General features: G+C 46.8%; 1 protein-coding gene across 3 annotated transcripts; it reads right to left on the reverse strand.

The window, feature by feature from the left end:
* Positions 1–25,136: 25,136 nt before the first annotated feature.
* MARVELD2 (MARVEL domain containing 2) lies at positions 25,137–84,856 on the reverse strand. 3 transcript variants are annotated; one of them, XM_063963898.1, is made up of 7 exons: positions 84,804–84,856; positions 80,071–81,262; positions 61,375–61,416; positions 48,677–48,828; positions 48,333–48,504; positions 27,382–27,432; positions 25,137–26,124 (listed from the first exon to the last, which is right to left on the reverse strand). In XM_063963898.1, exons 2-7 carry the CDS (start codon positions 81,247–81,249, stop codon positions 26,005–26,007), a joined length of 1,716 nt encoding a protein of 571 aa, XP_063819968.1. In that variant the 5' UTR covers positions 81,250–81,262; positions 84,804–84,856; the 3' UTR covers positions 25,137–26,004. The 3 variants fall into 3 exon arrangements, with proteins under 3 accessions (XP_063819968.1, XP_063819967.1, XP_063819969.1); XM_063963897.1 differs by lacking the exon at positions 84,804–84,856 and adding an exon at positions 84,433–84,754; XM_063963899.1 differs by lacking the exons at positions 61,375–61,416; positions 84,804–84,856 and adding an exon at positions 84,433–84,755.
* Positions 84,857–135,209: the final 50,353 nt, after the last annotated feature.

The following is a 135,209-nucleotide window of genomic DNA, read 5'->3' on the forward strand; positions in this document are numbered from 1 at the left end:
CAGGCGTATCAAAGGTTTGCACTGCAGGACTGTCACTTCCAGTTTCAGGCCCTGCCATTTGGCCTCTCCACGGCACCGAGAGTTTTTACCAAGGTGATGGCAGAGGTGATGTTTCTCCTCCGCAAACAGGGAGTGAACTTCATACCTGTCACGATCCGGGTATCTGGATGCCATTACCTGCCGTTTAGGTGTCTTCTGAGACTGGCCCAGCGTTCCAAATCCGGATCTCATCTGTGTCAACACTCTGCACATCCCTCCTGTCATTCTGAGACACTACCACAGCGGCGCCATGTTTGAATCCAACATGGCGTCTCCCGTCCTCCGCGGCCTCCGCCGCCGTTACTGTGTTATTGCTGCAGGTTCTCAGAATCATGTATCATGCCTGCCGCGGCCTCTGCTGCCCTCCAAGTGTCTCAGCATATAAATGTCATCTGGCGTCTCCTGTCCTCCGCGGCCGGCGCCGCCATTATCATTATGTTAGCACATTTCATTTCAAACCAGTTTTCCCTCCAGGATCCAGCATGGGCGCAGCCATGTTGGATTTGATCACATGCTCCAATTCCTCCAATCCACCGTTGCTGGAATCTGCATAATTGCCCAGCCAATGCCTGCATAGCAGCAGGTATAAGTATCCTGTGTCTGGGCCAGATAGATGTCAGTGCTTTGAATGTCATACCTTGTTCCAGTCTCTCTCTCCTGTGGCTTGTTTCTCCAGGTTCCAGCTCCTGTCTCCAGCATCCACAAAGAGACCCGCACCTGCTTTCCATCCTGCGGTGCAGCCTGACTTTGCAATCCTCTGTGACTGATCCAGCTTTCAGCTATTACTTCGTTTGCTTCCAGCTTCCAAGCTTTCAGCTATTAACCCATCTGTTTCCAGCAACCTGCTTCCAACAGAATTCAGCCTCCTTAAAGAGCCGGTGTTCTCCCAGCGGATTTCTACTTACCAGCAGTATCCACTACCACCGGTAACCACTCTTCATTTCATCTGTTTCCACGCACCCTAGCATCTTTCAGTTTTAACTCCGTGTCTCCACCATCTGGCTGGTTCCGTCCAGTGACTCCTACAGTGCATTCCAGTTACCAGCATCATCTCATACACCTACTGGTGTGTTCCTCGGTTGTCTCCACTACTACAGCCTGGCCTGGTAAGGTTATTCTACCCAAGGACTATAACATCCGTTCTGCAACCTACCAGTGCCCTGTTATACCTTTTATGGTTTAGTGATCCAGGAACTGTATTATCTGCCACTGCTAATTCTGACTGTGAACGCTGTTGTGATTATACGGAGTCTGTTTAATAAACTTTCATTTGACTTTTAACCTGCTTGTCTTGGTCACACCTTCGGGTTTCCTTCCACACTTACATGTCCAGGGGTCTGATTAAACCATCTAAGTTTGATTTCATTTCACCCCCTACAACTGAGGCTTCCTCCCGTCAGCCTAAACCCTCAGTTGTGACAGTAAGCACTGACCATATGAATCCAGCCGGAGACCAGGATCAAGCGGCTAGACCTATGCAAGAACTGGCAGCCAGACTCGAACATCAGGAGGCTGCACAAGGTCACATCATCCGCTGTCTCCAGGATCTCTCTACTCGGCTGGATGGGATTCAGACGACCCTCCGTGGACCTGGCACGTCTGGTGCGTCCACCACAGTGACTCCAGCTGTAACCCCACCCACCTTGCCCATTTCCATACCACGTCTTCATCTTCCAACGCCAGCAAAATTTGACGGATCTCCAAGGTTCTGCAGGGGATTTCTCAACCAATGCGAAATCCATTTTGAGCTCCAATCTGGCAACTTCCCCAGTGACCGTACCAAAGTTGCTTATATTATTTCTCTCCTCAGTGGCTCAGCCCTTGATTGGGCATTACCGTTATGGGAGAAGTCTGATCCCCTGCTGTCCTCCTATACTGACTTTGTAGCATCATTCAGGTGCATCTTCGACGAGCCGGGCCGGGTTTCCTCTGCTTCATCTGAGATTCTCCTTCTACGCCAGGGAACACGTACTGTGGGACAGTATCTTATACAGTTCAAAATCCTGGCATCTGAACTGGCCTGGAACGACGAGGCCCTGTATGCTGCATTCTGGCATGGCTTGTCAGAACGCATTAAAGATGAGTTAGCTACCAGAGACTTGCCTTCTAAGTTGGATGAGCTAATTTCACTATGCACGAAGGTTGATCTATGGTTCAGAGAGAGAGCAACCGAGCGAGGAAGATCATCCGTTCCTAAATCTTCTGCTCCTCCTCCTCGTCAACCATCTCCATCCAAGGATGAGCCTATGCAAATTGGTCGTTCCCGTCTATCCCCCGCTGAGCGCCGAAGACGCCTTTCCGAGTCTCTATGTCTCTACTGTGCAGCTCCGTCGCACACTATCAATGCCTGTCCCAAACATCCGGGAAACTCCAGATCCTAGCTCGCCAAGGAGAGGGCCGGCTAGGAGTAATGATCTCCTCTCCATCTCCTCATGATTGTAACCTCCCAGTGTCGCTCCAAATTGCTCAACGTTACAGGAACGTCATTGCCCTCCTTGATTCCGGAGCAGCTGGGAATTTCAGAACCGAAGCTTATGTTAAACGGTGGTCCCTACCCACCGAGAGACTATCCTCGTCCATCTCTTTGACTGCCGTGGATGGCAGCAAGATTTTTGACGCAGTCATTTCCTTAAGGACTCTTCCAGTTCGTCTGAGAGTGGGAGTTCTTCATTCTGAGTATATTTCTATTCTAGTGATTCCAAGAGCCACACATCCAGTGGTTTTAGGCCTTCCATGGCTCCGTCTCCACAACCCATCAATTGACTGGACGACTACGCAAATACTGGCATGGGGTCCCTCCTGTGCTGAGACTTGTTTAGCCAAAGTTCTTCCTGTTTGTTCTTCCTTCCCCAGGTCATCTGATGTTCCGCCTCCTCCATATCGAGACTTCACGGACGTGTTCAGTAAAGCCTCTGCTGATATCCTTCCTCCTCATAGAGAATGGGACTGCCCAATCGACCTCATTCCAGGGAAGGTTCCACCGCGAGGCCGAACTTATCCGTTGTCTCTGCCTGAGACACACTCCATGGAAGAGTACATCAAAGAGAACCTGGCGAAGGGTTTCATCCGACCATCTTCTTCTCCAGCCGGCGCAGGCTTCTTCTTCGTTAAGAAGAAAGACGGTGGTCTGCGTCCGTGCATCGACTACAGAGGTCTGAACGACATTACCGTCAAGAACCGATACCCTTTACCCCTGATTACCGAGCTCTTTGATAGAGTTAGTGGTGCAACCATTTTCACAAAGCTGGACTTGAGGGGTGCCTACAATCTCATCCGAATCCGTGAGGGTGACGAGTGGAAGACCGCCTTTAACACCCGTGACGGACATTATGAGTACCTCGTCATGCCCTTCGGATTGAGCAACGCTCCAGCAGTCTTCCAGCACTTCGTGAATGAGATCTTCAGGGACATCTTGTACCGCCATGTCGTGGTTTATCTAGATGACATCCTCATCTTTGCTAATAATCTCGAAGATCATCGTTTCTGGGTAAAAGAGGTTCTTTCCCGTCTCCGTGTCAATCACCTCTATTGTAAATTGGAGAAGTGTGTGTTTGAAGTTAAAACCATTCCATTTCTAGGTTACATTGTGTCCGGTTCCGGACTAGAGATGGATCCTGAGAAACTCCAAGCAATCCAGAATTGGCCTATACCCTTAACCCTCAAAGGGGTCCAGAGGTTCTTAGGGTTCGCCAATTATTATAGAAAATTTATACGAGACTTTTCCACCATTGTGGCGCCTATCACTGCATTAACCAAGAAAGGTGCTAATCCGTCCAAGTGGTCCGAGGAAGCTACGCAGGCCTTTCACCTTCTGAAGCAACGGTTCATCTCTGCACCAGTTCTGAAACAGCCCGACACCGACTCTCCTTTTATCTTAGAGGTAGATGCCTCCTCAGTTGGAGTAGGAGCAGTGTTATCCCAGAGGGCCAAAGATGGACATCTACATCCTTGCAGTTTCTTCTCCCGGAAGTTCTCCCCAGCTGAGCGCAACTATGCCATTGGCGATCAGGAGTTGCTGGCCATCAAGCTCGCTCTGGAGGAGTGGAGATACCTGTTGGAGGGAGCTTCCCACTCAATCACCATACTTACCGACCACAAAAATCTTTTATATCTCAAAGGCGCACAATGTCTGAATCCTCGTCAGGCCAGATGGGCACTTTTCTTCTCTAGGTTTGACTTTAAACTCCAGTTCTGTCTGGGTTCTCAGAATCGTAAGGCCGATGCCCTTTCCCGCTCATGGGAGCAAGAAAATGAGTCCGAGTCTGCAGACAAGCATCCTATTATTAATCCGTTGGCATTCTCCACGGTAGGAATGGACTCTACGCCTCCAACAGGGAAAAGTTTTGTTAAGCCAGTTCTAAGGAAGAAGCTCATGCATTGGGCCCATGCTTCCCGTTTTGCTGGACATACAGGCATTCAGAAAACCCTTGAATTTATTTCTAGGTCCTACTGGTGGCCAACTCTGAAGAAGGACGTTATGGAATTTATTGCCTCCTGCCCAAAGTGTGCCCAACACAAAGTCTCCCGCCAGTCGCCTGCGGGGCAACTGGTTCCATTATCTGTTCCCCGTCGACCATGGACCCATTTGTCGATGGACTTTGTTTCCGATCTACCTATCTGCAACAAGTTTAATACCATCTGGGTGGTAGTTGACCGGTTCACCAAGATGGCACATTTCATCCCTCTCACCGGTCTTCCGTCAGCTTCCAAGTTGGCTCAAGTATTTATACAAGAGATCTTCCGACTTCACGGTCTTCCTGAAGAGATCATCTCGGATCGTGGAGTACAATTTGTAGCCAAATTTTGGCGAAGTTTGTGTCAAGCCCTCCAAGTCAAGTTAAAGTTTTCCACGGCTTACCATCTTCAGACCAATGGTCAAACCGAGAGGGTGAATCAGGACTTGGAGGCCTTCCTCCGTATATATGTGTCTTCCTCTCAAGATGACTGGGTTCAACTCCTTCCTTGGGCCGAGTTCAGCCACAACAATCAATACCATTCCTCATCTTCTTCTACACCATTTTTCATTAATTATGGATTCCACCCTAAAGTCCCAGAATTCCAACCGCTTCCCGCAACTTCTGTTCCAGCAGTAGATGTCACCTTGCGTCAGTTTTCAAATAACTGGAGGAACGTCCGCGCAGCCCTGCTTAAAGCCTCATCCAGGTATAAGAAGTTTGCCGATAGGAAGCGTAGAGCGGTTCCTGCTCTCAAGGTGGGTGATCGTGTGTGGTTGTCCACGAAGAATTTGAGGTTGAGAGTTCCCAGCATGAAATTTGCACCTCGCTACATCGGTCCCTTCAAGATTGAACAAGTCATCAATCCTGTTGCCTACAGATTACAGTTACCACCCTTCTTGAAAATACCCAGGACATTTCATGTTTCCTTGTTGAAACCGCTGATCCTAAATCGGTTTCATTCCGCACTTCCTCCAGCTCCCAAAGTTCAGACTCAACGGGGAGTCGAGTACGAGGTGGCCAAGATTTTGGACTCACGTTTCCATTACGGTCAGCTACAGTATCTCATTGACTGGAAGGGCTATGGTCCTGAAGAACGCTCTTGGACCAATGCCTCAGACGTCCATGCTCCTGCCTTGGTCCGAAATTTCCACTCAAAGTTTCCTTTAAAGCCTAAGAAGTGTCCTGGGGCCACTCCTAAAGGGGGGGTGCTGTCACGATCCGGGTATCTGGACGCCATTACCTGCCGTTTAGGTGTCTTCTGAGACTGGCCCAGCGTTCCAAATCCGGATCTCATCTGTGTCAACACTCTGCACATCCCTCCTGTCATTCTGAGACACTACCACAGCGGCGCCATGTTTGAATCCAACATGGCGTCTCCCGTCCTCCGCGGCCTCCGCCGCCATTACTGTGTTATTGCTGCAGGTTCTCAGAATCATGTATCATGCCTGCCGCGGCCTCTGCTGCCCACCAAGTGTCTCAGCATATAATTGTCATCTGGCGTCTCCTGTCCTCCGCGGCCGGCGCCGCCATTATCATTATGTTAGCACATTTCATTTCAAACCAGTTTTCCCTCCAGGTTCCAGCATGGGCGCAGCCATGTTGGATTTGATCACATGCTCCAATTCCTCCAATCCACCGTTGCTGGAATCTGCATAATTGCCCAGCCAATGCCTGCATAGCAGCAGGTATAAGTATCCTGTGTCTGGGCCAGATAGATGTCAGTGCTTTGAATGTCATACCTTGTTCCAGTCTCTCTCTCCTGTGGCTTGTTTCTCCAGGTTCCAGCTCCTGTCTCCAGCATCCACAAAGAGACCCGCACCTGCTTTCCATCCTGCGGTGCAGCCTGACTTTGCAATCCTCTGTGACTGATCCAGCTTTCAGCTATTACTTCGTTTGCTTCCAGCTTCCAAGCTTTCAGCTATTAACCCATCTGTTTCCAGCAACCTGCTTCCAACAGAATTCAGCCTCCTTAAAGAGCCGGTGTTCTCCCAGCGGATTTCTACTTACCAGCAGTATCCACTACCACCGGTAACCACTCTTCATTTCATCTGTTTCCACGCACCCTAGCATCTTTCAGTTTTAACTCCGTGTCTCCACCATCTGGCTGGTTCCGTCCAGTGACTCCTACAGTGCATTCCAGTTACCAGCATCATCTCATACACCTACTGGCGTGTTCCTCGGTTGTCTCCACTACTACAGCCTGGCCTGGTAAGGTTATTCTACCCAAGGACTATAACATCCGTTCTGCAACCTACCAGTGCCCTGTTATACCTTTTATGGTTTAGTGATCCAGGAACTGTATTATCTGCCACTGCTAATTCTGACTGTGAACGCTGTTGTGATTATACGGAGTCTGTTTAATAAACTTTCATTTGACTTTTAACCTGCTTGTCATGGTCACACCTTCGGGTTTCCTTCCACACTTACATGTCCAGGGGTCTGATTAAACCATCTAAGTTTGATTTCATTTCACCCCCTACAACTGAGGTTTCCTCCCGTCAGCCTAAACCCTCAGTTGTGACAATACCATACCTGGACGACCTGCTGATAAAAGCGCCTTCCAGAGAGAGGTTGTTGGACAGCATTGCCCGCTCAACCAGACTTCTCCAGGATCACGGGTGGATTCTGAACCTGCCAAATCCCACCTAGAACCTACACGGAGGCTTCCATTCCTAGGAATGATCCTGGATACAGAGGAACAAAAGGTGTTACTTCCATTGGAAAAGGCATTGGTAATACAGTCAATGGTGCGGGGTGTCCTAAAACCAACCCGGATATTGGTGCATCTGTGCATTTGCCTTCTGGGGAATATGGTAGCCTCTTACGAGGCTCTGCAGTACGGAAGGTTTCATGCCAGGCCATTCCAGCTGGATCTGTTGGACAAATGGTTCGGATCACATCTTCACATGCACCAGAGGATACGTCTGTCGCCAAAATCCAGAATGTCTCTTCTATGGTGGCTCCAAACTTCTCACCTGACCGAGGGTCGATGGTTCGGGATTCAAAATTGGATTCTGCTAACCATGGACACAAGCCTCAGAGGTTGGGGAGCAGTCACTCAGGGGGAACAGTTCCAAGGAAAAATGGTCAAGTCAGAAAGCCATTCTCCCAATCAACATTCTGGAATTAAGGGCCATATACAACCCCCTTCTACAGGTATCGCATCTTCTTCAAGATCAAGCCATTCAGGTTCAGTCAGACAATGTGACGGCCGTAACGTACATAAACCGACAGGGCAGAACGAAGAGCAGAGCTGCAATGTCAGAGGTAACAAAAATTCTCCTCTGGGCAGAAAGACACGAGGTGGCACTGTCGGCAATCTTCATTCCGAGAGTAGACAACTGGGAAGCCGACTTCCTCAACAGACACGACCTCCATCCAGGAGAGTGGGGCATTCACCCGCAGGTGTTTGAGTCCTTAACAAGTCGGTGGGGAATTCCACAGATAGACATGATGGCCTCTCGTCTCAACAAGAAGCTAAAGTGCTATTGTTCCAGGTCGAGGGACCCACAAGCAGTGGCGGTGGATGCTCTGGTGACTCCATGGGTTTACCAGATGGTTTACGTGTTCCCACCTCTTCCACTAATCCCAAGAATTCTCAAGAGAATAAAAAGGGAAAAGGTTAAAGCACTTCTCATTGCTCTAGATTGTCCGAGAAGGGCCTGGTACTTGGAACTACTGGAGTTGCTCCTGGAGGACCCGTGGCCTCTACCTCTGTGAGAGGATCTTCTGCAACAGGGGCCATTCGTCTATCAAGACTTACCATGGCTACGTTTGACAGCATGAAAGTTGAACGTCAGATTTTAGCCAGGAAAGGCATTCCGAACAAGGTTATTCCAACCCTGATCCAAGCTAGGAAAGGGGTAACGTCTAAACATTACCACCATATTTGGAAAAAATATGTCTTGTGGTGTGAAAACAGGAAATTTCTTGCAGTGGAATTTCAACTGGACTTTTTCTCCTTTTTCTACAGTCAGACCTACGTTTGGGCTCCTTGAAAGTCCAGATTTCGGCCTTGTCCATTTTCTTCCAGAAACAATTGGCTTCCCTCCCTGAGGTTCAGACATTCTTGAAGGGTGTCCTGCACAGCCAACTGCCCTTCGTGCCTCCCATGGCACCTTGGGATCTTAACGTGGTGTTGCAGTTTCTGCAGTCGGACTGCTTTGAACCTTTACAAGAGATTGACATTTAGTTTCTTACGTGGAAGACTGTTACAATGTTGGTTCTTGGCTTCTGCAAGGCGTGTGTCCGAACTGGGGGCGTTGTCTCACAAAAGCCCCTGTTTGGTTTTTCATGAGGATAGAGATGAACTCATCCTAAGGTGGTGTCTGCGTTTCATATCAACCAACCTATTGTGGTTCCGGTGCTTACTGACACCTCTGCTACCTCAAAGTCCCTGGATGTTGTGAGGGCTTTGAGGATCTTAGTGAAGAGGACAGTTCATCACAGAAAATCTGACTCGCTGTTTGTTCTCTATGATTCCAAGAAAATTGGGTGTCCTGCTTCAAAGCAGTCTATTGCTCGCTGGATCAGACTTACTATTCATCGGCAGGATTGCCGGTTCCTAAAGTACAGGCCCACTCTACTAGGTCAGTGGGTTCTTCCTTGGCGGCTGCCCGGGGTGTCTCGGCTTTACAGCTCTGCCGAGCAGCTACTTGGTCAGGATCGAACACATTTGCTAAGTTCTACACGTTCGATACTTTGGCCTCTGAGGACCTTCAGTTTGGTCAATCAGTTCTGCAGGAACCTCAGCACTCTCCCACCCGGTTTGGGAGCTTTGGTACATCCCCATGGTACTAATGTGGACCTCAGTATCCTCTAGGACGTCAGAGAAAATAGGATTTTAATTACCTACCGGTAAATCCTTTTCTTGTAGTCTTTAGAGGATACTGGGCGCCCGCCTGATGCTTCGTTTTTCTGCACTGTTACTTGATTAAGTATTATTGCTGGTTGCTGTTCCTGTACAAGTTTGGTTAGCATGGCTTTCCTCGTTTGTGTGTGCTGGTTCGAATCTCACCACTGTTTAGTTAAATCCTTCTCTCGACGTATGTTCGTCTCCTCGGGCACAGTTTCTAGACTGAATCTGGTAGGAGGGGCATTGAGGGAGAAGCCAGCCCACAATATTGATTTCTTAAAGTGCCCATGGCTCCTAGTGGACCCATCTATACCCCATGGTACTGATGTGGACCCCAGTATCCTCTATGGACTACGAGAAAAGGATTTACCGGTAGGTAATTAAAATCCAATTTTATCTGATGTGCTAAATAGCAGTGGGAGGTAGGTTAACAGTGATTCTGCTATTCCCTAGTCATTTTGGGGGTTATTCAGAGTTGTTAGCAACCCAAAAAAGTTAGCAATTGGGCAAACCCATGTACACTGCAGGTGGGGCAGATGTAACATGTGCAGAGAGAGTTAGATTTGGGTGGAAGACTTCTATGTGATAAGACTTTGTGAATTAGCAGTGACAAGCATCCCACCAGAGACAAAGGGGCAGATGTATTAAGCCTGGAGAAGTGATAAAGCAGTGATAAGTGCAAGGTGATAACGCACCAGCCAATCAGCTCCGATATGTAAATTGACAGCAGCTGACTGGCTGGTGCATTATCACCTTGCACTTATCACTGCTTTATCATTTCTCCAGGCATAATACATCTGCCTCCATAGGACAACGGCCGGGTACCCTCAAAACTCACGCTGTCATTTCATGTAGCTTCTGTGTGCAAGTTAGTAGCTAATCTGGGTAGAAAGGCAAAAACAGAGATATGCATGACTAGCACAATGCCTCGCGCCACGCATAAGTAAGCTTAATCTGCAACTTTATACCAGAGAGAGAGAGAGAATTTTCTATGCAATAAAATATGGTGCCTTTCCTGTAATGTAAACAGCTTCCAAAGTGGCTGCACTCAGTCAAGGATTGCAATATATGGTACAGCGCTTCAGTAATTTAATGATTGTTATTTAATGAATAAATAAATTGCCTTTTTCTACTACTGATGAGTGCGCCTTACTTTATTGAAACATTTGGAATCTGATTTCATCAACAGTTAGGCAGCTACACAGACCAGGGCTCACATATGGGGCCAGATACTGTATAGTGAAGTCCAAGTTGGCTAGAGGTGCAGATTCCTGGCTGAACTCAGAGGGTTTTTTTTTAAACCGGCAATAATGTACAAGGCAAAAAGCCAGAGTTCGGCCAGAATCCCGCACCTCCGGTAAACTCGGACTTCAACACATCTGGCCCATAAAGTAAGTCATATGGTGAGGGGGGACGGCAGGAGGTTACAGTGCAGACAGAGCACAGAGAGTGTTCCCAAATCTCTGCTCACTAAGGCCCTCATTCCGAGTTGTTCGCTCGGTATTTTTCATCGCATCGCAGTGAAAATCCGCTTAGTACGCATGCGCAATGTTCGCACTGCGACTGCGCCAAGTAACTTTACTATGAAGAAAGTATTTTTACTCACGGCTTTTTCTTCGCTCCGGCGATCGTAATGTGATTGACAGGAAATGGGTGTTACTGGGCGGATACACGGCGTTTCAGGGGCGTGTGGCTGAAAACGCTACCGTTTCCGGAAAAAACGCAGGAGTGGCCGGGGAAACGGTGGGAGTGCCTGGGCGAACGCTGGGTGTGTTTGTGACGTCAACCAGGAACGACAAGCACTGAAATGATCGCACAGGCAGAGTAAGTCTGGAGCTACTCTGAAACTGCTAACTCGTTTGTAATCGCAATATTGCGCGTACGTCGGTCGCAATTTTAAGAAGCTAAGATTCACTCCCAGTAGGCGGCGGCTTAGCGTGTGTAACTCTGCTACATTCGCCTTGCGAGCGAACAACTCGGAATGAGGGCCTATGTCATGTTCCATACAACTGTGGTTGTCATGGTTATCCATGACACCGTGTAAAGTTATAAATCATTCTGCCTAAGAAAAAAGTGGATATACCTGTAGTAAATACCAACTTTCTTTTTAAAATCTGCCACAGTGATTCATTTTGCCTAGGATTGCTGCTTTAAGAAAAAAGCAAATTATACTTACCAATAATTTCATTTCTCCGAGATACTATGGCAGCCCTTACTCTTGGGAATTGTATCCTATTCCTAAACTTAGACAGGGAATCCTCTCAACACTTTAGGACCTTGGGTATATAGCCCTGCTCCTCCCCTTCCCCCATTAGTCTTTGAGTGTCTCCTATGACCAGGCTATATCCATACTCCACTAAGGGCGGGTATATTGTAGGCTGCCATGAAGTATCTCGGAGAAATGAAATTATCGGTAAGTATAATTTGCTTTTTTCTCCTACACTACTTCATGGCAGCCCTTACCCTTGGGATATACCAACACTCAATATAGGGAGGGCAATAAAAAATACCACAGACATCTTGTCAATGCTGAAAATTATAATTTGTTTAATTCAATGCTGCATCAAAGACACGTTTTCCAAAGTGTGCATCAATAACATCTACCGCATAATGACTGGAGAATGTATGAATAGAAGACCATGTGGCTGCTGCACATATATCCTTCGCCGAGAGCCTTGCCTTCTTAGCCCAGGAAGCTGCCATGGCCCTGGTAGAGTGTGCCTTTAGCTGCTCCGGAACCTCCTGACCATTCTGTTTGTAAATAAACGCCAGGAGTTCTGTGATCCATCTGGAGATGGTCTGTTTCGTAGGTTTCTCACCCTTCCTTGCCCCTGAATATAACACAAACAGGTGTTTCGTCTTACGGAACTCTTTCACTCTGTCCAGATACACTGAAATTGCTCTGATTAAATCCAAACTATGCACTCTCTTCTCCTCCTCATTCTGCGGATGTGGGTAGAATGATGGTAACACGATTCAAATGGAAATCTGACACTACCTTGGGCAGAAAATCTGGATTAGTCCTTAACACAAGTCTACCCGAGAGGAAATTAAGGTAGGGCTCCTCCGACCACAGGGCCTGTAGCTCTCCAACTCTTCTGGCTGATGTAATGGCTACCAGGAACACTACTTTCCAAGTTAGAAATTTAACCGAGACGTCCTGCAATGGCTCAAACGGAGACAACATTAATGAATTTAAAACCAAATTCAGATCCCACGGAGCGACAACCGACCTGAAGCGAGGTCTTATCCTTTTAATTGCCTGACAGAACTTCCTCACTAAGCTCTCATCAGATAATCTTCACTCCAATAGGACACTCAGTGCTGCTACCTGGACCTTGATAGTAGATACCGTCAGCCCCTTCTCAAACCCATCAAACAAGAATTGGAGGACCTGCGATGTCTCTGCTTTCTGTGGGTTAAATCTTGAGCCGGACCAGGAAATGAAAGTCTTCCAGACTCTATAGTAGACCTTAGAGGATACCTTCTTTCTCGACTGAATCAGCAAATTAACAACTTGCTCAGACAACCCCTAATCTCTCAATAATTGCCGTTCAATTTCCATGCCGTCAAATGAAGTTGTTGCAAATTCGGGTGCAGCAATGGACCCTGATGTAACAGGTCCGTTATCAGCGGCAACGTCCAAGGTTCCCCTGCTGCCATCCTCAGTACTGAAGGAAACCACGCTCTCTTCGGCCAATATGGAAGAACTATTATGACCTGCGCCCTCTCTTCTCTGATCTTCCTTAGAATACGTGCAATCATTGGAAACGGAGGAAAAACATATGCTAGTCTGAACCCCCATGGGAGAGAGAAGACATCCACCCCACTTGATCCTGGGAGATGATATCGGGAGAAGAACAGAGGAACCTGTGTCGTTCAATTCCCACTCTCCTGGTAGCACTTCTTGTCTGCTGAGGAAATCTGCCACAGAATTGTCTACTCCGGGAACATGTAGCGCTGATAGGGATTTGAGATGACCTTCCGCCCAATGCAGTATGTTTGATACCTCTTCCATTAATACATGACTTCTGGTGCCTCCTTGCCGATTGAGATAGGCTACCACCGCTACGTTGTCTGAAAATATCCTGAGATGTTTCCCCTGTAACTGCTTCTGGAAATATTTCATCGCCTTCCACACAGCTCTCATTTCCCTGTGGTTTGAGGATAATCTTCTCTCCTGGTGGTTCCACCTTCCTTGGCAGTTCTGTTGCAACAGGTGCGCCCCCCAACCAACTGCACTTGCATCTGTTGTTAAAATGAGGAAGTGACGATCCGACAAAGCTGTCTTCCTGTCGACCAGTTCTGTTTCCATCCACCAGTCTAGGGAACGTTTTGCCCCTTGGCCTAACTTTATGCGATGATTCAGGGAATAACGTCTCCGACAATAACCTAGGATCTCTAGCTGAAGGTCCCTCATCCGCCATCTCGCCCACGGGCCCACGTCTATGGAGGAGGCCATCATACCTAAAAGACTCATCCCCTGACGCAGAGTCACACTGTTGCATTCCCTTAGCAAAGAAGCCAGACTCCGAATCCTTGAGCATCTTTCTTCTGAAAGACCTATTGTATAATCGGCAGTATCCACCTGTACCCCGAGAAACTGAATTTCTTGCCTTGGTTCTAGTTGACTGTTCTCCCAATTTATTAACCAGCCATGTCCCTGTAGGATCTGCAGTGTCACTTCTAATGCAATCTTTACTTCCTGCTTTGACTCTCCGCACACCAGTAGATCGTCTAGATATGCCCAAATTGCTATTCTTTGACCTCTTATTACGGTCTCCAGTGCCGACAGCACCTTGGTAAATATCCTTGGAGACGACTTCAGACCGAAAGGGAGGCATGTAAATTGAAAATGCTTGCCCATGACAAAAAACCTCAGGTATTTTCTGTGCCGTGTGTGTACCGGCACATGAAAGTAAGCATCCTTTAGGTCTATGGACGCCACTAAATCCTCTTTCCTTACCCCTGACAGAATAGATTTCATCGTCTCCATACGAAACTTTATCGTCTTTACATAATTGTTGAGCTGTCTGAGATCTAGTATTGTTCTGAAATCTCCAGACGCCTTTCTTATCAGAGAAATTCTGGAATAAAATCCCCTCTTTCTTTCTGAAGGCGGGGACAGGCTCTACTGCATTCACCTGGATCAACTTTTCCAAACTGTCTTCCAGAGCCTTTAGTTCCAGACTCGCAGCTGGGCTTCTTGAACTTACAAATTTGTCCCTCCTTAGAACTTCGGAGAACTCTATCCGGTATCCTTGAGATATCACATCCAGTACCCAAGTGTCCTGAATTGAATACTGCCAGAGACTGGCAAACTTCTGGAGCCTGGCTCCCACCGGAAAGGATACCGGAACTCTGCGACAGTCATTGTCTTCGTCCACCTCTCCTATAAGCCTGGTGAAAGGACTGCCTATTCGTCCCCGAGGAATACCATCCCATATAAGCTCGCCCAGGCCTATAACTTCTTGCTTCTTTAAATTGTTGCTTAGAAGAAGGAAACAGAAATTTATTTCTCTTGTCCTGAGGCAACCTCGCTGACTTACCCCCTGACATCTTTTGTATAATAGCCTCAAGCTTATTTCCAAATAATAGGGAACCCTCATACGGCAATGACACCAACCGGTTCTTGGAATGCATATCCGCCGACCATGATCTAAGCCACAAAGCTCTTCTAGCCATAACGCCTGCCGCCATGGATTTTGCTGCGAAATCTAACACATCCAAAGAAGCTTCGCACAGATACTCTATGCCCTTGAACATGATACCCAGGCTTCTCTGCAAATATTGCCTTGAGATTTTCTCTTCAACATCTGTGGACAACACTGATCCCCAAACTCTCAATGCTCTGGAAACAGACGCCACAGCCACACCAGACCTTAAGGATACTGCCGAGGACATATGTAATTTCTACAGCGCACTCTCCATACGCTTATCCATGCCATCCTTAAGGACAGCTCCGTCCTCTAACAGAATCGTAGTTTTAGACACCATTTCTGCCACCGCCGCATCAATCTTAGGCACTGTGCACCAGCTCAGAAATTGTTCATCTTCTACCGGAAACATCCGATCCACTCGTTTAATACTTCCAAGTCTCTTATCGATGTTCTGCCACTCCTTAGACACTACATCCTTCAATGCTCTGTGAACCGGAAAACATCTGCACCTCTTGGATTTATCTCCAAACAAAACATCCTTATCTTCATCTCCTTTATCCTTTTGCCTATAGTTCATGGTCTTAAATATATTCTTTAAGAGACTGTCAACAAGATCCAAATTAAACTCTCTAACTTCCTCCTTCTCTTCTGACCCAGAACTAGAGGAAGCTTGATAATCAGCATACAAAGAAGCTGACTCGTCCTGAGAGTCAATACTAGCCAGGGATCTAGATCTCTTATTTCCCTGAAAATCAGCCAGCTGTTCTTTCGTAACAAAAGACCTCTTCATCCAGTCCTTCAATTCCTGAATCTGACTGGACTGACTGGCCTGCTGAATATCACTCTGTATACAGTCCTCACAGAACTTCACATTCTCAGTAGAAGAAAAGATCTTATCACATGCTGCACACTGTATATCCAATATGCCTCTTCTTGCATAGTCTCTTCTTAGGAGGAGACACACTAAAAAATGAACAGCAGTAGCACTACATTAAAATCCTAACTACGCAGGAAAATCAAAACCTGAGAAAAGAACATGTCCTCTATGAGGACTTACCTCTTCCGGGCACTCATCGACTTATGGGGAGAAGGCTCTCTATCCATCCTGCTGGTAAGCATACAACCTGCCCAGCTTATAGGAGTCTCTCACTCCTAGTGTGCAGCGCCATTATTTAAATCCCAAAAAACCATAGAGAGCGGCGCTGAGCAGACCGTCCCAGCCTACAGGACGGCCGCTCCAGCACTTCCGCCCGCCAACCGCCGCACGCTGTCTCTCTCAGCGCTTCCGCCCACCAGCCGCACTTCCCCTTCGCCCCGCTGCCCTTCCGGCCACCCGCACTTCCGGTCCCGCCGGAGATACAGGCGCTGCGGCTAGCGGAGCAAAGCTGCACCCGGGGAGACGGCTTCAGACAGCGGCGTGAGGGAGAGGGACCAGCAGCAAATACCAGCGGGCGGAGACCTTAAGCTGAACAGCTGGGACTTACAACCGCCCCAAGCACACTCTGCCTTCTCCAGGGAGCCACCCTCTTCCAGTACGGCTACACAGAGGCGTATTACTGGGAATAGAGGTAAATGTTCTAGTAACAAACACATCATCCCCTGTCAAGCTAGGAGACAGGAAAAAGACTAATGGGGGAAGGGGAGGAGCAGGGCTATATACCCAAGGTGGGTGGTCCTAAAGTGTTGAGAGGATTCCCTGTCTAAGTTTAGGAATAGGATACAATTCCCAAGAGTAAGGGCTGACATGAAGTAGTGTAGGAGAAATATAAATTTCAAAGGTCATGTAATGTCTGCCTTTACAATCGTAACAGTACAAAGGTATGTACATTACTTATCAAAAGTAAATTTAATTGAAAGTGGCGCTGTTGTCTGTCGTTCTGATAAAACATATTTGTACTTCTGATAAAGCAAAAAAAGAAAAAAGAAAAAAACGCCTTGAATAGCCAGGCTAATGTTAGTACTAGACTATGAAAATACTAGTGTTAAGACCTGGTAATTAAATGAGGTGATGTTTTCAGCAGTGCAAGAATAACAACATAGATAGAATACATATTTATCATGTACATAAGGTTATACATATTATTACACTAAATCAATAGGATTAGCCAGACAATTCTCATATCATGTTTTCAGTGAGTTATACTCAAACTGACTTGCAGCAGACACAAGTACTTTTGGAAAGGTTATGAAAGTGTAGTATAGATTAATTAAAGCATATACAGTATATACAAAGAGAGAAACAGGTTTCAAATAGAGAAGTACTTATCAATCTACAACCAAAATACTCCCCTTATTTTTCATTGCATGAATTAACAGTCCTCTACATGAAGATAACATATTGTGAAGAAATCCATCAAAGTGTTCCTATTGGGCTTTTATGTATATTGAATCTCAATCAGTGAGGCTTCATCATACAGGGGAAATATGCTGTGGGCAATGCAATAACTCATATCCTTTTTTCACTGCTGCTAAAATCCAGGTTATTGCCGTGATAACTCGGATCGCGGCTCAGTGCATAAGGGCCCCCCTTCCCACCCAAAAAAAATCCTGGGTCTAGGGGAGGTCCCAGGAAGGACCCGGATAAGGATCAGTGTAAACGGATAACCCGGATTCTGATTGCAGCACAGGGAGAGGCAGATTTCCCGGAAGTACCGGCAGAAAAGAGACTGTACCAGTGTGCAGTATGAATGGTGCCGACATCGGAATAACCCAGGTTGGAGAGGTTGTGGGAATGGGGTCTGACTCAGATTGGATCTGTGTTTCAAATCCCAGGTCAGACCAGGGATTTTGGTGGAAAAGGTGTATCAGATCTGCTATCCAACAGCTCAGATTTATGGAGTGGTGAGACTCAGCACCGGGTTGGGTATGGCTTACCAGCGGCCGGGATCCTGGCAGTCAGCATCCCGACGCTGGGATCCCGGCTGCAGAATGCCGGCAAGGTGGTGGTGGTGGTGGTGGTGTGGGGGGGGGGGGGGAGCAGCACAACAAAACCCCTTGTGGACTCGGTGGCAAGGTTCTATTCCCACTCTATGGGTTTCGTGGACACCCACGAGTGGGAATGGTCCCTACTAGTTGGCATGCCAACTGTCGGGATTCGGAGCGGGCGGGATATGGGGGTTGGTATTGTGACCGATAACTATATCCCTCAGGACCAGTTAGAAGTATAAGGGCCTATGTTGTTCAAAAACTGTGTGCACAGAAAATAGTGGTATATTTCTCTGTATTTAGACGTGTACGCATCTGCTCACTATGGGGGTGATTCCGAGTTGTTCGCTCGTTGCCGATTTTCGCTATACTGCGATTATCCGCTAACTGCGCATGCGCAATGTTCGCAGAGCGCATGCGCTTAGTTATTTTACACAAAAGTTAGGTATTTTACTCACGGCATTACGAAGCTTTTTCATCGCTGTGGTGATCGTAGTGTGATTGACACGAAGTGGGTGTTTCTGGGTGGAAACTGGACGTTTTATGGGAGTGTGCGGAAAAACGCAGGCGTTCGAGTTACAAAACGCGGGAGTGGCTGGATAAACGGGGGAGTGGCTGGGCGAACGCTGGGTGTGTTTGTGACGTCAAACCAGGAACGAAAAGGACTGAGCTGGTCGCAATGGCTGAGTAAGTCTGGAGCTACTCAGAAACTGCGGGGTAATCGTTACGAGAAAATTAGCAAAGCTTTCGTTCGCAATTCTGCTAAGCTAAGATACACTACCAGTAGGCGGCGACTTAGCGTGTGCAATGCTGCTAAAAGCAGCTAGCGAGCGAACAACTCGGAATCACCCCCTATGTGTACTCTTAGAGGACAATTCAGTTTGGAGCGAGTAGGGTAAACTCAAGTTTTCATGTTTTATTTTGTGTGCAGGGAAAAGGTAGGGAATCTTATTTAAAGGTTAAAAAAAATATCAGGATGCAGGGTCTGATTCAGAGATGGCCTCAATGTCGATGTGCGCAGTGAATCGATTATTTGCCGCTGCACGTGTTGCGATGGTCTTGCAATGCCGATTGCAGTGAGGATTTACTCGTAAAGTGAGTGACAGGCAGAGGGTGTTTGTGAGGGGCAACAGGGGAGTGGCAGCAAAACATACAGGCGTGTCATGAATGTTTCAAAGTTGTGTCTGAGCCATTGAATGCAATCCCGTATGCAGTTGCAATAGCTCTGGTGTCTTACTTCCTGCTGTCATGCTGTGCGATGGCATCTCGATGCAAATCCTGGCGGCTGCCACATTTGCATATTTTTGCACAGTTGCTTCGTAAAAAAATGTCACAGCTGTACAAGCCCACAGTGCAGAACCTCTGGTACATCCCTCGTAATAAATAATCATGCACTTGGAGGGGTTTAAATAGCATAACATGGCCAATAAAGACATGTCAGTTTTCAGGTGAATTTCTCTAAAAAGCTCAATAATGGGTTAAATGATGTGGGACACTTACATGGAGGGGTTTGTGAACTTGACAGATAGGAGCTGTACAACTTTTTACAAACTTGCATAAAAACTCTGGAAAATCACATAAAACTTTTTTTCTGTAACACAAATTACTAATAAGAATTTCATTTGATGAAAAACATTTGCTGGCTATCATTTTTCCACCATTAACCACTTGCCTGGTGTGGCTGCATCAGATGCACCATGCCAGGCTGGGCAAATGCGACTAGATAGAAACTCCCACTGAGCAGCTGCTGGAAGGTAATCCTCCAGCAGCCGCCAATCTCAGAAAGACGTCCTAGGCCCCTGTGCTGCTATACCCCCAATTTATGCTGAATATATTTGTCTGAACATGCACAGGTAAATATTTAATATAAAGATCCCCAGCTAAATGTAATAACCTCCGAGTTCCGGAGGTGCAGGACTTTTGTGCGAGTCTGCCCATTTTTTTAATGCATCAATCATTTACAAGGCAAAACCAACTTAGCTGTGCCTTGTAATTGATTGCAGCTTTAAAAAAAAAAAAAATGGTTGAAGGCGATTACATTTAGCCACACATTTCTTATAATAATATATTATCCAGGTTTTAGTATCAGATAAGGCAGAACACCTGTCAAAGTATAGGGAATTCAAAATAACCGAGAACTTACAGAGGTTTCAGGATGATATGACACCAGGATGTCCACAACAGGTTTCTATTTGAACGTGTGTCTCAGAACATAAATCGAATCCTATTTTACGAGGCAGAGCCAGTATGGAGTTCCCACAGGGAGAATAAGGCAACACTAGAAGCCTCCTGAATCAAATAAGTATTTCATTGTGGCAATGTTTTTATGTTTACAAGTGATGTAGGAGGCTATGCCAGCATGGGTCAGATTGCTTCAATGTATTTTAAAATAGCGGGGAAGGTGCAAAATGAGTCTGATATGTGTCCAAACAGTATGAACCAGTGTTCTAGGTGTGTAAAGGAGGACTGTGAGCATTGGCGTAATGGGTTCAGGGTGTGTATCATCAGTAGTGACCACCAATTGCTTGAAACCATTCACAGGGAAACAATGCTTTCACCCACCAATGGTCATCCCTGCTCTATGACATGCTGGACTGCTGGTCAATCAAGACGTTAGTTTTCAGATGATTTTCTCTAAAGAACACAATAATGGGCAAATTATGTGGGGCAGGTATGTGGAGGTGGTCTATTGATGGGAGAAGTGTTTTGAACTTGTAGATGGAAGCTGTTTTTACAAACTTGCATAGAAACACTGGAAAAATCACATGAAACATTTTTCTATTCCAAATACTTTAAAGCAGATGAAAACTGCTTGATATAATTTTTCCACCATTAACCACTTAACTCGCATGGTCACAGCAGATGCCACCATGCCAGGCTTGGCTTTCCCTGATATGTTTGCATCAGAGAAACACCCACTGGGCAGCTGCTGGAAGATAATCCTCCACCAGCCACAAATCTCAGACAGAACTCCCTGCTAGGGCGGCCAATCCCGGGTATCAGGTAATGCTGCCCTGCTTTAAAAACACAAAGGGCCACCTGATTCCGCTATCCCTGGGATTGGAACTTCCAATCTCATGATTGAATCCCGGATGATTTTTGGCCTAAATCCTGGGATGCCGCCGATCCCAAGATTGGTCACCCTACTCTCTGCCCTTCTGTGCCTACAGCTCCACCCCCAACTTAAAAATTAAAATTACTCGACAGATAGCCACTAAAAGTATGACAGGATGTACTGGAGACCTGGTGACAGACACTCACATGATCATGATGAGGGCGTCAGGAAAACAATCCTCTGATAAAAGTGCATGAAAATGGAGGGAACCTTAGCCCAGGGAAAGCAAAGGATCTGGGTGATTGAAGCAAGGTTCTGTTATTAGAGTAACATAGAAACATAGAATTTGACGGCAGATAAGAACCACTTGGCCCATCTAGTTTGCCCCTTTTTTTTATCCTTTAGGCAATCTCAACCCTTTTTGAACCTTAATTCTTTGTAAGGATATTCATATGCCTATCCCAAGCATGTTTAAATTGCTCTACAGTCTTAGCCTCTACCACCTCTGATGGGAGGCTATTCCACTTATCCACTACCCTTTCTGTGAAGTAATTTTTCCTTAAATTTCCCCTGAACCTCCCCGCCCCCCTCCAGTCTCAGTGTATGTCCTCGAGTTCTAATACTTCTCTTCCTTTGAAGAATGTTTCCCTCCTGAACTTTGTTAAGACCCTTGATATATTTGAAAGCTTCTATCATGTCCCCCCTTTCCCTTCTCTCCTCCAAACTATACATGTTAAGATCTTTCAGCCTTTCCGGGTAAGTTTTGTGATGTAGGCCATGCACCATTTTAGTTGCCCTTCTTTGTACACTCTCTAATGTATTTATATCTTTCTGGAGATATGGTCTCCAGAACTGGACACAGTATTCCAGATGGGGACGCACCAATGACCTATACAGTGGCATTATCACTTTTTTTTTCCCTGCTACTGATTCCTCTCCCTATGCAACCAAGCATCTGACTTGCCTTCCTCATTGCTTTGTTGCATTGATTTCCTGCCTTCAAGTCACTTGAAATACTGACTCCTAAATCCCTTTCCTCCTCAGTAGTTTCCATTATAGTACCCTTGATACTATATTTAGCCTTTGGGTTTTTGATACCCAAGTGCATGATTTTGCATTTTTTAGCATTAAACTGTAGTTGCCACGTTCTTGACCATTTTTCAAGCCTACCTAAGTCATCAATCATTTGTTTTACACCTCCCGGTGTGTCTACCCTGTCGCATATCTTTGTATCATCTGCAAAAAGGCACACCTTCCCTTCAATACCATCTGCAATGTCACCAACAAAGATATTAAAGAGAACTGGACCAAGTACAAATCCCTGGGGTACTCCACTGGTAACATTTCCCTCCATAGATTGAACTCCATTCACTACAACTGTCTGTTTCCTATCCTGCAACCAGGTTCTTATCCATTTAACCGTTTTATAATCCACCCCCACGCTTTCAAGTTTATTTAGCAGTCTGCGATGTGGGACAGTGTCAAATGCCTTACTAAAGTCTAGATATACTACATCTACAGCTCCCCCTTGATCTATTATTTTCGTCACAGAGACAAAAAAGTCAATAAGATTTGTTTGGCATGATCTCCCACCAGTAAATCCATGCTATTTTGGATCCTGTAAGTTGTTTGATTTAAGATATTCCAAAACTCTTTCTTTTAATAGTTTTTCCATTACTTTCCCTACTACTGATGTAAGGCTTACTGGTCTGTAATTACTTGCTTCCACTTTTGTGCAGTGGAACTACATTTGCTCTTTTCCAGCCCTCTGGAATAGCACCTGTATTTAGTGACTGGTTAAATAATTCTGTTAAAGGTGTAACCAGCACATCTATTAGCTCTTTGAGTATCCTTGGGTGTATCCCATCTGGTCCCATTGATTTATCCACTTTTAGTTTTGAAAGTTCTGTTAGGACCTTCTCCTCTGTAAATGTACTTTCATCTGCCTTATTTTTATGAATGTCCTTGCAACTTAACTGTGGCCCCATCCCTTCCTCTGTAGTAAATACTGAGCAAAAATAATTATGTAGGTGATCTGCTATTGCCTTGTCTCCCTCCACCAAATGCTCACTCTCTGTCTTAAGTCTTATGATTCCTCCATTTGATTTTCTCCTTTCGCTTATATACTTAAAAAAAAGTTTTGCCCCCTTTATCTACTGACTGGGCCATTTTCTCCTCAGAGTAGGTCTAAGATTGTGACTGGACAGAGGTAAAATGGCAGCTCCCCTTTACAAGATGTCATAATACCAGAGCCGAGATCCCGACCGGCAGTGTCGCCACAGCTATTCCCGCTCCTGGGTGTCCACGACACCCATGGAATTTGAATTGAGCGCCCCCCCCCCCCCCCGCAGGCATTCTGGCGGTACGGACCCTGGCATCAGTATTCCGACCACCGGGATCCCATACCCAAACGAACAAACAGTCGATTAGTGGCTATAGGGGAGATGGCATAGGAGCCGTACAGTTTTTTTTTGTCAGAGAATGCTAAAGTTGTGTCAGGGCATGCTGGGATGTGTAGTTTCTCAATAGCTGGAGGGCCACAGTTTGGATATGCCTGCCATAAGGTATTTGGCAGGTGCACATTAAATCAAGTAGGCATATTTGCAGTTATATTATGTGTGAAACAGTTGCCAGGTTTTAAGACTCTTGTGATAGTGTCCTACCTGCATGAAGGTGGGGTACCTTAGCGATCGGTTTGCAGGCTTATGTGCACTGGCCAATTCACTAACTAAACCCCCATCATTTATTTATTGATGTGGTGAGGATAAGTGAGCTTGGTATGGCGAGTGCTGAATTTTCTGTTTGTATTTTTTAAGTATGTGGCCATAGGCTACATGCACCCCACACTATGAGTGGTAAGTGCAGTCATGTACCCCACTTCTGGGGTGGCGAGTGCTGTGTGTGTATATATATATATATATATATATATATATATATACATATACACACACACACAAAATTCAGCACTCACCATAGCAAGCTCACTTATCCTCACCACATCAATAAATGATGGGGGTTTAGTTAGTAAATTGGCCAATGCACTGTAGCCTGCAAACCAATCGCCAAGGTACCCCACCTTCTTGCAGGTCCTATACTATCAGAGAGTCTTAAAACCTGGCAACTGTTTCACACATAATATAACTGCAAATATGCCTTCTTGGTTTAATGTGCACCTGCCAAATACCTTATGGCTTTCAAAAGGCAGACTAGTCACCTGACACTGGCTTTTTTTAATTAACTTTATGGGGTATATTCAATTGAAGTCGAAAACTGCGGTCTGTCGAAAAGACGGCAGTTTTCGACTTTTTAAGGTCTAATCGTGATTCGACCTATTCAATATTTTCGACAAGTCGATGAATTCGGCGCGTGGATAGGCGGAATAGCTGCTGATCCACGTGCTTGTGTCGAAAAAGGGGCCAAAACTGACAGGTTTTAGCCCCCTTTTCGACTGAGATGCGGACCCAGAGGAGGAGAGGGGGGAGAGCCGCAGGGAGACGGAGGACTGCCGCGGGCAGCCAGAGGAGATCAGCGCTATAGCACAGCGCTGCAGCAGGATGTCACACAGCCGCGCCGCTCACGGCAGCGTCCACCCGGCTCCACCAAGCTTGCTGGAGCCGGGTAGACACTGCCGTGAGGTCTGGCGGCTGTGTGACATCCTGCTGCAGCGTTACTGTAGCGCAGATCTCCTCTGGCTGCCGGCGGCTGTCCCCGACTGGTCTCCCTGCGGCTCCCCCACCTCTCCTCCTCTGGGTCACTCATCTCAATTTGACTTGAAAAAGTCGAATTGAGATGAGATTGAATAGCGGTTGTCGGATCCATTCCGACAAATGCATGTCGGAATGGATCCGACTTCAATTGAATATACCCCTATATATATTAGAGATGTGCGGGTTCGGTTTTACTCTGATTTACTCGGGTATTTCGGGTTTTGCTTATTGGCTATCCAAAACACGTGACATCCGTGATCCAATTAGATGCCATTTCGAGCCCAGAAAAATCTGAGTAAAACCTAACCCGCACATCATATATATTTATTTATTAATTATTTCTATTAGTATTTCTCATTTTCTTCAAAAGAGAGATGGGTGCCTGAATAACATATTACAAAACTGTGCTTGTGGTCATGATGGAATAAGCAACAGGTCTTTCATATCTTCCTGCATGTAGTTAATGTTTATTCAAATAACATTCATGCACTGTGTGCTTTAGTACATAATGGATGTTACTTTCTACACATTACAGTTTCGAGTGGAAGACAATATCAATATTAACCTTTATGTATAGGTAGAGTGAACGACCATGTCCTTGCTTGAACCTGCAGACACAGTATATCAATGTAAAGCTAACCAAGGCAATTACTCCCAACTGACTCCTTCTCGGAAATTAGGCTTTCTTTGGGTGATGTGAGATAAGGACAAACTAAATTCTTAGTTAATAAAAGCCTTAAAACAAAGTACAATCAAATTAAAAAAAACAAAAAAACAAACAAACACATACACAAACTGTAGGACAGTTTTGTAGGCAAATTGTTAAACCTTAAATATACTGTACAATATTACATTACTTTGGTAAAAGCAGCATGAATTGTTATACAAATTAAATTTGTAGGTAACAGTTAATATTTAAGATGTTATAGTCCTAAACTGTATTACCATTATAGTGTTGAGTCTTTTTAGTTGCTGGTTACAATATGTGAAATGTTAAGTTATAACTAGAGTTTCCCTTTTTATAAGAATAAAAAAACAGCCTTTTTTTTTGTTAATAAGAAAAAAAAACAACAACAACTGTTGTGATGCATCTACTCTCCTGTAAATATAATCACAGTCTCACTCATATGTATCTACAGTCTTCATTAAACTAATAGGCAATATTCATTATAGGACAGTCAAATATGTACACTGAAAAACAAACCGTATAAAAAAAAAGTGACAATATTTAAAAGACAAAAAGGACTGTTTAGGTCACATTATGCTAATTACAGACAATGCATACTAATGAAAGACTTCCAGAGATCTAATAAAATCCACTGTTCCAGTTCATGACTTTGTCATATTCCTGAATTCTTTGCTTGATGTGAGAGAGCTTGTTCTTCAGGTACTCGCACCGCTCCTTCTTCTCCAAAAATGTAGGATCCTTTTTAATAATGAAACAAAAAAAAAAAAAGGATTAAAAAAATTAAGTTTACATACATTTCAATTGCTTTGAAGTCATTTTATATTGCAAAGAAAAGAAAAGTGTGTTTACATTAAAGCAAATATTCAAATGGAGGTTTAACATAAGTAAATTCTATCTTTCTAACTTCTTCATGGCCAGGCCAATTCAGAACATTCCAAGGCAAGAAAAAGCATGTGAATCTTTAGGAATTACTGAGATTTCTGTAGACATTGGTTATAAATGTTATCTGATCTTAATTTTTTGTAACAAGAATAGACAATCTGCTTAATTTAACACACAAATTAGTTATTTTCTTGTCCACAGTGAATGCATCTTTTAACATTCAAAATATGGACTGGGAAAATTATGTGAACCCCTAGGCTACAAAAGCAAACTGACATCAGAAAGTCCGTTAATGAGGAGGAGGTGTTGACTAGGTGAGACCTGCCTTATAAAAACAATCACATTTTGAGTTTACTATTTACAGAAAGCATTGCCTGATGTGACTAGAGAAGCTGATCCCAGATGTTTTTGAGTGCCAAAAATACCTGGGATTATAATCCTTAAATCCCGGGTGTTACAGGAATCAAAACCCACTCGGCTGGGGGCAGTGGGACAATACCTTCTCAGTTCCGGTCCTCTCAAACTCTCCCAGCTGCCCATAGAATACATGGAGTCTCATGATGCAGTTAGCGCTCAGTCACTGATAGACTGGGAGCATACTGTGCAGTGGCATCATCAGTGAGCGGTGTTCTCCCAGCCAATCAGTGACTGGGAGGAGCCACAACATACTGTACATCACCCCTAATTGCTGGTGAACAAGGAGCTGAATACACTTATCCACTCGTTTCTCTCTGCTTTCCAAGGTGCCTGCTTCAATTAATCTCTATTCTAGTCCCAAGAGAATTTTACAAAATAACAGTGACAAATGTGTGGCAATCGATCACAGTAGAATCCAGATCAGCTGGTATCAGATTGATTATATAAAAAAATATATATATATTCCCTGGTATTACAGTATGTAGTGTACTAGTAACACGTACAGTCCAGCTCAGAATAATTTATGGTGTGTTGCCCTACACACAGTATTCGACTTTAAGTGCAATACAGTAGGTAATGTACAAGTATATTTGGATAAACTATGATTCCAATTATCTAGATAACCTGTCCTCCGATTATTTACCCTGGATAAACAAGGGTTCTACTGAAGGTTCTATATACACAGAATATACTCACATTCTTTTTCTTCTTATATTCCTGCAGAACCCTTGAAATCCGGTCATATTCCTAGAAAATGCAGAAAGAGCGGTAATTTAATAAATGTCACAAACAAAAAACAAAAATAACAAATACAATTCCATTAACTGCTGTTTGATAGCTCTGTGTACTGCAGCACCAGTAATCAGACAGAAAGGCTGTAAATCAGGGTAAGTTTCTTTTAAAGCCTATGATAAATAGACCAAAATATAGGATTTTTGGTCTCTTACAGATAGAAGCCACCATTGCTCCATCTGTGCCTGGGCACGCCCATCGCAGCTTCTGGGCCGCACGCGCGATTGTCTTTGTGCACTCCCATAGCGAGGCTAGGTGCCAGATCGCCTAATTCCGCCAAGAGTGCATATCTGCGATTGAGCTGCACTAGATGAGTGCAGCTCCATCTGTATCGCCAAATCCTTTTCTCCTAAGCAGGCTGGACAACACTGGACCATGGGATTGCAGGTTGAGCTGGGAGTTTGGCACTTAAACTACTGAAGCTTTAGATTGTGAGCTCTTCCCCCTGCAGCCCCAACATGCTCGTACTTCTTTAAAAGAATTCAGTAAGGAGTAGCAGTAACCCAGTGAAACTGGTAGATCAAACAAACCAGTGGGGGGGAGGCCAAAACCTCACACAACTGAGCGTGTGTAGGGAATGTGGGTGTGGATCACACGGTCAACCACACATAGGTCGACAGTGTCTAGGTCAACCACTATTGGTCGACAGTAACTAGGTCGACATGGTTTCTAGGTCAACATGTACAAGGTTGCCAGGACAAAAGGTCGACATGAGTTTAAAAAAAAAAAAAAATGGGTGTCATTTTCTCCGTAGAGTGACCGGGAACCCCAATTAGTGCACCGCGTCTGCTCGCCATGCTTCAGGCAATGTTACCGTTCCCAATTGTAGTTCACATGGATCGTAAAGCATGAAAAAGTAAAAAAAAATTTTTTAAACAAATAGTGAAAAACTCATGTCGATCTTCTGTGATGTCGATCTAGAAACAATGTCGACCTACTTACTGTCGACCTAGACATTGACGACCTAAGTGAGGTCGACCAAAAGAACGGATACCGGGAATGCAGTGTCCCACAGCCTGCTTAAGAGGAAAGGATTCAAACGGTAAGTGACCATAAAGCCTATTTTCTCTTGCAGCAAAGTTGGGTGACACTGGGCCATGGGACATTCAACAGCCGCCCCCAGGGGAGGGAATGCTCAGGCTGCCCGACCAGAGAACTGGACACCCAAAGTGGGTGTCGCCCTAGGCAAAAACATGAAATAAAATGACATAACCTACAATAAACTAACTATAAGAGAGGCTACATAGCAGCCTCCCAAAATGTCCCCCATCTCCTTGAGGCACCTAAAGAATAATAGTCTGATGGAGTTGCAGGGGGAAAAGCTCAGAATTTAAGCTACAGTAGTTGAAGTGCCAAACTCCAGCTCAACCTGAAATCCCGTAGTCCAGTGTCATGTAGCTTTGCTGCAAGAGAAAATAGTTATAATAAATGCTCTCCTTGTTGAGAAGTGCCGCAGTATAGATGGGTTATAATCACTCTGAAATGCCAGTATCCAAAAGTAATTTGTGTACACCAGACTCTTAAAGAAAAAACCCCTCACAACTTTTTTTTTGTTACAATAAATTCCTCTGACCACAGCTACAACCCCATGCAGTTTTGGGGCAACTCTGTCCTGCCTCAGTTCTTTGATGCTACAAATGTAGCCTGATGAAAATGCTGCAGCAGTTTTTATAAAAATTTGATGGCTAAGATTTAAGAAAAAAAAGAAAAAGAAGTTGTACATGCGCACGTTGCCTATATGTAGCAAAACAAAAACACAAACCAAAACGGTTACATGTTATATAGACATGATTCCCAGGATCACTTCACCTTATGAATGCAGGCCATAAATAAGGCAATACTGACGCCCCTTTCTGACCGAGTAAACAACCCGGTAATTTCCCGACAAGCTGGGTCAACGCAGGTTTTTTTTCTGTCTGAAAGTGCCATCCCAGGATTTTGACCCAGATTTTTACCTGGGTTTTTTGCGGATCGTACACAGGTTGCCGGCTGTGTGAAAGGGTCCGACACGGGTTTTTCAAAATGGGTCGTGGTAAGCAGCACTTATTGGATGAGCGGGCAGGGCACTGGCGTCTGATGTCACAACTGTGCTGCACAAATAATGAGAGAGTGTGGCACATTGGAAATTGCTCCCTTCTCCTCCTGGCATAAGACTGCGCCAGGTAGGACAGTGCAAGCAGCTGTATCAGACTCTTATTTGCTATGTAAAACAGCAAGAACTCAGGAACTCCGGGATACTCAGTAGAAACTTGTCGCCCATGGTTAATGCAATGCAGTGAGAAGTCACCACCCACTTTTCATGACCTCATCTCTGTGTGCCATAAAAACATTCCATTTCTTAGAACACACAGTATATTGCAGGGTGACCCGGGAATAATCCAGGTTAAATGTGCTGTGTGTAAGGGGGCTAAAAATGGAAAATTAAGTTGGATCTTGAAGTGATATTTAAACATTGTGCCCCTTCAGAGTTTCTCCACCTTCTCTGTACCTGCAATTCCAGTTTGTCAAGGAAAATCCAGAGAGCCAAGACTAGCATACCTTTCCACATTTCTGATCCATAAATCGGGATAGGGGCTGGGGCAATGTCAGAATGGGTGCATGACACCACCCCACACCACCACTAAAGCTGCCCCCAAGCCACTTCCCCTACCAACACTTTGCTTTGTTTATGTTAAATAGTATTATTCAAAGCACGTTTGGTAAAGTTTTAAATAGCCAACCATAACAATAAAACACAGTTATGGAGAAAAGTGCTGTGAAATCATATATTAAAAGTATGTTCACTGTAAATAAAAATATATATTTACAATCATACATATATAAAAAAGGAGCATTGACGAGCTGAACCCAACTATTACATAGTATTTTAGCATTACTTTGAAGTTAAGCATCACTTCCCTCCTAGCTGCTGTGCGGGTGAGTGAGGCTTCTGAGGGTGGGACAGCTTCCTGCATTGTGTGCTGAACAGCGTTTATAAGACTGTACCTGATTATCATTACACGTAATGTGCTCCAAGCTCTGTTCCAGGGATCACATTGCACCAGGAATATACAATCCCATTATAGGCTAGTGATTCATTCCCTGTGAATCACACCTAGGTGGCTCTGCTTACTATTTTGGAAGGAATAAATTACTCGACTATTAATTTGGGTTGTTTTTTTAATTGCAATTACAGTGTATGTTTACAGCAGGAGAATTAGTCAGAGATTCCCCTTTGCTAAGAACATGTGTAATGTACGGTGCAGTCGCCTCAATCACTATCTACTACCACAGCATCTAGAAGTACTGTATACACTTTCTGTAATTAGAATTACATTTTTATGAAGAAGTAAATCCATCACAAGTGTACATTTTACTATACAATCCCTTGTCCGTCCAGCTAGCAGAACTATGGCGGTTCCGTGGGCCTAATTCAGACCTGTACGCAGCAGCAAAATTGTTCTCGAATGGGCAAAACCATGTGCACTGCAGGGGGGGGGGGGGGGGGGGCAGATATAACATGTGCAGGGAAATTTAGATTTGGGTGTGTTATATTGTTTCTGTGCAGGGTAAATACTGGCTGCTTTATTTTTACACTGCAATTTAGATTTCAGTTTAAACACGCCCCACCCAAATCTAACTCTCTGCACGTTATATTTACCCCACCTGTAGTGCTCATGGTTTTGCCCATTAGAGAACAATTTTGCTGCTGCGATCAGGTCTGAATTAGGCCCCGTGTTAGGTACCAACACCACCTGGGCACACGCACTTCCACACTGATTCACTGCCTCTTATCCAGGATAATTAGGAACAATTCAAATCCACAAATTGCTGTGTCAGCTTCTGACAAGCACGGACAGGGCAGATCCACACTACAAACTGACATGGACACTGCACGGAGTGCTTGTTGAACAATAGGTTCTACCTCATATTCCGCATCGACAAGAAGCTTTGCATCACTTATATGGGCCGGCACTGAACTAGATGGGTAGGTGGTGTGTTGAATAAAAGTTACATTTTACATGGCATTATCCCTTTAAATATTTGGGTGCAGAGTTAACGACAAGTGATATTATTGTTGACACTCGTTAAACTGTGCTCCAGCCAATCAGCTCCTGTTACTTTAAAAACACAGGAGCTGATTGGCAAGACAACCATTTAACATTTTTAACGAATGATAACAAGAATAGCACTCATTAAATCTGCCCCCTTGGTATTGCATGCTCAACTTAACTGTATTAGATGTCTGTCACATGTTTTAACAAATATAGTCTGTTGTTTCATCGTAAAAATGAATGCATGACAAAGATAGTGTCACATTTTAGAATGTCATGTGCTTACAGCCAGAAAAGGGCAGTAACCTAAAACTCCCGTAGTGGCACCCAGTAGGGAAAAGCAAACAGAACTTCCTGGTAACACTGGGAGCACCTCAACTGTGACATCTGAAGCACTTCCTGTGACATAAAAAACAAAGGGGGATAAGCACGAAGGGCTGATAAGTGTGACATGCGCTATAACTAGCGCTACTTGATACTTTACCATTCACATACATCAGAGCAGATAAAGTAGAGAAGGTCACCCTTCTCTTCCATATCTGAAAATGTAACATTTTTTCATATATCATCTCGATTATCTGTCAGTAGGAGAATTTAATAGTTTATCGCTCATGATCTTCCATCTAAAGTGACGGGAGATTTTGGGGAGGGATATCCAATTGTTTGGGGTTTTTTTATGACGCTTATCGAACCCAAATTAATGGGCATGATGCGAAAAGTCCCCAGAGGGTGCAAGCTGAAATGCTGGCGCCAGCAGCTGATCACGCCCGAATGAAAAAAATAAATTGAATAGCTCTGTTGGGCGCCATCTACTGGCTGATGGTGGTGCTAACTATCGAATCTTGTTTCCACAGTCCACTTCAGGAATGCTGTTATAAACAAAAACAAAAAAAAAATAATAAGGGAAGATCACTCATACCCCTTTTCCACTGCAACCCGGGAAATTGGAAAACCGGGTTCCATCGGAAGCAGGGTCGGGAACCCAGGAGTTAGTCCCAGGTAGGCTGCGTTTACACTCACCAATATCCTGGTACTTTGAAGTCAGTTGTTTATTTCAGATGAGTGTTTCCCAAACTCAGCCCTCTGAATGTACTGGTTTTAAGGATATTCATGCTTGCGGTATACCCATCTGTGCTCAAACATAGATATCCTTAAAATCTGGACTATAAGGGAGCTTTAAGGACAGAGTTAGGGAAATGCTGTTTTAGAGTATAGCGGCCCTGCAGTTTTTTTGCTTAAGCAGTAGACTTCACAATTGGGCACCACTATCATCATCCAGTGCATATCGATATGTACAATAATGGTAGAGCTACAAGTCACATGTACTGTCCAGCTGTTGTATAACCACAACTCCCAGCACATGCAGAATCACAGACAATATAGTTCCACAATAACGGGAGAGTCACAGGTCACCTGTGTTCTAGAATATCCTGCTTGGTTGTATATTTGTTCTTTAGATTTTTTAGTAGTTGAAGGAAGAATTTTTCTTTTCTTTGGATTGGTGGGTTAAAAGCTCAGTTTATGTTGGACCAAGTTAAATAAAGGACCCGAAATTCATTCTGTATTATTATTTGATTCAACAATGGGCATGGGTGTGTGTGTTATGTTCAAATAAAGTTTATGTAAGAGGTGTGGGTGTATTTATTTTTCATATCATTATAAAAAAAAAGAATAAAAAAAAAAAAAAGATAAAAATAAGCCAATGTAATCTTTGTGCATTATGTAAGGACCACAATCTTGCAGGGTCAAGATTTTTGGCGAGAATGTCAAGAGGATTGGTGCAACCAATGAAGATGAAGCCTGAATAGAACAATGCTTTGGGCTGTAGAGACACCACGTGGTAGCTACAGCCGGTCTCCCATTTTCAATACATGGAGATAGGCAACAGTGCTGTTATTCCTAACAATACAGCATACATATACTGCTGTGCAGCTAGGTGTATAAGACACAGACATCGGGACAAAGTCAATATTAAGGAAACTGTCAAAAGCAATAAAGGATGATGATAATAATAAATAAGAATTTACTTACCGATAATTCTATTTCTCATAGTCCGTAGTGGATGCTGGGGACTCCGAAAGGACCATGGGGAATAGCGGCTCCGCAGGAGACTGGGCACAAAGTAAAAGCTTTAGGACTAGCTGGTGTGCACTGGCTCCTCCCCCTATGACCCTCCTCCAAGCCTCAGTTAGGATACTGTGCCCGGACGAGCGTACACAATAAGGAAGGATTTTGAATCCCGGGTAAGACTCATTACCAGCCACACCAATCACACCGTACAACTTGTGATCTGAACCCAGTTAACAGCATGATAACAGAAGGAGCCTCTGAAAAGATGGCTCACAACAACAATAACCCGATTTTTGTAACAATAACTATGTACAAGTAATGCAGACAATCCGCACTTGGGATGGGCGCCCAGCATCCACTACGGACTATGAGAAATAGAATTATCGGTAAGTAAATTCTTATTTTCTCTAACGTCCTAGTGGATGCTGGGGACTCCGAAAGGACCATGGGGATTATACCAAAGCTCCCAAACGGGCGGGAGAGTGCGGATGACTCTGCAGCACCGAATGAGAGAACTCCAGGTCCTCCTCAGCCAGGGTATCAAATTTGTAGAATTTAGCAAACGTGTTTGCCCCTGACCAAGTAGCTGCTCGGCAAAGTTGTAAAGCCGAGACCCCTCGGGCAGCCGCCCAAGATGAGCCCACTTTCCGTGTGGAATGGGCTTTTACAGATTTTGGCTGTGGCAGGCCTGCCACAGAATGTGCAAGCTGAATTGTACTGCAAATCCAACGAGCAATCGTCTGCTTAGAAGCAGGAGCACCCAGCTTGTTGGGTGCATACAGGATAAACAGCGAGTCAGATTTTCTGACTCCAGCCGTCCTGGAAACATATATTTTCAGGGCCCTGACAACGTCCAGCAACTTGGAATCCTCCAAGTCCCTAGTAGCCGCAGGCACCACAATAGGTTGGTTTAAGTGAAATGCTGAAAACACCTTAGGGAGAAATTGAGGACGAGTCCTCAATTCCGCCCTGTCCGAAAGGAAAATCAGATAAGGGCTTTTACAGGATAAAGCCGCCAATTCTGACACGCGCCTGGCCCAGGCCAGGGCCAACAGCATGACCACTTTCCATGTGAGATATTTTAACTCCACAGATTTAAGTGGTTCAAACCAATGTGACTTTTGGAATCCAAAAAAAAAACTACATTGAGATCCCAAGTGCCACTGGAGGCACAAAAGGAGGCTGTATATGCAGTACCCCTTTTACAAACGTCTGAACTTCAGGGACTGAAGCTAGTTCTTTTTGGAAGAAAATTGACAGGGCCGAAATTTGAACCTTAATGGACCCCAATTTCAGGCCCATAGACACTCCTGTTTGCAGGAAATGTAGGAATCGACCCAGTCGAATTTCCACCGTCGGGCCTTTCTGGCCTCGCACCACGCAACATATTTTCGCCAATTGCGGTGATAATGTTTTTGCGGTTACATCCTTCCTGGCTTTGATCAGGATAGGGATGACTTCATCCGGAATGCCCTTTTTCCTTCAGGATCCGGCGTTCAACCGCCATGCCGTCAAACGCAGCCGCGGTAAGTCTTGGAACAGACAGGGTCCTTGCTGGAGCAGGTCCCTTCTTAGAGGTAGAGGCCACGGATCCTCCGTGAGCATCTCTTGAAGTTCCGGTTACCAAGTCCTTCTTGGCCAATCCGGAGCCACGAATATAGTGCTTACTCCTCACCATCTTATCAATCTCAGTACCTTGGGTATGAGAGGCAGAGGAGGAAACACATACCCTGACTGGTACACCCACGGTGTTACCAGAGCATCTACAGCTATTGCCTGAGGGTCCCTGGACCTGGCGCAATACCTGTCGAGTTTTTCCCAACGGTTTATAATCCTGTGGAAGACTTCTGGGTGAAGTCCCCACTCTCCCCGGGTGGAGGTCGTGCTGAGGAAGTCTGCTTCCCAGTTGTCCACTCCCGGAATGAATACTGCCGACAGTGCTATCCCATGATTTTCCGCCCAGCGAAGAATCCTTGCAGCTTCTGTCATTGCCCTTCTGCTTCTTGTGCCACCCTGTCTGTTTACGTGGGTGACTGCCGTGATGTTGTCCGACTGGATCAACACCGGCTGTCCTTGAAGCAAAGGTCTTGCTAAGCTTAGAGCATTGTAAATGTCCCTTAGCTTCAGGATATTTATGTGAAGTGATGTCTCCAGGCTTGACCATAAGTCCTGGATATTCCTTCCCTGTGTGACTGCTCCCCAGCCTCGCAGGCTGGCATCCGTGGTTACCAGGACCCAGTCCTGAATGCCGAATCTGCGGCCCTCTAGAAGATGAGCACTCTGCAACCACCACAGGAGGGACACCCTTGTCCTTGGTGACAGGGTTATCCGCTGATGCATCTGAAGATGCGACCCGGACCATTTGTCCAGCAGGTCCCACTGGAAAGTTCTTGCGTGGAATCTGCCAAATGGGATTGCTTCGTAGGAAGCCCCCATTTTACCCAGAACCCCTTGTGCATTGATGCACTGAGACTTGGCTCGGTTTGAGGAGGTTCCTGACTAGCTCGGATAACTCCCTGGCTTTCTCCTCCGGGAGAAACACCTTTTTCTGGACTGTGTCCAGGATCATCCCTAGGAACAGAAGACACGTCGACGGAACCAGCTGCGATTTTGGAATATTGAGAATCCAATCGTGCTGCCGCAACACTATCTGAGATAGTGCTACACCGACCTCCAACTGTTCCCTGGATCTTACCCTTATCAGGGAATCGTCCAAGTAAGGGATAACTAAAATTCCCTTCCTTCGAAGGAACATCATCATTTCGGCCATTACCTTGGTAAAGACCCGGGGTGCCGTGGACCATCCCTACGGCAGCGTCTGAACTGATAGTGACAGTTCTGTACCATAAACCTGAGGTACCCTTGGTGAGAAGGGTAAATTTTGACATGAAGGTAAGCATCCTTGATGTCCCGAGACATCATGTAGTCCCCTTCTTCCAGGTTCGCAATCACTGCTCTGAGTGACTCAATCTTGAATTTGAACCTCTGTATGTAAGTGTTCAAAGATTTTAGATTTTAGAATCGGTCTCACCGAGCCGTCTGGCTTCGGTACCACAATAGTGTGGAATAATACCCCGTTCCCTGTTGCAGGAGGGGTACCTTGATTATCACCTGCTGGGAATACAGCTTGTGAATGGCTTCCAAAACTGCCTCCCTGTCAGAGGGAGACGTCGGTAAAGTCGACTTTTGGAAACGGCGAGGGGGAGACGTCTCGAATTCCAATATGTACCCCTGAGATATTACCTGAAGGATCCAGGGGTCTACTTGCGAGTGAGCCCACTGCGCACTGAAATTCATTGAGAACGGGCCCCCACCGTGCCTGAGCTTGTAAAGCCCTAGCGTCATACTGAGGGCTTGGCAGAGGCTGGAAAGGGTTTCTGTTCCTGGGAACTGGCTGATCTCTGCAGCCTTTTTCCTCTCCCTCTGTCACGAGCAGAAAAGAGGAACCTTTTGTCCGCTTGCCAACAAAGGACTGCGCCTGATAATACGGCGTCTTATTTTGAGAGGCGACCTGGGGTACAAACGTGGATTTCCCAGCTGTTGCCGTGGCCACCAGGTCTAAAAGACCGACCCCAAATGTCCCCTTTCAAAGGCAATACTTCCAAATGACGTTTGGAATCCGCATCACCTGACCATTTTACTGGTAGAATTGGACAACGCACTTATACTTGATGCCAGTCGGCAATTATTCCGCTGTGCATCATGCATATAAAGAAATGCATCTTTTAAATGCTCTATAGGCAATAATATACTATCCTTATCTAGGATATCAATATTTCCAGTCAGGGAATCCGACCATGCCAACCCAGCACTGCACCTCCAGGCTGAGGCGATAGCTGGTCGCAGTATAACACCAGTATGTGTGTAAATACCTTTTTTTGGATACCCTCCTGCTTTCTATCAGCAGGATCCTTAAGGGCGGCCATCTCATGAGAGGGTAGAGCCCTTGTTCTTACAAGCGTGTGAGCGCCTTATCCCCCCTAGGGGGTGTTTCCCAATGCATCCTAACCTCTGGCGGGAAAGGGTATGCAGCCAATACTTTTTAAGAAATTATTAATTGTTATCGGGGGGAAACCCACGCATCATCACACATTTTATTTCTCAGATTCAGGAAAACTACAGGTAGTTTTTCCCTCACCGAACATAATACCCCTTTTTTGGTGGTACTCGTATTATCAGAAATGTATAAAACATTTTCCATTGTCTCAATCATGTAACGTGTGGCCCTACTGGAAATCACGGTTGTCTCTTCACCGTCGACACAGGAGTCAGTATCCGTGTCGGCGTCTGTATCTGCCATCTGCCTGACGGCCTATGAGACGTCTGGACAGGCACAAGCTGAGTAGCCGGCTGTCTCATGTCAACCACTGTTTTTTTATATAGAGCTGACACTGTCACGTAATTTTCAACAGTACATCCACTCAGGTGTCGACCCCCTAGGGGGTGACATCACTGTTACAGACACTCTGCTCCGCCTCCACATCATTTTCCTCCTCATACATGTCGACACACACGTACCGACACCCAGCACACACACAGGGAATGCTCTGATAGAGGACAGGACCCACTTAGCCCTTTGGGGAGACAGAGGGAGAGTTTGCCAGCACACACCAGAGCGCTATATATGTATAGGGACAACCTTACAATAAGTGTCTATCCCTTATAGCTGCTTATATCTGTTATTTTGCCAAATAAGTGCCCCCCTCTCTTTTTTACCCTGTTTCTGTAGTTGCAGGATGCAGGGGAGATTCTGGGAGCCTTCCTACCAGCGGAGCTGTGTGGGAAAAATGGCGTTGTGTGCTGAGGAGATAGGCCCCGCCCCCTTCACGGCGGGCTCTTCTCCCGCTTTTTACTGGAAAACTGGCAGGGGTTAAATACATCCATATAGCCCAGGAGCTATATGTGATGTATTTTTCGCCAACTAAGGTAAATTCATTGCTTCCCAGGACGCCCCCCCCCAGCGTCCTGCACCCTCAGTGACCAGAGTGTGAAGTGTGCTGAGAGCAATGGCGCACAGCTGTAGTGCTGTGCGCTACCTTATGAAGACAGGAAAGTCTTCTGCCGCCGATTTATGGACCTCTTCTTGCTTCAGCATCTGGGGCCGGCGGCGCGGCTCCGGGACCCATCCATGGCTGGGCCTGTGATCGTCCCTCTGGAGCTAATGTCCAGTAGCCTAAGAAACCCAATCCACTCTGCACGCAGGTGAGTTCGTTTCTCTCCCCTAAGTCCCTCGATGCAGTGAGCCTGTTGCCAGCAGGTCTCACTGAAAATAAAAAACCTATTTAAACTTTTACTCTAAGCAGCTCAGGAGAGCCACCTAGATTGCACCCTTCTCGTTCGGGCGCAAAATCTAACTGAGGCTTGGAGGAGGGTCATAGGGGGAGGAGCCAGTGCACACCAGCTAGTCCTAAAGCTTTTACTTTGTGCCCAGTCTCCTGCGGAGCCGCTATTCCCCATGGTCCTTTCGGAGTCCCCAGCATCCACTAGGACGTTAGAGAAATAATAATAATGATAATAATAAAAAATTAATATTATTACTATTATTATTATTAGGGTGTGTGTCCCAGATTTCTGTCTTAAGTGTTTCAAAACCCACGTGGATTTTATGAAGTTATTGGAAAACTATCCTTAAAATGAGTTCTGCTCAAACAAGAGTTAGCACACATGGGGGTATATGCAATTGCGGTCGAATTCCCGAAATTGTCAAAAAACAGGACTTTTTCGCCAAAAAAAAAAAAAAAAAAAAATCGACAATGCAATTCAGTACTTTCCGTCCAAAAAACGGACTTTCAAAGTTCGACTTTTTGAAATTCGACATTTGTCAAATTCGACTTTTCTGCAATGGTACAAATGCGGCAATTCGACAAAAGTATATTCAATTGAAGTTTGGAAATTCGACAACAGTGCTTTTAGACAGTAAATTTGTCATTTTCAATCCGCCACACTTTGGTGGGTGAATCTAATAAAAAAAAAATTAAAACCTGTTTTTTTTGGTGTTTTTTTTTATTGGTAATAGCATATCTATTTATATTAGAAGGGATTAGGTACTTGGTTTGTCTTTTTGGGAGGCACAAGTATTATTTATATATTTTTAAAAATATATATTTTTTAAATGGAATGGTAAAATCCCGAAAAAAAATGGCGTGGGGTCCCCCTCCAAAGCATAACCAGCCTCGGGCTCTTCGAGCCGGTCCTGGTTCTAAAAATCCGGGGAAAAAATGGACAGGGGATCCCCCGTATTTTTAAAACCAGCACCAGGCTCTGCGCCTAGTGCTGGTGCAAAAAATACGGGGGACAAAAAGAGTAGGGGTCCCCCGTATTTTTTACACCAGCATCGAGCTCCACTAGCTGGACAGATAATGCCACAGCCGGGGGTCACTTTTATACAGCGCCCTGCGGCCGTGGCATTAAATCTCCAACTAGTCACCCCTGGCCGGGGTACCCTGGGGGAGTGGGGACCCCTTCAATCAAGGCCCCCCCCCCCCCCCCCCAAGCCACCCAAGGGCCAGGGTGAAGCCCGAGGCTGTCCCCCCCCATCCAAGGGCTGCGGATGGGAGGCTGATAGCCTTGAGAAAATGTAAAGAATATTGTTTTTTCCTGTAGTACTACAAGTCCCAGCAAGCCTCCCCCGCAAGCTGGTACTTGGAGAACCACAAGTACCAGCATGCGGGAGAAAAACGGGCCCACTGGTACCTGTAGTACTACTGGAAAAAAAAATAAGAATTTACTCACCGGTAATTCTATTTCTCGTAGTCCGTAGTGGATGCTGGGAACTCCGTAAGGACCATGGGGAATAGCGGGCTCCGAAGGAGGCTGGGCACTCTAGAAAGATCTTAGACTACCTGGTGTGCACTGGCTCCTCCCACTATGACCCTCCTCCAAGCCTCAGTTAGGTACTGTGCCCGGACGAGCGTACACAATAAGGAAGGATTTTGAATCCCGGGTAAGACTCATACCAGCCACACCAATCACACCGTACAACTCGTGATATGAAACACAGTTAACAGTATGAAACAATAGAGCCTCTCAACAGATGGCTCAACAATAACCCGATTTAGTTAACAATAACTATGTACAAGTATTGCAGATAAACCGCACTTGGGATGGGCGCCCAGCATCCACTACGGACTACGAGAAATAGAATTACCGGTGAGTAAATTCTTATTTTCTCTAACGTCCTAGTGGATGCTGGGAACTCCGTAAGGACCATGGGGATTATACCAAAGCTCCCAAACGGGCGGGAGAGTGCGGATGACTCTGCAGCACTGAATGAGAGAACTCCAGGTCCTCCTCAGCCAGGGTATCAAATTTGTAGAATTTTGCAAACGTGTTTGCCCCTGACCAAGTAGCTGCTCGGCAAAGTTGTAAAGCCGAGACCTCTCGGGCAGCCGCCCAAGATGAGCCCACCTTCCTTGTGGAATGGGCATTGACAGATTTTGGCTGTGGCAGGCCTGCCACAGTATGTGCAAGCTGAATTGTACTACAAATCCAACGAGCAATAGTCTGCTTAGAAGCAGGAGCACCCAGCTTGTGAGGTGCATATAGGATAAACAGCGAGTCAGATTTTCTGACTCAAGCCGTTCTGGAAACATATATGTTCAGTGCCCTGACAACGTCTAGCAACTTGGAGTCCTCCAAGTCCCTAGTAGCCTAGGCACCACAATAGGCTGGTTCAGGTGAAACGCTGACACCACCTTTGGGAGAAACTGGGGACGAGTCCTCAATTCTGCCCTATCCATATGGAAAATCAAATAAGGGCTTTTACAAGACAAAGCCGCCAACTTTGATACTCGCCTGGCAGAAGCCAAGGCCAATATCATAACCACCTTCCACGTGAGATATTTCAGATCCACGGTTTTTAGTGGTTCAAACCAATGTGATTTTAAGAAACTCAACACCACGTTGAGATCCCAAGGTGCCACAGGAGGCACAAACGGGGGCTGACTCTGCAGCACTCCTTTTATAAATGTCTGAACTTCAGGTACTGAAGTTAGTTCTTTTTGAAAGAAAATCGACAGAGCCGAGATCTGTACCTTAATGGAACCCAATTTAAGGCCCATAGTCACTCCTGCTTGCAGGAAATGCAGAAATCGACCTAGTTGAAATTCCTCTGTTGGGGCCCTTTCGGCCTCACACCATGCAACATATTTTCGCCATATGCGGTGATAATGAGTTGCTGTAACCTCTTTCCTGGCTTTAGTAAGCGTAGGAATGACTTCCTCCGGAATGCCCTTTTCCTTCAGGATCCGGCGTTCAACCGCCATGCCGACAAACGCAGCCGCGGTAAGTCTTGGAACAGACAGGGCCCCTGCTGCCGCAGGTCCTGTCTGAGTGGCAGAGGCCATGGGTCCTCTGATATAAATTCTTGAAGTTCTGGGTACCAAGCTCTTCTTGGCCATCCACGAGTATCGTTCTTACTCCTCGCCTTCTTATTATTCTCATTACCTTTGGTATGAGAGGCAGAGGGGAGAACACATAAACCGACTGGTACACCCACGGTGTTACCAGAGCGTCCATAGCTATCGCCTGAGGGTCCCTTGACCCGGTGCAATATCTTTTATAGCTTTTTGTTGAGGCGGGACGCCATCATGTCCACCTGTGGTCTTTCCCAATGGTGTACAATCCTATTGGAAGACTTCTGGAGGAAGTCCCCATTCTCCCGGGTGGAGGTCGTGTCTGTTGAGAAGATCTGCTTCCCAGTTGTCCACTCCGGGAATGAACACTGCTGACAGTGCTAACACATGATTTTCCGCCTATCGGAGAATCCTTGTGGCTTCTGCCATCGCCATCCTGCTTCTTGTGCCGCCCTGTTGGTTTACATGGGCGACTGCCGTGATGTTGTCTGATTGGATCAGTACCGGCTGGTTTTGAAGCAGAGGCCTTGCCGGCCTCAGGGCACTGTAAATGGCCCTCAGGTCCAGAATATTTATGTGTAGGGAAATAACCTGACTTGACCAAAGTCCCTGGAAATTTCTTCCCTGTGTGACTGCCTCCCAGCCTCAAAGGCTGGAATCCATGGTCACTAGGACCTAGTCCTGTATGCCGAACCTGCGGCCCTCTTGAAGATGGGCACTCTGCAGCCACCACAGTAGAGATACCCTGGTCCTTGGAGACTGGGTTATCAGCCTATGCATCGGAAGATGCGATCCGGACCACTTGTCCAACAGGTCCCTCTGAAAAGTTCTTGTATGGAACCTGCCTAATGGGATTGCTTCGTAGGAAGCTACCATTTTTCCCAGGACTCGCGTGCAATGATGCACCGCTACCTATTTTGGCTTCAGGAGGTCTCTGGCTAGAGATGACAACTCCTTGGCTTTCTCCTCCGGGAGAAACACTATTTCTGGTTTATGTCCAGAACCATCCCCAGGAACAGTAGACGTGTCATAGGAACCAGCTGTGACTTTGGACTGTTTAGAATCCAACCATGCTGTTGTAGCACTTTCCAAAATAGTGCTACCCCGACTACCAACTGCTCCTTGGACCTCGCCCTTATAACGAGATTGTCCAAGTACGGGATAATTACAACTCCCTTTTTTTGAAGGAGTATCAACATTTCGGCCATTACCTTGATAAAACACCCTCGGTGCCATGTACAGTCCAAACGGCAGTGTCTGGACTTGGTAATGGTAATCCTGTACCACAAATCTGAGGTACTCCTGGCGAGGATGGTAAATGGGGACATGCAGGTAAGCATCCTTGATGTCCCAGGATACCATGTAATCCCCCTCGTCCAGGCTTGGAATAACCGCCCTGAGCGATTCCATCTTGAACTTGAATTTTTGTGTTCAAGGATTTTAAATATAAAATGGGTCACACCGAACCATGCGGTTTCGGTACCCCAACCCGTGTGGAATAGTAACCCCGTCCTTGTTGAAGTAGGGGCACCTTGAGTATTACCTGCTGGGAATACCGCTTATTAATTGCCTCTAGCACAGCCTCCCTGCCTGAGGGAGTTGTCAGCAAGGCATATTTTAGGAAACGGCTGGGGGGAGACATCTCGAATTCCAGCTTGTACCCCTGAAATACTACTTGAAAGAAACAGGGATCCACCTGTGAGCGAGCCCACTAATTGCTGAAATTTTTGAGACGGCCCCCCACCGTACCTGGCTACACCTGTGGAGCACCCGCGTCATGGTGTGGCCTCACAGGAGGCGGGGGAAGAATCTTGATTCTGGGAACAGGCTGACTGGTGCAGCTTTTTTCCCTCTACCCTTGTCTCTGTACAGAAAGGAAGCGCCATTTGACCCGCTTGCTTTTCTGAAGCCGAAAGGACTGTACCTTTGTCTGTGAGGAAACCTGAGGTAAAATTATTTCTTCCCAGCAGTTGCTGTGGATACGAGGTCCCAGAGACCATCCCCAAATAATTCCTCACCCTTATAAGGCTCTCTATGCGCTTTTTAAGTCAACATCACCTGTCCAGTGACAGGTCTCTAATACCCTCCTGACAGAATGGACATTACATTTATTTTGGATGCCAGCCGGCAAAATATCCCTCTGTGCATCCCCCATATATAAGACGACGTCTTTAATATGTTTTTATGTTTGCCAACTAGTATCCCTGTTTGACAGGGTCACCGACCACGCTGCAGCAGCACTATCTGCAGGTCTCAGTCTAGTACCTGAGTGTGTAAATACAGACTTCAGGATAGCCTCCTGTTTTTTATCAACAGGTACCTATTAAAGTGGCCGTATCCTAAGACGGCAGTGCCACCTTTTTTGACAAACGTGTGAGCGCCTTATCCACCCTAGGGGATATCTCCCAGCGTAACTTATCCACCTGGCGGGAAAGGGTACGCCATCAGTAACTTTTTATAAATTACCAGTTTCTTAATGGGGGAACCCACGCTTTCACACACTTCATTTATTCATCTGATGGGGGAACAAAACACTGCCTGTTTTTTCTCCCCAAACCTAAAACCCATTTTTAGAGGTGCTTGGGTTAAAGTCAGAAATGTATAACACATTTTTTATTGCCGGGATCACGTCCCGGATGTTCCTAGTGGATTGTGTATATGTCTCCACCTTGTCGACACTGGAGTCAGACTCCGTGTCGACATCTGTGTCCGCCATCTGAGAGAGCGGGCGTTTTTGAGCCCCTGATGGCCTTTGAGACGCCTGGGCAGGCGCGGGCTGCGAAGCCGGCTGTCCCACAGCTGTTACGTCATCCACCCTTTTATGTAAGGAGTTGACACTGTCGGTTAATACCTTTCACCTATCCATCCACTCTGGTGTCGGCCCCACAGGGGGCGACATCACATATATCGGCCTCTGTTCTGTCACCATATAAGCCTCCTCATTCAACATGTCGACACAGCCGTACCGACACACCGCAGACACACAGGGAATGCTCTAAACGAGGACAGGACCCACAAAAGCCCTTTGGGGGGACAGAGTAAGAGTATGCCAGCACACACCAGAGCGCTATATATATACAGGGACTAACTGAGTTATGTCCCTAATAGCTTTTATATAATATACTGTATACAGTGCCAATTTTAATGCCCCCCCTCTCTTTTCCCTCTTATTGTACTGTAGAATTGCAGGGAAGAGCCAGGGAGCTTCCCTCCAGCCGAGCTGTGAGGGGAAAATGGCGCCAGTGTGCTGAGGAGATAGGCTCCGCCCCTTTTTCGGGGCCTATTCTCCCGTTTTTTATGGAATTCTGGCAGGGGTATTTACCTCATATATAGCCCCTGGGGCCATATATTGAGGTATTTTAGCCAGCCAAGGTGTTTTTATTGCTGCCTCAGGGCGCCCCCCCCAACGCCCTGCACCCTCAGTGACCGGAGTATGAAGTGTGTGAGAGGAGCAATGGCGCACAGCTGCAGTGCTGTGCGCTACCTTGGTGAAGACAGAGTCTTCATGCCGCCGATTTTCCGGACCATCTTCTTGCTTCTGGCTCTGTAAGGGGGACGGCGGCGCGGCTCCGGGACCGAACATCAAGGCTGGGCCTGCGGTCGATCCCTCTGGAGCTAATGGTGTCCAGTAGCCTAAGAAGCCCAATCCGGCTGCAAGCAGGCGAGTTCGCTTCTTCTCCCCTTAGTCCCTCGCTGCAGTGAGCCTGTTGCCAGCAGGTCTCACTGAAAATAACAAATTCTAAGACTATAACTTTCTAAGAGCTCAGGAGAGCCCCTAGTGTGCATCCAACCTCGGCCGGGCACGAAATCTAACTGAGGCTTGGAGGAGGGTCATAGTGGGAGGAGCCAGTGCACACCAGGTAGTCTAAGATCTTTCTAGAGTGCCCAGCCTCCTTCGGAGCCCGCTATTCCCCATGGTCCTTACGGAGTTCCCAGCATCCACTAGGACGTTAGAGAAATACCCAAATAAAAACAGGAGACACACACCTCGAGAGTAAAACTTTATTGTACACCTGCCGACACACACATACTTACCTATGTTGACCCGCCGACTGCCACGTCTCCTGATCCGACGATCCGGGGTACCTGTGAATCGAATTATACTCACCTCAATCCAGTGTCCAGATATAAATCCACGTACTTGGCAAAAAAACAAACCGCATTTACCCGGACCACGCACTGAAAGGGGTCCCATGTTTACACGAGACCCCTTTCCCCAAATGCCGGGACCCCACGTGACTGCTGTCACCGAGGTCCCTTCAGCCAATCAGCGAGCGCAACGTCCTGGCACTCTGCTGATTGGCTGCACGTCTGAGCTGTCAGACAGCGCCTCGCAAAGCCTCTCCATTATACTCAATGGTGGGAACTTTGCGTCAGCGGTGAGGTCACCCGCGGTCAGCGGCTGACCGCGGGTAACCCCACCGCTACCCGCAAAGTTCCCACCATTGAAAGTAATGGAGAGGCTTTGCGATGCGCTGTCTGAGGTCACACGCGCATACAGCCAATCAGGTGAGTGCAACGAAGTAGCGCTTCCCGATTGGCTGAAGGGACCTCGGTGACAGCAGTCACGTGGGGTCCCGGCATTCGGGGAAAGGGGTCTCATGTGTAAACATGGGACCCCATTCAGTCCGCTGGTTCGGCTGTTCGCTTTCTTTTTTTGCCAAGTACGAGGATTTATATCTGGACACTGGATTGAGGGGAGTATAATTTGATTCACAGGTACCCCGGATCGTCGGATCAGGAGACGGTGCAGTCGGCGGGTCAACATAGGTAAGTATGTGTGTGTCGGCAGGTGTGCAATAAAGTTTTACTCTCAAGGTGTGTGTCTCCTGTTTTTATTTGGGTATTTTTTTTCCAGTAGTACTACAGGTACCAGCGGGCCCGTTTTTCTCCCGCATGCTGGTACTTGTGGTTCTCCAAGTACCAGCTTGCGGGGGAGGCTTGCTGGGACTTGTAGTACTACAGGAAAAAACAATATTCTTTACATTTTCTCAAGGCTATCAGCCTCCCATCCGCAGCCCTTGGATGGGGTGGACAGCCTCGGGCTTCACCCCTGGCCCTTGGGTGGCTGGGGGGGGGGGACCCCTTGATTGAAGGGGTCCCCACTCCCCCAGGGTACCCCGGCCAGGGGTGACTAGTTGGATATTTAATGCCACGGCCGCAGGGCGCTGTATAAAAGTGCCCCCCGCCTGTGGCATTATCTGTCCAGCTAGTGGAGCCCGATGCTGGTGTAAAAAATACGGGGGACCCCTACTCTTCTTGTCCCCCGTATTTTTTGCACCAGCACCAGGCGCAGAGCCCGGTGCTGGTTTTAAAAATACGGGGGATCCCCTGTCCATTTTCCCCCCGGATTTTTAGAACCAGGACCGGCTCGAAGAGCCCGAGGCTGGTTATGCTTTGGAGGGGGGACCCCACGCCGTTTTTTCCCGTTTATAAAAAATCGGAACAAATCCGTCAAATCGCCCGTTCTTCGGCAGCGGGACTGTCTAATCCGTTTTTTATTGCATATGGTCAATTTCGGCACCCACTTGCCGAAATTAGACTGTCGAATTGGGTCGAATTGAAAAACGGCCGATAATTTGCCGCTAATTGCATATACCCCATGGTCTCTTGAGTACATTGGGAAAATGCATGGTTCACATTATTATGAATTCATAGCATATTTGTGAGTTTTTGAGTCTTCACACTATTTCAAGTATCATGAGCAGACGCAGGGCCATGACTAGGGCTATCCAGCAAGGAATCCGGTATTGTTCAAGATAGAGGAAAAATGACAAGAGAACAAATGTGTGGAGAAGAGCACAGAGGCAAACGCAGGATCTAGCTGGCTAGGTTTCTGTGTGTGTGTGTGTGTGTGTGTGTGTGTGTGTGTGTGTGTGTGTGTGTGTGTGTGTGTGTGTGTGTGTGTGTGTGTGTATATATTTTAGAGAGAGGGAGAGAGAGAGAGCACACACACATCCATTCATACGGACGCACATATATGCATGCAAACATACATACACAAGCGCACACACAGAAACACACATACATATATACATTAATTCACACAAACTTCACATGCTGTATACATTTTGATATACAGTACTGTACCGTCCATTAGGGGCTGGGAGGCGGAAGCAGACTGGTGGCACTGTGTGGAAGGAGGGAGCTGCTATGGCTGAGCATGCGCAGCCAGCAGCTCCCCTGATACACTCTCTATACAGAGAGCTACATAGCTCTCTGCTGCAGCAGCTCCGCTATCGTGGTCACGGCTTTTACCGAGACGGAGACACTGCTGTCTCAGTCTCAAAAATAAAAAGGTTGGCTCATCAGGACGGGGTTCCAGGTACTCGGAAACCCACCCTGCGTGCGCCACTGGAGCAGATGTTAATGTGCACGTAGTGAAACAGACACTCACTTGCTCGTTGTCTGGGTTTCTTGGTAATTTGCTCATCATTGTATCCAGCTCACTGAACTTTTTTAAGACTGCCTGCACCTCAGCCGACAGCTCTTTGTATTCAGAATACTGGTCATTAAACACCGCTTTATATCGATCTCGCTCATCATCCGATTTTATTGCCTGGTATTTCCTGCAAAGTAAAGTTCAACAAAACTTAACGATAGATAGATAGATAGATAGATAGATAGATAGATAGATAGATAGATAGATAGATAGATAGATAGATAGATAGAACAATTCATTCCACAGAGTAGCACTGTCAAGTGGTGGAAAAGATCTTTTAGTAGAAAGTAAATACTCACGCTACATAGTCTGGCATCACAATGGGTTTTGGTATATGTCCTGCTGGAATATAGCCACTAATCAGCTCAGGTCTCATCTCAACCACTTTGTTAACCCTTTGCTGGACTGGCGCATCATAAACTAAATGGTCATTACCAGCAGACACATCCCGCTGAAAGACAAAGTTCAACAAAGATACAAACGAAAGCATACATTGATGTTTACCATAATCTGACACAATGGCATGTAAATTACATAACAGTACTAAACCCGTAAGAAACTCTTGTAACAGTTCCCAGTGCATTTTAAAACGTCATCAGATTTGGGGGATCAATGATCCAGTGTGTCAAGTGTGACTGAACATAGGCCCAAATGCCAAAATAGGAAAACGTAACTACCTCTTTTTTCTTATTTTATTTAAGTGACCGTTTTCTTTTTTCTTTATTTTTTTTAGATATAAAAAAATACAGGTTGAGTATCCCTTATCCAAAATGCTTGGGACCAGAGGTATTTTGGATATCGGATTTTTCCGTATTTTGGAATAATTGCATACCATAATGAGATATCATGGTGATGGGACCTAAATCTAAGCACAGAATGCATTTATATTACATATATACCTTATACACACAGCCTGAAGGTCATTTTAGCCAATATTTTTTATAACTTTGTGCATTAAACAAAGTGTGTCTACATTCACACAATTCATTTATGTTTCATATACACCTTATACACACAGTCTGAAGGTCATTTAATACAATATTTTTAATACCTGTGTGTATTAAACAAAGTTTGTGTACATTGAGCCATCAAAAAAACAAAAGTTTCACTATCTCACTCTCGCTCAAAAAAGTCCGTATTTCGGAATATTCCGTATTTCGGATATTTGGATATGGGATACTCAACCTGTAGTATAAAAAGGGAAGAAAATATATATATGTATATATGCAGTGTTAGGCCAGGTACACACTCAAGTAACCAGCAGTCGTGCCGATGATTGGAACAAATTCCCTTTGTCCCGGACCATCGAGCACTGAGTATACACACTGGGGGTAATTCCAAATTGATCGCAGCAGGAAATTTTTTAGCAGTTGGGCAAAACCATGTGCACTGCAGGTGTGGCAGATATAACATTTGCAGAGAGAGTTAGATTTGGGTGGGTTATTTTATTTCTGTGCAGGTTAAATACTGGCTGCTTTATTTTTACACTGCAAATTAGATTGCAGATTGAACACACCACACCCAAATCTAACTCTCTCTGCACATGTTATATCTGCCTCCCCTGCAGTCCACATGGTTTTGCCCAATTGCTAACAGAATTCCTGCTGCGATCAACTTGGAATTACCCCCACTGTGCGATTTAATGAATGACAGAACAGAATCTTGTTCTCTCCTTTACTAAAGTGCACCACCGTTTTTAGTCATAAACCATGGCAACATTCCACAGAATTGAAGATAAATAGCTGTCCAGGTAAATGTTTATGTCAAGATGGAATTTTTATTCAGTAGCGTACCCAAAAAATATTGCGCTTGGGTGACTTTGCACTGACTGAGATATCGGAAAGGAAGACTAGAAGTTTAGTGGGATATGAGTATCACATACAGTAATTGCAACAACAATGTCTATGCCTCTATGCAACTCTGCTGGCTGCTGCTGCTTTCCATTTACAGACCATGGGATTTATGTAGCAAGCAGTGAAAACAGTGGAGAAGTGGGACATTGGATGCTTTGGGCAACGTCTCCAATCAGCTTGTAGATATAATTTATGGAATGTACTTCATAAATGCTACCTCAAAGATAATTGATATGAGCCACTGGTCCACCTCCCCACTGTTTGATACATCAACCCTGTTATAAAATATCTCCATAGAGGGCTATGGACAAATTACAAAAGGTGACCCCCTTGGCTGTTGGGCCAGTTGGCTGGAACCTTTAGAAGGAACAAAGACAGAAAATTAAAATGCGTCAAGCAGTAAGTCAGACCCCACAGATAACTAAGAGGATGCTTAAGGAGATTATTCCCATACTGCAAGGAACAATGGGGCAGATGTATTAAGCCTGGAGAAGTGATAAAGCGGTGATAAAATAAGATTTTACTAACCGGTAAATCTATTTCTCGTAGTCCGTAGTGGATGCTGGGGACTCCGTAAGGACCATGGGGAATAGACGGGCTCCGCAGGAGACATGGGCACTTTAAGAAAGAATTTGGATTCTGGTGTGCTATGGCTCCTCCCTCTATGTCCCTCCTCCAGACCTCAGTTAAAGAAACTGTGCCCGGAAGAGCTGACAGTACAAGGAAAGGATTTTGGGAATCCAGGGTAAGACTCATACCAGCCACACCAATCACACCGTATAACTTGTGATAACTTTACCCAGTTAACAGTATGAACAATAACAGAGCATCAGGGTTAAACCCTGATGCAACAATAACATAACCCTTATTTAAGCAATAACTATATACAAGCATTGCAGAAAAAGTCCGTACTTGGGACGGGCGCCCAGCATCCACTACGGACTACGAGAAATCGATTTACCGGTAAGTAAAATCTTATTTTCTCTAACATCCTAGTGGATGCTGGGGACTCCGTAAGGACCATGAGGATTATACCAAAGCTCCCAAACGGGCGGGAGAGTGCGGATGACTCTGCAGCACCGATTGAGCAAACGATAGGTCCTCCTCAGCCAGGGTATCAAACTTGTAGAACTTTGCAAAAGTATTTGCACCTGACCAAGTAGCAGCTCGGCATACCTGTAATGCCGAGACCCCTCGGGCAGCCGCCCAAGAAGAGCCCACCTTCCTAGTGAAATGGGCTTTCACTGATTTTGGCTGCGGCAATCCAGCCACAGAATGAGCCTGCTGAATCGTGTTACAGATCCAGCGAGCAATAGTCTGCTTTGAAGTAGGAGCACCAAGCTTGTTGGATGCATACAGGATAAACAGTGACTCCGTTTTCCTGACTCTAGCCGTTCTGGCTACATAAACTTTTAAAGCCCTGACCACACCAAGTAACTCGGAATCCTCCAAGTCACGAGTAGCCACAGGCACCACAATAGGTTGGTTCATATGAAAGGATGAGACCACTTTTGGCAGAAATTGTGGACGTGTCCTCAATTCCGCTCTATCCATATGGAAAATCAGATATGGGCTTTTATGAGACAAAGCCGCTAATTCTGACACGCGCTTAGCCGAAGCCAAGGCTAATAGCATGACCACCTTCCACGTGAGATATTTCAATTCCACTGTTTTAAGTGGTTCAAACCAGTTTGATTTCAGGAAACTCAACACCACGTTAAGATCCCAAGGTGCCAGTGGAGGCACAAAGGGAGGCTGAATATGCAGCACTCCTTTCACAAACGTCTGAACTTCTGGCCGAGAAGCCAACTCCTTTTGAAAGAAAATGGAAAGGACCGAAATCTGGACCTTAATTGAGCCTAACTTCAGGCCCAAATCCACTCCTGACTGAAGGAAGTGAAGGAAACGGTCCAGCTGAAACTCCTCTGTAGGAGCATTGCTGGCCTCACACCAAGAAACATATTTTCGCCATATCCGGTGATAATGTTTAGCTGTTACGTCCTTCCTAGCCTTTATCAGCGTAGGAATGACCTCCTCCGGAATACCCTTTTCTGCTAGGATCAGGCTTTCAACCGCCATGCCGTCAAACGCAGCCGCGGTAAGTCTTGGAAGAGACAGGGTCCCTGTTGCAACAGGTCTTGTCTTAGAGGAAGAAGCCACGGATCCTCTGTGAGCAATTCTTGCAGATCTGGATACCAAGTCCTTCGTGGCCAATCTGGAACAATGAGAATTGTTCTTACTCCTCTTTTTCTTATTATCCTCAGTACCCTGGGTATGAGAGGAAGTGGAGGAAATACATAGACCGACTGGAACACCCACGGTGTCACCAGGGCGTCTACAGCTACCGCCTGAGGGTCCCTTGACCTGGCGCATAAGCTCTGTAGCTTTTTGTTGAGGCGTGACGCCATCATGTCTATCTGTGGTAGTTCCCACCGACTTGTAATCTGTGTGAAGACTTCTTGATGACGTCCCCACTCTCCCGGGTGGAGGTCGTGTCTGCTGAGGAAGTCTGCTTCCCAGTTGTCCACTCCCGGGATGAACACTGCACATACGTGATTCTCCGCCCAGCGAAGAATCCTGGTGGCTTCCGCCATCGCCACTCTGCTCCTTGTGCCGCCTTGGCGGTTTACATGAGCCACTGCGGTTATGTTGTCTGACTGAATCAGAACCGGTTGGTCGCGTAGTAGGGACTCCGCTGGTTTTAATAGGTCTCTGACCAGCGTCATGAGTTCCTGAGCCTTCTCCATCGGGAGATAAACCCTCTTCTGGTCTGTGTCCAGAATCATGCCCAGGAAGGGCAGACGAGTCGTAGGAATCAACTGCGACTTTGGAATATTCAGAATCCAGCCGTGCCATCCTAACACTTCCAGAGAGCGTGCTACGCTGATCAGTAACTGCTCTCTTGACCTCGCTTTTATGAGGAGATCGTCCAAGTATGGGATAATTGTGACCCCTTGCTTCCGCAGGAGTACCATCATTTCTGCCATCACCTTGGTAAATATTCTCGGTGCCGTGGAGAGACCAAACGGCAACGTCTGAAATTGGTAATGACAATCCTGTACCACAAATCTGAGGTACGCCTGATGAGGTGGATAAATGGGGACATGAAGGTATGCATCCTTTATGTCCAGCGACACCATAAAATCCCCCTCTTCCAGGCTTGCAATGACCGCTCTGAGCGATTCCATCTTGAACTTGAAACTTTTCAGGTATATGTTCAGGGATTTTAAATTTAATATGGGTCTGACCGAACCGTCCGGTTTCGGTACCACAAACATGGTCGAATAATAACCCTTCCCTTGTTGAAGGAGGGGAACCTTGACCACCACCTGCTGAAGATACAATTTGTGAATTGCAGCTAACACTACTTTCCTCTCTAATGGGGAAGCTGGCAGGGCCGATTTTAAGTATCGGTGAGGGGGCATCTCTTCGAATTCCAGCTTGTATCCCTGAGACACAATCTCTATTGCCCAGGGATCCACCTGGGAGTGAACCCACTTGTGGCTGAAATTTCGGAGACGCGCCCCCACCGGGCCTAGCTCCGCCTGTGGAGCCCCAGCGTCATGCGGTGGATTTAGTGGAAGCCGGGGAGGACTTCTGTTCCTGGGAACTAACTGTGTTGTGCAGCTTCCTTCCTCTGCCCCTGCCTCTGGCAAGAAATGACGCACCTCGGACTTTCTTGCCTTTCTGTGATCGAAAGGACTGCATTTGGTAATACGGTGCTTTCTTAGGTTGTGAGGGAACATATGGCAAAAAATTTGACTTTTCAGCAGTAGCTGTGGAGACCAGGTCCGAGAGACCCTCCCCAAACAGTTCCTCACCCTTGTAAGGTAAAACCTCCATGTGCCTTTTTGAGTCGGCATCGCCTGTCCATTGCCGAGTCCACAGGACCCTTCTGGCAGAAATCGACATTGCATTTATTCTAGAGCCCAGTAGGCTAATGTCTCATTGAGCATCTCTCATATATAGGACAGCGTCTTTTATATGCCCCAGGGTCATTAATATAGTATCCTTGTCTAAGGTATCAAGTTCCTCAGACAAGGTATCCGTCCATGCTGCTACAGCACTACACACCCAGGTCGACGCAATTGCCGGCCTTAGTAAGGTACCTGAATGTGTATAAATGGACTTCAGGGTACCCTCTTGCTTTCTATCCGCAGCATCTTTTAGGGTGGCCGTATCCTGTGACGGCAGGGTTACCCTCTTGGATAAGCGTGTTGGAGCTTTGTCCACCTTAGGGGAGGATTCCCAGCGTAACCTGTCCGTTGGCGGGAAGGGATACGCCATAAACATCCTCTTGGAAATCTGCAGTTTTTTTATCTGGAGATTCCCAAGCCTTTTCACATAACTCATTTAGCTCATGTGAAGGGGGAAAGGTCACCTCCTGCCTTTTTCCCCCATACATATGAACCCTCTTGTCAGGGACTGGGGTTTCCTCTGTGATGTGCAACACATCCTTCATTGCTATAATCATATAACGGATGGCTTTAGCCAATTTAGGCTGTAACTTTGCATCATCGTAATCGACACTGGAGTCAGAATCCATGTCGGTATCTGTGTCAACAATTTGGGATAGTGGGCGCTTCTGAGACCCTGACGGCCTCTGCGACATCGGATCAGGCATGGGTTGAGACCCTGACTGACCTAAGGTTTCAGCTTTATCCAACCTTTTATGCAAGGAATTAACATTATCATTTAAAACCTTCCACATATCCATCCAATCAGGGGTTGGCGCCGTCGGCGGAGACCCCACATTCATTGTGCTCCCGCTCTGCTTCCACATAGCCTTCCTCGTCAAACATGTCGACACAAGCGTACCGACACACCACAAACACACAGGGGATGCTCTTTTTTGAAGACAGTTCCCCCACAAGGCCCTTTGGAGAGACAGAGAGAGAGTATGCCAGCACACACCCCAGCGCTATATGTCCCAGGAATCACACAGTAACTTAGTGTTAACCCAGTAGCTGCTGTATATTATGTTTTTGCTCCAAATTTATGTGCCCCCCCTCTCTTTTTACCCTCTTCTACCATGAATCTGCAGGGGAGAGCTTGGGGAGCTTCCTCTCAGCGGAGCTGCGGAGAGAAAATGGCACTGGTGAGTGCTGAGGAAGAAGCCCCGCCCCCTCAGCGGCGGGCTTCTGTCCAGCGTTTCTGTACACTATTTTGGCGGGGGCTCATACATACATACATACATACATACATACATACATACATACAGTGCCCAACTGTATATATGTGTAACTTTTGCCAAGAGGTCCTAATTGCTGCCCAGGGCGCCCCCCCCCCCCCCTGCGCCCTGCACCCTACAGTGACCGGAGTATGTGGGTGTAGTGTGGGAGCAATGGCGCACAGCTGCAGTGCTGTGCGCTACCTCAGTGAAGACTGGAGTCTTCTGCCGCCGATTTCGAAGTCTTCTTGCTTCTATCACCCGGCTTCTGTCTTCCGGCTCTGCGAGGGGGATGGAGGCGCGGCTCCGGGATCGGACAACAAAGGGTGAGATCATGTGTACGATCCCTCTGGAGCTAATGGTGTCCAGTAGCCTAAGAAGCAGGACCTATCTTCAGAGAGTAGGGCTGCTTCTCTCCCCTCAGTCCCACGACGCAGGGAGCCTGTTGCCAGCAGATCTCCCTGAAAATAAAAAACCTAACAAAATACTTTCTTATAGCAAGCTCAGGAGAGCTCACTAAATAGCACCCAGCTCATCCGGGCACAGATTCAAACTGAGGTCTGGAGGAGGGACATAGAGGGAGGAGCCAGAGCACACCAGAATCCAAATTCTTTCTTAAAGTGCCCATGTCTCCTGCGGAGCCCGTCTATTCCCCATGGTCCTTACGGAGTCCCCAGCATCCACTAGGACGTTAGAGAAAACAGTGATAAGTACAAGGTGATAACGCACCAGCCAATCAGCTCCTAACTGCCAATTTGCATATTGGAGCTCATTGGCTGTTGCATTATCACCTTGCACTTATCACTGCTTTATCACTTCTCCAGGTTTAATACATCTGCTCCAATATTTTCCAAAATGAAAGTGTTTGCATTAGAGATGTCGATTTCTTCATGCAATTGGTGGTTTTTGAATTTAGTAAAGTCATCCCTGAAATAGTACAAATTATGAATTAACATTGCTCAAAAAGGTTTGGAACGGCATCAAAACCACAGTGACCAATCAGCACTTAGCATGAATCTACTGAGTGCAGTTTATATAATGCCAACATTTTTATTGGTTGCTAAGATTTTGGTGCAGATTAGAACTTTTCTAGTGTGTAATGTGAGTAAATAACCGTTATTGTGTCTATTAGTATTACCTTACAACAGAAAAAGGGGTACCTGTGGATTCAGAATGATATGTCAGCTGTTGGGATGGTGGTGACCTTCAGTCGCCACAGGGTTTTAACCCCCGTCGGGTGGTGGCGTGGACACCACCCGAGTGGGGAGATCGAGAGGCAGCCGGAATTCTGCCGGGTGTCGGGATTCCGTCGTCAGTACCCTGACAGCCGGGATCCCAACAGCTGGCATACTGAATGCCTTCTGCACCTGTGGTCTTACTGAAAACATTTTTCAGTATTAGAAACTCCCTATCCTGATGGTGGTATGCATTGCTCACCGAAATGTTTATATCCTCAGATTAAGACCCAGGTTGCCTCATATTGTGTTGAACAGTACTGCAATTCTACGGTAATCACATCAGGCCAGCACCTGGCATTAACTCTGTAACGTTCCGCTACTGTGGAGTGTATATGCGGATTACATTACACAATTTAAACTGCAAGGTTTGTGGTACATTTATGGTAACTATATTCAAGCCTTTCAAATTAATTATTACAAGCTGCAGCACAAGGTCGATACAAGCCCTGCAGCATTTATGACTCAAGGTGCATTCTGCCAAATGTTTCTTCTGTAGCAAAAAAAAATATACAGAAAACACAACAGTGAAAGAGTTAAACAGAAGTGAGCAGCCATTAACTGATACAAAGAAAACTTGTTTTGAATCTTTATGTCATGAATACTGTATCTCCAGGATGGAGCAGCCAATCTGGACATATTCATGACATAAATGTTTCTTCTGTGTTAGATTTGGTACTAACACCATCTCCAGCCCTTAAAAGATATATTTACTAACATGTTGGGGTTTTTTTGTTTGTTTTTAGAAGTGGAGATGTTGCATATAGAATCCAATCAGATTCCACTTAACATTTATCTAGCGACTAGAAGATAATATCTAGAATCTGATTGGTTGCTATGGAAAACATCTCACATCTTAGTAAATATACCCCTCTGTGTCAGCAATCTGTGCGCTCAGCTAGACAGCAGGTGATTCAAGGAGGAGCAAGCGTGTGGTGAGCAAGAATAAGCACGTTTAGTACTGACTGTTACATTCCACGCTGATCCCACCTCCCCCCGCACAGCTGTGCTGTACATTCCTCAGTGTCATTCATTTTCTCATCTTCCCACTATACACAGTTTAAACTAACCTGGCCACACATGAGCAAAGCGTTTTAGGTGGCAGCAATTTGGTAGCACCGCTGAGCTGGCAGCAGGGGAATAAAACGGAGACCTAATTCATTCCATGCTGGCAATGGGTGTCAGGCTGAATTAAAGTAACTTCAAAAACCACTGCCCACCACACAGTTTGTTAATTACCTGGCTGCTCTGGGGCAAAAGTACTGTACTGCCAAATGGCATCGCCAATGTGACCATGGAACTTCCTGTCAAAATCTTTACCGTATGCACATGGTGCCATCTGGGCCGACTGGGGCGCAGTGTGCAATCATTATTAGTCTTCCTCGCATTCCCCATACAGCAAAGTCTCTTTCTACCCTCCGTAATCTAATCATCATAGGATGGACCGATAAAACCTGTCAGCAGAATAACCTTTATTACCTGTACATGTGCAAAAATCTAATTATATAAGCCCTATGTGGGTAAATCAGGCTTGGATTTATAATAGATATTAAAAAAGATTTTTATAAATACTTAAATAGTATAAAATGGAATGCACTATGATTTTAATGTATACTTAATAAACATGAAAACATTTTTTATTCTACCTACTGTGACCTTCTGTGCCACACAAACAAGTTGAAATTAAATCTTTATGGTCATTTCAGTAATAAACAAGAAAGGCATTGTTGTGCACCACATTATAAGAACTATTCTTTCTTTTTAGAAGTATATATGAAAAGGAGTTAAAGTGTTAACACCCCTAACACATCCTAATCAGTGACTGATATCCATGATAATTAGGGACCAAAGCCCATACATATTGTGAAAGGCTGGTGTGAGTTTTCTGGGTGTTTTGGCATCTCAAAGAAAACAGAAACCTTTTAATACCCCAAACCCTGACATCAAAATGATCTAATTTGTGTAAGGCATGAGAGAAGCTTCACCACGGACTATGCTAACACTATTGTCAAGAACTAGATATTCCAGCATTTCCAAGGATATTGGATCTAGACAGCAATTTGGAAGTGAAGACCCCCATAACCCCCGGTCCTTATTCATGGAAGAAGGATACAAAGAACCAAAGTGCGACACACTGTGGTGAAATAAAATAGTGTGTTGGGAAGGGGAGGGGGTGAGACTATGGGGGTAATTCAGAGTTGATCGCAGCAGCACATTTGTTAGCAGTTGGGCAAAACCATGTGCACTGCAGGTGTGGCAGATATAACATGTGCAGAGAGAGTTCAATTTAGGTGGGTTATTTTGCTTCTGTGCCGGGTAAATACTGGCTGCTTTATTCTTACACTGCAATTTAGATTTCAGTTAGAACACACCCCACCCAAATCTAATGGGTCCTACACACTTGGCGATAATACTGAAAGATATGAACGATCTTGTTCATTAATGAACGAGATACCGTTCATATCTTTCAGTGTGGAGGCACTAGCGATGAACGGTGCGCGGCCCTGTGCTCGTTTCCACGCTGGTGCCCCATCGCTTGTTCATGCAGGCCAAAATGGACGAGATCGTCCATATTTGCCTGCACTGCTATGGAGCCGGGTGGAGTGAAGAAACTTCACTCTCCCCCCTCCCGCCGCCGGGTAGCCCGTCGGCCGTATACGCCGTCGGGCAGCTCGGCGGAGGATCGCGCTGTGTGTAGGGCCCATAACTCTCTCTGCACATGTTATATCTGCCCTCCCTGTAGTGCACATGGTTTTGCCCAACTGTTAACAAATTTGCTGCTGGGATCAACTCTGAATTAGGCCCAATGGGTGTAATAGCCCAGGGCATCTGGAACCTGTTATTAGGCAATGCACAACGGTATAATCATTCTTCAATTCATATAGCTTTGACAGGTTAATTTGACTATAGCAGCATGTACTGTGCATACAGGGAAAATTCCATACATAAAGCAGACTGACTGTTTTGGATATCACAGCTGGACATGTGTGTACTAGAGTGCGATTCAGCAAGTGAGAATGTTACATAATCAGAAAACATGTTCAGGAATGTACAAATCAAAAGCAAACTGTATTAAAGAGGATTCGTGGTTAAATCCTCCAAAAACTACTTTCTGAAGTTTTCTGCATCCCTTTAGGAGCCTCCATGTGTAATTTCATGGTCTGTAGCAAATACCAGAGAGGTAGACCCTCAGAAGAGAAGTCCCCATAGGGTTCTATGGGGACTACAACCTTGCTAGATGTATCAAGCTGCTGAAAGCGTAGCTTTAGATGACATTATGTGGTCCATTGTGAAGTGGACCACAAAAGGGATCAGATGGTGACCACCAGCATATATGCAGCGGGATGGCTATGCGTGCGCAATATATCAGCCAGGTGAGAAATCTGAAAGTAAAGATTTCGTCAGAAAGCAAACACACTACAAACAAAACTACAGCAAAGGGGGGTACACACGTACAGAAAAGGGGGGTACACACGGAGAGATCTGACTAGATTGCTTAGAAATTAAGCACGGAACTCTCCGCGTGTAGGGTGCCGGCGATAGCGATGCGCGGTCCCACGCGTCGCTGATGCCGACTCTAGATTTGGCAGGCATGCCATATCTAGTGAGATCGCTCATTTCACCGCTGGGTGAAATAAGCAGCCCCCCTCCACACTCAGCACACATCATGCTGAGTGGGGGGAGAGATGTGTGCTGAGCGGTCTGTGCTAGAACGCACAGCACACATTTCCCCCATGTGCATGAGGCTTTACATACTTCACTTGTCTCATAGCCTCTACCAATACAACCCCTCTGTTCTGCCCAAGATCGGTCTCCCTTCCACACTTACTACCTACGTCCCTTCCCAGTATTTTCACATTCACTACTCTGTGGAGTTTCCTCAACAAGGATTTCCTCTAGTCTCCAAACCATTACATTTTCCCTGAAACCGCACCTCTTCAGGCAGCTGTGTAAATTCCTGAACCACCCACTTCACTAGGTTTTCTACCAAATTACCACCACCACAGTTCAAACTAAATTTACGTGTTCTCTTTATATACCCATGAAACCATCTCTGACTATATAGCCGACACTTCTGTGTTTCCCCAGTTATATATTTAGCTTTAATAAATACAGAATGAACAGTTAAAGAACTACCTGTTTTGTATACAAAAACAAATCAGGGGGAAAAAATATATATATATATATATATATATATATATATATATATATATACACACATATACACACACACATACATACATACATACATTATTATTATTATCCTTTATTTATATGGCGCCACAAGGGTTCCGCAGCGCCCAATTACAGAGTACATAAACAAATAATCAACTAGGAAAACAGCAACTTACAACACATACACATATATATACACATACATACACACACACACACACACACACACACACACACACACACTCTATGCGGAGGGTTTTCAAAGCCGTGCTTTTAAATTACAGGATTTAAAATGGTAATAATAATGAATGCAAAACTTTTGCACTTAATATTACAGCAGCTTTAAGTCGCACAGGTAAAACTGCCGGAAATAGTCAGCTTGGAAACCCTGTTGCTTAGTAAACTAGCCTTCGTAAAAGACCAAAAAGTCTTTTTGAGATTTTCAGATATGAATTTACTTTCTGAACAACCATTTTTTATAGACTAAGCACCTGGGTGTCAAGGATCAGACTAGAAACTCATCTGCCAATATACTGCAGCTGCTATAAACAATGATAACTCACCAACACTTTTGAGGGATAATCATGTGAATCATGGGATTTCATCTGAGGAAAAAAAAACAAACAAACTGTTAAAGCGACTTTGCGCAGATGTTTTTATTGACGTAACAGCAAAGGGATTGGTTTCATGCACTGGCTTGTCTTTCTGTACACAAGCTGATGCATCCACAATGCTACATAGTAAGAGAAGACTAGCATATTCAGAGCAGTTTATGTACTGTACAGCTGAATATGCCATGGATTGTAATAAGGCCAGATGAGTTATCTGGAAGTTGAAGTTTATTTTGGGGATACTATAGCGCACTGGGTTAAACCTGAAAGGTAAATAATGTAAACCAGTATATAGAAAAGGTTATAGATCAAAATTCAAATGCTTTCCTAAAGGTCCGTACACAGACGATGTCGCTCTATGAGCGACGTCGTCTGTTTCCCCTCCCGGGCCGGCCAACTGTACACACTGAGCGATATGGATAAAAAAAAAAAAAGGGGCAGACTAGATGGGCCAAGTGGTTCTTATCTGCCGTCAAATTCTATGTTTCTATATGACCGCTCATATTGCTCAGTGACGTCACGCCTCCGCCACAGTCCAGATCCTGCATGCATGCCCTACCGGCAGCGACGATCGTTGCAGACTCGCGGGGGCCGCGCATCGGTCATCGCTGGCGGCATACACATTTGCCGATAAAATGAGCGACGTCGCTCAGGGAGGGGGAAAAACGAGTTTTATGGTAAGAACTTACCTTTGTTAAAACTCTTTCTGCAAGGTACACTGGGCTCCACAAGGATAGACATAGGGGTGTAGAGTAGGATCTTGATCCGAGGCACCAACAGGCAGAAAAACTTTGACTATTCCCAGAATGCATAGAGCCACCTCCTCTATAACCCCGCCTCCCTGCACAGGAGCTCAGTTTTTAGTTAACCAGTCCAATGCAGTAGCAGTTAAAAGAGAAGACAATCATTAGTAGCCACATACACCACACTCTCACGACAGGAGAAGTGTCAGCGGCTAATGCCATACCAACCCAAAGAAGCCAAGTGCGTCAGGGTGGGCGCCTTGTGGAGCCCAGTGTACCTCGCAGAAAGAGTTTTAACAAAGGTAAGTTCTTACCATAAAACACGTTTTATGCTGCGGGGTACACTGGGCTCCACAAGGATAGACATAGGGGATGTCCTAAAGCAGTTCCTTATGGGAGGGGACGCACTGTAGCGGGCACAAGAACCCGGCGTCCAAAGGAAGCATCCTGGGAAGCGGTAGTATCGAAGGCATAGAACCTTAAGAACGTGTTCACGGAGGACCACTGGGCCGCCTTGCACAATTGTTCAAGGGTCGCACCACGGCAGGCCGCCCAAGAAGGTCCAACAGACCGAGTAGAATGGGCCGTAATGTGAGCAGGAGCTGAGAGACAAGCCCTCACATACGCATGTGCAATCACCATTCTAATCCATCTGGCCAAAGTTTGCTTGTGAGCAGGCCAGCCACGTTTGGGAAATCCAAACAGCACAAAGAGAGAATCAGATTTCCTAATAGAAGCAGTTCTCCTCACATAGATACGGAGAGCCCGTATCACATCCAAAGACCGCTCTTGGGGAGACAGATCAGGAGAAACAAGTGCCGGAACCACAATCTCCTGGTTAAGGTGGAACGAAGAAACCACCTTAGGTAAATATCCGGGACGAGTCCTAGAACCGCCCGGTCACGGTGAAATATCAGATATGAAGAACTACAGGACAAGGCACCCAAATCCGACACTCTTCTAGCTGAAGCAATAGCCAGCAGAAACACCACCTTAAGGGATAGCCACTTAAGATCATCTGAACCAAGAGGTTCAAACGGAGACTCTTGTAGCGCCTCCAAAACCACCGACAAGTCCAAAGGAGACACAGGCGGTACATAGGGAGGTTGGATACGCAACACACCCCGAGTAAAGGTATGCACATCAGGTAAGGTCGCAATTATTCTCTGAAACCACACAGACAAGGCAGATATTTGAACCTTGAGGGAGGCCAGACGCAGGCCTAAGTCCAGGCCCTGCTGAAGAAAGGCCAACAACTTGGCTATACTAAACTTGGAAGCGTCATAATCGTTAGATAGGACCAAACAAAGTAAGAATGCCAGACCCTATAGTAAATCCGAGCCGAAGCCGGTTTCCGGGCCACAACATAGTTTGAATGACTGCCTCAGAAAACCCTTTAGCCCTTAAGACGGAAGCTTCAAGAGCCACGCCGTCAAAGACAGCTGGGCTAGGTCCTGGTAGACACAAGGGCCCTGAACGAGGAGGTCTGGGCGTTGTGGAAGTAGAATTGGACGCTCTGACGATAGGCCTTGCAGGTCTGAGAACCAGTGCCGTCTGGGCCGCGCTAGCGCTATGAGAAGCAGATTTCCTTTTTCTTGCTTGAACTTCCGAATTACCCTGGGCAGGAGTGACACCGGAGGGAACACGTACGGCATCCGAAACCTCCACGGCACCGCCAGCGCATCCACGAATGCTGCTTGAGGATCCCTTGTCCTTGCTCCGAAGACCGGAACCTTGTGATTGTGTCGAGACGCCATAAGATCTACGTCTGGAAGGCCCCACTTTTCCACTAGGAATCGAAACACTTTCCGGATGGAGGCCCCACTCGCCGGCATGTACGTCCTGATGACTGAGAAGGTCCGCCTCCCAATTCAGGACTCCCGGAAAGAATATTGCTGATATGGCCGGTAGATGGCATTCCGCCCATTGAAGAATCCGTGAGACTTCCTTCATTGCCAAGCGGCTTCGAGTACCGCCTTGATGATTTATGTAAGCCACTGTGGTGGCGTTGTCCGACTGTACTTGAACAGGACGGTTCTGAATTAGATGCTGGGCCAGGTTCAATGCATTGAAGACCGCCCGCAATTCCAGAATGTTGATCAAGAGGAGAGATTCCTCCTTGGTCCACCGACCCTGAAGGGAGTGTTGCTCCACCACCGTGCCCCAACCTCTTAGACTGGCATCTGTCGTCAACAGGGCCCAGTTGGATATCCAGAATGGACTGCACAATTGTCGGTCCTGGAGCCACCAGAGCAGCGACAGACGGACCTCCGGAGTCAATGAGATCATGCGAGACCTGATCCGGTGAGGCAGGCCATCCCACTTGGCTAGAATCAGCCTCTGGAGGGGGCGAGAATGGAATTGAGCATACTCCACCATGTCGAATGCTGATACCATGAGGCCCAGCACCTGCATAGCCGAATGTATCGACACTTGCGGACGAGAAAGGAAGCAACGAATCCTGTCCTGAAGCTTCAGGACTTTCTCCTGAGACAAGAACAACCTCTGGTTGTGAGTGTCCAACAGCTCTCCCAGGTGCACCATGCTCCGAGCAGGGACCAGGGAGGATTTCTTCCAGTTGATGAGCAACCCATGGGATTGTAGAAACTGGACAGTCATATCCAGATGACGTAGGAGAAGTTCTGGTGAATTTGCCAGGATTAACAAGTCGTCCAGATATGGCAGTATCCTGACCCCTTGACGACGGAGTACCACCGTCATCACCGCCATAACTTTGGTGAAGACGCGCGGAGCCGTAGTTAAACCAAAAGGTAACGCCCGAAACTGGTAATGGAGGTTGCCAATCGCAAACCTCAGGTATTGCTAATGTAACGCTGCTATAGGAATATGCAGGTAAGCATCCTGTATGTCCAGGGAGACCATGTAGTCCCCAGGTTCCAAGGTAGAACTATAGAGCGAAGGGTTTCCATACGGAACTTGGAAACCTTCACAAACCTGTTCAATGCCTTGAGGTTGAGAATGGGCCGGGAGGACCCATTCGGTTTTGGGACTAGAAACAGCGGAGAATAGTACCCCCGGCCCCTCTGCGCAAGAGGCACCTGTACTACGACTCCTGTATCCAGGAGGGTCTGTACCACCGAATGTAGAGTGTTTGCCTTTGTCTGGTCCAACGTCTGCCCGACAAAATCGATGAGGGGGTCGGTATTTGAAGGCTATGGCGTAACCTCGAGTGACGACTTCCCGTACCCAGGCATCGGAAGTGGTCTTCAAACCATTCCCGAGTATACCCTAGAAGCCGGCCCCCCACCCTGGGATCCCCCAGGGGGAGGCCCGCCCCGTCATGCGGTAGGCTTATCAGTCTTGGAAGCTGGCCGCCCAGGCTCTTTTGGGTTTTGGCTTACCAGGTTTGGAAGTGCGGGCCTGCTTGTTATACGCCTGACCTTTTGCTTTACCTGAAGGGCGAAAGGAAGTACCTTTAGCCTTCGACACAGAAGGAGCGGTACTTGGCAGACAGGCAGTTTTGGCAGTAGCCAAGTCAGCCACTATCTTATTTAAGTCCTCCCCAAACAGAATATCTCCCTTGAAAGGGAGTACCTCCAGGGTTTTTCTAGAGTCCAGATCCACAGATCAGGATCTCAGCCACAAAATCCGGCGAGCCAGGACTGATGTAGTAGAGGCCTTGGCTGCTAGGATACAGGCATCAGAAGCCGCCTCTTTAATATAGCGAGAAGCTGTGACAATATATGACAAGCATTGTCTAGCATGGTCAGAAGAGATTTCAGCTTCTAATTCCAAGGCCCATGCTTCAATAGCCTCTGCAGCCCATGTTGCTGCAATAGTGGGCCTTTGTGCAGCACCCGTGAGGGTGTAAATCGCTTTCAGGCAACCCTCCACACGTTTATCCGTAGACTCTTTTAGAGACGTGATGGTAGTGACAGGTAGAGCTGAGGAGACCACCATCCTAGCCACATGCGAGTCTACTGGAGGAGGCGTTTCCCAATTTTTTGACAGCTCTGGCGCGAGGGGATAGTGAGCCAGCATCTTCTCTTGAGGCACAAACTTCTTACCCGGGTTTCCTCAGGGTTCCTGACGTATATCCGCTAGGTAGTCAGAGTGAGGTCAATCTTGTTTAACCACCTTCTGACGCTTGAACCTATCTGGTTTCTTAGGAGGGACGGATGGCTCGGGATCATCCGTAATCTGTCAAATTAATTTAATAGCCTCCAAAAGATCAGGAACATCTACATGTGAACTACCCTCCCCATCAGAAGTATCCGAGTCAGAATCTGTGGGGTCAGTGTAAGTGCCATCTTCATCAGACGAGGTGTAAGTGACAGCAGTGGATTGTGAGGAGATAAGAGCTCGCTTAGAGGACCCCTTGGACTTAGGCGAGCGAGGGTCAGACTTTTTAGTAGTCAGGGACTGGTTCAACTTCTTCAATTGAGCAGATAAATTGTCCGCCCACGGTGGATTAGCTGCAGGGACCACATACGGTTGCAACGGCATAGGTGGTCCCATAGGGGGTGTTAGTTTATTAACTAGCATATATAGAAGCGTGGAAAAAGTAGCCCACGGTGGGTCATTATGGACCTCCGTTGCCACAGTCCCACTGGCGGGCAAGGAGCCCCCAGAACCAGAGCCCACAGCTGCTATATTCTCCTCATATGGATCTGTGGCTTCAGCAACACCGGCAGGGTGTTCAGCCCCAGAACCGTTACCAACAGAAGCAGACACGATATAACTGGCAGTATCAGGTAACACAGTACAATTGGCAGCAGCACAATACCTCTTGCCCAAACCCATGCACAGTGTAGTCAGCACAAGCAGGGATACAGTAGAGATATGGTGACTAAAATCACAGAGAAAAAATAAGAATTTACTTACCGATAATTCTATTTCTCATAGTCCGTAGTGGATGCTGGGGACTCCGAAAGGACCATGGGGAATAGCGGCTCCGCAGGAGACATGGCACAAAAGTAAAAGCTTTAAGACTACCTGGTGTGCACTGGCTCCTCCCCCTATGACCCTCCTCCAAGCCTCAGTTAGGATACTGTGCCCGGACGAGCGTACACAATAAGGAAGGATTTTGAATCCGGGGTAAGACTCATACCAGCCACACCAATCACACCGTACAACTTGTGATCTGAACCCAGTTAACAGCATGATAACAGAGGAGCCTCTGAAAAGATGGCTCACAACAATAATAACCCGATTTTTTGTAACAATAACTATGTACAAGTATTGCAGACAATCCGCACTTGGGATGGGCGCCCAGCATCCACTACGGACTATGAGAAATAGAATTATCGGTAAGTAAATTCTTATTTTCTCTAACGTCCTAGTGGATGCTGGGGACTCCGAAAGGACCATGGGGATTATACCAAAGCTCCCAAACGGGCGGGAGAGTGCGGATGACTCTGCAGCACCGAATGAGAGAACTCCAGGTCCTCCTCAGCCAGGGTATCAAATTTGTAGAATTTAGCAAACGTGTTTGCCCCTGACCAAGTAGCTGCTCGGCAAAGTTGTAAAGCCGAGACCCCTCGGGCAGCCGCCCAAGATGAGCCCACTTTCCGTGTGGAATGGGCTTTTACAGATTTTGGCTGTGGCAGGCCTGCCACAGAATGTGCAAGCTGAATTGTACTACAAATCCAACGAGCAATAGTCTGCTTAGAAGCAGGAGCACCCAGCTTGTTGGGTGCATACAGGATAAACAGCGAGTCAGATTTTCTGACTCCAGCCGTCCTGGAAACATATATTTTCAGGGCCCTGACTACGTCCAGCAACTTGGAATCCTCCAAGTCCCTAGTAGCCGCAGGCACCACAATAGGCTGGTTTAAGTGAAATGCTGAAACCACCTTAGGGAGAAATTGAGGACGAGTCCTCAATTCTGCCCTGTCCGCATGAAAAATTAGGTAAGGGCTTTTATAGGATAAAGCCGCCAATTCTGAGACACGCCTGGCTGAGGCCAGGGCTAACAGCATTACCACTTTCCATGTGAGATATTTTAAGTCCACAGTGGTGAGTGGTTCAAACCAATGTGATTTTAGGAACCCCAAAACTATATTGAGATCCCAAGGTGCCACTGGAGGCACAAAAGGAGGCTGTATATGCAGTACCCCCTTGACAAACGTCTGAACTTCAGGAACTGAAGCTAGTTCTTTTTGGAAGAATATTGACAGGGCCGAAATTTGAACCTTAATGGACCCTAATTTTAGACAGTCCTGTTTGCAGGAAATGCAGGAAACGACCCAGTTGAAATTCCTCTGTAGGGGCCTTCCTGGCCTCACACCACGCAACATATTTACGCCAAATACGGTGATAATGTTGCACAGTTACATCCTTCCTGGCTTTGATCAGGGTAGGGATGACTTCATCCGGAATGCCTTTTTCCTTCAGGATCCGGCGTTCAACCGCCATGCCGTCAAACGCAGCCGCGGTAAGTCTTGGAACAGACATGGTCCCTGCTGGAGCAGGTCCTTTCTTAGAGGTAGAGGCCACGGGTCTTCCGTGAGCATCTCTTGAAGTTCCGGGTACCAAGTCCTTCTTGGCCAATCCGGAGCCACGAGTATAGTCCTTACTCCTCTCCTTCTTATGATTCTCAGTACCTTGGGTATGAGAGGCAGAGGAGGGAACACATACACTGACTGGTACACCCACGGTGTTACCAGAGCGTCCACAGCTATTGCCTGAGGGTCCCTTGACCTGGCGCAATATCTGTCCAGTTTTTTGTTGAGGCGGGACGCCATCATGTCCACCTTTGGTTTTTCCCAACGGTTCACAATCATGTGGAAGACTTCTGGGTGAAGTCCCCACTCCCCCGGGTGGAGATCGTGTCTGCTGAGGAAGTCTGCTTCCCAGTTGTCCACTCCCGGAATGAACACTGCTGACAGTGCTATCACATGATTTTCCGCCCAGCGAAGAATCCTTGCAACTTCCGTCATTGCCCTCCTGCTTCTTGTGCCGCCCTGTCTGTTTACGTGGGCGACTGCCGTGATGTTGTCCGACTGGATCAGCACCGGCTGACCCTGAAGCAGAGGCCTTGCCTGACTTAGGGCATTGTAAATGGCCCTTAGTTCCAGGATATTTATGTGAAGTGACGTTTCCATGCTTGACCACAAGCCCTGGAAATTTCTTCCCTGTGTGACTGCTCCCCAGCCTCTCAGGCTGGCATCCGTGGTCACCAGGACCCAGTCCTGAATGCCGAATCTGCGGCCCTCTAGAAGATGAGCACTCTGCAACCACCACAGGAGAGACACCCTTGTCCTTTGAGACAGGGTTATCCGCTGATGCATTTGAAGATGCGATCCGGACCATTTGTCCAGCAGATCCCACTGAAAAGAGAATCATCCCTAGGAACAGCAGACGTGTCGTCGGAATCAGCTGCGATTTTGGAATATTTAGAATCCATCCGTGCTGTCGTAGTACTACTTGAGATAGTGCTACTCCGACCTCTAACTGTTCTCTGGACCTTGCCCTTATCAGGAGATCGTCCAAGTAAGGGATAATTAAGACGCCTTTTCTTCGAAGAAGAATCATCATTTCGGCCATTACCTTGGTAAAGACCCGGGGTGCCGTGGACAATCCAAACGGCAGCGTCTGAAACGGATAGTGACAGTTCTGTACCACAAACCTGAGGTACCCTTGGTGAGAAGGGTAAATTGGGACATGGAGGTAAGCATCCTTGATGTCCAGAGACACCATATAGTCCCCTTCTTCCAGGTTCGCTATCACTGCTCTGAGTGATTCCATCTTGAATTTGAACCTTTGTATGTAAGTGTTCAAGGATTTCAGATTTAAAATAGGTCTCACCGAGCCGTCCGGCTTCGGTACCACAAACAGCGTGGAATAATACCCCTTTCCCTGTTGTAGGAGGGGTACCTTGATTATCACCTGCTGGGAATACAGCTTGTGAATGGCTTCCAATACCGCCTCCCTGTCGGGGGGAGACGTTGGTAAAGCAGACTTCAGGAACCGGCGAGGGGGAGACGTCTCGAATTCCAATTTGTACCCCTGAGATACTACCTGCAGGATCCAGGGGTCCACTTGCGAGTGAGCCCACTGCGCGCTGAAATTCTTGAGACGGGCCCCCACCGTGCCTGAGTCCGCTTGTAAGGCCCCAGCGTCATGCTGAGGACTTGGCAGAAGCGGGGGAGGGCTTCTGTTCCTGGGAAGAGGCTGCCTGCTGCAGTCTTTTTCCCCTTCCTCTGCCCCGGGGCAGATACGAGTGGCCTTTTGCCTGCTTGCCCTTATGGGGACGAAAGGACTGAGCCTGAAAAGACGGTGTCTTTTTCTGCTGAGAGGTGACCTGGGGTAAAAAGGTGGATTTCCCAGCCGTTGCCGTGGCCACCAGGTCCGATAGACCGACCCCAAATAACTCCTCCCCTTTATACGGCAATACTTCCATATGCCGTTTGGAATCCGCATCACCTGACCACTGTCGCGTCCATAACCCTCTTCTGGCAGAAATGGACAGCGCACTTACTCTTGATGCCAGAGTGCAAATATCCCTCTGTGCATCTCGCATATATAGAAATGCATCCTTTAAATGCTCTATAGTCAATAATATATTGTCCCTGTCCAGGGTATCAATATTTTCAGTCAGGGAATCCGACCAAGCCACCCCAGCACTGCACATCCAGGCTGAGGCGATTGCTGGTCGCAGTATAATACCAGTATGTGTGTATATACTTTTTAGGATATTTTCCAGCTTCCTATCAGCTGGTTCCTTGAGGGCGGCCGTATCAGGAGACGGTAACGCCACTTGTTTTGATAAGCGTGTGAGCGCCTTATCTACCCTAGGGGGTGTTTCCCAACGCGCCCTAACCTCTGGCGGGAAAGGGTATAATGCCAATAATTTTTTAGAAATTAGCAGTTTTTTATCGGGGGAAACCCACGCTTCATCACACACCTCATTTAATTCATCTGATTCAGGAAAAACTACGGGTAGTTTTTTCACACCCCACGTAATACCCTTTTTTGTGGTACTTGTAGTATCAGAAATGTTCAAAACCTCCTTCATTGCCGTGATCATGTAACATGTGGCCCTACTGGAAAATACGTTTGTTTCCTCACCGTCGACACTGGAGTCAGTGTCTGGGTCTGTGTCGACCACCTGAGGTAACGGGCGCTTTAGAGCCCCTGACGGTGTTTGAGACGCCTGTACAGGTATTAACTGATTTGCCGGCTGTCTCATGTCGTCAACAGTCTTTTGTAAAGTGCTGACACTATCACGTAATTCCTTCCATAAGACCATCCAGTCAGGTGTCGACTCCCTAGGGGGTGACATCACTAATACAGGCAATTGCTCCGCCTCCATACCATTTTCCTCCTCATACATGTCGACACAACGTACCGACACACAGCACACACACAGGGAATGCTCTGATAGAGGACAGGACCCCACTAGCCCTTTGGGGAGACAGAGGGAGAGTTTGCCAGCACACACCAGAGCGCTATATATATATATACAGGGATAACCTTATATAAGTGTTTTTCCCTTATATAGCTGCTGTATAGATTTATCTGCCAAATTAGTGCCCCCCTCTCTTTGTTTTACCCTGTTTCTGTAGTGCAGGACTGCAGGGGAGAGTCAGGGAGCTTCCCTCCAACGGAGCTGTGAGGAAAAATGGCGCCAGTGTGCTGAGGAGATAGGCTCCGCCCCCTTCTCGGCGGCCGTTCTCTCGCTTTTTTATGGAAAAACAGGCATGAGTTAAATGCATCCATATAGCCCAGGAGCTATATGTGATGCATTTTTTGCCCCCTAAGGTGTTTATATTGCGTCTCAGGGCGCCCCCACCCAGCGCCCTGCACCCTCAGTGACCGGAGTGTGAAGTGTGTTGAGAGCAATGGCGCACAGCTGCGGTGCTGTGCGCTACCTTATTGAAGACAGGACGTCTTCTGCCGCCGATTTTTCCGGACCTCTTCTGCTCTTCTGGCTCTGTAAGGGGGACGGCGGCGCGGCTCTGGGACCCATCCATGGCTGGGCCTGTGATCGTCCCTCTGGAGCTAATGTCCAGTAGCCTAAGAAGCCCAATCCACTCTGCACGCAGGTGAGTTCGCTTCTTCTCCCCTTAGTCCCTCGATGCAGTGAGCCTGTTGCCAGCAGGTCTCACAGAAAATAAAAAACCTAAAACTAAACTTTTTTCTAAGCAGCTCAGGAGAGCCACCTAGACTGCACCCTTCTCGTTCGGGCACAAAAATCTAACTGAGGCTTGGAGGAGGGTCATAGGGGGAGGAGCCAGTGCACACCAGGTAGTCTTAAAGCTTTTACTTTTGTGCCCAGTCTCCTGCGGAGCCGCTATTCCCCATGGTCCTTTCGGAGTCCCCAGCATCCACTAGGACGTCAGAGAAATACGTATCAGAGTATATCTTGTGAATATCCTATATTATTATAACACCTGACGCACCAAGCCCCCTCAGGTTATAGAATATAGGGATAGCAAGTTGAGTGAGAAACACGAATGGAAACTACTCAGCAAGCTAATGCACACACATATAGTCACAGTTGTACAATGCAGAGGTTATTACTAACAATAATACTGCACTGGACCAGCTTATATAGCTATGTGGTCAATAGATAGAACACTGCACAGTAAGAACTGGATGTATATCACAGGGTAATTGTACTAGAAAACCCTGACTAAATGCACTTTTTCTTAACTAACACTGTCTAATAGGCAGGTAGAATACTTAAGTGTCATGTAAAGTCACAGCGCTGTCAACCAGGCGGCTTTACACAGGAGGATTTGCCCAAGCAGTCCCAGGAACAGTGTAGCTGAGAGAAATGGCGCCCAGACACTGACAGGGAGTGAGGAAGAGACAGATATGCAGCTCCAGGGCAGGAACATTTGCTGGAAATGGCGCCCTGGGGCTGGGGCTCCAGGTCTAAGCCTTATCCCCCTGCTGGCAAAACCACCGGGTACTGTGGGCTACTATTAAAATGGTTTTAAGAGAAACCCTGACCTGCACCCATGCCCTGGTGATCTAGTGGGATCGCCTGTACTGCCACAGTGTCCACCGCCAGCGCGCGAGGCCCGCCTCCCACTGACCGCGATAAAGTACGGGTCGGGACCCACTCACCACCTCCCGAAGCGCGGCCACACGATCCCGGAGAGCCCCCATCGTGTGTGCCTGACCATGGAAGAAAACCGGAGCCTCCTGCTGTAGTTACCCGGCAACCAGGGCTCGGGAATGTACAGCGCCGCTGGGGAGAGATGGAGCTGCAGCAGTGAATGTCAAAAGACATATACACACTGCTGCTGCACTTGAAGTCTTCACTTTTCTTCTAAAAAGCTCTTCTCAGGGCTGCCCAGCGCAGCCCCTCTGTTATGTGCCTGCTATCTGTGGCACCAACTACAAAACTGAGCTCCTGTGCAGGGAGGTGGGGTTATAGAGGAGGTGGCGCTATGCATTCTGGGAACAGTCAAAGCTTTTCAGCCTGTTGGTGCCTCGGATCAAGATCCTACTCTACACCCCTATGTCTATCCTTGTGGAGCCCAGTGTACCCCGCAGCAGAAATGAGCAACGTTGCTCATTTTATCGGCAAGTGTGTATGGGCCTTAAGAGTGAGACAAAAATAGACATTTGGTAATATACAAAGCCGGCGGTGCTCCCTACAGTTGTAAGAATGAAAGTTACACATGATACAGAGAGGAAAGGCAACTCTTTTTTTATGGAGCACTCTTAACACAATTTTAAAACTTAACTATTAATAAGATGTCAAAGACTTACACTGACATCAAACATATAACATGTAAATCTAAAAAGCAATTTTTAGTGGCAGTCATTGGACCTCTGAATAAATTCCTGTATTGGAATTAAATAGCCTTATGACTTGGTTGAAATCAATGTATTAATTGGGTTGATACAATTATTCCTCTATATTAATTGCTTTTTATATATTGAAATCTTATTAAAAGTTTTAAAATTATGTTAAGAGTGCCCCATAAAAAATTGTTGCCTTTCCTCTCTGTATCTGATGAATTATTTCCCAGTGCCAGAGCCATCTATACTAAGTGGTACAACATTTACCCTTACAAGGGAAGGTGAATTTTGGGCATGGAAATCAGATCTAAAATGATGCACCTTATTTTAAGTATATAGACAAAGTGTATTATACAGAAACGAGGTCAAGCATTCTGGCGATGAAACCATTACACACATTCACATAAAATGCATATAAAAGTATAGGAGGGAACTCCGCCACAACTCCCGGAACCTTAGGGCTGATCCAGTCAGGTGATTTTTATTGTTGTGTTTTTCAATCTTACCAGCCCGGCTGTGTGAATCAATGAGAAGGGGTGTTGTGTGCTCAAGATCAGTGGACAAGCAAGAAAAGCACTATCTGACTGTTGCACAAAAGACTTCTAAATATACCTTTATTAACATTTCATTAAACATTCATTTATAAACATCAGCAAAATATCTATAATACATGATGCCTATTCTGTATGTGTGAACAGAGACATGTTTGGTCGTCACATTGTTATTAAAGAGCTTAGAAAAAAATATCTAAATATGCAATCAGTCATGTGACTGGATAATTTTAGATGACATCTTTAATAACAACGTGACACCCGTAAATGTCTAACTTCACGCACATGAAATAGGCATCACGTATTAGAAATGAAGGATACAGGCACACAGTTGATTCAAAAGAATGTTCATATTTTTATGATATTTTAATATTTTGTTGATATTTATAAATATTTTTTTTTTAAAATGCTAATAAGTTATACATTTAGAAGCCTTTTGTGCACGGCGCAGAAACAATGCATTCATGTCTTGTTTAGCTTGTCATTTGTGAACACTGTCCATAGTTGCACTGCACTGTCCCCCCACCCCACCCCACACACACTACAAATTATTATAATAACGATCATTAAGAGAGATCCCTTTTCTATACTTAGTCACAAATATGGATGGAAAATAGCACATGATGCACCAAAGGAAACATGGATATAGCATACTGCCCAAGACCTTCAACCACTGCACATCTCCAAGCAAGCCGCTCTAAATCAATCCGAATGATGGCCCTCATTCCGAGTTGATCGCTCGCAAGGCGAATTTAGCAGAGTTGCTCACGCTAAGCCTACGCCTACTGGGAGTGAATCTTAGCTTCTTAAAATTGCGACCGATGTATTCGCAATATTGCGATTACAAACTACTTAGCAGTTTCAGAGTAGCTTCAGACTTACTTGGCATCTGCGATCAGTTCAGTGCTTGTCGTTCCTGGTTTGACGTCACAAACACACCCAGCGTTCGCCCAGACACTCCCCCGTTTCTCCGGCCACTCCTGCGTTTTTTCCGGAAACGGTAGCGTTTTTATCCACACGCCCCTAAAACGCCGTGTTTCCGCCCAGTAACACCCATTTCCTGTCAATCACACTACGGTCGCCGGAGCGAAGAAAAAGCCGTGAGTAAAAATACTATCTTCATTGTAAAATTACTTGGCGCAGTCGCAGTGCGAATATTGCGCATGCGTACTAAGCGGAATTTCTCTGCGATGCGATGAAAATTACCGAGCGAACGACTCGGAATGAGGGCCGATGTGCGGTTACTAGAGAGATTCCCTGTAATTGGCTGTCACAGTGCCAGCAAGCTAACCCTACTGACGCCAACCGCAGTTAAGTAAAGTAAGTAATCACAAATATACCAATGCAGGTAGAATATTGTATTAAAAAGACCTGGGTGCATGCTGCAAGCTAAGTAAGATAATGGAGCATTTTATATTAACACTGCGATCTTCAATAACGCTGGTCTAAGGGAGTTATTCAGGTTTGTTAGCAAACCACAAAAAGTTAGCAATCAGGCAAAACCATGTTGCATTGCGGGGGGGGGGGGGGGGGGAGCAGATGTAAAGTGCAGAGAGATTTAGATTTTAGTGGGTTATATTGTTTCTGTGCAGGGTAAATACTAGCTGCTTTATTTTTACACTGCAATTTAGATTTCAGTTTGAGCACACCACACCCAAATATAACTCTCTATGCATAAGTTACATCCGCCCCACCTGCAGTGAAACATGGTTTTGCCCAATTGCTTAAGTTTTTTTGGTTTGCTAACAAACCTGGGGCCCAATTCAGACCTGATCACAGCAGCAAAGTCTTTCGCTAATGGGCAAAACCATGTGCACTGCAAGGGGCGGGCAGATATAACATGTGCAGAGTTAGATTTGGGTGGGTTATTTTGTGCAGGGTAAATACTGGCTGCTTTATTTTTACAATGCAATTTAGATTTCAGTTTGAACACACCCCGCCCAAATCTAACTCTCTCTGCACATGTTATATCTGCTCCACCTGCAGTGTACATAGTTTTGCCCATTAGAGAAAAAGTTTGCTGCTGCGATCAACTCTGAATTAGGCCCCTGATAAAGCCCTAAGTTACATTATGTCTGACAGGAGCATCTAGTGTTCACTCTAGCCTTCTTTCGCGGGGCGCTGCGCCCTGCCCCTTTTCCAAGTGTCAGAATGCGCCCTGCCCGTTTGTGCCCGCCCTGCTGCCCTGCTGATTACTAAAGGACTGCCGCGCCGGGCCGCACTGAAACTCCTCTCTCCGCACTGCCACTCCTCTCGCATCGCTGTCAGCGCCGTCACTCCTCCCGCTACGCTGCCACTGCTCCCGCCATGCTGCCACGCCTCCCTGCCGCTGCCTCAGGCTTGTCGCGCTAATGCGCTCACAGCACTCGGGTCTCGGCAATACTGTAGGCTGCTGGTGAGATGAGGAGGGCTGGGTTTGCCTCTCCTGCCGAGGCAAACCCAGCCCTCCTCTGTGCACATGACCCAATAAAAGAGGATGCCGGGTAGGATCAGTGTGGCGGGCATTTTCTTCCAGCTCCGCGGTGTGTGACGGGGGACCAGCGCGATCACTCCTGCAGCATCAGCCCCCAGTAAGTTGAATTGACACACAAACATCATCTAAGACTAGTGCTGCCACACTAAGCTATTTATCCTACTGTATATGGGTCGCCTGGTGCCCCTTTAGTTTTAATCTGGCAGCATTCAACTAATCTTATAGTTTAATGAACTATATAAACCCTATTGTGACACTTCAGAAATAAACTGGCAGCACATGAATGTTATATAAACCAACCTGGGGCACCTTCGCTTCAATCTGACAGCACATTTAAAATACGATGTGCGCTAGTTTATTTCTGAAGTGTCTCAATCAGGTTTATATAGCAACACGTGCTGCCAATTTCACTCTGAAGTGTATCAATAGGGTTTATATAGCAATATGTGCTGCAGGTTTTTTTTTAAGTGTCTCAATAGGGTTTATATAGCAACACGTGCTGGCAGTTTTTTTTCTGAAGTGTCTCAATAGGGTTTATATAGAAACATGTGCTGCCAGTTTAACTCTGAAGTGTCTCAATAGGATTTATATAGTTTAATAAACTATATAAACCCTATTGAGACACTTCAGAAATAAACTGGCAGCACATTAATGATATATAAACCATTCTGGGACACCTTCACTTCAATCTGACGGCACATTTAAACTTAAAATGTGCTGTCAGATTGAAGCGAAGGTGTCCCAGGATGGTTTATAAGCTACAATGTGCTGCAAGTTTAAGACACCTGCATACATATTACAGTATGTACACCATTTTGCCCTTCTAAATTAAAATGTGCCCTCCCGAATCAAAAATGTGCCCTCCCGAATCAAAAATGTGCCCTCCCCGAATCAAAAATGTGCCCTCCCCGAATCAAAAATGTGCCCTCCCCAAGGTCAGCACCCTGCCCTAAAAAAATCCTAGAGTGAACACTAAGCATCAGCTAACAGCTAAGGGCACATGGTGGTATACTATGCTAAAATGTATTGATTTTTGAACCCCATATATTGAGAAGTCTCTTCTACACAGTAAAAACTCTGTACTGCAGGCATGTCCAAACTGCGGCCCTCCAGCTGTTGAGAAACTACACCTCCCAGCATGCCCTGACACAGCTTTAGCATCCTCTGACAGCAAAACTGTGTCAGGGCATGCTGGGATGTATAGTTTCACAACAGCTGGAGGGCCGCAGTTTTGACATGCCTGCTGTACTGCATGTCTGTGTGACTCATATGGTCATGAAGACATATGGGGTGGACATATAATTGCTGAGGCTGTTAGAGTGCTTTATCATGTGCACATCTGATGCAATGATGTAAGGTTTAAAAAGGAACCTTCCATTCTGTGACATCAGCAGGTGGCCTGGGGCATAAGAATGACTGTCTAGCCACACAAAAAAATAAAAAATAATAATGCACATTTTCATTGCGTTCTCTCTTTAATAATTAAGCTGGGTACACATTTTAAGGTTATCGGTCCAATTGGTTGGTTGGAACAAAGATCTGGCAGTGTATGGGAGCAAAATGACAATCAAACATTTGCTCCCAAACACTGGAAAACAGACAAATTGGTTACATCCATTTATTTTAACCAATTTATCCGAATTGCTTTTCTGGCAATTGGAAGCAAATGGTTGTCATTTGCTCCAGTACATTACTAAATTTTCATTCCAATCGGCCAGATTAGACAGATTTACTGTGTTTTGTAATAGAACTTGTGGGAGTACAGGAATACAGAAAATAAAAAAAGGCTAAGGGGTATATGCAATTGCGGTCGAATTCCCGAAAATGTCGAAAAACGGGACATTTTCGCCCCAAAAAAAATTTCGACAATGCAATTCAGTACTCGCTGATTGGCTGAAGGGATCTCTGTGACAGGAGTCACGTGGGGTCCCGGCATTCGTGGAAAGGGGTCCCATGTGTAAACATCGGACCCCTTTCAGTCCGTTTGGTCCGGGTGTTCGTTTTTTTTTTTTGCCAAGTACGAGGATTATTTTAAAAGATCCGGACACTGGATTGAGGTGAGTATAATTTTATTCACAGGTACACGTGGATTCTACTTGGACAAGTGGACCGAACGTCGTGTCAACATAGGTAAGTATGTGTGTGTCGACATGTGTGAAATAAAGTTGTACTTTCAAGGTGTGCGTGTCCTGTTTTTATTTGGGTATTTTTTTTCCAGTAAAACTACAGGTACCAGCGGGCCCGTTTTTCTCCCGCATGCTGGTACTTGTGGTTCTCCAAGTACCAGCTTGCGGGGGAGGCTTGCTGGGACTTGTAGTACTACTGAAAAAAACAATATTCTTGCAATTTTCTCAAGGCTATCAGCCCCCCATCCGCAGCCCTTGGATGGGGGAGGACAGCCTCGGGCTTCACCCCTGGCCCTTGGGTGGCTGGGGGGGGGACCCCTTGACTGAAGGGGTCCCCACTCCCCCAGGATACCCCGGCCAGGGGTGACTAGTTGGATATTTAATGCCACGGCCGCAGGACGCTGTATAAAAGTGACCCCCGGCTGTGGCATTATCTGTCCAGCTAGTGGAGCCCGATGCTGGTGTAAAAAAATACGGGGGACCCCTATTCTTTTTGTCCCCCGTATTTTTTGCACCAGCACCAGGCGCAGAGCCCGGTGCTGGTTTTAAAAATACGGGGGATCCAGTGTCATTTTTTCCCCAGGATTTTTAGAACCAGGACCGGCTCGAAGAGCCCGAGACTGGTTATGCTTTGGAGGGGGGACCCCACGCAATTTTTTGGGGGCAGGTTTTACCGTTTTTTTAAAAACCGGATCAAAATCCGTCAAATCGGCCGTTTTTCGACAGCGGGACTGTCTAATCCGTTTTTTATTGAATATGTTGAATTCCGGCACCCACTTGCCGGAATTCGACGGTCGAATTGTGTCGAATTAAAAAACGGGCGAAAAATTGCCGCGATTCGCCGCTAATTACATATACCCCTAAGACTAGGAAAAAGGGAAGTAGATCAGGACTGTTTGTCATCAAGCTTATAATATGGAAATATGTTAGTGATGAAGATTGACCTGTGTAGATAAACATGGGAAAGTCCAAATGCCAAAGAAATCACTTTGAATGCAAAAAGCGTAATGCAACATTGTATTTTCATTTACCTCATGCCCAATAAACTCCCGTCTCTTCCGAGCTTCCTCATGGCGCCAGAGTTTCAAAGCAACAATGGCGCTAATTAAATAGACGAGCATCAGGACAAATAGGAATATCATGGCCGCCGTCTGCCCTCCTTCCACTCTGCAGAATGTGGAGTACAGTGGGTTATTAAATAATGAATAGTAGCATAGCCCTCCTCGGTTAGTGTCATTCACATACACAATAGCTCCTGCCATATAAAGTATGAACAAACAAATGTTAATTCCAAATTCCGTTAAAGGCCACCAGTTGGAATCCAGGAGAATTGTCCTGTAGTACATGGACATGCCAAGCACCAGGAGTATTATAGTCACCAGCCATGCCAAACCTGCCACCACAAGTACAAATGGAGTCTTGGGTCCACTGTAGTAATATCCCCCTTGTAAACTAGCAGTGTAGGAATATGGCTGGGAGTAGCCAAACATATTGTACCATTCATTGTCTTTGTGGATATAAGCAGTGACACAGGCAAAAACACCAGCTCCGAGCAAGAGCTCCAAAACACCGAGTATCCTTAGTAATCCTGCCCACGACTTCATGTAAGAGTATCGCATGTTGTACTCTTCCACCTTCTCACTGTATGTTTTCACAGTCTGTGTCTGACGGCCCAGAGAGCCGTATGGGTCATGAAGAATCATGTCACCCGCTTCTTTCCGTGTGTTGTCACTACCACCGGAACCTCCATAAGGGTCCTTGTACGAATTTCCTGCCAGCATTGCGTTTACTATCGAGCTTTTTCCATGTAGTTCAGATGCAGGGAGGGACGGTGACCGTGGGGGAGAACACTGTTCACCCCCGGAAATGTAGTTTAAATCTGATATGGGCTCCTCCCATGCAGTCTCTTTTTTTCTCTTAAACACATTTTTCCAGGAATCTGGAATAAATCGGCGTACAGGTCGAAATTCATGTGGGGTGACTGGCTCCTCACTATCGCTTGGAAAGAACTCCGGTCCAAATGGAGGATGCAATGGCAGAGGTGGTGGTGGCAAAGGATCGGCACTCAGGGCCAAATCACAGTCCTTTAAGGTCTGGAGGTTGTCATGTGATGAATAGGTCTCTACCGGTACCTGATCATACTGCCCAGCACGGATATTTGCCCCTCCGTTTTTGGATCGGGATGCCGAAGAGGAGTCTCCTCTAGACATTTGTGTATTCTTTCTGTGGAACACAAAGTAACAACGTTATAAAAATAAATAAAAACATACAACAAATTCAACAATCAAAAATAAAAAAGATAGATAAACAAATTGCATAGATTAGAATATTTTCCTATATGAAGTTAATTTGACCAGTGTTATTTTAAATAAGTCACATATAGTCTAGAACAAAGGTTTGGACAATATATAAACTACAGTATATATTACATTAAAGAAATACAAATCAAAATTATGAAGAAAACAAATGGTTGAAAAAAAAACGAAAAAATGATGCCCAAAAACTCATGCTGAATATATTTATGAGTACAAGAAAGGCCCTCACTGTTTTCATGCCTTGACATTGTTCTAAAGGGTGTGGATCATCAAATCGACAGTGTCTAGGTCGACAGTGTCTAGGTCGACCACTATAGGACGACAGTCACTAGGTCGACAGGGTTGGAAGGTCAACAGGGTTTCTATGTCGACAGGTCAAAAGGTCGACATGAGGTTTTTTGGGGGGGCTTGGTGTCATTTTCTGCGTACAGTGACCAGGAAGCCGAATTAGTGCACCGTGTCCCCTCGCATGGCTCGCAAGCTTTGGGCAAGGTGCCTCGCTCCACAGATTACCGTTCCAGTCGTAGTCCATGCGGATCATTAAGTATGAAAAAGTTAAAAAAAAAGATTTTTTTTTTTTTTAAAAACTCATGTCGACCTTTTGACCTAAAAACCCTGTTGACCTAGACAGTGTCGATCTTCAGACTGGATCCCGTTCTAATGTGCTGTATGTATGACACTTGCTACAAGGGATGTTGGTGTGACACACAGAAAATAAGAGAATTATTTAGAGAAGATTGGAAACCAATCTTAGCTGCTCGCTTCAAAAGTTAACTTTATCATCACCACTCGTAAAATGGCAAACAGTTATATGGAAAAACACTTTTAATTCTAAGATAGACCATTAGGTAGAGCCACAGTTTAATTTGAACTATAGCCTATAATTAACATTTGAGGGTGCATACTGTATTTCATGATGCAGACATCCAATAGGATCCTACATCAGATTGTGGCTAAAGATCCTCATACATCAGCCACTGTGATGCCCCTACCCACCGACACCTCTGAACGGTGGCCAGCGATGACCAGTGATCAGTGAGGGAATCAGGAAAATGAAACATGTTACAAATCCCCAATTCTCAATCGAAAACAGGTGGGATTGGGGAATCTGGATTTCTCAACATGTTGAATATTCTCTGATGTATGGGTGCCTTAAAGGGAAGGCTTTTTTTTTTTTTTTTAAAGTGACTGTCCCTTTAAAAAATTTAATAAATCCAGAGTTCGGTCGGTATCCCGTACAGTTACCGAACTCGCGAGTCATTACATATGGCCCATAACTTGAAAGAGGTAAATTAAATTAATTTAGCTGCTGTATGAAATTTACAGTATACCAGCTAGGAAAATATGTTCTATTCTTTCTAAAGTTCTTGGGTTTAAATCCCACCAAGATCTTATGTGTGTAGAGTTTGTACGTTCTCCATGTGTTTGTGTGGGTTTCCTCTGGGTGCTCCTTATTCAACCCACACTCCAACACCATATTGATGGGGTAATTGGCTTTCGACAAAAAAAGAAATTAATCATAGTGCGTGTATGTATCCATGAGATAGGGAACATGAGGTCTATGGAGTAGATGTAGGATTAGTTGTTATGGGGGAGTGGTAGCGCACTGATACTTCTGATCTATAAGACAGCGTGCTGATGTCCCAGCCAATGTATGAACGCTTAATGGCACTGATCATTTCGACACCTGCAGCTATCAATTTCAACAGCTGCAGGTGTCTTTGTCCCTTTCACAGCCACTGTAGTTGCTGCCGGGCTTCGCCCGCATAGAAGATGTCCCGAGGCTTGCGAAATCTCACACATGCCCAGTGGAGCCTGCTAGGAGCACTAGGCTGATGCACTGTGGGCTGCAACAGGGATCACCAGAGGGGGGGGAGTTTTCACTGCCCCACTCCGGCATCTGAGATGTTAAAAAACCACAAAAAAAAAAAAACCACATCTCGTCGCTACAGCTTCCGGTTTCACCTTGGTAAAGAGTTGAAGCAGGAAGAGAAATACCGGTATGATTCCAACCAGGTTAATACAGCCTCCCCTATGTACTAAGCCTTGAAGAGAGATAAAGCGTCCGAAGATAAAGTACCAGCCAATCAGCTCCTAATTGCCATGTTACAGGCTGTGCTTCAAAAATGACAGTTGGTAGCTGATTGGCCGGTACTCTCTCTCTCCCCCTCCAACAGAGCCGGCCTTAGGCATATGCCTAGGACACTTGGAATGCCCAGAGATCCTGCTGATTAAAATGATATGCAGCATGCCTATATTCTGTGTGTGACTGCGGCTCTATCTGCATACAAAATGCATTACTAATGTGCGGCATTATGTGTATAAGGGGTACTACAGTACTTTGTGGCGTAACGTATAGAAAGGGCACTACTGTGTGGTCTAATGTGAATAAAGAGCAATATGGTGTGGTGTGAATAAGGGGCACTATTGCATGATATAATGTGAATAACGTTGCAGTACTGTGTGGCGTAATTTCAACTGGGGGTATTATTGTGTGGCCATGCCCCTTCCCAGGAAGAACACGCCCCGTTTTGGGCTCCGCACCGAATGTGCACGCTGATCCCATTTAAAATGTGTGGGGTAGAAGCACCAAAATGAGGACTGGTGAGGGTGAGGGGGGAAGGGGGTGATGGTGCTGGGAAAGGGGTACAGGATCAGAGGCGGAACTAGGGGGCATCAGCCAAAATCTTGCCTAGGGCATCATATTGGTTAGGGCCGACTCTGCTCTCCAATGTTTAGTACATAAGCGGCGGCCCCATAGACTGTAAGCTCCATTAGGGTAGGAACAGATGTGAATGTCTGAACATTCTCTGTAAAACGCTACTGTACATAAATAAACTTACAATCAACTGTAACCAAATATGTACAAAAAAAACAAGTTATATTGTTTTTTTCATGTGTGCAAAGTGCATAGCTATCATTGTCATATTTCTGCATCACTTTATTTTATACGCTTTCAATAAATACAACTACAAAGGAAATGGCCCACTGACAGGTCTACATACAGGTGAATGCACAGAATGCTGTAGTTAGTGCACGTCTTACGTGCAATATAGGTTCAGTTCAGAGACCACTCACCCGGTAGGTGCAGTGAGAGATGGTCAGCAGCAGCAGTCTATGAGCATGACTCCCCGCCCCTGATCCCGGGCACTCTCACAGGACTCGAGCTGTCTCACTTCTTGTCCTCGCTGTGTGTCTTTCTAGGAAAGTTAGGGCTGACTGTTCGCGCTTCACCTCCGCACAGCGGGCTTCCTCCCTTCCATAGGGACGTATCGGGCCCTCCTACTACTGCTATGGAACCCGCACCTGGAACCCGGGTCCCGTACTCTCTCTCTCTCTTTACCCCCGGCCTCTGCTCTCGGTCACGTGACACTGACAGTCTCCCTCCCCTGTGGGTGATATCATAGGCCACGCCCCCACTACAGGTACCTAACCCGGACCTGACTCACCTGCGCTGGGTGTAACACACTCCTACTGCTGCTCCCGCAGGCCATTGTGCCTGTGCCTCACTTCCTGACACGCTGCTGCGTGACTGTGTGTTCATTCCTAATGAGTTTCTGTGTGTACATCTGCAGCATGATAAATATTACATATACCTATTTATTATTATTATTATTATTATTATTATTATATTACATTTTACTGGGATATCCAATTAGACGAGATAATACAACAGCCGCAAATAAATGGGGGGGAGGGACGAGGGAGAAAAACACTGTATTTCTTGTAAAAATACATAGGATCCACAAATAGCCTGGCAGACCAATCCCCAATAAGCCGGTTCTGGTCGAATGGTCGATAATGTTAAGGTCAACGTTTAAATGGTCAACACCTGAAAATAATTAACACCTGAAAATAGTCAACGTATTAAAGGTCGACACATGAAAGGGTCGACATGGATTTTTTAACAGTTTTTTTGTATAATTTTTTCCGTAACATTAACAGGAACCCCAATTAGTGTACCGTGTCCCCTTGCATGGCTCGTGGCTACCGCTGCGCTCGGCGCAGGTTACTATTCCCAACTGTAGTCCACGTGGATGATAAAGTATGAAAAAGGTAAAAATCTATTTTAAAAAAGCCACGTCGACCTTTTCATGCGTCGACCTTTCATGTGTCGACCATTTATCCATGTCGACCATGTCACTGTTGACCAGTAGTGGTCGACCTAGTGAGTGTTGACCTTAACATTGTCGACCATCTGAACGGTTACCCAATAAGCCCCGGCTATCGGGGCTAATAGGATAGCCACCAATTAGCTGCGGTAAATTACCACGGCTAATTGGATACCCCGTACCTCATACATATGGCACACATTAGAACAATACAGGGTACACAGAACTTCTGGATCTCTATTCAGCATTTGATACTGTGGATCATGGCATTCTGATTGAGCGCCTGAGAAAATTTCTGTGGACTGGATGGCACAGTCCTTCGCTGGTTCAAATAATTTTTCACCAGCAGGTTAAAGAGAGTTTCATCTGGAATATACTCATTGTCACCAGTGCCACTGCCGTGTGGTGTACCACAGCAGGGACGTGCAGTTAGGGGAGGCAGTGCCTCCCCTGTCATTAATGATTAAAATAATACAAAGAAGATGCATATGACACATATTCTGTGTCATATGCATCCTCTTTATATTATTCTAATCCCTAATACTCTGAAAGTGGGGTTGGGAGGCACCGATCGTGGCGCCTCCCGTTGTCAATGGTGAAAGATATGGGAGCAGGGGGCGGGCGCGGGCGGGGCCTAGCAATGGGCAGGAAAAGCCCATTGAAATAACATGGGAAAGCGGCACCATGAGAGGTGCCGCTTTCATACAGGGACGTGCTTTCAACCTATGAAAGCACGCCCCTGTCAGTGAGGCCACAGTGATTGGCCAGCGGATCCATCACTGGATCCGCTGTTAATCACTGTGTGGGCGACGGTGGCGGAGGAGGTGCAGGCGGCGGTGGTGCGGGCACTTCAGCGTCATTTTTGAAATTCAAGATGGACGCCGCGAGCCAATCACGGCTCGCCGCGTCATCGCCCCGCCCCCTCCGTCTGACTTATATAAGTCAGCGCGAGGGAGCGGCTGTCAGTCCGACGGCGGAGGAGGAGCTGTGAAGAGCTCCTGAAGAAAGAAGACGGCTGAAGTCCTGGATGGGCGGCGGCTATGCAAAAGAGCTTAGCAGCCGCCGCCCACCAGGTAAAGACGCTGGAAGCCCTGGGGAAGGCGGCGGCCATGCAAAAGAGCTTAAAGGCCGCCACCTCCCAGGTGAAGACGTCGGAAGCCCTGGGGAGGCGGCGCCCCCCCCAGGTGAAGACGCCGGAAGTCCTGGGAAGGCGGCGGCCATGCAAAAGAGCTTAAAGGCCGCCGCCCCCAGGTGAAGGTCCTGCACAATAAAATAATAAAACATTAGGTGTTGTGTTTTTATTTTAATATTTTCTTTACAGGCGGACTACGGGTGCCAGTGGGCCCTTTATGTCCGGGCATGCTGGCACTTGTGGTTCTCCAAGTGCCAGCATGCTGGGGCAGGTTTTATGGGACCTGTAGGTCGCCTGTAAAGAACAATATTAACATACAATGAACCCTGCACCCACCGCCACCAGGGGTGCGGGGCATAGCACTGGGCTATCAGCCCAGTGCTGGTTGTTGCTCGGGAGGGGGGACCCATTTTTATTTTTTGGGATTCCCACTTTCCGAGGAATTTCAGCCCTGGGCTGACTAGCTTGGGGGGTGATTAATGTTATGGCAGGGGGACCCCATACTGAGTGTATCCCCTGCTATGGCATTACCCCCCCACCCCCCCTGGCTGGTTCTGCCTGGTGCTGGTTTTAGTGATGGGTGGGGGACCGCACCTGGTGTTTTTTTTTGTCGGGGAGGGGGGGGGGTGTTAGCTGCCAGTGCCTCCCCAGCCAGTGACCTCACCGCACGTCACTGTACCTGTTATGCACACCAGTGCCTGCAGGAAAGTACTGGTGTCAGGACTGTTATGCACTCCAGTGCCTGCAGGAATATACTGGTGTTTGAACTGTTATGCAAAACAAATGGACTCACAGACAGACTGGGGAAAATGACATAACGTACACAGAAGGTGATAGGGTAACAAAATACACACAAAGTGAACAGAGAAGCCCAGAGGCTAAGGAACTGGGTATCTCCCTTGTATTAGAACTGCTCAGATGGGAAAAGCAAGATGTTGTGTTTTAATACGTAGAGAACCCGAAATGCTGTTGCTAAGGGCAACAGCAAAACCCTAAAGGGTTACCAACGGGTGTGGCAGTAAACTCCTTGGTCAGAGATGGAATGATAGACACAAGGAGAGTCTCCACAATCCTAATTCTCACTTGCAGTGCACAGGTTCAGCTTACTGCCACTAAACTGATCCCTGACACCTAGCACAGTGAGACAGGATTAGACAGGCAAGTCTTAGAATACAGCCGCAAACTTGCTAAGTTCACAGAGAAGTAACAGAACCCCAGCAAGCTAAACGACTGACTCCAGTCTTACTGCTAGGTCTGGATTGGCAGAGTGTAATACCAAATCCCCAGGCCTATTTGCAGTAAGCAACAAACAAATACAAAGCTACACAGTACTGGCTAACTTTCAGAAACTGACTAACCAACAAAGATTCAGCAGCATCTGCTTACCCTGAGAAGAGGCCTTATAAAGCAGGTGCTGTCCACGCCCCACTCAGACCTCACAGACTGTGAGCACAAAAACCAGCACCGCATCCCCTGCCATGCACAGAGCCTATAACCACTGCACAGCAAAAGACCCGAACCGGAGTATCAGCTGCGCTCAGGTTACTCCGCTAGCACTTGTCTCCCGGTTGCCATGACGACGTGGCAGCACAGGGCAGGAGACCCTAACAGTACCCCCCCTCTGACGAGGGGTCAAAGAACCCCTACCACCGGGTTTATCGGGGAACTGCGAGAAGAAAGAGCGTATCAGTCTGGGGGCATGAAGATCACAACTGCGCACCCACGACCGCTCCTCCGGGCCATACCCCTTCCAGTGCACCAAAAATGACAGCCGACCCCGAACCACCTTGGAGTCAAGAATCCTTTCAACAACAAACTCCCTCTGGCCACGTATCAGAAGAGGGGAAGGTCTTCCACTGGAAGAAGGATTACTAATCGCCCGTTTTAAAAGGGAACAATGAAATGTTTTATTGATACCCAAAGAACGGGGCAGATCTAACTGAAATGCCACCGGATTGATAACCCTGGTGATCTTATAAGGGCCGATGAACCGGGGGCCTAACTTATGAGATGGCTGTCTCAACTTCAAATTCTTGGTAGACAACCAGACGAAGTCTCCTAATTTGAAGCTGCGGGGTCTTTTCCGCTTATCAAAAACCCTTTTGGTCACTAATGACACAGACACAAGGGCTTTCTTCACTTTCCGCCAAATACCTCTAAGGACCGAAACCACAGAGGAACCACCAGGCGTGGAGTCCAGGGGGTCAAAAGAATTGGCCTTAGGATGATGCCCATACACACAAAGGAAGGGAGAGATCCCTGTAGCAGAGTGAGCCGCGTTGTTGTAGGCAAACTCCGCCATGGACAGATGAGCAACCCAGTCAGTCTGACACTTGGAGACATAACACCTGAGGAACTGCTCCAAGGACTGGTTCACCCTTTCAGTCTGCCCATTAGACTGCTGATGGTAGCCAGACGACAAGCTGACAGAAATCTGGAGATCGGAACAAAATGCTCTCCAGAATTTGGCCACAAACTGGGATCCGCGGTCAGAGACCACATCAAGTGGCAACCCGTGGAGACGCACAACATGCAGCATAAATAATTCAGACAGGCGTCTGGCCGATGGCAGCCCAACCAGTGGAACGAAGTGCGCCATCTTCGAAAACCTGTCAACGACAACCCAGATGGCTGTCATCCCCGAGGATTTGGGCAAGTCCACCACAAAATCCATTGAAATGTGGGTCCATGGCTTAGATGGGATAGAGAGTGGATGTAATGGGCCAACAGGAACCCCTCTAGGAGTCTTATTTCGGGCACAGATGTCACATGCCCGAACCCACTGATCCACATCCTTAGCCACCGAGGGCCACCACACCGCCCTAGATAGCAACTCCCGAGTTCTGGCAATACCCGGATGACCTGCACACTTCTTGGCATGGAATTCCAGGAACACTCGCTGTCTTAACCTAGGAGGCACAAACAAAAGACCTACCGGAAGGTCTGGAGGAGCCTGCTCCTGTGCTCTAAGGACTAATGATAAGAGGTCCTGGGTAATGCCCACTTTAATACATGATGGGGAAACAATGGGCAACGGCTCCTCGGTGGTCTCCTGGATTGGAGCAAAACTCCGCGAGAGCGCATCAGCCTTGATGTTTTTTGACCCAGGGCGATATGTTATCAAAAAATTAAAGCGAGCAAAAAACAAAGCCCATCGTGCCTGCCTGGCATTGAGACGCTTCGCTGACTCTAAATATGCCAGATTCTTATGGTCAGTGAGAATTGAGACCACAAACTTAGCCCCCTCAAGCCAGTGTCTCCACTCCTCGAGTGCATCCTTAATAGCCAACAATTCCCGGTTACCCACGTCATAATTCATCTCGGCAGGCGAAAATTTACGGGAAAAGTAAGCACAGGGATGAAGGCGATTATCAGACACTCCCATCTGAGAAAGCACTGCCCCAATACCCATCTCAGAGGCATCCACCTCCACCACAAAAGGACGCTCTGGATCTGGGTGTCGCAGCACCTTGGCCGAAACAAATGCCCTTTTGAGACGGCAAAAGCCGCTTTAGCCTCACAAGACCAGTGAGCAACATCCGCCCCTTTCTTAGTGAGTGCCACCAAGGGCGCCACTATAGACGAAAATCCAGCAATAAATCGTCTATAAAAATTCGCAAAGCCCAGGAAACGCTGAAGCGCCTTCAAACTAGTGGGCTGCACCCAATCCAGGACTGCCTGTACCTTGGAACCCTCCATTTGGAAACCTTCTGGGGAGATAATATATCCTAGAAATGCGATTTGCTGAACTTCAAATTCGCACTTCTCCAGCTTCGCCCCAAGCCGGTGGTCTCTGAGTTTCTGGAGGACTAAGCGTACATGCTTCCGATGTTCCTCCAGGGAATGGGAGAAGATTAGGATGTCATCTAAGTATACAACTAAGAATCTATCCAAATATTCCCTGAGCACATCATTCATGAAATCCTGGAAGACTGCCGGGGCATTACAGAGCCCAAAAGGCATCACCAAATATTCATAATGCCCTGAGTGGGTATTAAAGGCAGTCTTCCATTCATCCCCCTCTCTTATTCGGATTAGATTGTACGCACCGCGTAGGTCAATCTTAGAAAAAATGGTGGCAGTACGAAGCTGGTCAAACAAGACCGAAATGAGAGGCAGTGGGTATGAGTTTTTAATCGTGATACGGTTCAATTCCCTGAAGTCGATGCAGGGTCGCAACGAACCGTCCTTTTTACCCACGAAGAAGAACCCCGACCCAACTGGAGACTGTGAAGGTCTGATAAATCCCTTAGCCAAGTTCTCCTGAATGTACTCTGCCATAGCCTGAGTCTCAGGACGTGACAGGGAGTACAACCTGCTCTTGGGAAGCTTAGCATTTGGCAACAAATCAATGGCACAGTCATAGGGGCGATGGGGAGGTAGTATCTCTGCAACTTGTTTGGAGAACACGTCCGCAAAATCTGCATAACACCCTGGCAATCCTGGCAAACTTAGCTGCGAGAGCCTGACTGGAAGGCTCAAGCAACTCCTGAAACAATCAGTACCCCAACTAAGAATCTCCCCAGAGACCCAGTCATATTGAGGATTGTGGGCCCTTAACCAGGGTAACCCCAACACCAATGGGGCAAAAGTACAGACAGTCACATAAAAGGACAATTTTTCAGAGTGTGTGTCTCCAATAAACAAAGAAATCTGGCTAGTGCAAGAGGTAATTTTACCTTGGGATAATGGTTCCCCGTTTAACCCACAAATCTCAATTTCCGATGCCAAGGGTACTAAGGGAACAGAGTGTTTCAGGGCGAATTGGCGGTCCATAAAAACCCCGTCGGCCCCACTGTCCACAAAGGCCTCAGTCTTGACAGTTTGACCGAGGATCTTCAAGGTCACCGGAATGATAAAAGTCTTCTTGGGAAATTCTGACTTCTGGCCTGACAGGATATTTCCCATCACCCTCAGGCCCTGAAGTTTTCCGGCTTTTCTGGGCATGATACTACCACATGACCTTTATTCCCACAGTACAAACACAACCCCTGCTGTCTCCTCCGCGTCTTCTCACGCGAGGAGAGGCGGGTAGCCCCAATCTGCATAGGCTCCTCGGAAAATTCCTCAGAGTCTGAGGTTCCCTTGGGAAGGAAGGAAATCTCAGTCTCCCTTTCAAGCCTACGCTCTCTCAGCCGTCTATCCACCCGGATGGATAACTGCATGAGCTGATCCAAGCTATCAGGCAAGGGATATTGTACCAGTTGGTCCTTTATCTGGTTAGAAAGACCTCTTCGGTACTGGTGTCTCAGGGCTGGGTCATTCCACTGGGTATCATGGGCCAACCTCCGAAACTCCGTACAGTAAACCTCAACTGGCCTTCGCCCTTGCTTAAGGATCGAAATCTGAGCCTCGGCTGAGGCCGTCTTGTCAGGGTCATCATACAACATGCCCAGTGCCGTAAAAAAAGCATCAACACTTTTAAGCGACGGACAGTCAGGCTGCAACCCATATGCCCAGACCTGTGGGTCTCCTTGTAGCAAGGAAATCACTATGCCCACCCGCTGAATCTCCGACCCAGAAGACTGAGGCCTAAGCCGGAAGTATAGCTTGCAGCTCTCCTTGAAACAAAAGAACTGCGAGCGATCTCCAGAAAAACGATCCGGGAGATTTACTTTCGGCTCCTTAACCCCTGCAGGTGCTGCTGCTGCGGGAGCTCCGCCAGCAGCCTGGGAGGTGTGCATTTTAATGGACAAATCATTAAATTGTCGAGTCAGGACCTGCACCTGATCGACCACCTGTTGCAACGTATTTTGAGGGGTATGCTCCATATTCCCACAAAATTTCAACCGGAGTATTAGGCTGCTGAATATGTTATGCACACCAGTGCCTGCAGGAAAGTACTGGTGTCAGGACTGTTATGCACTCCAGTGCCTGCAGGAATGTACTGGTGTTTGAACTGTTATGCAAAACAAATGGACTCACAGACAGACTGGGGAAAATGACATAACGTACACAGAAGGTGATAGGGTAACAAAATACACACAAAGTGAACAGAGAAGCCCAGAGGCTAAGGAACTGGGTATCTCCCTTGTATTAGAACTGCTCAGATGGGAAAAGCAAGATGTTGTGTTTTAATACGTAGAGAACCCGAAATGCTGTTTCTAAGGGCAACAGCAAAACCCTAAAGGGTTACCAACGGGTGTGGCAGTAAACTCCTTGGTCAGAGATGGAATGATAGACACAAGGAGAGTCTCCACAATCCTAATTCTCACTTGCAGTGCACAGGTTCAGCTTACTGCCACTAAACTGATCCCTGACACCTAGCACAGTGAGACAGGATTAGACAGGCAAGTCTTAGAATACAGCCGCAAACTTGCTAAGTTCACAGAGAAGTAACAGAACCCCAGCAAGCTAAACGACTGACTCCAGTCTTACTGCTAGGTCTGGATTGGCAGAGTGTAATACCAAATCCCCAGGCCTATTTGCAGTAAGCAACAAACAAATACAAAGCTACACAGTACTGGCTAACTTTCAAAAACTGACTAACCAACAAAGATTCAGCAGCATCTGCTTACCCTGAGAAGAGGCCTTATAAAGCAGGTGCTGTCCACGCCCCACTCAGACCTCACAGACTGTGAGCACAAAAACCAGCACCGGATCCCCTGCCATGCACAGAGCCTATAACCACTGCACAGCAAAAGACCCGAACCGGAGTATCAGCTGCGCTCAGGTTACTCCGCTAGCACTTGTCTCCCGGTTGCCATGACGACGTGGCAGCACAGGGCAGGAGACCCTAACAGTACCACAGGGATCTATACTCTCTCCCATGCTTTTTGCAGTATACATGCTACCACCGGGTGAAATAATCAGGCACTATGGCCTAGTTTACCACTGCTGTGCAGATTATACACAACCATATCCGCCCTTTGTCTCATCATCAAAGGACAAGACTGCAGCATAGCCGACCATCTGGATTTAGGGGGATATCCAATTATCCCCGTAAAAACATTGGGTCCGAAAAACACAAAGGCAGAGGTAGCAGTCCTGCTGCTGGGTTGTTGCCCTCCTACCGCCTCCTCCACGTCTCCTGATGTACTGGCCTGTCTCCTGGTAGCGCCTACATGCTCTGGACACTACGCTGACAGACACAGCAAACCTTCTTGCCACAGCTCGCATTGATGTGCCATCCTGGATGAGCTGGACTACCTGAGCCACTTGTGTGGGTTGTAGGGAGGTCATACAGGCACGTGGAGGCAGTGGTGCAAGTAGAAAAAATGTCTTACGGGTACTGTGCGCGCGCGCCTTCGGCGCGCGCGCAAAAAAATGGGTGTGGCCAAATGCCACATGGGGCGTGGCCAATGGAAATGGGGGCGTGATACACATATGGGGGAGGGGCAGATACACGTATGACCCCAATAGTGCCAGATACACGTTGCCCCACAGTGCCAGATATACATTGCCCCACAGTGCCAGATACACATTGCCCCACAGTGACAGATATACATTGCCCCACAGTGCCAGATACACATTGACTAACAGTGCCAGATACACATTGCCCCACAGTGCCAGATACAGAAATGCCCCCAGAGTGCCAGATATACATTACCTCGCAGTGTCAGATACACGTTGCCCCACAGTGCCAGATATACATTGCCCCACAGTGCCAGATACACATTGCCCCACAGTGCCAGATACAGAAATGCCCCCAGAGTGCCAGATATACATTGCCTCGCAGTGTCCGATACACATTGCCCCACAGTGACAGATATACATTGCCCCACAGTGCCAGATACACATTGACTAACAGTGCCAGATACACATTGCCCCACAGTGCCAGATACAGAAATGCCCCCAGAGTGCCAGATATACATTGCCTCGCAGTGTCAGATACACGTTGCCCAACAGTGCCAGATATACATTGCCCCACAGTGCCAGATACACATTGCCCCACAGTGCCAGATACACAAATGCCCCCACTGTGTCAGATATACATTGCCCCCCGTGCCAGATACAGAAATGCCCCTACAGTGCCAGATATGCCCCCAGTGCCAGATATCCCCCAGTGCCAGGTATACATGCCCCCCCAGTGCCAGATATCCCCCAGTGCCAGGTATACATGCCCCCCTGTGCCAGATATCCCCCAGTGCCAGGTATATATGCCCCCCAGTGCCAGATATCCCCCAGTGCCAGGTATATATGCCCCCCAGTGCCAGATATCCCCCAGTGCCAGATATCCCCCAGTGCCAGGTATATATGCCTCCCAGTGCCAGATATCCCCCAGTGCCAGGTATATATGCCCCCCAGTGCCAGATATCCCCCAGTGCCAGGTATATATGCCCCCCAGTGCCAGATATCCCCCAGTGCCAGGTATATATGCCCCCCAGTGCCAGGTATATATGCCCCCCAGTGCCAGATATCCCCCAGTGCCAGGTATATATGCCCCCCAGTGCCAGATATCCCCCAGTGCCAGGTATATATGCCCCCCAGTGCCAGATATCCCCCAGTGCCAGGTATATATGCCCCCCAGTGCCAGGTATATATGCCCCCCAGTGCCAGATATCCCCCAGTGCCAGGTATATATGCCCCCCAGTGCCAGATATCCCCCAGTGCCAGGTATATATGCCCCCCAGTGCCAGATATCCCCCAGTGCCAGATAGAAATGCCCCCCCCCCAGTGCCAGATATCCCCCAGTGCCAGGTATAACATCCCCCCCCCCCCCCTTCCCTGCTCACTGCTGCCGCTGGCCGCTGCCGTCCTGTGTGAGGGAAGGAGAGCGCAGCCTGTGCCTCTCCTTCCCCTCAGTCTCCGGCGGGTGTCTCACAGTTTAATTCAGCGCCGATCCGTGAGCCAATCAGAGCTCGCGGTGCGAGCTCTGATTGGCTCACGGATCGGCGCTGAATTAAACTATGACAGCCGCCGGAGACTGAGGGGAAGGAGAGGCACAGGCTGCGCTCTCCTTCCCTCACATCAGCGGCGGTGCGAGGAGCGGCGGCCCGTCGGTGTGGGTACGGCGTACCCACGGCTAAATTCTTACGGGTACGCCGTACCCACCCGTACCCGCCCACTTGCACCACTGCGTGGAGGTCACACACACTACTGAGCCTCATTTTGACTTGTTCTAAGGACATTACATCAAAGTTGGATCAGCCTGTAGTGTGTTTTTCCACTTTAATTTTGAGTGTGACTCCAAATCCAGACCTCCATGGGTTAATAAATTTGATTTTCATTGATAATTTTTGTGTGATTTTGTTGTCAGCACATTCAACTATGTAAAGAACAAAGTATTTAATAAGAATATTTCATTCAGATCTAGGATGTGTTATTTTAGTGTTCCCTTTATTTTTTTGAGCAGTGTACATTTGTATCATCTTGATTATACTACTGCAATGCCCTCTACCTTGGTCTCCCAGCAAAAGAATTGCACCGCTTACAGCTGGTATAAAATGCAGCTGCCAGGCATTTAACCAACCAGCCACATGGCACAGCCTCTTAGGGGTAAATGTATTAATAAATGAGCAATTATTTGTCTATATTTAATATTACTGAATCCCCAAGACAGGAGCCCGTCCGGGGCGATCAGTACAGGAGACCGTCCGGGCGATTAGTACAAGTTATTGCATCCCTGATCACTTATCTTTCTTGACCAGCTAGGAATAGGCCGAAGTCTGCAGTGGGCAGCTGGGGGCAGCGAACCTACAGATCCGTCTACCAAAAACGTCTGCGGAGTGTAGTCCATAGGTTACAGCGGCCTCGTAGATGGCGTTAGCTGCTGGAGGCCAAGCTTGGTAAATCTGACAGCTTTGAAGCCCCCATAGAAACCTACTGGGACTGCGGCAGGGAAACATCTGCTGCGGTCCCTTCATGGTAACATACATAGTAACATAGTAACTAAGGTTGAAAAAAGACAATTGTCCATCGAGTTCAACCTATTTGTGGTCTCCTATGCAGTCGTATTATAGGACTAGTTATTTTTATGTTAGGACTAGTTATATTAACAATTATGCGTGCCTACGCACTATAACCCTGAATATCTTTATCCAATAGGAATTTATCTAACCCATTCTTAAAGGTGTTGACTGAGTCCGCAGTTACTACTCTCTCAGGCAGGGAATTCCAAACACGTATTGTCCTTACTGTGAAAAAACCTTTTTGCCTCAATGTGCTGAAACTCCTCTCCTCTAACTTAAGCGAGTGACCATGTGTCCTCTGTGCTGATCTTATAGAAAACAGGTCCCTCCCAAGCTCTGTGTATTGACTCCTTATATATTTGTAGATGTTGATCATGTCCCCTCTTAGTTTCCTCTTTTCCAATATAAACATGCCTAGCCTTGCAAGCCTTTCCTCGTATTCCAGCGTCTCCATGCCCTTGATTAGTTTGGTCGCCCGTCTCTGAACCTTCTCTAGCTCCAGGATATCCTTTTTGTAATATAGTGCCCAAAATTGCACACAGTATTCAAGATGAGGCCTCACTAGTGATTTATATAATTGGAGTATAATATTCTCGTCCCTTGCATCAATTCCCCGTTTTATGCATGCTAATATCTTATTAGCCTTCTTTGCTGCACTCCTACTTTGGGTACTGCTGCTTAATTTGCTATCTATGTGAACCCCTAAGTCTTTTTCCAGTACAGAATCCCCTAACATTATCCCATTATGCAGGTGTTATTTTTGGTCTTGCCCCCACAGTGCATTACCTTACACTTGTCTGTGTTGAATCTCATTCTCCATTTTGCTGCCCATGCTTCCAGTTTAGTTAAGTCGTTCTGAAGAGACTCAGCATCCCCCTCCGTATTTATAACCTTACACAATTTGGTATCATCTGCGAAAATTGATACCATGCTCTCTAGACCTACTGTTAGGTCGTTGATAAAAATGTTGAACAAAAGTGGTCCAAGTACAGACCCTTGTGGCACACCACTTAGTACTTTAGTCCAATTTGAAAATGATCCATTGACCACAACGTGCTGCTCCCTATTATCTAAGCAATTACTGACCCAAGTGCATATTGTGCTCCCTAGCCCTATTTCTTGTAGCTTGTAGATAAGACGCATGTGTGGTACAGTGTCGAAAGCTTTGGCAAAGTCTAAAAGGATTATATCCATCTCCTTACCCTGATCCAGGTTTGCACTTACTGTTTCATAAAAGCTAAGTAAGTTGGTCTGACATAATCTGTCCTTCACAAATCCATGTAGGTTCCTTTTAATGACCTTATTTGCTTCAAGGAACTTTTGAATACTGTACCTTAGAATACCTTCCAATACTTTCCCCACTATAGATGTAAGACTAACTGGTCTATAATTACCTGGTTCAGCTTTGCTCCCCTTTTTAAATATCGGCACTACCTCCGCTATACGCCAGTCTTTGGGAACCATACCCGACTTAACCGAATCCAAAAAAAAACCCAAAACTTTCTTTTAAACTTTCCCATAAATAACCCTGCAATTTGTCGAGTTCTCATGGGTCGTCTGTCTATCACGTAGGTGGCAGCAAATGCTCTGCATCCTGACAAAATGCAATTCAATATTGGATGTAGAGTTACTCCAGTGATAGATGTTAATGAGAGTATAAAATGCAAACAGGCCAAAATCACATACATAAGCATCAATGCCTTGTAGACTATATTTATGACGTATGAACATGAAATGTAGCTTAAAAAGAAATGGAATATTACTTATTATTGCAGTTATGCCAAAGCAAGGGAAATCCTACCCCACATGATAGGTATTAAGTATACAGATTCAGAGGTGTCACCGGGTCTGGTGACACCCAGCGTGCACTTTATATCCCTCTGCGCCTGAAAAGGGAGTGTGGCTTAACATAAAGGATTTGTGGCCTTTCGGAAAAAAAACTGATTGCATCACTCCAGCATTGCATCAATGCCCAGCATTCCTGCCCATTGCACTGATTGCATCACTCCAGCATTGCATCAATGCCCAGCATTCCTGGAGATGTAGGTGGCGAGTTATGTTTTTACTGGTGGGTGCTTGGTGGGAGGTGGCAGCGGGAATGATCGTGCAGCCACGGCAGTGGCTAATGCCCATTACATATTTTGCAACACACCGTAATGCCCGTTACACATTATGCAACACACCGAAATGCCTATTACACATTATGCCACACACCGTAATGCCCAGTATGCGTAATGCCACACACTGTAACATCAATTACATATTATGCCACACACAGTTATGGCCCTGACACCATTTTATGCCCCACACACAATAATGCCCTTTACAAATGATTTGTACAGATAGGCACAACTGAACAACTTCTCCTCTATAAATGCATGTGATGCTTACTTTTTAATTGAAAACCTTTTTAGGAATCGGTTCCAGGTTTTTGCACTATAATCTCTTATTGGCCTTGTTATCTCGAGAAAAGACAAAAATGATCGTGCAATATTGTTATAAAAAAGGAACAAATTTATTTTTACATAACACTCACAATAAAATATAAAAAACAAGCATATCACCACTTAAGTGGTAGATGGGGTGCATCTCTCCCTCTCAACCCGAGAACACCTTCTGGATACTCCTTGAATCCAAGTCCAACCAGTCAGTATCAGATGTAAATCTCTGGAGGCGTCCCCCAAATAACAGTCCAAGGCCACCTTATGCTTTACGCGTTGATGCTTCTGACGAAGGACACAGTTCCGAAAAAGTGTGATGTAAAAATAAATTTGTTCCATTTTTTAAAACAATATTGCGCGATCATTTTTCTCTTTTCTCGAGATAACGAGGCCAATAAGAGATTATAGTGCAAAAATAAGAATTTACTCACCGGTAATTCTATTTCTCGTAGTCCGTAGTGGATGCTGGGGACTCCGTCAGGACCATGGGGAATAGCGGCTCCGCAGGAGACAGGGCACAAAATTTAAAAGTTTGACCACTAGGTGGTGTGCACTGGCTCCTCCCCCTATGACCCTCCTCCAAGCCTCAGTTAGGATACTGTGCCCGGACGAGCGTACACAATAAGGAAGGATATTGAATCCCGGGTAAGACTCATACCAGCCACACCAATCACACCGTACAACTTGTGATCTGAACCCAGTTAACAGTATGATAACCGAAAAGAGCCTCTTAAACGAAGGCTCCCAACAATAATAACCCGATTTTTGTAACAATAACTATGTACAAGTATTGCAGACAATCCGCACTTGGGATGGGCGCCCAGCATCCACTACGGACTACGAGAAATAGAATTACCGGTGAGTAAATTCTTATTTTCTCTGACGTCCTAAGTGGATGCTGGGGACTCCGTCAGGACCATGGGGATTATACCAAAGCTCCCAAACGGGCGGGAGAGTGCGGATGACTCTGCAGCACCGAATGAGAGAACTCCAGGTCCTCCTTAGCCAGGGTATCAAATTTGTAGAATTTTACAAACGTGTTCTCCCCTGACCACGTAGCTGCTCGGCAGAGTTGTAATGCCGAGACCAATCGGGCAGCCGCCCAAGATGAGCCCACCTTCCTTGTGGAGTGGGCATTGACAGATTTAGGCTGTGGCTGGCCAGCCACAGAATGTGCAAGTTGAATTGTGCTACAAATCCAACGAGCAATCGTCTGCTTAGACGCAGGAGCACCCAGCTTGTTGGGTGCATACAGTATAAACAGCGAGTCAGACTTCCTGACTCCAGCCGTCCTTGAAATATATATTTTTAATGCTCTGACAACGTCCAGCAACTTGGAGTCCTCCAAATCGCTAGTAGCCGCAGGCACCACAATAGGCTGGTTCAGGTGAAACGCTGATACCACCTTAGGGAGAAACTGAGGACGCGTCCGCAGTTCTGCCCTGTCCGAATGGAAAATCAGATATGGGCTTTTGTACGATAAAGCCGCCAATTCTGACACTCTCCTGGCCGAAGCCAGGGCCCGTAGCATGGTTACTTTCCATGTAAGATATTTCAAATCCACCGATTTGAGTGGCTCAAACCAATGGGATTTGAGAAAATTCAAAACTACATTGAGATCCCACGGTGCCACTGGAGGCACAATCGGGGGCTGTATATGTAGTACTCCTTTTACAAAAGTCTGGACTTCAGGAACTGAAGCCAATTCTTTCTGGAAGAAAATCGACAGGGCCGAAATTTGAACCTTAATGGACCCCAATTTGAGGCCCATAGACAATCCTGTTTGCAGGAAATGTAGGAATCGACCCAGTTGAAATTCCTCCGTCGGGGCCCTCCTGGCCTCACACCACGCAACATATTTTCTCCAAATGCGGTGATAATGTTGTGCAGTCACCTCCTTCCTGGCTTTGACCAGGGTAGGGATGACCTCTTCCGGAATGCCTTTTTCCCTTAGGATCCGGCGTTCAACCGCCATGCCGTCAAACGCAGCCGCGGTAAGTCTTGGAATAGACACGGTCCCTGCTGAAGCAGGTCCCTTCTTAGAGGTAGAGGCCACGGATCTTCTGTGAGCATCTCCTGAAGTTCCGGGTACCAAGTCCTTCTTGGCCAGTCCGGAGCCACGAGTATCGTTCTTACTCCCCTTTGCCGTATAATTCTCAGTACCTTGGGTATGAGAGGCAGAGGAGGGAACACATACACTGACTGGTACACCCATGGTGTTACCAGAGCGTCCACAGCTATTGCCTGAGGGTCTCTTGACCTGGCGCAATACCTGTCCAGTTTTTTGTTGAGGCGGGACGCCATCATGTCCACCATTGGTCTTTCCCAATGGACCACAATCATGTGGAAGACTTCTGGATGAAGTCCCCACTCTGCCATTGCCCTCCTGCTTCTTGTGCCGCCCTGTCTGTTTACGTGGGCGACTGCCGTGATGTTGTCCGACTGGATCAACACCGGCTGACCCTGAAGCAGAGGTTTTGCCAGGCTTAGAGCATTGTAAATTGCTCTTAGTTCCAGTATATTTATGTGAAGAGACGTTTCCAGGCTTGACCACAAGCCCTGGAAGTTTCTTCCCTGTGTGACCGCTCCCCAGCCTCTCAGGCTGGCATCCGTGGTCACTAGGACCCAGTTCTGTATGCCGAATCTGCGGCCCTCTAACAGATGAGCACTCTGCAACCACCATAGCAGAGACACCCTTGTCGACAAATTTATCCGCTGATGCATCTGCAGATGCGATCCGGACCATTTGTCCAGTAGATCCCACTGAAAAATTCGTGCATGGAATCTGCCGAATGGAATCGCTTCGTAAGAAGCCACCATTTTTCCCAGGACTCTTGTGCATTGATGCACAGACACTTTCCCTGGTTTTAGGAGGTTCCTGACGAGTTCGGATAACTCCCTGGCTTTCTCCTCCGGAAGAAATACCTTTTTCTGAACAGTGTCCAGAATCATCCCTAGGAACAGCAGACGTGTCGTCGGGATCAGTTGGGATTTTGGAAAATTCAGAATCCACCCGTGCTGTTGGAGCACTACTTGGGTTAGTGCTACTCCGACCTCCAGCTGTTCTCTGGACCTTGCCCTTATCAGGAGATCGTCCAAGTAAGGGATAATTAATACGCCTTTTCTTCGAAGAAGGATCATCATTTCGGCCATTACCTTGGTAAAGACCCGGGGTGCCGTGGACAATCCAAACGGCAGCGTCTGAAACTGATAATGACAGTTTTGTACCACGAACCTGAGGTACCCTTGGTGTGAAGGGCAAATTGGGACATGAAGGTAAGCATCCTTGATGTCCAAGGACACCATAAAATCCCCTTCTTCCAGATTCGCTATCACTGCTCTGAGTGACTCCATCTTGAACTTGAATTTTTGTATGTACAGGTTCAGAGATTTCAGATTTAGAATAGGTCTTACCGAGCCGTCCGGCTTCGGTACCACAAATAGCGTGGAGTAATACCCCTTTCCCTGTTGTAAAAGGGGTACCTTGACTATCACCTGCTGAGAATACAGCTTGTGAATGGCTTCCAATACCGTCGCCCTGTCGGAGGGAGACGTTGGCAAAGCAGACTTTAGGAACCGGCGAGGGGGAGACTTCTCGAATTCCAACCTGTAACCCTGAGATACTACCTGCAGGATCCAGGGGTCCACCTTCGAGTGAGCCCACTGTGCGCTGAAATTCTTGAGGCGACCCCCCACCGCCCCTGAGTCCGCTTGTAAGCTCCCAGCGTCATGCTGAGGCCTTTGCAGAAGCCGGGGAGGGCTTCTGGTCCTGGGAAGGAGCTGCTTGCTGCAGTCTCTTACCCTTTCCTTTGCCTCGGGGCAAATATGAATGTCCTTTTGCCCGCTTGTTCTTATAGGAACGAAAGGACTGCGGCTGAAAAGACTGTGTCTTTTTCTGCTGGGAGGTGACCTGAGGTAAAAAGGTGGATTTCCCGGCTGTTGCCGTGGCCACCAAATCCGATAGACCGACCCCAAATAATTCCTCCCCCTTATACGGCAATACTTCCATATGCCGTTTGGAATCCGCATCACCTGACCACTGTCGCGTCCATAAACTTCTTCTGGCAGATATGGACATCGCACTTACTCTTGATGCCAGAGTGCAAATATCTCTCTGTGCATCTCGCATATAAAGAAATGCATCCTTTAAATGCTCTATAGTCAATAAAATACTGTCCCTATCCAGGGTATCAATATTTTCAGTCAGTGACTCCGACCAAGCCACCCCAGCACTGCACATCCAGGCTGAGGCGATTGCTGGTCGCAGTATAACACCCGTATGTGTGTATATACTTTTTAGTGTATTCTCCAGCCTCCTATCAGCTGGATCCTTGAGGGCGGCCGTCTCTGGAGACGGTAACGCCACTTGTTTTGATAAGCGTGTGAGCGCCTTATCTACCCTAGGGGGTGTTTCCCAGCGCGCCCTAACCTCTGGCGGGAAAGGGTATAATGCCAATAACTTCTTTGAAATTATCAGTTTTCTATCGGGGGTAACCCACGCTTCATCACACACTTCATTCAACTCCTCTGATTCAGGAAAAACTACAGGTAGTTTTTTCACACCCCACATAATACCCCTTTTTGTGGTACTTGCAGTATCAGAGATATGCAAAGCCTCCTTCATTGCCGTGATCATATAACGTGTGGCCCTACTGGAAAATACGTTTGTTTCTTCACCGTCGACACTGGATTCGGTGTCCGTGTCTGTGTCTGTGTCGACAGACTGAGGTAAAGGGCGTTTTACAGCCCCTGACGGTGTTTGAGACGCCTGGACAGGTACTAACTGGTTTGCCGGCCGTCTCATGTCGTCAACCGACTTTTGCAGCGTGCTGACACTATCACGTAATTCCATAAACAAAGCCATCCATTCCGGTGTCGACTCCCTAGGGGGTGACATCACCATTACAGGCAATTGCTCCGCCTCCACGCCAACATCGTCCTCATACATGTCGACACACGCGTACCGACACACAGCAGACACACAGGGAATGCTCTGATAGAAGACAGGATCCCACTAGCCCTTTGGGGAGACAGAGGGAGAGTTTGCCAGCACACACCCAAGCGCTATAAATATATAGGGACAACCTTAAATAAGTGTGTTCCCCTTATAGCAGCTTAAATATTATTAATATCGCCAAATAAGTGCCCCCCCTCTCTGTTTTTACCCTGTTTCTGTAGTGCAGTGCAGGGGAGAGCCTGGGAGCCTTCCTAGCAGCGGAGCTGTGTAGGAAAATGGCGCTGTGTGCTGAGGAGAATAGGCCCCGCCCCCTTTTCGGCGGGCTTCTTCTCCCGGTTTTTCTGAAAACCTGGCAGGGGTTAAATACATCCATATAGCCCCAGGGGCTATATGTGATGTATTTTAGCCAGAATAGGTACTTTTCATTGCTGCCCAGGGCGCCCCCCCCAGCGCCCTGCACCCTCAGTGACCGTTGGTGTGAAGTGTGCCGAGAGCAATGGCGCACAGCTGCAGTGCTGTGCGCTACCTCATGAAGACTGAGAAGTCTTCAGCCGCCGGTTTCTGGACCTCTTCTCTTTTCGGCATCTGCAAGGGGGTCGGCGGCGCGGATCCGGTGACCCATCCAGGCTGTACCTGTGATCGTCCCTCTGGAGCTAGTGTCCAGTAGCCTAAGAAGCCAATCCATCCTGCACGCAGGTGAGTTCACTTCTTCTCCCCTAAGTCCCTCGTTGCAGTGAGCCTGTTGCCAGTAGGACTCACTGAAAATAAAAAACCTAACAAAACTTTTTCTAAGCAGCTCTTTAGGAGAGCCACCTAGATTGCACCCTGCTCGGACGGGCACAAAAACCTAACTGAGGCTTGGAGGAGGGTCATAGGGGGAGGAGCCAGTGCACACCACCTAGTGGTCAAACTTTTAAATTTTGTGCCCTGTCTCCTGCGGAGCCGCTATTCCCCATGGTCCTGACGGAGTCCCCAGCATCCACTTAGGACGTCAGAGAAAACCTGGAACCGATTCCGGAAAAGGTTTTCAATTAAAAAGTAAGCATCACATGCATTTATAGAGGAGAAGTTGTTCAGTTGCGCCTATCTGTACAATTTTTTTTTACATTTTTTTGTTTTTAGGAATCATTGTAAGGAGTTCTGTGAGGCCTCCTTTATTGTTACAGGGGCAGCAATAGAACTTTGTCCAGCGCAATTGCAATTCACAATTTTTGAAACCTTACAAATGATGCCACACAGTAAGGCTTCTAATTACTTTTAAATTACCTGCCTGCTGTCAAGGGTCTCATGCTCGTTGCCAAGGGTTTCATGCACATTGTCAGGGGTTTCATGCTCTGGGTCCATGCTCGCAGGGGTCTCCTGCACGTTGCCAGGGGTTTCATGAGCGTTTCCAGGGCTTTTAATGCGTGTTGCCAGGGGTCTCCAGCGCTTTGCCAGGGGATTCCTGCACATTGCCAGGGGTCTCCTGCGCGTTGCCCCAGTAAAGTATGGGAGGGTGGGTGCAGGCATCACTGAGTATACTGCTAGCCCCCGTAGCCCCCACAGTGGATTGAGATGCGCTGGGGGCTGCGGAAGCACTTCCATACATAGCAATGTAAAAAAAACTTTAAATGCCTGCTACCGGGGAGACAGGTGCTAGAGGTCAAATGTAGCACCTGTCTCCTCCTTGGCGGCATCCATTTTTAGTCGGGTTTTTTTACACTGCACTGTACGGAAGCACTTTCGCAGCCCCCAGCGTGTCTCAATCTACTGCCGGAGCTGCGGCGGCTAGCTGCAACTTTACTGGGGCAGTGGCTGGTTCCGTGGGTGCTCCTCATTGTCCGTGGGTGCTCCTGGGCCCGAGCGCCTATGCTTGGAGATGCTACACTGCACCAAGAGACTAGTGCCTGCACTGTCAGCTCCTCCTCTGTGACAGGAACCTAGTGCTGCAGGAGAATGTCACACTGAAGCATCCGGCTCCAGTCTAAGGATGGCCATTGCGTGGTTTGCTATCAATGGTTACCATCGATGGCAATATGACAAGTAACCATCAATGGCTTCCAACTGTGCAGTTGATTACCATTGATGATTTCCACAACAGATGGTCATCCCTGTTCTTTCACTGACTGGCCCATGGGCCATATAGAACACGGTACCGGGCTTCGCAGGTGTCGGGATTGGAGCTGTGCTCCGTGTCTCGGCACCTCATAAAAAGATAGAAATTTGGTTATGCCTTGCTATCGATGGAGGGAAACCATCGGGGTCTCACCCATCGATGGCAAAAGTATTCTACATCAGCCGTAAACCATCAATGATTTTGAATCATCAATAATCAATAGCCAGTCCTACTCCAGTCACTGCAGAGGAGCCAGTATTTCATGTGCAACCCCCCCACCCCCTGCACCCCTATAGTGATGCCACTGTTCAGATTATATATTTTGTACTTGAGAACCTAACAATCCTTCTTCAGACTTTTGGTCACATAGTCTTAAGTTTTCTTATCCAAAAGTAATACGCCTAAAAATAAAAGCCACAATATTCCTGTGGTGATAATCGATTTTTTTCCGATGTCTGGGGGGCGGATTTTTTTTTTTGTTACAAATATTAAAAAATAATCTTTTTTATTTTTAAAGAAAATCAGTTTAAATACATATTCTTCACCTAATTCACACATTAGAAAAAAAAACCCGACAATTTCTGAGCTGTTTTTGGAGAAAACAAATCGTCAGTTAAGTGGTCAATGACATGTTTAAAATAATTAAATTAAATTTTGAAGCAACCTCACCATAGCAGTTGTGTAAAATACTCCTTATAAATGGCATAGATGCAGATCTAGTACACAAAAGCAGTCCTCAAATCAACCCAACGGTCCAGATTTTATGGAAATCTATGATTAAGCACAGGTGAATTAACTAGTACATCAGACATTTTGATTTTAGCATCTGTGCTCATGGATATTGTTAAAACCTGGACTGTTGTGGTGCCTTGAAGACCGCGTTTGGGAAGCACTAAACTACACTAATCCTGTCTTCAGTGATGTCACACGCAGCCGCTCCGATTAATAAAATGTCGGCCGACAGCCTGACAGGGGTCAACCTTAGTTCTTATGCATCCACAATCTAATTGCGGACGCATCGGGGAGGCGGCCTCGCCCATGCTGGGCGGCCTTGCCCTGTGTTGGGCGGCCTCAGCACGTGAGGAGATGGATGCAGATCTGGCTTCGTATGCAGTGATCTGCGTCCATCTCTGAATAAGGCCCACTGTCTGCTAATCCAGGGTCGCAACTGTGGGGGTGGGGGGTGGCTAAGGGGGCAAGATTCAAGGGGGTTGCCGACCCACCTGCCCACCTACCTCTCTGATGAAATGGTCAGTCCGATGAGTGCTGAAACTTTGGAGCCTCAGACGGCCACAAATCTTCCACCTCGCACTACACAGTTGTAACACCTGATTTGCCATCCTGCCGTGAGCCCAAAACCAATTGTAGGTTGTGAGAGGAGGCTTCCAGCTGTGACAGGAGATGCCGGTAATCAGAGCAGGAGGTGGTTCTACAAGGACAGTGGACTTGCAGCACCTTCCAGGAGCTAGCAGTTCCAAAAGGAGCACTGTTCCCAAGCCATTGACAGCTCCATAAATATCTCAGCGATCCCCATCCCTTCCTCTACCCTCTACCTTAATACACAGCCCCACACACTCTCACCTCTGTCCTGCATACACCATACCCTCCAACATTTTATACATAAAAATCGGTACAAATTAGGAAAAGGGGTGTGGCCACTGGTAAAAGGGGCGTGATCACGTCCCTTTTCCTATACTTTCAATGGAAATTTGGAGAGCCAAAAATCAGTACAGACCATAAAAAAAGGGACTGTACCTGCCAAAAAGGTACAGTTGGAGGGTATGCATACACTCTCCCATCATCATAATAACTTGTTTGCAATCTCACAAGGCCTTCCTCTGCCTCCCACACTTATGCAAGTGCCTGGCCAATGGCCATCAACCCTCAGTTGTGTCCTCTGGTGAGTAGTGAAAATATTTATATTGGTGATGCCGTATAAGTGTCTATAATGCATGACTGTATAACAAGGGATGTGGGTGTAGGGAGCTGCATATAATGGCAGGAATGTAGGTGTAGGGAGTTGCACATAACGGTGGGGATGTGGGTGAAGGGAGCTGCATATAATGGCAGGAATGTAGGTGTAGGGAGTTGCACATAATGGTGGGGATGTGGGTGTAGGGAGCTGCATATAATGGCAGGAATGTAGGTGTAGGGAGTTGCACATAATGGTGGGGATGTGGGTGTAGGGAGCTGCATATAATGGCAGGAATGTAGGTGTAGGGAGTTGCACATAATGGTGGGGATGTGGGTGTAGGGAGCTGCATATAATGGCAGGAATGTAGGTGTAGGGAGTTGCACATAATGGTGGGGATGTGGGTGTAGGGAGCTGCATATAATGGCAGGAATGTAGGTGTAGGGAGTTGCACATAATGGTGGGGATGTGGGTGTAGGGAGCTGCATATAATGGGGCTGTGGGTGTAGGGTGCGGCATATAACTGTTTGGCTGTTGGTAATTTGTTGGTCTCTGATATATGCAACCCCTTTGTGTAGTATTACTATTACCTTTATTTGTGTATATGATTAAGTGGCTGAACAGTTCGACATATTGGGGCAACTGCTGTATTTTTTAAATGTTTTTATTTATTTATTGGTGGAGGAGCGGGGTCGCTGCATTAGTGCCTTGCCCCGGTTGATAAAGATCCTAGTTTCTGCCCTGGTTAAACATATACAAAGGGCCAGATTAAATTCTTATTGTGAGTCCCGGCACCTGCGAGGGCACGCCGGCAGCTATCCAGATGTTGCTGCCGACAGCCTCGAGAAGTTCATTGCAGCTCACTGCCCCCAGGGGTGGCCAGCTGAAATGCACATAAAGAGACCTGTTTGAGTGCCCAAACAGACCTTTTCATGCTCGCGCCCATTACTTTAGTCGGGTTTAGGTGCTCTGCACGCCTAAACCTGAGTGTAATTGGCGCGATCAGCGTGATAAGTGGGGTAACTGAATTTCACCCCACAATCTCCCACCACTTTAAAGATTGGGCGCGAATAAACAATTGAATTCTCCCCGAAGTGTTATACTCCTGCTAAATATGCTGCCAGGATTTGGTACAGCAAGAGAGTTTCTCAGGGTAGAATCTGACCAAGAACCTGGTACGCCCAACTTGTACTCAACGCCATTACACCTCACCACTCTGGGTTTCCACATAACATAATAGATATCAGGATATGTGGTATGGTCCCTACACACTCTGAGGAATGTAGTTACATTTGAATTGCTATATACTAAAATCTCAAAGTTACAATAATATAAAATTTCTTTGTTTTCTTTTTAACAAATGCGTGTTATGTTATCTATAAGTAAAGGTGCCATAAACATGAGATATACATTTAAATTAACTCAAGGGGCCGGATGTAATGGCTTGCGATACGGCCGGAGCTCTGAGACTGCGGCCGAACTAGTACGTTTTTTTAAAGCAGCAAACATTTACAGGTTTTGCCTTGTAAACGTTTGTTGCTTTAAAAATTTTTACAAGTTCGATCGGAGTCTCGGAGCCCCGGGGGATCCGGTCTGAAGACCGACAGTGTCTAGGTCGACAATGTTTAGGTCGACAGTCATTAGGTCGACAGGGTCAGAAGGTCGACATGTTCTAGGTCGACAGGTCAAAAGGTTGACATGAGTTTTTCAAACATTTTTCTTTTTTTTACTTTTTCAAACTTAACGATCCACATGGACTACGATTGGAACGGTAATCTGTGCCGAGCAAAGCGGTAGCAGAGCGAGGCACCTTGCCCGAAGCATGGCGAGCGAAGCGAGCCATGCGAGGGGACACAGTGCACTAATTGGGGTTCCTGGTCACTCTACAAAGAAAACGACACTAAAAAACATAAAAAACTCATGTCGACCTTTCGACCTAGAACATGTCGACCTTCTGATCCTGTCGACCTTCTGACCCTGTCGACGTAGTGACTGTCGACCTATAGTGGTCGACCTAAACATTGTCGACTTAGACACTGTCGATCTAATGATCCACACCAGAGCCCCGGACGTCTCGCAAGTCATTACATCCGGCCCAATTTGTGAATTTGATTAATACTTGAATTTAATACTTTAGATTCTCTTCTCAACCGCTTTTAAATAGAAGATGAGGGCGTGTGGCCATGGCAGCAAGTGAGTAGGACATGTTTTCCTGGAGTTCCCCAGCACATTGTCCTGAACTCCCCTGTCGAAGTCGAAAATATTATAGCCACATGCATCACGTGCAAACACCACACAGAGTGGCCTCCATGCGCGTGCTTGTTCTGCCGTGCGTGCGCATACCCGCACGTTGCGTATATTGGCTCACGAGGTCCTGCGTATTAACGCGTGGTATGAGCAAATACGGTAGCATACGCATTAGCATGGGAGAGCCACAAAGACATATCTCATATTTAACCACTTAACTGATGATTTATTTTGCGGAAACCGCTCCGAAATTGTCGGGGTTTTTTTTATGCGTGAATTAAGTGAAGAACATGACTTTAGCCCTATCCCAAATGATTTTAGTTAAAAAAAAGGAAAAAAAAATATTTTTTTTACAAAATATTTTCCCCCAAACATCGAAACATCATTCGGGAACATCGTGACCATCAGAACATCGGGAACATCGTGACTATCGCGGCTTTTATTTTGAAAGCCGAGACAGCCTGCAGGTATGCAGGGGGGGTCTGGGGGTGGCTTGGGAGGGTTCATTTACTCTCCCCAGTTGCTGCCATTATCTGCAGTTGCTGGAGGGGGGTTCTTGCCGTGCTGACCGATCAGCAGTGATCGGCAGCACGCCATACACGGGGAGAGTGCAGGGAGGCAGAGGGACCTTCCGGTCCCTCTCACAGCAGCAGCGGAGGGAAGTTTATCTTTCCTGCCACTGCTAACACTCTCTATCTGACTAGTCGCATCCTGTGCGACCAGGTCAGATAGAGCATGTCACAACTGAGGGCCTGAGCTGACGGGAGGCAGCCTCAGTTGTAGGGGCTGAGATGTACCGGAACCTGGGAGGTTGTATCAGACCCCTGGACATGTAAGTAACATGAATAATAACTGCCCGAAGGCGTGACCACGACAACTTAGATAAAAGTCAATGATGTTTATTATGACAACTCCGCATCACAGCAGCAATAAAAGAAAACGTAAAAGTCAGCAAAGAATAAATACAGTTCCTGAGTACTACAGCATGGCAGTAGCCACAGGGCACTGGTAGTGTGAGATAGTTCTTATGATCTTCTAGATGGAAAGTCCTTACCAGGCCCGGCTGTAGCGATGGAGATAACCCAGGATTGTACCAGCTGGTGTTCCAGGAAGAGCTGGGTTGCTGAAGGTAAAACAGCTGCTGTGGATACTGGCTGGAACCAGACTGTTGTTAGCACGGAGTGGATACTGGCTGGAACCAGTTAAATAATAAATGAACTTTGGGAGCGATGAAATGTGAACTGAAATGTAGAACTTGAGAGCGGAGAAATAATAATTCCGGTGGAGAGTGGTAAAGTGTAGAAAGGACACCGGCCCTTTAAGGGAAGCTGTACTCTGCTGGAAGCTGAGGCTGGAAGCAGGTAGTGTTGTAGCTGGAAACAGATGAATCCACAATGGATTGGAGAGTCAGGCTACACCGCAGGTGGAATGCTGGTGCGGGTCTCTATGGTGGAAGTCTTGAGACAGGAGCTGGAACCTGGAAGACAATCATAGAAGAGAGACAAACAGGAACTAGGTTTGACAACCAAAGCACTGACGTCTTCCTTGCTCAGGTACAGCTTACTTATACCTGCAGCAAGGAAGGGGTTGGCTAGGCAATTATGCAAATCAACAACACAGACAGCAGATTGGTGGAAATGATCAGATGACAGAATCCAAGATGGCTGCGCCCATGCAGACACTTGGAGGGAAGTTTGGTTTGTAATCCATGTGGTCTGGGAAACAGTAATGGCGGCGCCGGCCACCGGAGACAGGAGACGCCAGGCTGATAGATGCACATTTAACCACGCGGGCACAGCGGAGGCCGCGGCTGATGAAAAGACCACTCTGCATGTGGAAACTCAGGAACAGCGGAATCCGGTCCTGGAACGCTGAGCCCGCCTTAGGAGGCATCTGAAGGGTAAGTAATGGCGTCCAGATACCCGGATCGTGACAGCACCCCCCCCTTTAGGAGTGGCCCCAGGACACTTCTTAGGCTTTAAAGGAAACTTTGCGTGGAAATTTCGGACCAAGGCAGGAGCATGGACGTCAGAGGCATTGGTCCAAGAGCGTTCTTCAGGACCATAGCCCTTCCAGTCAATGAGATACTGAAGTTGACCGTAACGGTGACGTGAGTCCAGGATCTTGGCCACTTCATACTCAACGCCTCGTTGAGTTTGGACTTTCGGAGTTGGTGGAAGTGAGGAATGAAACCGATTCAAGATTAGCGGTTTCAACAGGGAAACATGGAATGTCCTGGGTATTTTTAAGAAGGGAGGTAACTGGAGTCTGTAAGCAACAGGATTGATGACTTGATCAATTTTAAAAGGACCGATGTAGCGAGGTGCAAACTTCATACTGGGAACTCTTAACCTCAAATTCTTCGTGGATAACCATACCCGATCACCCACCTTGAGAGCAGGAACTGCTCGACGCTTCTTATCCGCAAACTTCTTGTACCTGAACGATGCCTTGAGCAGAGCTGATCGTACGCTCTTCCAGATATTGGCAAACTGATGCAAGGTGATATCCACTGCGGGAACAGAAGTTGCTGGAAGCGGTTGGAACTCAGGGACTTTAGGGTGGAATCCAAAGTTGGTGAAGAATGGTGTTGAGGAAGATGAAGAATGATACTGGTTGTTATGACAGAACTCGGCCCAGGGAAGTAATTGAACCCAGTCATCTTGAGAGGAGGACACATAGATGCGGAGGAAGGCCTCCAAGTCCTGATTCACCCTCTCAGTTTGACCATTGGTCTGAGGATGGTAAGCCGTGGAAAACTTTAACTTGACTTGGAGGACTTGACATAAACTTCGCCAGAATTTGGCTGTGAATTGAACTCCTCGATCTGAGATAATTTCTTCTGGAAGACCGTGGAGTCGGAAGATCTCTTGTATGAATACTTGAGCCAACTTGGAAGCTGACGGAAGACCGGTGAGAGGAATGAAGTGTGCCATCTTGGTGAACCGGTCAACTACCACCCAGATGGTATTGAACTTGTTGCACATGGGCAAATCTGTAATAAAATCCATCGACAAATGGGTCCATGGTCGACGGGGAACAGATAGTGGAACCAGTTGCCCCGCAGGCGACTGGCGGGATACTTTATGTTGAGCACACTTTGGGCAAGATGCAATAAACTCCAAAACGTCCTTTTTCAGAGTTGGCCACCAATAGGACCTAGAGATAAACTCCAGGGTTTTTTGGATACCTGTATGTCCGGCAAAACGGGAAGCATGGGCCCAATGCATGAGCTTCTTCCTTAGTGTCGGCTTCACAAAACTTTTCCCTGATGGGGGCGTAGAGTCCATCCCTACCGTGGAGAATGCCAACGGATTTATAATAGGATGCTTGTCTGAAGACTCTGACTCATTTTCTTGCTCCCATGAGCGGGAAAGGGCATCGGCCTTGCGATTCTGAGAGCCCGGACAGAACTGGAGTTTAAAGTCGAACCTGGAAAAGAAAAGTGCCCATCTGGCCTGACGAGGGTTGAGACATTGTGCGCCTTTTAGATATAGAAGGTTCTTGTGGTCTGTAAGGATGGTGATTGAATGAGAAGCTCCCTCCAACAGATATCTCCACTCCTCTAGAGCGAGCTTGATGGCTAGCAACTCCTGGTCGCCAATGGCATAGTTGCGCTCCGCTGGGGAGAACTTCCGTGAGAAGAAACTGCAAGGATGTAAATGACCATCTTTAGCCCTCTGAGATAACACCGCTCCTACTCCAACGGAGGAGGCATCCACCTCTAAGATGAAAGGAGAGTCGATGTCAGGCTGTTTCAGGACAGGTGCAGAGATGAACCTCTGTTTTAAAAGATGAAAAGCTTGCATGGCTTCTTCAGACCACTTGGACGGGTTAGCACCCTTCTTGGTGAAAGCAGTAATAGGCGCCACAATGGTGGAAAAGTCTCGTATAAACTTTCGGTAATAATTGGCGAACCCTAAGAACCTCTGGACCCCTTTGAGGGTTAAGGGTACCGGCCAATTCTGGATTGCTTGTAGTTTCTCAGGATCCATCTCTAGTCCGGAACCGGACACAATGTACCCTAGAAACGGAATGGACTTGACTTCAAAGACGCATTTCTCTAATTTGCAGTAGAGATGATTGACACGGAGACGGGACAGAACCTCCTTTACCCAGAAACGATGTTCCTCTAAATCGTTGGCAAAAATGAGGATATCATCTAGATAGACCACGACATGACGGTATAGAATGTCTCTGAAGATCTCATTGACGAAATGCTGGAAGACAGCTGGAGCATTGCTCAATCCGAAGGGCATGACGAGGTACTCATAATGTCCGTCACGGGTGTTAAATGCGGTCTTCCACTCGTCACCCTCACGGATCCGGATGAGATTGTATGCACCTCTCAGGTCCAGCTTTGTAAAGATGGTAGCTCCGCTAACTCTGTCAAAGAGCTCAGTAATCAGGGGTAAAGGATAGCGGTTCTTGATGGTAATGTCGTTCAAACCTCTGTAGTCGATGCACGGCCGCAGACCACCATCTTTCTTCTTTACAAAAAAGAAGCCTGCGCCGGCTGGAGAAGAAGAAGGTCGAATGAACCCCTTTGCTAGGTTCTCTTTAATGTATTCCTCCATAGAATGTGTCTCGGGGAGAGACAACGGATAAGTTCGGCCTCGAGGTGGAACCTTCCCTGGAACGAGATCAATCGGGCAGTCCCATTCTCTATGAGGAGGAAGGATATCAGCAGAAGCTTTACTGAACACATCCGTGAAATCTTGATATGGAGGAGGTGGAACATCAGACGACCTGGGGGAGGAAGAACAGACAGGCAACACTTTAAACAAACATGTCTTAGTACAGGAGGAACCCCATGCCAGGATTTGCGTAGTCGTCCAATCAATTGTAGGATTGTGAAGACGGAGCCATGGAAGGCCCAGGACCACAGGATGTGTGGCTCTTGGAATCACTAAAAATGAAATAAGTTCGGAATGAAGAACTCCCACTCTCAGACGAACTGGTAGAGTCCTTAGAGAAATAACTGTATCAAAAATTTTACTGCCATCCACAGCAGTTAAGGAAAAGGACGAAGGAAGTCTCTCGGTGGGTAGGGACCACCGTTTAACATAGGCTTCAGTAATAAAGTTCCCAGCTGCTCCGGAATCCAGGAGGGCAATGACGTTCTGATAACGTTGAGCAACTTGAAGCGAGACTGGGAGGTTACAATCTTGAGGAGATGGAGAGGAGATCATTACTCCTAGCCGGCCCTCTCCTTGGCGAGCTAGGATTTGGAGTTTCCCGGACGTTTGGGACAGGCATTAATGGTGTGAGACGGAGCTGCACAATACAGACAGAGAAACTCGGAGAGACGTCTTCGGCGCTCAGCAGGAGTTAAACGGGAACGGCCAATTTGCATGGGTTCATCTGTAGTTGGTGACAGTTGGCGAGGAGGAGGAGTAGAAGATTTTGGAGCAGATGATCTTCCACGCTCAGTTGCTCTCTCTCTGAAACGTAAGTCAACTTTCGTACAAAGTGAGATTAGCTCATCTAACTTGGAGGGTAAGTCTCTGGTAGCTAACTCATCTTTAATACGCTCGGATAAACCATGCCAGAATGCAGCATACAGGGCCTCGTCGTTCCATGCCAGTTCGGATGCCAGGATCTGGAACTGTATAAGATATTGTCCTACAGTACGTGATTCCTGGCGTAAACGGAGAATCTCAGACGAAGCTGAAGTTACCCGGCCTGGCTCGTCGAAGATGCGCCTGAATGTTGACACAAATGCAGTGTAAGAAGATAGCAGGGTGTCGGACCTCTCCCATAACGGTGATGCCCAATCAAGGGCTGAGCCACTGAGAAGAGAAATAATGTAGGCAATTTTTGTACGGTCACTGGGAAAATTGCCAGGTTGTAGCTCAAACTGAATCTCACACTGGTTGAGAAATCCCCTGCAGAATCTTGGAGATCCGTCAAATTTTGCTGGCGTTGGAAGATGAAGACGTGGAGCAGAAATGGGTAAGGTGGGTGGGGTTATAGCTGGAGTCACTGTGGTTGACGCACCAGACGCGCCTGATCCACGGAGAGTTGTCTGAATCCCATCCAGCCGAGTAGAGAGATCCTGGAGACAGCGGATGATGTGGCCCTGTGCAGCCTCCTGATGTTCTAGTCGGGCTGCCAGTTCTTGCATCGGCCTGGCCGCTTGATCCTGGTCTCCGGCTGGATTCATTAGGTCAGTGCTTACTGTCACAACTGAGGGCCTGAGCTGACGGGAGGCAGCCTCAGTTGTAGGGGCTGAGATGTACCGGAACCTGGGAGGTTGTATCAGACCCCTGGACATGTAAGTAACATGAATAATAACTGCCCGAAGGCGTGACCACGACAACTTAGATAAAAGTCAATGATGTTTATTATGACAACTCCGCATCACAGCAGCAATAAAAGAAAACGTAAAAGTCAGCAAAGAATAAATACAGTTCCTGAGTACTACAGCATGGCAGGAGCCACAGGGCACTGGTAGTGTGAGATAGTTCTTATGATCTTCTAGATGGAAAGTCCTTACCAGGCCCGGCTGTGGCGATGGAGATAACCCAGGATTGTACCAGCTGGTGTTCCAGGAAGAGCTGGGTTGCTGAAGGTAAAACAGCTGCTGTGGATACTGGCTGGAACCAGACTGTTGTTAGCACGGAGTGGATACTGGCTGGAACCAGTTAAATAATAAATGAACTTTGGGAGCGATGAAATGTGAACTGAAATGTAGAACTTGAGAGCGGAGAAATAATAATTCCGGTGGAGAGTGGTAAAGTGTAGAAAGGACACCGGCCCTTTAAGGGAAGCTGTACTCTGCTGGAAGCTGAGGCTGGAAGCAGGTAGTGTTGTAGCTGGAAACAGATGAATCCACAATGGATTGGAGAGTCAGGCTACACCGCAGGTGGAATGCTGGTGCGGGTCTCTATGGTGGAAGTCTTGAGACAGGAGCTGGAACCTGGAAGACAATCATAGAAGAGAGACAAACAGGAACTAGGTTTGACAACCAAAGCACTGACGTCTTCCTTGCTCAGGTACAGCTTACTTATACCTGCAGCAAGGAAGGGGTTGGCTAGGCAATTATGCAAATCAACAACACAGACAGCAGATTGGTGGAAATGATCAGATGACAGAATCCAAGATGGCTGCGCCCATGCAGACACTTGGAGGGAAGTTTGGTTTGTAATCCATGTGGTCTGGGAAACAGTAATGGCGGCGCCGGCCACCGGAGACAGGAGACGCCAGGCTGATAGATGCACATTTAACCACGCGGGCACAGCGGAGGCCGCGGCTGATGAAAAGACCACTCTGCATGTGGAAACTCAGGAACAGCGGAATCCGGTCCTGGAACGCTGAGCCCGCCTTAGGAGGCATCTGAAGGGTAAGTAATGGCGTCCAGATACCCGGATCGTGACAGAGCACTTTCAGGCATGGTCGCATCTGATGCGACCATGCCAGGCAAGTGGTTAATCCACATAGTACATAATTTACACATAGCCTACATGCACCACACCAGCAAGTTATATTTGCTTCAGAGGTATAACAACAGAGGAATTCGACTTTACAGGACATGAGGGGACAGAATTAGGTTAGGAGGTGGTATTTGGTATCCAGCTGTACAGTATTTCAAGGGCAATATTCCGATGGCAGTTTGCAGATAGTAGCACGCTCCTGTGCATAGATATGCGCAGGAGTACAATATTAATATCATATTGTATTTACTGTACTCTTGATATTCGGCGGGAACCCAGTGGAGGACATCTGCAAGTGCACCTGAACCAGGCATAGCCCACCTATTCAAACCCACCTATGACCCCTCATGTACTGTAAATGACCAGTCCTTTGACCTATGGATGAAGAGATTACAGTTTCCTTTGTTTCACACTTTGGACTATTATATAAAAGCCAAGCCTCCTGGCCTGTCAGACACATTCTCTGAAGGTCATCTATCCAGATTAACTGAGGACCGGAACCGGGTGACGCTGGCGAACAAACGTATGTATCATTGATTGTAGCCTTTTCTCTTATGTTATTGTATTTCTGTTGTACCGCCTTTTAAGTAAATATTTGTTGCTGGGTTGGACCTCAACATTACACATTCAATTGGTGTCGCATTCCTTTCCTGTTAGGGGTTATAAAGTGTATTCTGCCGCACGTGTAGCTACTTTGTGCTTACAGCATGACGGCGTGCTTACGCAACGTGTACACATTTTATAGGGGTTTCACACACACGCTTAGCGGTCGCAGCGGCCTGAACATTTGTGCATTTAAGGTATTGCTTTTCTTTCCTGAAAGTTAATCAAACTTAACAATTGGGGACTCCTCCGGTTCATCTCACACTCACAGACTTGCAGGTCATAACAGACTTTGATCTACCAACAAAGGGTGGAGACGCATGTTAAGTAACCTTGCATTGTGTTTGAAACCAGTTTGTGTTGTTAGACCACGTCTGTTCTGTATAGTCTTAGAGGTGCTGGTGTAACCCAAGGGACAAACAGGGAAAAAAACCTGTTTATTATTTGTATGTAATTTTTTTGGCGCAAAAGCGTACACAAAGCGTACCGATACTTTGCATACATTCTCACATATTGTTGCCATAAGTTATTACAGTCATTATAGATCTGTGTGAAATCGGATACATTTATTTGCTATATATATATTTGAAATAGCGTGTTAAGGGAGTAATTGTAAAACACGAAACGTAGTTCCGGCCTAAACGTTTAGGTTTACACTCAAAAGAGGATTGCCCGTGGGGGTGACTTCCGGCGAGCATACGGAACAATTGTGTGTTGTGTTAGTGAGCAATAGTAGTTTTTGTCATGATCCGGGTAACTAGATGCCGTTTCCTACTTGTTAGGTGCCTCCTGAGATTGGCGCAGCGAGCCAGAGCCAGGCCATAGCTATGTTTATGGTTATTGCCTGCAGCGCTGGTTTCAGTGGCCTTCTCAGTATATGCACTTACGGCGGTGCGGCGCTCTCAGTTCCGTCGCGGCCGTCACTGCTGCGCCTGTGGTCTTCTGCTGGATGTGCGTCCACTGTGTGCCCCGGCCGCCGCTTCCATCCCTTTTGCCGCTGTGCGCATCTGGGCGTGTGGAGTTCTGCTGCTGCAGCCTCCGCCGCCATTGTTGTTTTACATATGGTTTCAGAGTGCTTCTTTCCCCTTCAATCTCCGTCAATGGGCACAGCCATGTTGGACTTGGATCACATGTTACTATTTTCACCTATCCTCAGTGCTGCTGGAGCCAGGTCATAATTGTCAACCAACCCCAGCTATCCAGCAGGTATAAATATCCTGTCCCAGCACCCAGAAGGTTGTCAGTGCTTCAGTTGTCTCTCCAGCGATTCCAGTGTGCAGTTCACTGTGGACTCTCCTGTGGACCTTCCCTGCGGTATAGCCTGACTCCCTGGTGCTTTCCCTCTGCGGTGCAGTTCCAGCTCTCCTGTGCTAAAGCTCTGTGGTGCTCCCTGCCTCCCTTGTTCCCGCGCCCAGCGCTAGCAGAGTGCATCTCTCTGGCTTCCAGCAGCCACTCTGCAGCAGTTCTCTGTTTACCTCCCAACCAGTATTCACCCTTACTGTGGAATACAAATCCTGCGAACCCCAGTATCATTTACAGTTACATGCAAACCCCAGCTTCGCTCTCAGTTTACCTGCGAACCGCAGTTTCACTCACAGTTACCTGCGAACCCCAGCTTCGCTGTCTGTTCACCTGCGAACCCCAGCTACATTCTAGCTTCACCTGTGATTCCCAGCATCACCTTTAACCTCACCTGGGCTCCCAAGTATTATACAGCACTTTCACTCCAACTCCGGATTACTGGTCTCTACCAGTAGTGTTTCAGAGACTCACGTTTTCACTTATTGTTTGGTTGCTTATTCTTGACTTTTATGATTTAATAAAAACCCTCAAAGGCATCTCCTGTTGTCGTGGTCACACCTTCGGGTATTTGGGTGCTACTGCTGAAGGCGCATGTCTAGGAGTCCTCTCTCACCTCCTAAATTCCGGTACCCATCAGCCCCTACAACTGAGGTCCAGCTACCGACACCAGCCTTCATTTGTGACAGTTTTGTTGCTCACATTTATCGAGATAGTGTGGTTTATTGAGTTGCGAACGCACGTTTGTACACGTGGTATGGTATGTGAGGACAGCGTACAGAAGCGCGCACATGGCGTAGGGTCGCGCACGTGGCGTAGAGACCCGCACGGTCGCGTGTTTACGCAAGGTTGCGTAGAGTTGTGAGTGCAAAGTATAACCGCACAATAGCAGCTTCAATTTAAGGCGGGATAGAATAAATTTATACTATAGCACATAACTATCCGATTTCAAAAGCAGATTATTGTAATATTTTGTTTTAACTGTACTACCTCTGGGATAGACTATCAATCAAAGGGAGTGATATTTTTCTGTACAGAAAAAAAAAACACTGGGGTAAATTTACTAAGATTCGTATTTTCCCGTTTGAGGTCAAAGTTCAATCACGAATGACATCGCAAGTGTAAATTTGCAACTTGTTGAATTTATTACGGCTAATTTACTAAGCTGTCGTATTCTGCATTTTCCGTTTTACCGATGTCGATGTCATTCGTTTTTTTTTGGCAGTGTTTTACGTGAGTGACTTGTAAAACACTGCCGACTTTAATACAATGAATCTCGGCCGGATCTGAGAGATCTGTGCTGGGCTTCATTGTGCACTTTGTAAAAAAAAAAAAAAATGTTTAAACTTAAAAAAAAAATTGCTTGGGGTCCCCCCTCCTAAGCCAAACTAGCCTCGGGCTCTTTGAGCCGGTCCTGGTTGCAAAAATATGGGGGAAAAATTGACAGGGGTTCCCCCATATTTAAGCAACCAGCACCGGGCTCTGCGCCTGGTCCTGGTTCCAAAAATACGGGGGACAAAAAGCGTAGGGGTCCCCCGTATTTTTGAAACCAGCACCGGGCTCCACTAGCTGGACAGATTATGCCACAGCCGGGGGTCACTTTTATACAGCGCCCTGCGGCCGTGGCATTAAATACCCAACTAGTCACCCCTGGCCGGGGTACCCTGGAGGAGTGGGAACCCCTTAAATCAAGGGGTCCCCCCCCTCCAGCCACCCAAGGGCCAGGGGTGAAGCCCGAGGCTGTCCCCCCCATCCAAGGGCTGCGGATGGGGGGCTGATAGCCTTTGTTGAAAGTGTTGAATATTGTTTTTAGTAGCAGTACTACAAGTCCCAGCAAGCCTCCCCCGCAAGCTGGTACTTGGAGAACCACAAGTGCCAGCATGCGGCGGAAAACCGGGCCCGCTGGTACCTGTAGTACTACTACTAAAAAAATACTACCCCAATAAAGACATAAGACACACACCTTGAAAGTATAACTTTAATACATACATCCACACCACCATATACACATACTTACCTTATGTTCACACGAGGGTCGGTCCTCTTCTCCATGTAGAATCCATGGTGTACCTGTTGAAAAAATTATACTCACAAAATCCAGGGTAGAAGGCTCTTCTGCTTGTAATCCATTTGTAATCCACGTACTTGTCAAAATAAAAAAACGGACACCCGACCTCGAACTGAAAGGGGCCCCATGTTTTCACATGGGACCCCTTTCCCCGAATGCCAGAAACCCCCTCTGACTTATGTCTAAGAGGGTTTCTTCAGCCAATCAGGGAGCGCCACGTTGTGGCACCCTCCTGATCGGCTGTGTGCTCCTGTACTGTCTGACAGGCGGCACAGGGCAGTGTTACAATGTAGCACCTATGCGCTCCATTGTAACCAATGGTGGGAACTTTGTGGTCAGCGGTGAGGTTACTTTCGGTCAACCGCTGACCACAAAGTTCCCACCATTGGGGCCGACCCTCGTGTGAACATAAGGTAAGTATGTGTATATGGTGGTGTGGATGTATGTATTAAAGTTATACTTTCAAGGTGTGTGTCTTATGTCTTTATTGGGGTATTTTTTTAGTAGTAGTACTACAGGTACCAGCGGGCCCGGTTTTCCGCCGCATGCTGGTACTTGTGGTTCTCCAAGTACCAGCTTGCGGGGGAGGCTTGCTGGGACTTGTAGTACTGCTACTAAAAACAATATTCAACACTTTCAACAAAGGCTATCAGCCCCCCATCCGCAGCCCTTGGATGGGGGGGACAGCCTCGGGCTTCACCCCTGGCCCTTGGGTGGCTGGAGGGGGGGGGGACCCCTTGATTTAAGGGGTTCCCACTCCTCCAGGGTACCCCGGCCAGGGGTGACTAGTTGGGTATTTAATGCCACGGCCGCAGGGCGCTGTATAAAAGTGACCCCCGGCTGTGGCATTATCTGTCCAGCTAGTGGAGCCCGGTGCTGGTTTCAAAAATACGGGGGACCCCTACGCTTTTTGTCCCCCATATTTTTGGAACCAGGACCAGGCGCAGAGCCCGGTGCTGGTTGCTTAAATATGGGGGAACCCCTGTCAATTTTTTTCCCATATTTTTGCAACCAGGACCGGCTCAAAGAGCCCGAGGCTGGTTTGACTTAGGAGGGGGGACCCCACGCATTTTTTTTTAACAAATTCAAACATTTCCCACCCCTTCCCACTGAAAAACATGCACGGATCTCATGGATCCGTGCATGCCTATCCAATCACGGTAAAAAAAGCAGGTCTGTTTTTTTTTAGCACTTTTTCACGAATTGTATTTCAGCACGGCAGTGTTTAGCTATTGTCGGCAGTGTTTGTGATTTACACTTTTTAGTAAATGACCGATTTCTACCAAATTGCTGGCGTATTTGACCGATGGTGTATTGATTCGTGATTTTTTCCTAGGACTTCCAAAATATTACGAATGCCCTCATCACTGCCGTGATTTTTGCTCAGTAAATTACCGAGATGACACTTTGAAGAAAAAACGGCATCTCGGTCAAAATCGGGAGCTTAGTAAATATACCCCACTGTGTATTTGTGTGAGCTGAAAGTAAGAGTGAATGGACTGAACCCCGGAAATCGGGATCCCGTGGAAACACTGAGTTAGCAGAGGCTCGGTGGCGTGCGGTCCGCTACCTTGCGTTAATAAATAGAGAAGTACGCAAGTCGTGAGGAAACTTGCACAGGAGCGTGATAGAGTATAGATTGTGAATTGAAGTTTAAGGTTTTTGTGTTACGATCCGGCTGAGGAGCGCAGCTTGTGAATTCGACTCCAGTGATCGTAGGGCGGATAGATAACAAGTATCTATACGCTGTGCGATTGGACCGCACGCCCGTGTGTTATACGCAGTGCAACGTGATACCATTTGCGTTATTTTTCACAAGTGTGTCATGGGCGCTTTGTAAAGCATATGCAGACGTGATTGTGTAAACAAGGGGTTTTTCGCTGATTTCTTCAGGAAATCTCCCTGGTGGACATCCATTGGAAAGGGTGATCGATAGTCTGTTTCTCACCCTATAAAAATTCCAGTGGAAAGATACCGAAAAGGAATTTTTTGCTAGCTCTCTCAGGAAAATATTCCAACAGAACCTTCACCGAAAGAAATTACGGTGCTGAAGGGTCTGATAGGAGTCCGAGGTTGGGTACACCGTTTTTTTCCACTGGTGGAGTGGGTCAGAGTACAGGCCAGCGTGGGCAGGAGCGAGTGAAAGCGCTAGGTTGACTTTCACCGTCTGTTCGTATTGTGCATTTGAGTATTGTGTTTAAAAAGTCAGCAATGGGATCCAATTGCACAAGCGGAAGGCGTTCGGCAGCCAGGGTTCAGGCTAGAGAGCTGTGGCCCAGGGGGTCAGCAAGGTTGATAATATGTGGGAAGTATGGTCCACACGCGGAGGCTTTTTGTGACGAATGGGTACGTATGACTGCTGATGATAGGGCATCATTCCCTAGGGTGGGTAGTTTTGAACCAGAGGTTTCACAGAGCATAAGGATTAGGATATGTCTGATCAAATCTAGGAAACAGAGGATCAGACATACTGACTGTTTAAATCTGTGACAACAAGAGGGAGATGTGCAAAGGGAACTGGCTCGCACAGCAGGTTCCAAACCTGACAGGAAGGTGAATGCGAGCGCACCATCACCGCCATATGTTGATGGGGAGAAATTGGCTGCAATCAATGGTACGTCGATAAAAGATAGCAATATGCATAATCAATGTGTTAACCCTAACCCGTGCAAGTTGTATCCCGTTTTTAATTTTCCCCAAGGTAGTGAGGAAGACGACGAGCCTAGCACGATATCAGCACTCTCTCTAACAGCTGCCATACAGGACACTCAGGTAGGCACGGCCCAACCGGTGAGAGCAGTGGCAATGCCCACCCAGTGGAGAGGCGAGTGAGGTCGTGTCCACCGGTCTGTACGGAACCATCCATTATGCAGAGACAATACCTCCCCGTATTTTAGAGACAAACAGAAATGATGTGGTTGAGTTAAATCCAGTCAGTGTGATTGCAGTCCCCAATGGGAGAACTGATAATCAAGGAGTAACTCCCATCAGGAACATTGCAATGCATTGTCCTTGGTCCCGATCAGAACTGAGATCAATTATGTCAGAATTCCCCGATCACAGAAAAGATCTAGTCGAATGTCAGAAATGTATCAAAGAATTGGGCAATGCCCATGAGCCCACAAACAAAGATTGGCGGACAGTGCTAAGAGCGAGTCTACCCTCAAATATTGACATCCCAAAATTCATAACTGATTGTAAACTAGATGTAGAATTGCCTCTCACTGATGAGTACAACCAGGAGAATGTAAGGCAAATTAACATACAACTAGGATTGTATTTCCCTGCTGTTGTTAAGTGGAACAAAATTTTCTCCATATGACAGAAGGACAGTGAATTGGCATTTGAGTATTTCCATACAGCACTGCAGGAAATGGCTAGATACACTGGGATAGCGGATATAAAGGAAAATGCCAACCACAGGGAGGTAGCTGTCTCTGTACTAATGGATGGACTGAAGGAGGCACTGAGGTCCAGAGTGCAAACCTCTCTGCCAAATTGGAGAGGTATCTTGGTAGCTGCACTAAGAGAGTCTGCCATCGAGCTTGATCGCAACATCAGTAAACACAGGTAGTCGCAAGGGGATAGGTTGATGATGGTAAGTATACAGGCTCTTACAGGGAAGTCCAATCAACCTAAATCCCAGACCCCTGATGGTAAGAAACGGTCAATAACATGTTTTTTTAGCAAGAGAGAAGGGCATTTTGCCAGGGATTGTATAAGTAACGGGACACATAACGTATATAGACCCCCTAGACCTGAATACGAACCACGTTAGCAGACACATAATTGGGATCAGGGAACACATAGAAGGGATTATGAGCTGCATAAAGGGGAAACAAGGAGGTACACACCAAGGAGGGACTGGCAGACCCCCCTAAAACCCACAGTTACCCCCCCCCCCGCACATATTGTAGCTGCCAATGCCCTGCGGGAGGGTCCCACTACACAATAGAGGTTAGGTCATACCTGTAGTCTGCAGCCAGTGAAATTGATTGCTGGCCTTGGAAGTGAACCTGAGGTCATGGTTGATGTAGCTGGTGTACCACTACCTTTTCTTGTAGACACAGGGGCGGCCAGATCAGTGCTAAACTCCACCACAGGTGTAACAACCACGGGTAAAACAATTTAGGCAATGGGAGTAATGGGAAAGGTGCAGCAATACCCTTTGAGTAGACCTGCAGAGATTATGATAGGGCCATTGCATACCAAACATTCTTTCCTGTTGGCTGCATCGGCTCCGACTAATCTACTTGGCAGAGATTTATTGTGTAAAATGCGATGTGTCATATACTGTACCCCTGAGGGTGTGTTCTTAGATATCCCTGAGAACCATGCACAGGAGGTACAAGATATATTAGACAACCCTCAAAGGCTAATGTTACAATCCACCATTATAGACACATGTCCATCACAGGTAGAGGAAATGATCTCGCAAATACCGGGTTCCCTTTGGACCAAAGATGGACAGGACACTGGATTGATGGCGAATGTAGCCCCAGTAGTAGTACAAATAAAAGGTGGCAGGATAGCTCCAAAAATCCCCCAGTACCCTCTGAAACCAGAGGTGGAATTAGGAGTATACCCCGTCATAGAATGGCTGCTACAGCAGGGCATCCTAATCAGGACGTCCAGCACAGACAACAGTCCCATCTTCCCTGTGAAAAAGAGTGGGGGGAGGGGTTACAGGCTAGTGCAGGATCTAAGGGGGATAAACAAGATAGTTGAGAGTCAATTCCCCGTAGTGCCCAATCCAGCTGTCATCCTCATGCAGATTCCCTCCACCTCTAAGTTCTTCACTGTCATTGATCTCTGTTCTGCATTCTTTTCTGTCCCTCTCCACCCTGACAGCCAATACCTCTTTGCTTTCACCTACAGGGGAGTACAGTATACCTGGACCTGTCTCCCCCAAGGTTTCATTGACAGCCCAAGTATTTTCTCCCAGGCCTTTCATGACTGTTTGCAATCTTTTCAACCTGAGAGTGGGTCGGTGCTAGTACAATGGGGGTCATTCTGAGTTCGCTATTTTTTTCGTTCGCACAAGGTTTACGCAAAATTGCGAACACGTTGCACAATTGCGAATATACGCCCCCAATGTATTTTTGCTATTTCGTACGCAGTATTACACAAAGTAGGCGTATGCCAAATGACATCGCAGTAATGCGATCCCATCGCATTACCACAAACCTCATCGTAAAAATCCAAACTTCTCATAGATTTACACATTATTCTTAAAATTGCACACGCTTTTGCAAAAAAACGCACAGCAATGAGTTTTTTTTAAAGTTAAATTACACCTTTCAGTTCAAACTCAACAAGCCTTCCTCAATTCCGATTCCAATTAGTGTAATGAATGATAATGGTCATGACCAATTAAGTCTTCAAAGAATACCTGCAGAACACTTTGTAGGCATAATTGCCCATCAACCATTTTTTTTTATTAAAAAGAAATAGGGGGTAATTCCAAGTTGATCGCAGCAGGAAATTTTTTAGCAGTTGGGCAAAACCATGTGCACTGCAGGGGAGGCAGATATAACATGTGCAGAGAGAGTTAGATTTGGGTGGGTTATTTTGTTTCTGTGCAGGGTAATACTGGCTGCTTTATTTTTACACTGCAATTTAGATTGCAGATTGAAAACACCACACCCAAATCTAACTCTCTCTGCACATGTTAAATCTGCCTCCCCTGCAGTGCACATGGGCCCTCATTCCGAGTTGTTCACTCGCTTCTTTTTAATCGCATCGCAGCGATTTTCCGCAAACTGCGCATGCGCAATGTTCGCACTGCGACTGAGCCAAGTAAATTTGCTAAGAAGTTTGGTATTTTACTCACGGCATTACAAGGTTTTTTCTTCGTTCTGGTGATCGTTGTGTGATTGACAGGAAGTGGGTGTTTCTGGGCGGAAACTGGCCGTTTTATGGGTGTGTGTGAAAAAACGCTGCCATTTCTGGGAAAAACGCGGGAGTGGCTGGAGAAACGGGGGAGTGTCTGGGCGAACGCTGGGTGTGTTTGTGACGTCAAACCAGGAACGACAAGCACTGAACTGATCGCACTGGAAGAGTAAGTCTCGAGCTACTCAGAAACTGCACAGATAAATCTTTTCGCAATATTGCGAATACTTAGTTCGCAATTTTGCTAAGCTAAGATTCACTCCCAGTTGGCAGCGGCTTAGCGTGTGCAATGCTGCTAAAAGCAGCTTGCGAGCGAACAACTCGGAATGAGGGCCATGGTTGTTAGGGTCTCCTGCTCTGTGCTGCCACGTCGTCATGGCAACCGGGAGACAAGTGCTAGCGGAGTAACCTGAGCGTAGCTGATATTCCGGTTCGGGTCTTTTGCTGTGCAGTGGTTACAGGCTCTGTGCACGGCAGGGGATCCGGTGCTGGTTTTTGTGCTCACAGTCTGTGAGGTCTGAGTGGGGCGTGGACAGCACCTGCTATATAAACCCTCTTCTCAGGTTAGGCAGATGCTGCTGAATCTTTGTTGGTTAGTCAGTTTCTGAAAGCTAGCTAGTACTGTGTAAACTTTGTATTTGTTTGTTGCTTACTGCAAATAGGCCTTGGGATTTGGTATTACACTCTGCCAATCCAGACCTAGCAGTAAGACTGGAGTCAGTCGTTTAACCTGCTGGGGTTCTTTTGCTACTCTGTGAACCTAGCAAGTTTGCGGCTGTATTCTCAGACTTGCCTGCCAAAATCCTTTCTCACTGTGCAAGGTGTTCTGGTGTCAGTTTAGTGGCAGTAAGCTGAACCAGTGCACTGCAAGTGAGGACTAGGATTGTGGAGACTCTCCTTGTGTCTATTATTCCATCTCTGACCAAGGAGTTTACTGCCACACCCGTTGGTAACCCTTTAGGGTTTTGCTGTTGCCCTTAGCAACAGCATTTCGGGTTCTCTACGTATTAAATCACTACATCTCGCTTCTTTCCATCTGAGCATTCCTAATACTAGGGAGACACCCAGTTTCTTAGCCTTTGGGCTTCTCTGTTCACTTTGTGTTTATTTTGTTACCCTATCACCTTCTGTGTATGTAATGTCATTTTCCCCAGTCTGTCTGTGAGTTCATTTGTTTTGCATCCCTCACCGTTCAGACACCAGTACATTCCTGCTGGCACTGGTGTGCATAACATATTCAGCAGCCTAATACTCCTGTTGAAATTTTGTGGGAATATGGAGCATACCCCTCAAAATACTTTGCAACAGGTGGTCGATCAGGTGCAGGTCCTGACTCGACAATTTAATGATTTGTCCATTAAAATGCACACCTCACAGGCCGCTGGCGGAGCTCCCGCAGCAGCAGTACCTTCAGGGGTTAAGGAGCCGAAAGTAAATCTCCCGGATCGTTTTTCTGGAGATCGCTCGCAGTTCTTTTGTTTCAAGGAGAGCTGCAAGCTATATTTCCAGCTTAGGCCTCAGTCTTCTGGGTCGGAGATTCAGCGGGTGGGCATAGTGATTTCCTTGCTACAAGGAGACCCACAGGTCTGGGCATATGGGTTGCAGCCTGACTGTCCGTCGCTTAAAAGTGTTGATGCTTTTTTTACGGCACTGGGCATGTTGTATGATGACCCTGACAAGACGGCCTCAGCCGAGGCTCAGATTTCGATCCTTAAGCAAGGGCGAAGGCCAGTTGAGGTTTATTGTACGGAGTTTCGGAGGTTGGCCCATGATACCCAGTGGAATGACCCAGCCCTGAGACACCAGTACCGAAGAGGTCTTTCTAACCAGTTAAAAGACCAACTGGTACAATATCCCTTACCTGATAGCTTGGATCAGCTCATGCAGTTATCCATTCGGGTGGATAGACGGCTGAGAGAGCACAGGCTTGAAAGGGAGACCGAGGTTTCCTTCTTTCCCAAGGGAACCTCAGACTCTGAGGAATTTTCCGAGGAGTCTACGCAGATTGGGGCTACCCGCCTCTCCTCGCGTGAGAAGACGCGGAGGAGACAGCAGGGGTTATGTTTGTACTGTGGGAATAAAGGTCATGTGGTAGTATCATGCCTAGAAAAGCCGGAAAACTTCAGGGCCTGAGGGTGATGGGAAATATCCTGTCAGGCCAGAAGTCAGAATTTCCCAAGAAAACTTTTATCATTCCGGTGACCTCAAAGATCCTCGGTCAAACTGTCAAGACTGAGGCCTTTGTGGACAGTGGGGCCGACGGGGTTTTTATGGACCGCCAATTCGCCCTGAAACACTCTGTTCCCTTAGTACCCTTGGCATCGGAAATTGAGATTTGTGGGTTAAACGGGGAACCATTATCCCAGGGTAAAATTACCTCTTGCACTAGCCAGATTTCTTTGTTTATTGGAGCCACACACTCTGAAAAATTGTCCTTTTATGTGACTGTCTGTACTTTTGCCCCATTGGTGTTGGGGTTACCCTGGTTAAGGGCCCACAATCCTCAATTTGACTGGGTCTCTGGGGAGATTCTTAGTTGGGGTACTGATTGTTTCAGGAGTTGCTTGAGCCTTCCAGTCAGGCTTTCGCAGCTAAGTTTGCCAGGATTGCCAGGATGTTATGCAGATTTTGCGGACGTGTTCTCCAAAAGAGTTGCAGAGGTACTACCTCCCCATCGCCCCTATGACTGTGCCATTGATTTGTTGCCGAATGCTAAGCTTCCCAAGAGCAGGTTGTACTCCCTGTCACGTCCTGAGACTCAGGCTATGGCAGAGTACATTCAGGAGAACTTGGCTAAGGGATTTATCAGACCTTCACAGTCTCCAGTTGGGTCGGGGTTCTTCTTCGTGGGTAAAAAGGACGGTTCGTTGCGACCCTGCATCGACTTCAGGGAATTGAACCGTATCACGATTAAAAACTCATACCCACTGCCTCTCATTTCGGTCTTGTTTGACCAGCTTCGTACTGCCACCATTTTTTCTAAGATTGACCTACGTGGTGCGTACAATCTAATCCAAATAAGAGAGGGGGATGAATGGAAGACTGCCTTTAATACCCACTCAGGGCATTATGAATATTTGGTGATGCCTTTTGGGCTCTGTAATGCCCCGGCAGTCTTCCAGGACTTCATGAACGATGTGCTCAGGGAATATTTGGATAGATTCTTAGTTGTATACTTAGATGACATCCTAATCTTCTCCCATTCCCTGGAGGAACATCGGAAGCATGTATGCTTAGTCCTCCAGAAACTCAGAGACCACCGGCTTGGGGCGAAGCTGGAGAAGTGCGAATTTGAAGTTCAGCAAATCGCATTTCTAGGATATATTATCTCCCCAGAAGGTTTCCAAATGGAGGGTTCCAAGGTACAGGCAGTCCTGGATTGGGTGCAGCCCACTAGTTTGATGGCGCTTCAGCGTTTTCTGGGCTTTGCGAATTTTTATAGACAATTTATCGCTGGATTTTCGTCTATAGTGGCGCCCTTGGTGGCACTCACTAAGAAAGGGGCGGATGTTGCTCACTGGTCTTGTGAGGCCAAAGCGGCTTTTGCCCGTCTCAAAAGGGCATTTGTCTCGGCCAAGGTGCTGCGACACCCAGATCCAGAGCGTCCTTTTGTGGTGGAGGTGGATGCCTCTGAGATGGGTATTGGGGCAGTGCTCTCTCAGATGGGGGTGTCTGATAATCGCCTTCATCCCTGTGCTCACTTTTCCTGTAAATTTTCGCCTGCCGAGATGAATTATGACGTGGGTAACCGGGAATTGTTGGCTATTAAGGATGCACTCGAGGAGTGGAGACACTGGCTTGAGGGGGCTAAGTTTGTGGTCTCAATTCTCAATGACCATAAGAATTTGGCATATTTAGAGTCAGCGAAGCACCTCAATGCCAGGCAGGCACGATGGGCTTTGTTTTTTGCTCGCTTTAATTTTTTGATAACATATCGCCCTGGGTCAAAAAACATCAAGGCTGATGCGCTCTCGCAGAGTTTTGCTCCAATCCAGGAGACCACCGAGGAGCCATTGCCCATTGTGTCCCCATCATGTATTAAAGTGGGCATTACCCAGGACCTCTTGTCATTAGTCCTTAGAGCACAGGAGCAGGCTCCTCCAGACCTTCCGGTAGGTCTTTTGTTTGTGCCTCCTAGGTTAAGACAGCGAGTGTTCCTGGAATTCCATGCCAAGAAGTCGGCAGGTCACCCGGGTATTGCCAGAACTCGGGAGTTGCTATCTAGGGCGGTGTGGTGGCCCTCGGTGGCTAGGGATGTGGATCAGTGGGTTCGGGCATGTGACATCTGTACCCGAAATAAGACTCCTAGAGGGGTTCCTGTTGGCCCATTACATCCACTCTCTATTCCATCTAAGCCATGGACCCACATTTCAATGGATTTTGTGGTGGACTTGCCCAAATCCTCGGGGATGACAGCCATCTGGGTTGTCGTTGACAGGTTTTCGAAGATGGCGCACTTCGTTCCATTGGTTGGGCTGCCATCGGCCAGATGCCTGTCTGAATTATTTATGCTGCATGTTGTGCGCCTCCACGGGTTGCCACTTGATGTGGTCTCTGACCGCGGATCCCAGTTTGTGGCCAAATTCTGGAGGGCATTTTGTTCCGATCTCCAGATTTCTGTCAGCTTGTCGTCTGGCTACCATCCGCAGTCTAATGGGCAGACTGAAAGGGTGAACCAGTCCTTGGAGCAGTTCCTCAGGTGTTATGTCTCCAAGTGTCAGACTGACTGGGTTGCTCATCTGTCCATGGCGGAGTTTGCCTATAACAACGCGGCTCACTCTGCTACAGGGATCTCTCCCTTCCTTTGTGTGTATGGGCATCATCCTAAGGCCAATTCTTTTGACCCCCTGTACTCCACGCCTGGTGGTTCCTCTGTGGTTTCGGTCCTTAGAGGTATTTGGAGGAAAGTGAAGAAAGCCCTTGTGTCTGTGTCATTAGTGACCAAAAGGGTTTTTGATAAGCGGAAAAGACCCTGCAGCTTCAAATTAGGAGACTTCGTCTGGGTGTCTACCAAGAATTTGAAGTTGAGACAGCCATCTCATAAGTTAGGCCCCCGGTTCATCGGTCCTTATAAGATCACTAGGGTTATCAATCCGGTGGCATTTCAGTTAGATCTACCCCGTTCTTTGGGTATCAATAAAACATTTCATTGTTCCCTTTTAAAACGGGCGATTAGTAATCCTTCTTCCAGTGGAAGACCTTCCCCTCTTCTGATACGTGGCCAGAGGGAGTTTGTTGTTGAAAGGATTCTTGACTCCAAGATGGTTCGGGGTCGGCTGTCATTTTTGGTGCACTGGAAGGGGTATGGCCCGGAGGAGCGGTCGTGGGTGCGCAGTTGTGATCTTCATGCCCCCAGACTGTTACGCTCTTTCTTCTCGCAGTTCCCCGATAAACCCGGTGGTAGGGGTTCTTTTGACCCCTCGTCAGAGGGGGGGTACTGTTAGGGTCTCCTGCTCTGTGCTGCCACGTCGTCAGGGCAACCGGGAGACAAGTGCTAGCGGAGTAACCTGAGCGTAGCTGATACTCCGGTTCGGGTCTTTTGCTGTGCAGTGGTTACAGGCTCTGTGCACGGCAGGGGATCCAGTGCTGGTTTTTGTGCTCACAGTCTGTGAGGTCTGAGTGGGGCGTGGACAGCACCTGCTATATAAACCCTCTTCTCAGGTTAGGCAGATGCTGCTGAATCTTTGTTGGTTAGTCAGTTCCTGAAAGCTAGCTAGTACTGTGTAAACTTTGTATTTGTTTGTTGCTTACTGCAAATAGGCCTTGGGATTTGGTATTACACTCTGCCAATCCAGACCTAGCAGTAAGACTGGAGTCAGTCGTTTAACCTGCTGGGGTTCTTTTGCTACTCTGTGAACCTAGCAAGTTTGCGGCTGTATTCTCAGACTTGCCTGCCAAAATCCTTTCTCACTGTGCAAGGTGTTCAGGTGTCAGTTTAGTGGCAGTAAGCTGAACCAGTGCACTGCAAGTGAGGACTAGGATTGTGGAGACTCTCCTTGTGTCTATTATTCCATCTCTGACCAAGGAGTTTACTGCCACACCCATTGGTAACCCTTTAGGGTTTTGCTGTTGCCCTTAGCAACAGCATTTCGGGTTCTCTACGTATTAAATCACTACATCTCGCTTCTTTCCATCTGAGCATTCCTAATACTAGGGAGACACCCAGTTTCTTAGCCTTTGGGCTTCTCTGTTCACTTTGTGTTTATTTTGTTACCCTATCACCTTCTGTGTATGTAATGTAATTTTCCCCAGTCTGTCTGTGAGTTCATTTGTTTTGCATCCCTCACCGTTCAGACACCAGTACATTCCTGCTGGCACTGGTGTGCATAACAATGGTTTTGCCCAACTGCTAAAAAATTTCCTGCTGCGATCAACTTGGAATTACCCCCATAGGTGTAAATGTGCCTGGTCTAATGCTAATTTGCTTCTTTTTGTGTAGAGGTGTAGTGTGTGAATAAATGTGTTTACATGTTTTTCTAAACAATAAGCTCCTAACTGTCATAAAAAATTTTTTTTGTGTAATTAAAAAAACTATTCTTAAATAAGATGTGTGAACTGTTTCATGTCACCAATTTCTGCACGCCAAACTGCTGTTCCTTTATAGCATTAATAAACACAACACCCGCTTAACTTGAACAAATTTTTTTATTATTTGCAATTTTTCGTATTTTTTGAAAAATAAACTTTTTTTGAACAAACTATTTTTTAAAAAATTTTTTTAGAAAAAGGTTTCTAATTTTTCAAGATCACCCAGCACGGCCCTCAGATTGGTTTTGAGGCTGGCCACAATCCCTGGCAAACTGGTGGGATCTCCAACTGCAACATCTGAAATGAAGACGCAAAAAAAACATTACTAACTCACATTACCTATTATACTAGCAAGGCACAAAACACACTTTAATGGCAAAGTGACTACATCATGGATGTTTGAATCATAAAACAGTAGCATACCAACACACAAGCATGTTCAGCAATGTTTTTTTCTGAAAAATAAAATGTTAAGAGTGTACCAAACCATGCTGGGATTCCTTCACATCTGGAGTGAAGCAGACTTGTCTTTTTTGGGGTTGGCCCTGCATCATCACACTGCATATCAACATCTTCAGAAGGACATCATATCCTAGCATGCCCACACTCCCTGAAAGCCTGACTTACTACATAAGGTCAAACAGGTTTTTTTTGTTTGTTTTTTAACATTTTTTAAGTGTAACTTTAACAACACATGTCCCCAGACTTGAACTGTCACACAGGGATACAGGGGAAAGCACCAGTGGGCCAAATTTCATGCATGAGCAGCCTAAAGATCCAGTTCCAGACTGTGTTCTTGCCTGTTGCATTTTGCTGGGCCTAAACATTGTCGATCCACACCCCTTACATGTGACACTGTATATTTTTGGTTTGTTTTTGCAACACACTCAATAGGCATTCATTTTCTATTTAGCTTTGGCTGGACGTCAGCCTCTGTAGGTCGACATGTGCGAATTCTAAATGTCACAAGATCAACATGTTATGTATGGATACATGACAAATGTGTAAGTGTATTTTCCATTCATGCGGCATATGTACTCCAATTGCAATTGGGAATGCTTACGATGTAAGCGGTAGTGTAGCAAATCACTGTGTCCTAAGCCTGCCTAACAAAGTGAAGCATGCGAGTTGACTGTGCAAATATTGGAATGCCCAGGCACAAGTTTAAAAGTCCAACAACATACCAAACTCCACTCAGGTCTATCTGTTTTGCTGATAATCTAGCACATATAAACCCTGTTGTCCAGGCAACCCTGTCGACCTAATGAGTGTCGACCTAGAG

This window comes from Pseudophryne corroboree, chromosome 1, assembly GCF_028390025.1.
Source record: "Pseudophryne corroboree isolate aPseCor3 chromosome 1, aPseCor3.hap2, whole genome shotgun sequence".
Taxonomy (NCBI): domain Eukaryota; kingdom Metazoa; phylum Chordata; class Amphibia; order Anura; family Myobatrachidae; genus Pseudophryne; species Pseudophryne corroboree.

Bases quoted from the DNA above. Each gene is read 5' to 3' on its own strand.
- MARVELD2 (XM_063963898.1), bottom strand. From the start codon at position 81,249: ATGTCTAGAGGAGACTCCTCTTCGGCATCCCGATCCAAAAACGGAGGG. The intron at 48,829-61,374 runs GTGAGTTATCAT...TTTGTCTTTCAG, and splicing joins ATTATCCCTCAAAAGTGTTG to CGGGATGTGTCTGCTGGTAA. The intron at 48,505-48,676 runs GTGAGTATTTAC...TTTACTTTGCAG, and splicing joins GTGATGCCAGACTATGTAGC to GAAATACCAGGCAATAAAAT.